At 39.5% G+C, this 118,424-nt stretch overlaps 5 protein-coding genes across 7 annotated transcripts; 4 read left to right on the top strand and 1 right to left on the bottom strand.

The window, feature by feature from the left end:
- Window positions 1–1,296: 1,296 nt before the first annotated feature.
- gdpd5a (glycerophosphodiester phosphodiesterase domain containing 5a) lies at window positions 1,297–49,365 on the bottom strand. Of its 2 annotated transcripts, none has more exons than XM_034684610.1 (16): window positions 48,962–49,365; window positions 39,666–39,840; window positions 26,813–26,916; window positions 18,459–18,552; window positions 18,321–18,380; window positions 18,129–18,227; window positions 16,928–17,021; window positions 16,616–16,761; window positions 13,585–13,667; window positions 12,743–12,893; window positions 10,884–11,114; window positions 10,391–10,536; window positions 8,256–8,403; window positions 7,705–7,787; window positions 4,908–5,020; window positions 1,297–3,337 (listed from the first exon to the last, which is right to left on the bottom strand). In XM_034684610.1, exons 2-16 carry the CDS (start codon window positions 39,780–39,782, stop codon window positions 3,246–3,248), a joined length of 1,761 nt encoding a protein of 586 aa, XP_034540501.1. In that variant the 5' UTR covers window positions 39,783–39,840; window positions 48,962–49,365; the 3' UTR covers window positions 1,297–3,245. The 2 variants fall into 2 exon arrangements, with proteins under 2 accessions (XP_034540501.1, XP_034540502.1); XM_034684611.1 differs by having other exon boundaries at window positions 10,893–11,114.
- A 9,066-nt stretch (window positions 49,366–58,431) lies between these two features.
- Window positions 58,432–64,179, top strand: serpinh1a (serpin peptidase inhibitor, clade H (heat shock protein 47), member 1a). Of its 2 annotated transcripts, none has more exons than XM_034684361.1 (5): window positions 58,432–58,613; window positions 60,896–61,507; window positions 61,584–61,682; window positions 62,271–62,503; window positions 62,605–64,179. In XM_034684361.1, the coding sequence occupies exons 2-5, from the start codon at window positions 60,910–60,912 to the stop codon at window positions 62,905–62,907; spliced, it is 1,233 nt and encodes a 410-aa protein (XP_034540252.1). In that variant the 5' UTR covers window positions 58,432–58,613; window positions 60,896–60,909; the 3' UTR covers window positions 62,908–64,179. The 2 variants fall into 2 exon arrangements, with proteins under 2 accessions (XP_034540252.1, XP_034540253.1); XM_034684362.1 differs by lacking the exon at window positions 58,432–58,613 and adding an exon at window positions 58,665–58,777.
- A 2,683-nt stretch (window positions 64,180–66,862) lies between these two features.
- Window positions 66,863–81,964, top strand: acer3 (alkaline ceramidase 3). Its single transcript, XM_034684442.1, has 11 exons — window positions 66,863–67,226; window positions 73,473–73,583; window positions 73,774–73,826; window positions 73,969–74,021; window positions 75,416–75,497; window positions 75,615–75,650; window positions 76,470–76,528; window positions 76,660–76,761; window positions 77,360–77,464; window positions 78,529–78,574; window positions 78,667–81,964. Exons 1-11 carry the CDS (start codon window positions 67,124–67,126, stop codon window positions 78,724–78,726), a joined length of 810 nt encoding a protein of 269 aa, XP_034540333.1. The 5' UTR covers window positions 66,863–67,123; the 3' UTR covers window positions 78,727–81,964.
- Window positions 81,965–98,398: 16,434 nt separating this feature from the next.
- On the top strand, window positions 98,399–106,599 carry LOC117813039 (neutrophil collagenase). The gene is given in 17 exon segments (XM_034684094.1): window positions 98,399–98,438; window positions 98,441–98,490; window positions 98,492–98,541; window positions 98,822–98,970; window positions 99,053–99,127; window positions 99,130–99,177; window positions 99,342–99,364; window positions 99,366–99,464; window positions 99,466–99,509; window positions 99,762–99,820; window positions 99,823–99,874; window positions 100,998–101,012; window positions 102,084–102,220; window positions 102,711–102,870; window positions 103,362–103,423; window positions 103,426–103,461; window positions 105,766–106,599. Coding segments are annotated over 17 exon segments (1,248 nt in total). The 3' UTR covers window positions 105,915–106,599.
- Window positions 106,600–110,058: 3,459 nt separating this feature from the next.
- LOC117812835 (collagenase 3-like) lies at window positions 110,059–112,984 on the top strand. The gene is made up of 10 exons (XM_034683799.1): window positions 110,059–110,168; window positions 110,430–110,677; window positions 110,766–110,914; window positions 111,053–111,181; window positions 111,268–111,429; window positions 111,562–111,691; window positions 111,776–111,909; window positions 112,011–112,170; window positions 112,263–112,366; window positions 112,453–112,984. Exons 1-10 carry the CDS (start codon window positions 110,070–110,072, stop codon window positions 112,560–112,562), a joined length of 1,425 nt encoding a protein of 474 aa, XP_034539690.1. The 5' UTR covers window positions 110,059–110,069; the 3' UTR covers window positions 112,563–112,984.
- The last annotated feature ends 5,440 nt before the right edge of the window (window positions 112,985–118,424 follow it).

The raw sequence follows: 118,424 nt of genomic DNA, 5'->3' as shown, positions 1-118,424 counted from the left end.
TATACCTCATTTTCTTCATGACAACTGCACAGGGGCAAATTGTTTCCATTAAGGCTGAGAGTAATACATCAATTTGCATAATTGGGAGTGTAGCTAGTTTGACTGACATATCAGCTTCTTACTTACAGTAAGTAAATAAAGTAATTAACTAAGCAAGTAAGTAAATAAATAAATAAAATTGTTAATCCAGCTATCTATACTCATATGCTGAGTTGCCATCACAGTGATGGTAGCTACACAAGATGGTGACAGTTTTAAAAATTCTCACCACTTTACATGAAAAAAAGTATTATGAGGCTCAGCATAAAGCAGTTAACTTGGTGCATGCCTCCTGGACTTTCTGAAATCCCTGCATTCAAAGTAGTCATCTTAAACAGAGTTGTGCTTTGAGCTAAATACAAGTGTCCTCATGCTTACATGATAACGTTGAACAGATATAATGTTGGAAAACTTTTTGTCATCTTAATAAAACATTGGATATTCCTAAAATGTGCATAATATTTCTGCAGCCATTGGGGGAGGGGGACTATTTTTGGAGGTAGTCGTATAGTAAACAAATTTTGAACCTGATTCTGGCCTGATGATGTTTGGTGATGGGTGATGCCATAAGGTCCCACTAAGAGTTAAACACTCACCAAAGGCATTTTTGCATTGGAACATTTTCTGAGCTCTTCTCATCGGCGATTACTGTTGTAAAACATGTTGTTTCCCTTAGTATTGACCAGTGGGTGTATTTTATGATGCTCTGTTTGATTCAACCATGCTTATATCTAATGGCATTTTACAGAGAACGTTTAAAAAATAATTTAACAGAAATCACGTCGTACCACAAGCAACAGCTCTAGATTTGGAAATTTTACCTTGAAAAAACGAGTGGGGTTAGGTTCTCTCCCTTATGGATCTCCACTGTTGTTATTGACAAGGTTGGCATCAGAAGTCCCACCCCTTCCTGATTTTGATTGGTAAGTTATCAAAAGGATATTGGTGAGTGTGGTGGTGTTCCAAAAGTTGAACTATTTTCTACTAATAGCACATGCGCAGAAACAGCTGATGCTGATGCTGAGGGCACTTTTACATCGAGGATGCTGAGAGCTGAAAATGCTGAACTGATGCTGCTGGTGCAAGAAAACTGCGTAAGTGGACATCAAATAGCATCATGCTGTAAAGATTCAAAAATCCAACCAATACATCCCGATTTTTTTACCCTCTGAACTATTTCCCCTGTTTTCTACTTCTTGAGTATTCATTTTTAGTGCTAAGTGCTTTTAGAGATGATAACATAACAGAAAACCTGTGCAGTGTTTAAAGAGCAAACATCACTTTTATTGAACACTTAACATGTCTGCAGCTAAAAGTCTAGATGTATCTTCAATCCATGACCCTGTTAAAACACAACACACAAAAACACAACCCTCCATATTCTAACAGTCCATTCATGTAACAAAAAGGCAGCCATGTGAAAGTTGTTACATATAACTACATATTAAATCAGTCGTATTGTGACAGATGAGAGGCAGAGACAAAGAAGAAATCATTGATGATATTATACCCTTAAATCCCCCCCACACCCAGACAAACAAACAGCAAGGACAGAAGTCTTTACATTTGCCTGTATCTGTCCAAAACATCAGTCATTATAATAATAATAATAATAATAAATGCAAATGTAAAACATATATAAATAATATGTGGGAAAAAACAAAATCAAAACAGCTCATATATACATCAGTGAGTTATACAGAACACTACACAGCTTTAACATTTATAAAACACCAGCCAAGTACATGGAAAATACAAAAGTTTAGCATTTAGTGGTTAAAATTTAACTTTTTCAAAAGTCACTCAAGCTAACTATTCTTCACTTTTTATTTTTATTTTTATAATTGTTATTTCTTTAATTAGGAATCAAAGACGTGTTGAAAAAGAGAAACACAAATTTCACTCCATCAACAGATCAAAGGTAAAAAATTATAATAAAACATTTGAAAAAGGAGGCTAAGTGTAAGTTAACATTGCTTCATACTCATTCATTCATTCTTTAAGTCATCATTCATTCACGTCAGTCCCTCTCTGTTCTTCAGTTACCAGCAAATTATGGGTGTTATCTCTTTCAAGCACTAAACCAATCAGATTTAGCCTCAATATATATCTACCAATCAGCCTGCTGCTACCAAAAATTCTAACTGTTCCCCTGTGTTCCTCGTTCTAGCTCCAGCGCCTCATCTCACCTTGCATCCTTCCTTCACCACCACCACCACCAGTGTCCAGACTCCCTAGGGAAGTATCCTATCCTGCTCTCGACCTCACTACCTCTTTGAGTGCATGACGACATGACGATGGAGTCTAATCCTCAAAGACACTGACACATTTGTCACACTTTTTAAACTTGTAAAATGAATGATGGTTCACTCACAATGAAGCCTCTCCGGATTGAAATCATGTCTCTGAGACATGTGTTGTCAGCTGACCCAATAAAGGATAAAATAGACAAATATATCAGCCGTGTGTTCAAGCTGTGACATGCTTACTTTGTTCAACATTGAAAGTAAGGAAATTACTTTAAAGGTTAATCTAAAGAGAACCTTATTTTTGAAGAATGAGTATAAGACTGTTGGTCTTAAAGAGGACTTCGTTGGGGTATAGGTTTTTAAAAAAAAGCCTTTTTAAACTGAAGCTGAAATATTTAGGTGAAGTGGAAATGTTGAGGATAAAGTTGAAATGTCAGCAATAAAGTAACACTTTCACTTTTTGTGCCAGAAATAAAAATGATAATAATTAATTAACTTATAAATAAATCAACCCAACATTCAATTTGAATATGCAAAAATAATATAATAATAAAACTAATATTTTGACTGAATGTTCCTTTTCTGATCTGTTTGAATGCCAGGCACAGATACTGACAGTTTGACTTCATTACCCACAAAATCCTGATTATAACAGACGCTCCTGTCTATTTTCTTCTCTGATCTTCTTCAACACAGTCTTGTGCAGTATTATGGGAGATATAAACACAGTAACATTATATCAGACACACAGTATGTTATATACAACCTGCCCAGAGCAAGTTATTTGAAAACTGATGAGTTGAAGAAAAGTTCATCATCCACACTGAAGATCTGATGTTTCATCTTCAGGCTTTGTTGACTCAAAGGTCAGTTTCCTCCGATGAAGAAACAACATCCAGTCTGTAAAACTCTGAAATAAACTAACATCCACAGTTCTCCTGCTGTGGGGAGTTGTGTTTAGTGACTGAGGCCTCCATGAGTATATCTTGCATACCCGTTTTCAGGATACAGAGAGAGCTCGTCTGTGCTGTCCAGTCCGTTGTTAATATCTGAAAAAAGAAAACAGTTCATAAATATTAAATATTTGTATGAACAAACAAATAAACAAGATTTGATAGAATTTTATAATGCAGCACATGTCTGAGCACTATATCAGATGGCATTCAGATACTTTAACATGCAACATCTGCATTAAGAGTTTTAAGATGTCAAACTTTAGCGCCCCCAAGTGGTGGAATCATCAAGCCCTTTTCAAGCCCCTTATCCACTTCTTTTTTGTTTCAAATTGTCTGCACCCTCCGACCTCAGATTACTTTCAGGCAACCAATGAGAGCCTCATTATCACAGCATCCCTGCCCACTCAGATCACTACATGGGTATTGAGGCTGGAAACTGAGAGGCTGCAGATCTTGCACAGAGGCTTAACGTGATGTTCTTTTACAAATGCTCAATATACATGTTTAATTCTTAAAGCATAACCAAAAAGTGGTATGAGTTTAATTAGGCAAATAATTTTAGTTTTGTGTTATTGAAAGACATAGTGGAAGAAAAAGGGAGGCACAATAGAATGAAAAAAAGCACTTGTCTTGAAGAGAGACGATTAGGAGAAAAGAGAAGACAGGGGAAGAGTTTTTTTTATCTGTTGTGAATGTTGCATTTACAGTCTCATCATAATATGATAAAACTGACTTTTGTTTTGAAGGGACCACTTATGAAAATTCTCCAGCACCTGACTCAGCTGTTCTTCTAACTGCTCAAATGGTGTTCTGCAGCAGATGTGTGGTGAACCACAGAGCACACTCTTTTACACAGGACTTCAACCAGATCCGTGTCCTGTCTGTCTCCAATCCACTGTGGTTTGTCTCTGTGCGCTCTTGTCTGTTAACACCCACAGGTTGCGTTTTTGGAAAGCAGCACGGAGCAGGACCGTCGGACATCTGGAGTCATGTGAACAAAGTTTTCCCGCGGTAGTCACAGAATCAAAATTTGTCCTCCTCCTCTCCTCTTCCGTGTTGTCTTTATAGTCCTCTGAAAACCTCTGACTTGATGACTTAAGGCCGGCCTCCGCTCTAAATGACATTTTGTTGTCATAGTTAAGTTAAAAATGATCTAACAATAACAAAGAATGTTTTTTATTCTGAAAATTACCCAGGTTTTTATTTTGTTTTGGTGCCTGACTTCCTGACCCGCTCCATCTGCTCTGTGCTGAATTGATGCGTCATGCTCCAGCATCTGGCAAAAATAGAAGTCTTGCGTATCTGATTTGTTGCGTTCCGACCTGCCGGATCAGAGACGCAGCCAGAACACAACGGAGCGGATCCAGCAGGGGTTAACAGATTGACTAGAATAGAAATCTATCAGATCCGGTGCTGTGATGGATCGGAGACGGACCGGAGACGGATCTGGTGGAATTTGGCCTTTAATTCTCAGCAAGGAGAAAATCCCAAGGTGTGTGTATTAAATTAAACCGCTTCTTCTAAAGGAAATATTATTTTGATTACAGTTAAATGTGCAAGAGTCAATTTCTGTATTTCTAACATGTTTATTTGCACAATTTGTGCATCCGGCTACAGCTTGAGTTATTTTTATTTCCAGGTGTGGATGTAGTAAAAGCTGCACCTGAGAATATGAGCTTCTCCTTCATGATGTTTACTTCCCGACTGGTCCGACGTGTCACTGCGCTCAGCATGATCTGCTCTGGGTTATAGTTCTGCATCCCGCTCATCTTCCACCTGTTACAGCACACACACACAGAAAACCATCAACAAAAACCACATGGAGGCTATGATTCTGTATGCCTGGACAGCTGCTCACACACAGCTTGTTTAAGGCAGGCATTGTGCACCTTTGTTTCTAATCACTGATCATTTCTTCAAAAAGAAAGGGATAGGTGTTGTTCCTGCTTCTGAAGCACATCTAAAACAGTAAAGCTGAGGATAAACACTTAACTGACATATTTGAACGAATTTGCTCAAAATGTTTGAGCAGTCAAAGTGAACTTACAACTCATAACCGGGGAATGCTAATAGTGACAGAGTCTGTTGTTTTTGAGTGATAAGACTCAGACACACATTAAAAGCACATACATGTAATGGTATGTACACAGATACACAAGACACAAACAAGTACAGTGGAAGAGTTGAAGGAAACAGCCTCGGGGTGTCGGGCAGAAAAAAGCACAAGGACAAACGAGGAGGCAGGAACAAAGGCCGAGGCAGATGCAGCAGTTACCTGATCATATGATAGCTGACAGACGCCGGGGGGCAGCAGAGGAAGGACGCATGCAGATCAGGCAGAGTGCAGGACACAGTAAAAATGTCAGGGGAGAGAAAGAGGAAGAGAGGACAGAGAGGACACAGAGAGGTTAGAGCACAGAGGAGAAACATGACGACAGAAGACATGAAAAAAGGAGAGTGCGCAGAGTGAAAATGTCAGAGGAGCAGCAGCAGAGTGAACAGGAACAGAGCTCAGATCAGCTGCAGTCAGACTCAGTGACAGGGCAGGCTCAGAAAACACGCCAACAAGTTCAGCCAATCTGCATTTCAAACCATTATTAACCCACTCATATGTTCTGAATGCTGCTCCTTACAGATAAGGAGCATATCTTTTTTCCAACGTAGAGATAAATAAAAAGAGATTCACTGTAATTCTACACCACATTATGCCAAACTGTGCGGATAAAAAGTGAAATTAATATTCCTGAATAAAACAAGAATCGGGAGCCCTGAATTTTGAGGATCAGATCTCCCAAATTTAATAAAAACATTTATTTCACTAGATTTGAGGAAACGGAACATCTAGATTGACTTTTCAATCTAGATGTTTCAATCTTTACTTATTTTCAAAAAAGGAATAGCTTAAATAAAATTAATCATCTTTGGGCTCTGAAAAACATTCACAATAAACATGACATCTTGTTATTTAATCATGTCCATGAGCCACGGTTTGTGTAACAGTAAAATTAATGAATACGCTCTTTTAAGGTTTGTTTACTTCATGTACTTCTTTAATTACATGTATGTTTTGATTACACCTCTAAAGAAGGTGCATTTTTAAAGTATTTTGGTGATAAGTAGGGATGCACCGATCCTACTTTTTAGGTCCCGATACCCATATCGATACCTGGGCTTTGGTATCTGCCAAGACCGATACTAGCCGATCCGACCCGGGTATTGATTTAACAATCTCTATTTCTTAATGTGAGGATAGAATCATGTTTTGGCAACTTCAGGCTTTTCTGACTTGATGGTGAACTGTACCTGGGTTCCAAGTGCTAAACCAGAGACTGAAATCCCTTCATTTAAAGGATCCAGAACAATTAAATCCAATAACCTGTCCGTTTTTTCACACTTTGAATCCATTAATAGAAGGTGTCTTGCTTCTTTGCAGTTCGCTACAGCTGACGTGTACTTCTTCCTTTGGGCTTCCATTATATTTTTCAGCGCAACTGCCATCCGTCGAAACATTAGCACTACACATGTTGCAAGTTTCCAGCTGAGTTGTTAGCAAAAGAAGCATGTGCTGATGATGTAGGAGATGCAAATGGCTGTTGTAAACACAGAAAAGCATAGAACTGAGATGAATAGATCTGCCATATGGATCGGCACTATATATCAGCCCTTTGTCACCGATATCCGATCTAGCTTTTTGAGTCCAATCTAGCCGATATCCGATACCAGGATTGGATCGGTGCATCCTTAGTGATAAGGCACCACAGAGTCTCATTTATTTCCAGCTGGGGAGAGATAAAGTCCACTTGATTGTACAGGTAGATGTCTGTATTCTAAAGCTCTCTGATTGGATCAATACTCTCTGTAAATATACATGTAAATATACAATGCAACAATTCTCCAAGCAGAATTCCATATTTCTATTTTTTTGTATTATTTAACTACTATTTTTTTAAATGAAAAAACTACCTCTGCCACTCACCACTGCACTGTATCATATTATTTTAGCCTGTACATATTAGTCATGCCTATTTGTTGTTATTTTGTATTTATAGCTGATGTTATTGTTATTATTTTTATTTTATTTTTATTTGTAGGTCTTATTCTTATGCCTTGTACAAAGAGAGCACAAGTCAAATTCCTTGTGTGTTCAAGCATACCTGGCCAATAAAGCTGATTCTGATTCTGATTCTGATTGGCCGAAAGAAAAACAGGTGACAGGATGGGAAAAGAAAACAGCAGACTTGTTGTTCTCTGTTTGTCAGTTTTAAGAGAAACCAAAACCCTGTATGCCTGTCCATCCTTTTCACTCACGCAGCCAACCATCTACAGCGAGACATCACAAACATGCTTTGAACAAAGCGTATCCATATACATTAATGATATCCAAGCTGGGAGGATGGACACGGTATGTATTAAATTAACTCGGTTGACAGGTGAGGTGTGTTGTCACAGTCTGCACTTACTTCTGATAACAGAAGATCCCTATGACTACAGAGAGGGAGACCAGATCTGAGGTGATCCAGATAAAGTTGTAAGCGTGATGGCTCTGCAAGAAAAGAGAGAGAGAAAGTCAGTTCACAGTTAAGCCAGTAGAGGTCACCATGAACAAACACGCCTCCTGAAGATAACACACGGCTCAGACTGAGACGAAACAGCTGCTTTTTACTTCTGCCCTCCTCCTTAAAATATGTCTCAGACTGTTTCCCATGATCCTCTCCTTCTGTGAAACCATGCTGAGTTAAAGTCTGCTCCCTCATACTTCTCTGCATCCTTGCCCTCCAGTCTCACTGAGCCCTTGTCAGTCTTTGTCCTCTCTCCTGCTGTCCTCTCATTGCGCTGCTTGACCTTGTCTGTGTCTTAGTGTGTATGTTTGTGTGTGTGCATGTGTGTGTGTGTGTGTGTGTGTGTGTGTGTGTGTGTGTGTGTGTGTGTGTGTGTGTGTGTGTGTGTGTGTGTGTGTGTGTGTGTGTGTGTGTGTGTGTGTGCTTTCAGATTAGAGAGGATAACTGTTTACCATGAGCCAGATGGGGTAAGGCACCTTTCGGAGGACTTGGGGGGCATCAGAGGACACAGAGTGCACCCCGCTGCACCACAATATGGAGTAAAGCCAGGGCTCATTCACCGGGTACACCATCACACTCACATTATTGGCCAGATACTCCCTGAGGAGAGGAAACATACAGTACATGTCATCACAACACTTGTATGACTGAGCTCCCAAGACACTGCTGTCCCAACACAGAGAGCACGCTCACTTCTTACTATGAACACATTATTCTAACCCCAGTTAGAACAGCTTCAGTTTTCTGTGTTTGGTTTGATTTATTTTTTCTCTGCACTCTTCTTCCCTCGCTCGTTTAACACCATTTCAACCTTCAGACTGGATTATAGATGTGGGGTCAATTGTGTCTGTTTGCAGCACAATCAGTCCAAATTTGATCTGAGGACACCCACCTCATTCTTTGGAAGTGGATTACAGTCTGAGTGTTAGAATGTTATTTAAGCATCGTCACACGAGGAGAAGTGAAGTACTGAATAATAGCATGACTCTTCTTTGATCACAGCATGCTGATATTCAGTATTAAATCATAACCTGAATGTTATAATGCTATTTCAAACTGTTATACAAGTGGTATGTAAAAATAAAAAGGAGTGGTCGACCAATATCAGTTTTTTAACGGCCGATACCGAAGCCAATAATTAAAGAGCAGATTGACCTTAGGCCAATATCATGGTTCTTATTTGTTTTCATTTGAGGAAAAAACAACAATAGAATACTAATAACATCCATTATTCCACAAACATTACAACCTAATATACATTTTTAACTGAGCCAGTAACATGTTTTAGTTGTTTTTTCAATCCACTAATGATATATCAGGACTCCTACACTCTGGAACAGCCTGCCAGAGGAGATCAGACTTGCAGTGTCAGTCCCGTGTTTTATGTCATTACTCAAGACACATTTTTACAGGAAAGCTTTTATTGTGTGATTTTATTTAATTTTAGCTCTGATTTTAAGGGTCTGTTTTATAAGTTTGTATGTTTTTAAGCTTTTATTTCATTTGATTTTTAATCGCTTCATTTTTCTTTGCACTTCTTCTTGTTTTTATTGCCCACTGTAAAGCACTTTGTTACTTGTATTGAAAATTGCTATATAAATAAACTATTATTATTATTATTATTATTATTATTATATAAAAATACATATTGTTATGCTTTAGATTTTAGATTATGACTGATATTATAAACTGCATTCCACTGTACACCTTAACATAATTATAATAAACTCCAGCAAGTAACTGCTTTGGATTTGATATTATGGGAGAAACCATCTAGGGGGACGTGAACATTGCTCCAAAGCAGCCTTGCTGAGGAGGTTGCCTGCAGTGTCTGCAGACATTATTTGTTAATTTGGCCTCATGAGCGCAGCGGGTATTAGCAGATGACAACTATTCAAAAGTGAAGATTGATCAGTCTATCTCTAGCAAAAAATAATACTCCAAAAAACAAACAATCATAGATTTTTAATTATTTGTGTTTATTTCATCTTTCTTATGACCAGGCTGTGTTAAATGCTTGATTTTGATTGGTCAGTACCCCTAAGTGTGTTACTTCTTGACCTGAAAGAGTTGCCCAGGACAACCTGATCACATATGTCTGTGAAAGGAGTCCGGCATATTTCACCTCTGCTTGTTGACACTGTGGCAAAAATGTTTGTTTTTAGTAATTTTTCGAAATCAGTAAACAACATGGAGGATTTTTTTTATTAATGCCGAGCACACACACTTTTCTGAAATAACATTTTTATACCAGGTCATCTTACTGACCTGTTGAAAATGAACACAGTTATTTTGGAGAGGTTCAAGTGTTTTGTTGTCACTGTCCCATTTTTGGAAACATGTTGCTGCGTCAAATTAATATATTTTTCATCAAACTTTAAAATGATTAATTTGAACATTTGATATGTTGTCTTTGCACTATTTTCAATGAAATATAGAGTTTAAAGGATTTGAAATCAGATAAACTGTTTTTTAATCTACATTTTACACAGTGTTTAAACTTTTGGGGATTTGTGGTTGTACTTCAATGAAGTTTCCACATCAGCTCCCTCTGATCTCCTTCATGACTTTGGGGCTCTGCTCTTACTCTATGTCTCCGTGGTTAGCCATGCTGTAGTGGAGGTTCAGGCTCGTGATTCCTCTCTGTCTTATCTCTTTGATTGACAGCTTCTCATTTGCACCCTGCTGCAGCCCTCGCACTCTCCCCCTGTCGGTGTCGGGGGTCCACGTCACCTGGCACAAACACATATGACAAGGAAAGACCCTGATCAGACAGACAGCAGCAGGTTCTTTATATGTAGAAATGCTACTCTTGTATGATAAGAAGTGCTGCTTGTAGAATAATTCATATTGAGATTAATTAGTAGATATAATGTGTAGATATAAACCCTGCTATATAATGATCAAATTAAAAAAAGGGAATGTTTGCAGCCTGATCAGTATTTTAAGCTGAACCAGTTTTTGAACTATCAGTGCATTTAGCCACCAGTGGCAGCTGATTTTGTTGTTATGATTAAATGTTTTTATAGGTCTACAAGCAGCACTTATAAATAATCAAAGTATTATTATAGTCGACCTACAGTCCTCACCCTCTTCTGGGAGATCCCTGCTTTCTGCACGGCCCACAGCGTGTCCATGAACCAGCTCCGGTGGCGGGGGTGCTCTGGTGGAGGCCTGCGTATGTCGAGAAGGGCAGAGCTGTTGGCCCTGGATGCCAGACGCAGCATTTCCACCAGACTGCAGACCGTCTGGTTGGCTATTCGTGTTCTGTCTCTACTCGTCAGGGTTGTTGCTGTCCAGTAGGGGTCACTCTAAAGGAGGGGGAACACAGCAAAGAGGCAGACATTGAGGGGGGAATTCACCAAGACTGCATAGAACCAACCACCAGCTGCATGTAGTTGTTAGCACCTGTGTTTGTTAATTGGTATTTTATTTTTCCAATGAATCTGAAATGCTTAAAAAGGGGCTCAATTTGCCCAAATGAATACGTAATGGATCACAGTGGCACTGTTTTCCCTACATTACCTGTGGGGCACCTAATTTTTTGCATGCGCTTCGTGAATCAAGACCATGGCTGTTTTTGAAACTGCCTACTATACTAGCAGTACGTAGTGATTTGGCTAAAATTCAATATGTAGTGTGTAGTATGTGAACAAGAGCAAAATCTGCAGTATGCCAAAACTCCCTGGATGTCTACTGATTCGGGAAAATTTCACAGTATGCATCGGACCAGTCTGCCTCGCGTACTGTTCCCCACAATGCACAGCGCTCGTTCTCTTAGTTTTTTGATGGGGGAATTTAGTTTTCAGGTGCTGTGAAAATTATTAAATTCCATATAAACCACTTCCTAACTTTTTAAATCAGAAGTGATGCTAAAGAAGCAGTTTCTCTATCAGCTTAGACGTTGTTTATTTCCGCATTCCTAAACCGGAAATTCAGTGACGTCTGACCCAGTGTACTGCAACACAGATCAAACAGAACAGTCATACTACATACTAATTTCAAACGCAGTATGTAGTAGGCAATACCTACTGGCTACTACATTAGTAGGTAGTGTGTAGCAGGCCGTTTCGCAAACAGCCCGTGCCATTTTGTCTGATGTGCACAATCCTTTTGTGAATCAGGCCCTGAGTACACTAACAGTACCATAGGTCTTCAACATGAAGAATAATTTGCAACTTTAAATGGACTTTATGGATGTACATTTTACATATGAGACATTTACTTTGACTCTGTTTCTAACTTTTCTCTTTTTAACTTTGCATCAATATGATATTAATAGCTAAAGCACTTACAATCACAGACCCTCAGTTTGTGAGACTCAACACTGTTTCACTGCATTTATATTCCCTAAATGGTAAATTGCTTTTCTAGTCTTTTGCCGATCAAAGTGCTTTTACTCAACATGTCAGCTTCCCCCACTCGCACACATTCAAACACTGACAGCAGAGGCGATTTGCATGGTGCCAGGCTGCCCATCAGAATTTAATGTAAACATGCACACACTCTTTAATTGATGGCTGCACCTTCAGGAATAGTTTCGGGTTCAGTGTCTTTCAAAAGGATACTTTAACATGATGTATAGATTGCCTGAAGACAGGATCAAAATGCTAATCTTGGTAGATAAACAGCTCTACATCTGAGCTTACCCAGAACTCATAATGTGGCAAGACTTCAGTGTTTTAAAGGCTAACTTATTTCTTAAAGAACTTAGTGAAATCTGAAAATATTTATTTTTATGTAAGGTATGTTTCTTTCAGATTCATTTGAAAGATTTTATTAATCATTCAATTGCCCGACATGTTACCAGCACAATTCTTCAGGATTCTTCGGACTTTTCACTCCTAAAGGTCTTCTTGAAAAAAGTCTAATGCCAATGAAGTGGTGTCATTTATGAGGACTTTGATTAAATCTGCATGAGCCAATCAGACGTCAGTACCTCTAAAAACCACTGTCCTGCGTTTAGAGAGCGGATCTCTGTCCAGTTGAAGGAAGAGGCGTCGTCGTACTGTCTGGATGGAAAAACCTTACTGATGTCTGTGGTTCTTCTCAGGGTGCTGTCACGCATAAGAAAGGGAACGCCGTCCACACTGAAAGAATCAAAATGTTTGGTTGGAGAAAAGATAGATAAAGTTACAGAACTCAACAAAACTGCTAGAAACTAGAAACTAGAAAACATAAAAAAATAGCAGAGGCAGAATATCCTTTTCTACCAGGTTGTGTCCATGTCTCTACACCAACAACAGCCTACATCTAAAGGCTAATTTCCACCAAGCGGTCTGGTATGGATCAGTACAGTTTGGTACAGGTTGAATCGGTAACGCCTGATCCTGTTTGCATTTCCACAGCCGACTGTGCCCTACTTGGTGGGCAGCGTGTAAGCCGGATGCCGATGCCGATGTTTCTTGACGCCATTTTCCAAACAGAAAAAGGTATCTTCCCGAAGTCCACTGGAGATTTAAACATGGCGGGGTTATGTGTTGTTCTTTATTACAGCTGTCGCACGGGGAGTGACGAATGTTTCGATCAATCAACGGACTGCAGTGTTTCTAGCTCCACCTTCTGGGGTCGGATCGGTATGTCTGGCACCCCAACAGAAGGGTACCAAAAAGTGGGACCGTAATTTGGGGACCCGTCACGGTTCTGCTGCCGTACCGAGACGAACCGAACGGAACCGCTTGGTGGAAACGGAGCTTTAGTAACTTTAGTAACAGAGCATGCTCAGAGTTCATCAGATCTAAAAACCCTGTGTGAAAGTGTTATGAAGACGTCTTTAATAACCTGATGCTGACGTCTGCCTCCAGAGAGCCGGCCCCGTGCTGCAGCGCTCTGTTAAAGGACACCAAGGTGTTTTCAGGAGCCAGCTGAGACAGAGAGGACAAGAACAAGACACATCAGTATACTACAGAACTGTGTTACTTGTAGTACACAACACAGAGAGAAACAAACAAACAAATATTAAGAGGATTGATGATGGTGCGGCAGGGTTTGTGGGGTCAACACTGGTGTGACTAATCTATTTTGACTGTTGCCTTCCACACATTTTGATTCTGCAACAGTGTTGTATTGAGGTTCCACAGCCAACACACCTTTGCACTTTTGCATTGCGTTCAAATGTTGCTGTCCCAATGTGACCCCAGTAACAAAAAAAGTTGGGACATGAAAGTGAAGTGTTGATTAAAACAGATTTATATTTGAAGACTCAAAATATCTCTGTCAGACTAAATATTTACTAGATGCACCGAAGAGAAATGGCCAGGACTGTGTGTGTGTTAACTGTGTATGTGCATGACCGTGTGTGTGAGAGTGTGTGAGTCTGAGTCTTCAGAGGGCAGGAGAACACAGCTCTGAACATCTCTGCATTTGTTTATAGGCAGTCATGTGGAACAGTATTTGCTCGCCAGGCTGTGAAATGACAGTTTGGTGGGTTGTTGACTCTCACGCTCACTGAGCCTGATAACAGCAGACTCATGTTCTGTTTCTGAACAACACTGCTCTGTGGGAGAAAGTGCTGAGGCATGCACACACACACACACACACACACACACACACACACACACACACACACACACACACACACACACACACACACACACACACACACACACACACACACACACACACACACAAACAGTCTGTGAACACCAGCATGGGATGATAAGGTGACAAGTCCCAAGAATAAAAATGATCACAAAGCTTATAAAATATCAGCCCAGTCTCACTCATGCATAAAATATTACTTGGTATGTTCCCCTTTGGTGTCAGTTCTGAACCCTGTCCTCAAATCTGTTGCACTGGTGCTCTGACGTGACGTAGCATAAAGTATATTAAGTTAACGTGGGTTTGGCGATAGGAGGTGATGGATGGGGTGAAACCAGCGCTGGACAGGTGACAACATCTATGTGAAACTCAGAATAACATCGATTTGGTTTGACTGAATAATTCTTCTTTTTAGTCAAACAACTTGTGCACTTTAGAAAGTTAAAGCCACAGTGAGGAATTGTAACTGGTTGAAACTAAATATACAATGACATTTTACAAACTACAACAGCAAACATGACAGAAAACATTCTGCTGTCTGTGAACCACTGTGAGGAGTACGAAAAAATTCTCAGTGGGTGTTATATCTGACTGTTAAGGCTGATTTATAATTATGCGTCTCCCCCTACGCAGGGGCTGACACGGACATGAGCCCAACATACTTGTGCGTCGGTGTGTCCGTGTCGCGCAGCAATTCTCCACCGAAATGCTTGAGGGCAGTGTGGTCTCTCTGATAGCTGGTCGCCTGCTTCCAGCCCCGCTACGATCTCTGTTTACTTTTCCACAGCGATTCAGAGCGTGTTATGTTAATCTACAGCTGATACATGTTACTGTTTATCATACAGACATGATTACAGGGAAGAATAGAGAGGAGGAGATGAAATACACAGCCGATGTGCGACTGATGTCCGTGATTCCTGAATTGCTGTAAATGCGGGAAATACAAGCCACCGAGCTGACCAATCACAGTTCTTGTGGTCCGCGTTGATTTTACGTGTGGTTACATTTTGGAGGAGGTGCACGTCAGCTACGTGCGTAGGCCTCTGCGTAGGTACGGGAGCACCGTGGACCCTCGGCGTAGACTGCGCCGTCGATTCGACGCAGAAGTATAAATCAGCCATTAATATGCAGCAGGATGAGATGCACGGTTCCTCTTTGTCCACAGGGGGCACAAAAATCAACAAAAAGTTACTGACAGAAGCTTTAAGACTGATTCAGATGTTTTATGTTCTATGTGACTGAACTTATTTTACTTCACTGTGCAGCACTTTAGTCAACTTTAATTTTTTTTTAAATGTGACATATAAATAAAGTGGATCGGATTGGTTAGTTAAGTGACGTATGTTGCATGCATTGAAGTTTTTTCAGTCCAGCACATGAATTCCTTTGCCTTTAACCTCTCGAAGTAGTTTTAGTGCATTGAAATCATGCAAACTGTGTATCAATATAGTTAAACAAAAGTAAGTTAAAAGTGTCCTAATTAGGATGAAGTTTTTATAGATGTTTTTCATCTTATGGGAGGGTTGCATGTTTGACCACACCTGCTCTCAAAGTGCTTAATCAGCTAAGTGCTGAGCAAAATTCTTAGTGTGGTACCAATCTTTAAAAAAAGCCTACCATCTTATGGAAACATTGAGTCGAAGTGTTTTAATAATTTGCATTAGTTGACAAATTGCATCAATTGAGTTTATTTTTGCTTGCACCTACAGTATGTGATTTGTGCACCCCCTGCAGCCTTGACCTGATCTCAGATCCCTTTCCTGAATGTCTGTCAACAATGTAGCCTCCAGGAGCAATGGGTAATAAGTCTGGATATCTAAATGCTGAATGGCCTTCGTAACACACCACCAGCCAAGATGATCTTTTAATTGAAGTGGAAGTCCTGGATGTAGAAGGGTTTTTAGCTGAAGCATGATATCATATCTGTTTCAAGAGATAAATATGCTGTGTTCAGATTACAACTGACTGCCAATGAGGGAGGAAATAAGGCGTATGCTCTACCAGATAAGCTAACATGGCGCCTTTTGGATATAACCAATGTGGTTGTCACTAATTGTCTTAATTTCAAAGTCTAACCAGACATATTCATGTATTATACCTACTATGGAGCAAAATATGCAGGCCGTTTATTATTTACTAATCTTTTCTGAACGCCAGAAGGAAATCACCTCCAGACTGCTATTGGCAGTGTCACGCTCTGACCGCTTGAGCACATGATCCATTTGAACAATTAGTGGATCAGACAGTGTACTCTGGTAAAGAACAGACTCACCATAGGAGCTCCTCGTCGACCAATGACCTCAGGTCGAGCTTTGAGGCTGTGTCGGTCCATGATGCAGGGGCAGGTGAATGTGAGTGGAGCTAGATAAAGAGCCAGGAGGAGGAGGGTGTAGATCAGCAGCACCATCACCTGGAAAGCTAAAAAAAGAAGAGGACAAATGGAAGAAATGCTTAGCTGTGTCTGTGATTCTCAGTAGAACTGATTATTTCTTTTGCAGTTCTTAAATTTGTGTAAGCCAAATAAATCAAAAGCAGAAAGCGGGTGAAAGCAGGATGTTTGATTTAAATTCCTTTCAACACTTACTAGACCTCTCTCTGCGGACCACATATCCAGCTATCAACCAGCTGATAGCTGTGACTGTTGTCAGAGCTCCGATGTGCAGGAAAGGAGCTGTTGCCTGAAAACAAAACACAAATACAGCAAAACACTTATTTATTGGACAGATAGAGACAGTAACAACGTTTTAGGAGATCAAAACAATGTATAATATTCTGTGAATAGATAAACAGTGTGATAATCAGCATACAATCTTAGCTCCAAAAAGAGTCTTAGGTGTCTTTCCTCTTAGACCTAAACTGTCAGGGTCTACAACATTCAGGCGTAATTTTTGGACACATGCTAGGCTAAGCTAACTTGCTGCTGGCTGTTGCTCCATATTTTAAGTGCAGAAAAAAAAAGATCTAAAATAGATCTAAAGTATTGTTCAAAAGATAGATAAGAATCGAGTAATAAAAAATAAATCTTGCAAAGCATGTCCAGTAAAATGTATCAATGTGAATATTTCCCAATAATAAAAAAACATAAACAAATAGACAAGATTGGATGAAAATCTGCAATTTGTGACAAATTAAATAATGTCTTTTGATATTTTGATAAACACTGAGATTTATATCGCCCAGAATATTTGTGTGTTTTCTGTTGGAACCAACCAGCAACTTTAACTTAATTTAAAAAATGAGCCTATTCGGAAGTGCAAGAAAAAATGCAGTTCCTTGAGTGTCCACTTGAGGCTGCAAAAGTTAACGAAATCATAATTGGCTCCCATATTAGAATGCAATTGTTTTTTACAGCAGAATCAAACACGTTTAAGGCCTGGTTCAAATACTGGTTCAAATACTGGTTTGAACTTGTAGTTCATTTATTCATTCATATCATATACAATGCCTTCGTTTTGTTTTTATTTAGGCTTAGACTTATACACAAATTTGCTCAAATATGAGTGCAGCTGCGTTGATGTTCAGGTGGGCACCTTCCAGCTGTTTGAAAGGAGGCTAAACATCTTTGTCTGAGCTTGGGTTGATCGAAAGAGGGTTGAGTCAGCATTTCCAATACTTGGACCCCATTGTTGTTTAAAAAAGTCTACACAGACACCAGTAGGTGATCTCACCCATGGTCTCACTATGGTCATAAGAAGAACACCCCACTGTCCAACTTTAAACTTTGATTCAAGTAACAATGGAAATTATTTTGCAAACTATGTTTTATTTTAAAAAGAAAATTCAACCTGCAGTGACACAAGCACGATTTCCCACTCATCTCTCCACAATTCATCAACAGACACGATACCGGAGATGGTGGTGAGAAGAGTTGCTAACACTCCAATCTGTGGAGAGAGACACGATGATCAAGTCAGATTTGATTTACAGAGTGTGAGAAGCAAATCCACATCAGACATGTAAGATGTAGACCTGATCACCTTGTGAACCCAGTAGAGGTTCAGCTGCTGACCCAAAGAGATATGGAAGAAAGCCAAGAGCTGAAAAAGAAGCCAGAGTCAGTGTTTTATATTATGTGTAAGTTTGTCAATGTTTGAGGTTTCAAAACGAGCTGTTACCAGTAAGAATGTGATGTAGCTGAATCCTATGGTGGTGGATGCCAGGAGCGGGATTGTCTCATCGCTCCAATGTCCAGAGTGGTTGTACACCGACCTGGAGGGAGAAGAGGGAAGGTTTGACTGATCAGAGCTGGTGCTAAAAACAAGTAGCAACCATCAGTGTTGAAAAATGAAGCTAAAGCTGAGATTGATTAAACTGAAGTTTTCCAATTGCCACTACAGGCTTCTCTGAAAGTCAAGGATACTGCATTAGAGCCCATGTGAAAATGTCTGAATTTAACATGCTTACAGCAACAGGGTTCTCACTCTTTTCCAGAGATCATTTTCAAGGACATTTCCAGGATATTTGCAGTGATGATCAAGCTGGTGTGACGGTCTAAATTTAGTTCCTAATTTAGTTCCTAAATAGTCTAATATGTTCCTCTCAGTGGAAGACTACATTGAAAGACATGTAGTCTATGACGATCCATGAAATCATCTCTTAAATGCTTCAAAATGATGACAAATTGATTATAGAATAATGCAACCACAGATGTACAGCACTTCACTTTTTTTAGTGCAACTAAGTAACAATGATGGGCAACATCTCAGCTTTCTCTTTTCTCAAAAATATAAAATGACCTGAGAAAAAAACAAAAGAGCCAGCAAAGGAATCAGGAAGCTGCCTTACTGAAATAATTAAATAATAATAATGATCAGAGGATCAGTGCATTAATGACCTAAATAGAACTGAATGACAAAAATGGCCGCAAATGTTTCTCAACTCAACTCGAACTCAAAATATATCTGCTTAATCATGATCATCCTGCCAAGTGGTCGATATAAAACAAAGCAAATGTCACGTTTTTTTATTTGAGTTACCGTAAACTCTGAAAAAAATCACACCGGTGTAAAGACGCACTCTGTATTTGAAGATCTCTCAGAGATTTAAAAAAATGTAAACTGTCTTCCTGCATGGCGATGTCCATTATGATCAGCGAAGTCTACAACATGGAGTTTCTGTGCAGCTGTGTCGTTCTTTTTGTTCCGTTTGTTTTCACCATTTTGCACTCCTACTAGCTACAGCAGGGTTTATCAAACTTTTTGGAGCCAGGGACCCCTTACAGGTGAGAAAATTGTCCATGGACCCCCTCATAATTGTAACACAGATTAAGCACATTAGTGATGTGTCATGATCAAAAGCTGCGGCTCTGAGAGCCGATGCGTTATAGTTAATCAGAAGAGCCGACTCGCATCGAGAGAGAGCCGGCTCCCAGTTTGTTCCTTTCCCTGCTTAGCTCTCACAGTGCTCAGCCCCAGCTCTGCTCACAGCAGAACTTTGTTTCGATTGGTCAGCATGGTGGCCATGCGGCCAATCACATGTGAGGATACAGGATACAGGTGATGGAGGGGAGGCTGTGTATCGTGGCTTCATCTGTTCCTTCAGAGAGAGTCTTCTTGAAGACCGGTCAAATACTCACTGAGAGGTGAAACCGGATCAGACAATCCAAGCTGAGGCATCTGATTTTACTCAATGCCAACCTGAGGACAATAATAATGTTTGCTCGAGTTTGGTTTGGTTCTGTTTGCTCGAGTTTGGTTCTGGTTCTGATTCTATTTGCTTGAGTTGGTTTGGTTCTGTTTGCTTGAGTTTAGTTCTGGTTCTGGTTCTGTTTGCTTGAGTTCAGTTCTGGTTCTGGTTCTGTTTTCTTGAGTTTAGTTCTGGTTCTAGTTCTGTTTGCTTGAGTTTGGTTCTAGTTCGGTTCTGGTTCTGTCCTGGTTCGGTTCTGGTTCGGTTCTGGAACGGTTCTGTTTCGGTTCTGTTTCGGTTCTGGTTCGGTTCTGGGTCGGTTCGGGTACGGTTCAGGTACGGTTCGGTTCTGGTTCGGTTCTGGTTCAGTTCTGGTTAGGTTCTGGTATGGTTCTGGTTGGGTTTGCTTGAGTTTGGTTCTGGTTCTGTTTGCTTGAGTTCGGTTCTGGTTCTGCTCTGGTTCTGCTCTGGTTTTAGTTCTGTTCTGGTACGGTTCGGTTCTGGTACGGTTCTGGCAAGATTCTTGTTCGGTTTTGGTTCGGTTCTGGTTTGGTTCTGGTTCGGTTCTGGTTCGGTTCTGGTACGGCACCGTTCTGGTTCGGATCTGGTTCGGTTCTGGTTCAGTTCTGGTACGATTCTGGTTTGGTTCTGGTTCCGTTTGCTTGAGTTCGGTTCTGGTTCGTTTCTAGTACGGTTCTGGTTCGGTACTGGTACGGTTAGGTTCTGGTATGGTTCTGGTAAGGTTCGGATCTGGTTCGGATCTGGTAAGGTTCTGGTTCAGTTCCGGTAATCCCAACCTTTATCCAAACCCTAACCCTAATCCCAAACCTAAACCTAATCCTAACCCTAATCCCAACCCTAACCCTTATCACAACCCTAACCCAAACCCTAATCCCAACCCTAAACCTAATCCTAACCCTAACCCTAATCCAAACCCTAATCCTAACCGTAACCCTAATCCTAACCCTAATCCAAACCATTATCCAAACCCTAACCCTAAACCTAATCCTAACCCTAATCCAAACCATTATCCAAACCCTAACCCTAAACCTAATCCTAATCCTAACGCTAACCCTAATCCAAACCCTAACCTTACTCACAACCCTAATCCAAACCTTAACCCTAATCACAACCCTAACCCTAATCCAAATCACAACCCTAACCCTAATCACAACCCTAATCCAAACCCTAACCCTAACCCTAATCCTAATCCTAACGCTAACCCTAATCCAAACCCTAACCTTAATCACAACCCTAATCCAAACCTTAACCCTAATCACAACCCTAACCCTAATCCAAATCACAACCCTAACCCTAATCCAAACCATTATCCAAACCCTAACCCTAAACCTAATCCTAATCCTAACGCTAACCCTAATCCAAACCCTAACCTTAATCACAACCCTAATCCAAACCTTAACCCTAATCACAACCCTAACCCTAATCCAAATCACAACCCTAACCCTAACACTAACCCTTATCCTAACCCTAATCCTAACCCTAATCACAACCCTAACCCAAAACCTAATCACAACCCTAATCCAAACCCTAATCCTAACCCTATTCCTAACCCTAATCCCAACCCTTATCCAAACCCTTACCCTAATCACAACCATAACCCAAACCCTAATGCTAACCCTAACCCTAACCCTAATCCTAACCCTAACCCTAATCACAACCCTAACCCTAATCATAACCCTAACCCTAACCCTAATCCTAACCCTAATCCCAACCCTTATCCAAACCCTAACCCTAATCACAACCCTAACCCTAATCCTAACCCTAATCCTAACCCTAACCCTAATCCTAACCCTAATCCTAACCCTAACCCTAACCCTAATCCTAACCCTAACCCTAATCACAACCCTAACCCTAACCCTAATGCTAACCCTAACCCTAACCCTAATCCTAACCCTAACCCTAATCACAACCCTAACCCTAATCATAACCCTAACCCTAACCCTAATCCTAACCCTAATCCTAACCCTAACCCTAATCCTAACCCTAATCATAACCCTAATCCTAACCCTAACCCTAATCACAACCCTAACCCTAACCCTAACCCTAATCCTAATCCTAACCCTAACCCTAATCACAACCCTAACCCTAACCCTAATCCTAACCCTAACCCTAATCCTAACCCTAATCATAACCCTAATCCTAACCCTAACCCTAATCACAACCCTAACCCTAACCCTAACCCTAATCCTAATCCTAATCCTAACCCTAATCACAACCCTAACCCTAACACTAATCCTAACCCTAACCCTAATCCTAACCCTAACCCTAACCCTCACCCTAATTCTAACCCAAACCCTAATCCTAATCCAAACCCTAACCCTAACCCTAACCCTAATCCTAATCCTAACCCTAATCCTAATCCTAATCCTAACCCTAATCCTGTTTGCTCAAGTTCGGTTCTGGTTCTGATTCTATTTGCTTGAGTTGGTTCTGGATCTGTTTGCTTGAGTTCAGTTCTGGTTCTGGTTCTGTTTGCTTGAGTTTAGTTCTGGTTCTGTTTGCTTGAGTTCGGTTCTGGTTCGGTTCTGGTTCTGGTTCGGTTCTGGGTCAGTTCTGGTACAGTTCGGTTCTGGTTCGGTTCTGGTTCGGTTTTTGTTCTGGTTCTGGTTCGGTTCTGGTTAAGTTCTGGTACGGTTCTGGTTGGGTTTGCTTGAGTTCGGTTCTGGTTAAGTTCTGGTACGGTTCTGGTTCTGGTTCGGTTCTGGTACGGTTCGGTTCTGGTACGGTTCTGGCAAGGTTCTTGTTTGGTTCTGGTTCGGTTCTGGTACGGTACCGTTCTGGTTCTGGTTCGGTTCTGGTTCAGTTCTGGAACGGTTCTGGTTCGGTTCTGTTCTGGTTCTGGTTCGGTTCCAGGTTGGTTCTGTTACGGTTAAGTTCTGGTTCAGTTCTGGTACGGTTCTGGTTGGGTTTGCTTGAGTTCGGTTCTGGTTCGGTTCTTGTACGGTTCTGGTTTTGTTCTGGTTTGGTACTGGTACAGTTCGGTTCTGGTACGGTTCTGTTAAAGTTGGGATCTGGGTCGGATCTGGTTCGGTTCAGGTTCAGTTCTGGTTCGGTTCTGGTTCATTTCTGGTACGGTTCTGGTTCGGTTCTGGTTGGGTTTGCTTGAGTTTGGTTGTGATTCTGGTCCTGTTCTGGTCCGGTTCTGGTACTGGTTCGGTTCTGGTACGGTTCAGTTCTGGTTCGGTTCTGGTTCAGGTCTGGTTAAATTCTGGTTTAGTTTGCTTGAGTTTGGTTCTAACCCTAGAACCAAACTAACCATAATCGCAACCCTAACCCTAATCCTAACCATAACCCTTATCCAAACCCTAACCCTAATCACAACCCTTACCGTAACCCTAATCCAAATGCTAATCACAACCCTTATCCAAACCCTTACCCTAATCCCAACCCTTATCCAAACCCTAACCCTAATCACAACCCTAACCCTTATCCTAACCCTAACCCTTACTTTAATCCTAACCCTAACCCTAATCCTAACCCTAATCCAAACCTTGACCCTAATCACAACCCTAACCCTAATCACAACCCTAACCCTAATCCAAACCCTAACCCTAATCCTAACCCTAGTCCAAACCCTAACCCTAATCCCAACCCTAATCCAAACCCTAACCCTAATCACAACCCTAACCCTAATCCTAATCCAAACCCTAACCCTAACCCTAACCCTAATCCTAATCCTAACCCTAATCCTAATCCTAATCCTAACCCTAATCCTGTTTGCTCAAGTTCGGTTCTGGTTCTGATTCTATTTGCTTGAGTTGGTTCTGGATCTGTTTGCTTGAGTTCAGTTCTGGTTCTGGTTCTGTTTGCTTGAGTTTAGTTCTGGTTCTGTTTGCTTGAGTTCGGTTCTGGTTCGGTTCTGGTTCGGTTCTGGTTCGGTTCTGGTTCTGGTTCGGTTCTGGGTCAGTTCTGGTACAGTTCGGTTCTGGTTCGGTTCTGGTTCGGTTTTTGTTCTGGTTCTGGTTCGGTTCTGGTTAAGTTCTGGTACGGTTCTGGTTGGGTTTGCTTGAGTTCGGTTCTGGTTAAGTTCTGGTACGGTTCTGGTTCTGGTTCTGGTTCGGTTCTGGTACGGTTCGGTTCTGGTACGGTTCTGGCAAGGTTCTTGTTTGGTTCTGGTTCGGTTCTGGTACGGTACCGTTCTGGTTCTGGTTCGGTTCTGGTTCAGTTCTGGAACGGTTCTGGTTCGGTTCTGTTCTGGTTCTGGTTCGGTTCCGGGTCGGTTCTGTTATGGTTAAGTTCTGGTTCAGTTCTGGGTCGTTTCTGGTTCAGTTCTGGTACGGTTCTGGTTGGGTTTGCTTGAGTTCGGTTCTGGTTCGGTTCTTGTACGGTTCTGGTTTTGTTCTGGTTTGGTACTGGTACAGTTCGGTTCTGGTACGGTTCTGTTAAAGTTGGGATCTGGGTCGGATCTGGTTCGGTTCAGGTTCAGTTCTGGTTCGGTTCTGGTTCATTTCTGGTACGGTTCTGGTTCGGTTCTGGTTGGGTTTGCTTGAGTTTGGTTGTGATTCTGGTCCTGTTCTGGTCCGGTTCTGGTACTGGTTCGGTTCTGGTACGGTTCAGTTCTGGTTCGGTTCTGGTTCAGGTCTGGTTAAATTCTGGTTTAGTTTGCTTGAGTTTGGTTCTAACCCTAGAACCAAACTAACCATAATCGCAACCCTAACCCTAATCCTAACCATAACCCTTATCCAAACCCTAACCCTAATCACAACCCTAACCCTTATCCTAACCCTAACCCTTACTTTAATCCTAACCCTAACCCTAACCCTAATCCAAACCTTGACCCTAATCACAACCCTAACCCTAATCACAACCCTAACCCTAATCCAAACCCTAACCCTAATCCTAACCCTAGTCCAAACCCTAACCCTAATCCCAACCCTAATCCAAACCCTAACCCTAATCACAACCCTAACCCTAACCCTTATCCAAACCCTTACTTTAATCCTAACCCTAACCCTAACCCTAATCCAAACCTTGACCCTAATCACAACCCTAACCCTAATCACAACCCTAACCCTAATCCAAACCCTAACCCTAATCCTAACCCTAGTCCAAACCCTAACCCTAATCCCAACCCTAATCCAAACCCTAACCCTAATCACAACCCTAACCCTAACCCTTATCCAAACCCTTACCCTAACCCTTACTCTAATCCCAACCCTTATCCAAACCCTTACCCTAATCAGAACCCTAACCCTAATCCCAACCCTTATCCAAACCCTAACCCTAATCACAACCCTAACCCTAATCCTAACCCTAACCCTAATCACAACCCTAATCCTAACCCTAACCCTAACCCTAATCCAAACCCTAACCCTAACCCTAATCCTAACCCTAATCACAACCCTAACCCTAACCCTAACCCTAATCCAAATCACAACCCTAACCCTAACCCTAACCCTAACCCTAATCCTAACCCTAATCCTAACCCTAATCCAAACCCTAACCCTAATCACAACCCTAAGCCTAACCCCAACCCTTATCCAAACCTTTACCCGAACCCTAATCCTAACCCTAATCACAACCCTAACCCAAACCCTAACCCTAATCCTAACCCTGAACCCTGATCCTGACGGAGAGGCGCCTGCAGCAGGACCTTTCTGAACCATTGGTCACAGATTTAGTGTTTCTTGTTGATTTATTTGTCAGTATGTCGACATGTGTCTTGGTACACAGCTACGAACATGTAGCTATGTGGCTATGCTAACTAGCGCTAGCACTTTTCCATGAAAACTAAAAATCATCCACTAGATCTTCAAATCTGCAAACGTGGGGAGTAAAACCGACCTTTGTGTTTATTAAGACAGCCTACAACTAGCATGCCTCCCTCATAAGCTCCTTGTTAGCACACATGTGCAGGGAATGAAAAACAGAGGAGGGGTTGAGTTGTATTTTATACAGTCGATGGGCTGAACAAGCTCCGAGCTCTGACTTCCGTTACAGATTGTGCATTGTGACGTATGAAAAACACATTTACAGAATGGTTGAGAAATCAGAACAGGGGCAGAATGGATTCATTTCATTTCCAGGGGGTTTGTAGACATGCCATGGACACATATTTCAGGGAGAGAACCATTAAAAAGTCGATTTTGCATGATATGTCACCTTTAATGCACCATAAAACATGAACAATATACCCCCGTTTTCTGTGAATGCATGATTATGAAGTGAAGGAGAAAAGATGTGAAAAAAGTTGCGCAGTGTCGCTGTCTCTTCCAGCACAGCGTGCACTCAACTTTCAATGAATAGGGATGTGTTTTGTTAATCTGGTCAGGTCGCATGCAGCCATGTTGGATTCATTTTCCAGGACTATATGTGATTTTCCAGGACATTTGACTTTTTCTCCCATTTTCCAGGTGTTTTCCAGTACTGGAAAACTGGTCAACTGTTTTCCAGGTTTTCCAGGTTTTCCAGGACGCGTGAGAACCCTGCAGCAACTGTCAGGTAACTTTAAACCTGACTTTCAGAATTGAAAACACATCAACACACCAAAGTCAGAAAACAACTTCTTAACTCAGAAACTAGGACTATCCTATGAGCACATGAATGCAACATATGTCCATGGTCTCAACAGCACCTCTTTCATGGTTTCAATGTATGCTGGAAGTTAGTAGGAGTCAGCATTTCTTATATGGTGACCGCCCTCTTTGCACTTAATGCCTCTTTAGAAACCATCAAGTGTCGTCTCTAAGACTTTGCTCATGTTTTCAACAGTTTAAGGGACACAATTGAAAAACAACACAAGCTTGTTTGCCTGGTCTCCCTTCTGCTGCTGAAAAGATTATTCACAAACAATATAAAGCCAAATATTTGATGACAGACTCACATGTTGAACTCGTTGATGTCATTTTGAGCCACCAGCCAGAAGTAAGCCCAGAAGAGTAACAGGATGAAAGAACTGCACAGGAGGCTGAACCATGTACACTCCCACTGTGAGAAAAACACAAACAACACAAAGTTGTAGAGTATGAGACAGAATATCAATGCTGCTATAATCAGTGTAAGAGCAGCAACTGTGAGTGTTCTCTGTATGTGTGTGTTTGTGTGGCTGTGCATGCTGTATCCTCCAAGGCCGTATACTCCTGCACTTGTGTTGCAGCCTGAAAAAAAACAACACACCAATCAGAGATGAGCATGCACTGTTTCACTCCTCAAGAGCTTGGCCCGCCCATCAACGAGAACACAGCTCTGAATGTAATCAGCTCAACACTTTGCCAACTGTGTGTTGCTGAGAGTTAAATTTAATTTAAATTAAATCAAAGGTCACAAACCTGGGAGTAGTTTTAGATTCAGATTCCGACCTTTTTTATCCCAGAAAGATGCTGAAATTTTAATTCATGCTTTTATCACAAGCCACATCGACTACTGCAACTCTCTTTTTACTGGTTTGCCCAAAAAGTCTATCATGAAACTGCAACTTGTTCAAAACACTGCTGCCAGAGTTTTAACACAAAAAAATAAAACTGATCACATAACTCCTCTTCTTAAAACTCTGCACTGGCTCCCTGTCTCTTTTAGAATTGATTTTAAAGTTATTTTACTTGTTTTTAAAGCTCTTAACAGCCTTGCTCCTCCATACATCACTGATCTCCTGTCATTTAATGTTCCCACCCGATCACTGAGGTCCTCGAATGCTTACCTTTTAAATGTTCCTCGTGTGTCTCACACAAGCGCCGGCCAGAGAGCTTTCTGTTTTTACGCCCCTAAACTGTGGAACTCTCTGCCTCTGGACATTAGAAGAGCGAGCTCTCTGGGTGTTTTTAAAAGTAAACTTAAGACTTACTTTTTAATCTAGCTTTTAATTTGGAGTAGTTTATTTTTAGACCTGGACTGCATTATTATCATTTTAATTACTTTTATTATGAATTTAATCATTATTATTTTAGTCATTGCTTTAACATATATTTATCTTATTTTATTATTTATTTATCTATTTATTTCTTGTGTTCATCTGATCTTGTTAACGCTGGCTTATTTTAAACTACTACTTATTTGATTCATTTTACTGTATTGATTTTAGTAGTATTTAGTGGTAATTATTTTATTTATAATCAAGCCTTTTATAATTTTACCATTGCTGTTGTTTTCTGTCTCTGTTATTCTGTGAAGCACTTTGGGCTGCATGTTTTTATGTATGTAAGGTGATATATAAATAAAGTTGAGTTGAGTTGAGTTGAGTTGAGTTGAGTTGAGTTGAGTTGAGTTGAGTTGAGTTGAATTGAGTTGAGTTGAGAGTAAATTGTAGATTTGTGTCATTCATTTGTTTAAAGGCATTAGTTTTACCCTGGGCTGGGCCAGAGACTCGGTTTGTTTTGGTACAAACACATATCAGGATTCATTAGGAAATCAAATTCATTAAATTCAATTTTTTGTAAAAGAAAAAAAAAATACTTTCACATGTCCACAGGGGGCGCCAAACTCAGCATAAACTAAAATATTCTAACAGGAGCTTTAAGAGTTTTTATAGAGGACCTGTTTATCCTGACTGGATCTGCTCAGCCGTGATGCTCTGCTGCATGTGCTGCAGACCATGCTCACAAGTACTTAACCCCTTCCTGTACAGGCCGGCTATGTGGGGCAAAGGTGTAAAGGAGAGTGTGTGCAGCAGTCAAGGACTCTTCCCTTCACTGGTTAACAGGATTAGCAGCTAATGCTCTGTGTGGGGAGGTGAGGAGAATGATAGGCCGCTCCACAGATCCTGATGAGCATTGATCAGCTTTGCAACACACCGTGCCTGGACTCACCATTTCCAGCAGCTTATGTAAGAGGCTGTGTGATAAGTAGATGTGTGTGCAGGTACAGAGCAAATGGCTGCACTGATGAGGCAGCTGAGTCGACACAGAATGATTTTCAGAAATGTTCCGCCATTGTCATGCTAAGAATATTCATCAGAGAATATTATCACCTTATATAACACAGGGAGGATATGAGAATCAAATTCAGACAAGCACATAAGCCAGAGGGTGCTGGTTCCAAAAGAATCAAGCATTTTTTGTATCATGGTTTCTGATTTAGGTGACTTTGACACAAATAAACTGTAAAATAAGCTCTAGCTTACAAAACATTAGGAAGAGTCATCCTATAATCACCCTGATGTAGCCTTTTTCTCCTGCAGAGACTATTTAAGTCTATTAAATCTGTAAATCTGCCTTTGTCCAAGTCTTCTTTGTGTCTCTGTGTTCCTCTCCCAGAGACTAGTTGTTCAGTGGATTAGGATCCAGGAAGCGGTGAGCAGTTAGGTCAGTGAAAGGAGGTGAGCAACAGGTTAAGTAATCCCTGAGTGAGAAAATCTTCTTGGTGATGAATATGGTGAGAAACAGGAGACCGCCAGGAACTACTTCCTATAGAGCTCCCTTTAGAGACATATTTCACTCTCAGCTGCTCCAGTTTGTCTATTCGGCTCCCACCAGCAGGGAAGAGGCGGGCCATATGGATCACTAACGTAATTATAATTAATAAGGAAAAACTTGTGAGGTTGCAAAATTCCAGGAATTTTTTAAAGTTGGAAACTTTCCATGGGAATTAACAGGAATTTATGTGAATAAACCAGGAATTTACTAAATTGAAGGTTGGCTCTTAATAGGGAACATAAGAAGAGCCCAGGAAGAGCCCATTAACTGAAAGGGTTAAGCAAAAATGCAGAGGCTCAGCTTGAGGGAAGATGCTTTTTTATTTGCATGTTGAATGGGACTCTTTTGGAGGGAGAGAGGCTCTTTTCATTTAACATTTTGAATGGGACTTTGTTGGGATTACATTTTTGTTAATGTTTTAATGGTTTGGGTCGGGGGGATGAGTAATATTTAACTCAACATTTATGTTTTTGTTCTTCAATGAAAAAATTGATTGTTCAATAAAATATTTGACACTTGATGAAGTTCTATTTACAAATACATCTGTTTTAATTGTATTATTTTGAATGGATGTCTGCTTATAACAAAACAAATATTTATGCCTTGATACATTTCCATTAAGTTAACCTCAATTCCCAGTTAATTCCCATTAATTCCAATAAATTCCCATGGAAACTTTCCAATTTTGAATATTACCAAAATTCCCCGGCTTAACTTCCCATGGAAATTTACCTGAAACTTTCCGGAAATTTACTGGAAATTTTCCACCCCTTTGCAACCCTAAAAACTCGTAACTTTGTCATCTTCAAAACTAATGAGTTGCAGTATAGTATAGCATGAGCCGACAGCTCTCATGAATCCTGATCAGTATGCCAACCTCACCTTATGATAATAATTTGCTTACTTGACAGTGAACAGCCAGACAAGGTTAGAGTCAGCAGCACATGGGACTGATGGCGGGAGCTGATATACAAAGATGAACACTGAAAAGCTGAGGAATATAGTGTGTACTACGAAATGCAAAAGGCTTATAATGTAAGAGTTTGTTGTATTCAAATAAAGCCCACATGGCAAACATGTATGAAACAGCTGCTTGTTCAAATGTCCTTGAAATTGAAATAGATGAGGATCCGTTTGTTCATGTTTGATCAAGTTATCCCTGGCAACACTTTGCCAATCAAGTATGTATCACAGCTGGATTATAAATGTGGATACATGTCATTTGATTCTTTGAAATAATGCTTAAGTCAATACTTTCCAAGTACCAAGACCATGGTACCCAATGAAAGAGAAGTCTTCAGTGAAAGAGAGCAGCTGATGGTATTGTCAGGCACAAAAAAAAGGCATCAAGGTGAACCTTGACATAACACTAGAATGTAGAATATAAACAAAAGTAGTTTCCTCAAAATAAGTTTAAACCTGTTTTCAATAGGAATTTATAGGACCACAAAATCAAGAAGCTGGCACAGCTGATGATGTTTAAAAGAAACAGGAGACATCTAAGCCCTGATGCTCACGTCATCCAACGACAGATATCTAACAAGAAGCTCTCAATTAAGTATAAAGCTTGCTGGCTTAGTGTGTTTCTAAAACATTTTGTCATCCAGATTTTTACAGCCTTCCTCTTTTGTTTTCTTCACTGTTAAGCATTGGTAGATGGTAACTCTTCTGACTAACAATCCAGACTTCCCAGGTAATCTGGGACAGATCTGTCCCCAGAGTCAGCACCAAACATTGAAAAGCAGCTTTCAGTTTCCATGCTCCATATATCTGGAGCAAACTCTCAGAAAACTGCAGGTCAGCAGAAATACTCAGTTATCTTTAACCAAGGCTGAGTACTTCAGTAGTACTCTTCTTCCTGATCTCTAACATGAAAAAATAACAAGATTTTTAAGTAGTGGCTTATCACTACAGGATATTATAAAGATTCCAGTGTGTGCCAGACAGATGGAAAAATAAACAACCTCTTTCAGTGTAGTTTGTAGTGATGCTTTGCAATGATAAAACAAGTAATGCCAACGGTAAAATAAGCCTGAATGAAAAAGTGTTCAGAGAGACACAGCCAGCTCTGTCCCACAGCAAGTCATGGAGGTGACATTTTATATGCCAGTTTAAGTATCTGTCAAAGAAGTATGATAGAGTGTTAGCCTCAGGTGTTTCTATGTTTACTTCTGATAAGCTATACTGTGGGCAGTTTTTCTCCTCACACTTAAATGGTGGCCCTGATGATTTTGCAAGACGTTTGCAAGAAGCCATAGGGCAACTTTCAGTGCCCAGGTTGTGTAAATAGCGAGGGAACAGGCACCCATATTGTGACCATGGGCGTGTTGGTCTTATAATGAGGTGTGGTCAGGCGCACAGGTGGCACGTTGCTATATTGAGGAAGCAGAATACTTCATAGCGTACATTTCTTTTGCTATTACTACTAGTACGACTAACACTATAGGCCCTTTTCCACTACACAGTTCCAGCTCTACTCGACTCGGCTCTACTCGGTTTGGGTACCTTTTCCACCAGCCCAAGTACCGACTCACGGTGGGTGGGGTCATCATAACACAGCTGCGCAAAACTGCTGCACGAAACTGCGTTCATGTCATTTTGAACGCGACACAAACACAACAATCACAAATAATGGAGGACATGGAGGCAATGGTGTACTTAGTGCTCGGTCTGTGGCTTTTAGTCGCAGGCCGAGTGAGAGAGGAGAAACCACAGAGAAACTTTGCGTGAAGACATTGTGTAGTACCGATGTCGTTTTTTAAAAATGGCGGGTTTGATTCCTTTGTTGGGTGTAGCGCTCATGACTCTTCTGTGACGACACTCTCTGACCAATCAGTGGTCGGCAGTCCGTCAACGTCACCTTTTAGTAGCCGCTCAGCTCGCTTAGAACCAGAGCAGAGCAGGTACGAAAAACTGGTATCTGACACGAGGTGCCGCGCCCGTGGAAACGCAACCGAGTAGAGTCCAGTCAAGTCGAGTAGAGTAGGGCTAAGACGGGCCAGTGGAAAAGGGCCATATGAGGGCTAATATAGGGATGCTAAGATGAGGACTCCTTCACCCCTATCTCCTCCCACGGCTGCTTCACCTCAGCACTGCAGGGCCAAAAACTACAGCCTTGTAACAGCTGTGTAAAAGTATCATGCCTGCCTGCAGGTGCACTTGGCTCTTAAAGGGAACAAAAGCAGTCACATAGAGTAGTTGGATTTAAGTAATGCCCAAAAACACCTTTTAATAATAAAAGGACTTAATCCAACATCTTTGCACCCTTTTGGCCCTTTTCCACCGGCCCGTCTACCCCACTCAACTTGACTCGACTCTACTCAGTTTGTGTTTCCAAGGGCGCGGTACCTCGTGTCAGATACCAGTTTTTTGTACCTGCTCTGCTCTGGTTCCAAGCAAGCTGAGCGGATACTAAAAGGTGACGTCCACAGACTGCCGGCCACTGATTGGTCAGAGAGTGTCGTCACCGAAGAGTCATGAGCGCAACACCCAAGACAGGAATCAAACCCGCCATTTAAAAAAACAACGACATCAGTACTGTACAATGTCTGCACGCAAAGCCACAGACCGAGCACTAAGTACACCATTACCTCCATGTCCTCCATTATTTGTGATTGTTGTGTTTGTGTCGCGTTCAAAATGACGTGAACGCAGTTTGGCGCAGCAGTTTGGCGCAGCTGTGTTATGACGACCCCGCCCATCGTGAGTACCCAAACCGAGTAGAGTCGAGTCGAGTTGAGCTGGAACTGTGTAGTGGAAAAGGGCCTATAGTGTTAGTCGTACTAGTAGTAATAGCAAAAGAAATGTACGCTATGAAGTATTCTGCTTCCTCAATATAGCAACGTGCCACCTGTGCGCCTGTAGGGCTGGAACTGTGTAGTGGAAAAGGCTTATAAGTCTCACTCAGCGCTAAGATTGTGTAAAACCTGGGTGATAATTCACTTTGCCACATGCGCTGCCCCGTGCATTTTAGCTTGTTAAAAGCCCTTTCTTTAAAAAGCCCAAACATAAACAGATAACAGGGTACCAACGTGATCCCAAACCAGGTTTCTGCATTGATTGTTGGGAGGGCAGAATCAGGGATAAAAAGCTCAAAACATTTGCCTTGTCTCTGAGCCCAGACAAAGTGAGCTCTGATGGTTTAAACAAGAACAATAAACTGGTAACCAAAAGCAACACTGAGGGTCTATCTGTCCTCATTGGTGCAATAAAACAATCAGTCAGACATTGATGTGTTGCAGTGTAATGTCAAAGCACTTTGTGTGTGTGACTACATGAAGCTTTGGAGACACAGAGAGGGGATGAGGCAGCTGTGTGTTAATTCCTTATCCTCTTGGTCAGCATATCATCAGTGCCAGGCTCACACATTCATTAAATGGACTAATTTATGACTGAGGCACTGACTCTTTGTGATAAAGAAGACATCCAGCATCAGTTGCTGTGGATGCACAGCGGGTATCAAACACAGCTGGGTGTCTGGCTCTGCTTTCCACAGCTAAACACTATGCTGAGTCTGTTCATCGCTTTACTGTGAGGATCATTTTACCCAGTTACTAGGCTCTGGTCTGGATGTTGCTTTGGAATCCAGTGGAAAATGGGATGACATTATCTCCTGAAGCTGTGTTACTCAACTGATCCACCCACAGAGCCCACCACTATCTTCTTCATGACAATCTCAACCCAAATGTATGAAATTTGACCTTTCATTGCAGGGGACCACCAATGCAAAGATGTGTTGGACAATAATATTGGACTTTGAATACCTTACCACTGCAAGTGCACCGTGTCATAGGAAACACATGCTCTGCAAAAAATAAAGATTCTGGGTAGAGTTTTCTCACAACTTTTTCTAAAGGGATACTTTCAGGACTTTTAGAGATCTACATTTGGCTTCTGACCCCTAATTTGAGAACTGTGTGTTATAGGATTAAACAACAACCTCAATAATAAATTCCTTTAATGAAAAAAAGTCCCCAATCCAAAAAAAGATAGGATTTTGTGTAAAATGTTCTTCAAAGTAGAATTTGATGGTTTGCAAATCATTTAAAGCTGGGGTTGGTAGTCAGATTTAGATACACTTTTTGTTATACTGGTTAAAATGATCTTTATGTCCCGATGGCAATCAATACATAATGTGTGTCTAAAAAAGAGCGAAGAAAAGCTGCTATCTACAGCCGGAGTAAACCTGGGAAAACACCAACGAATCACCGTTTTTGGGTTCCAAAATTTTAAACCAATCAAATCCCGTCCTGCCGTTCTGCCCGCCTCCAGCACGTACATTTCCACGGCGTGCACTCCCCATCCCCTGCCTCTGCTTCCACTGACTCTATTTACTTCCCCACTCACTCGACCTTGGGCCTGTCCCCTCTGACCCGATGAGATACTTTGCTCAGGAGTGTAGTCTGGATCAGAGTCTAAAAAGCTCTCACCATGGGGGCTCTGACAAGCAAAAGAATTAATGACATTCAGTAAGTCCTACAGAAATGTAGATGTACTGTAGCATCCGTCTGGACGCTGTCGGGATGATGAGCCGACTCGTGAACACATTGATCTTTAATAACCGGTCACTGTCGGCCATGAACACACCAACCAACAAAGCAACAATCAATATTTGAATGAATGAAAAACTTCTTCTCTTGTCTCTCCTCTCTCCCGCTCACACACTCTACACCTCTCCTGATGCCTTCACTGACTGTCAACACTGTAGGAATTAAGAGCATCTACACTGAACACGTTTAACAAACAGTAGAGCTGTTACAGTATTATATGTGTTGTAACTTTTCTCCTGATATCGTGTCACCAGTACAACTGGATAATGCTAATATGACAGTTGTGAATACTAACAATAGCCATGTTTGTTTGTGTTTTTAACTTTCACTATTTCACATTCAAATTCATGCTAGTTTTCCGAGACTACCAACCCCAGCTTTAAACCTAACACAACATATCAAATGTTAAAAAAATGAAAAACTATGCTATTTTGTGAAAATAAATTCTCACTTTAAATTTGATGCCAGCAACATGCCTAAAAAAAGTTGGAACAGGAGCATGTTTATCATTGTGTTGCATCACCTCTGCAACACTGTAAACATTTGAGAACCAAGAAGACCAGTTTCTAACAAGCTGGCTGGTCTAGGTGGCGTCCATGATTTCCAAAAAGACTGTCAAAATTGGAATTGTCAGAACACAGGAAAAGATTTTAGGATATTGTTTATACATGGTTTCCTCTTTGCATGGGGCAGTTTTAACCCTTTGTTCAGAGACAAAGGAGAGTAAAAATGAGTCCATGCAGTGATTTTCACTACAGAGTCTGAATCCCCAAATTCTTTGCAATTATACGCTGATGAACATTATTCAGAAATGGTTATACTTCTTGCTCACACAGTCTCTCACAGAGCGTTCAGTCTCTTCCTATCTTTCCTTCAGAGATTTAGGCTGTTTTCGAAACGGCCTGCTACATACTACCTACGAATGTAGTCAGTAGGTACTGCCTACTACATACTGCGTTTGAATTTAGTATGTTGTCTGACTCTTCTGTTTGATCTGTTCTGCAGCATGCTGAGCCAGACGTCACTGGATTTCCGGTTTCGGAAAGCGGAAGTAAACAATGGTGAAGCCGATAGAGAAACTGCTTCTTTAGCATCCACTTATGATTTAAAAAGTTAAGAAGTGGTTTATATGGAATTTAATGATTTTTACACCACCTAAAAATGGAGTGTTACAGTCAAAAAAGAAGAAAAAGAAGAAACATATCGTTAGCGCTGTGCATTGTGGGAAACAGTACATGAGGCAGACTGGTCCGATGCATACTGTGAAATTTTCATGAATCAGTACGACATCTGGGTAGTTTTGGCATATTGCAGATTTTGCTCTTTTTCACATACTACATACTACAAACTGAATTTTGGCCAAATCAGTACGTACTGCTAGTATAGTTGGCGGCTTCGAAAACAGCTTTAGCCTCTTTTCATACCCATTCATGTCACAAGCCTGTTGCAAATTAAGCTAATTATTTGGGAGAAGTTCCTCCAGGTGTTTTATTTAAGCATTACACAACTATTTTAGTGTTTGGTTGCCCTTCTCCCAACATCTCTTTAAATCTGTTGCAGCCGGCATCGATTTTAAAATGAGCATATATTTTTAATAAAACAATACAATGTTTCAGTTTCATCATTTGCTATGCTGTCAACTTTCAATGAAGTAAGGCCTTGAAGAGATTTTCAAACTATCAAAACAGGTATTTGTTAACATTTTACACAACGTCCCAACATTTTTGGTTTAGGGGCAGTACAGCGTTATCAGACATATTTTGTAAAAAACAAAATTATCTTTACAACCTGTGATAGGCTCGTCAGGTTTTTGTGCACAATAATTATGTTTTGATTTTGATTCTTTAGCAAAGACAGCAAAGAAACCTCATCTAAATTCTAATATCTGTGGACTGAAATGCAACAAAAGACATCTCAAATGTTTCCAAAGTTTTTTTTTGCCTGACCTACTTTTGTTATTCAGAGCCATGATAGTTAGAATGGGACACAATAACACAATAGTTCATTCATTTCTGGGCTGTGATCAGGTTTCGGCACAGCATCCACAAGACTGTGACAACATTTTCAGCTTCGATGTGTGCCAATGTCCACATGTTCTCTACTATCTCTGTTTTCTGTACATGTATGCTCTGTTAGAAGATCTCTTTGTATACACAGTTTGTTAACTTGTAGAGAAGTAAGACAACACATACAAACTGTTTTAAGTCTTTATCAGTCAGGTTAACAGGATGTGCATTCATTAAGAAGATTTACAAGCTCAATTATTATTAGAAATTATTTAATACTGTTTGTTTTCTTATCATCACAACGTATTAGACTAAGACCCTTTGTGCAGGGATAAATGTTGTTGTCATGAAAGGCCTGGTGACTGAGTTGTAACTAAAACAGCATTAGCATTTACCAGATGCAGTGTAACTACAGCTTAAGTAACTATAATTAACTTAACAACCATGAGTCTGAACTCTTCCTCCTCACTTAAGCCATCACAGTAGAAGTGTGACAAGACAGAGGACTCTGAGGTTGACTTTTTGAGGCCTTTTTCTGTTATTTTCTACATAAGAGATAAGCTGCACTATCTGATACAGACATGGCAGCAGGAGGTGAGGACTTTGGAGTTCAGAAGCATCGCTAGTTTGGTGACCTTTAAAACCTCCTGAGACCCAGAAGAGGTTTTGATATTGATTTTTTTTTCTGAATAATATAAGTATTGGGGTTTAAAGAAATATATTACAGAAAAAAAAATGCAATAATGTTGTTAATTTAATTTTTATCCTCTGTCCCTTGTAACGGACATTAAGTCTAGATGAGATAGATAGATAGATAGATAGATAGATAGATAGATAGATAGATAGATAGATAGATAGATAGATAGACAGATAGACAGACAGACAGACAGACAGACAGACAGACAGATAGATAGATAGATAGATAGATAGATAGATAGATAGATAGATAGATAGATAGATAGATAGATAGATAGATAGATAGATAGATAGATAGATAGATAGATAGATAGATAGATCTTTATTTGTCCTTAATAAGGAGATTTGTTGCCACCGTCTGTACAGGAATACATGTATGAACACAATAACCATAAACATCCACCCAGCCTCACAGCAATGGTGCACCACATCCCACATATATACACACCAGACACATATGAACACAAGAATGTAAGTCACAGAATGTAATTATATTATTTCATGGATTTGTGTATTTCTGTTAAGATTTTGTGTCATTTCATGAACATTAAAACACCTATATAGTGGGAACACGTCAGAACATTAACATATAATTTTAAAATGCCTACTCAACCCTTTAAAGTCACCTCAATCCAATTTTTTACTGAGTTGAGGTGTCAGTGTGTGCGTGTGTGCCATATAATGTGAAAGTTGAGTTTGCAGCCATTTAGAAAAGAAAGTTCATGTGATCTGTTGGCTACACCCCCACAAGTGAGACATCATTAGAACGTCCAGGATGTCCTCTTCACAGGACAGTGCGGTTTTTACAGACTGCATGTATGGTTCTTAATTTAGATAGCTAAAATGCATTTCCTCCACAGAGGACAAAAATGAATTGCTGGGTCTCAGTTATTAATTTTTTTATATAAGATTGTCTACGGTTATTGAAAAGCTAGGGGACAATCTCTTTACTCCTTGTTAATGTGTGGCAGGTAGTATCTCCACACCTGTTCTGCAGGTAACAGAGAAAGTATGACAACATAAGTGCTAATGTCTCAGGCTAATGAAAATATTAGACTACATACTGTATGACAGTGTAGTGGAAGTGCTGTATCTACCCTTTCAAAGTAAATACATGTTTATAATCGAAACAAGAAAATAAATGTACCCTGGCAAAACACAGTAGAAATATCAAATATCAAAGCATGATAATAGCAGTGGTCTTTTGGTTGAAGCTGAACATAAACTATGTTATTTCCACCCTGCAAACTGTGAATTGCATGGTATTGTGAATAGAATGCATTATTACTAGGGATAGACCGATTATTGACTGGGACGATTATCGGTGCCTTTTTTTTTTAAATCCGACGGTCAATAAGAGATCAATTTAAAACTGGGTTATTTTGGCTCATTTCTCCAGCAGTTTCTCATCCCTGGGGATGAGCTGAGCAGCATCTGCTGTGGCCCCTACAACTACTATTGATTAAAAACTCATACAACCCCACTCCAAAAAAACTGAAATATCCCTTTAAAACAAAGATAAGTGAAAGATTAACATTTCAGTTATATTGAAATTTTGGAAAACTTTACTGTAGGAAACTTTAGAGAGCTATTTATTTGTTTAAGTTTTCATTGAACTTTATAAGACATGCTGCTGAGCCTGGGAGCTCCCTGCACTTTAGCTTGAATTTTAAAACAAAGATGTCTATTGTCTAAGATAAACTTTAACATCTTGCAAATCTGAAAAGCTGTTTAATAAACATATGCTTCAAGGCATTTAAACAAAGTTAAGTGTTGGAGTTTGTATTATTCAAAATTTTGACAACAATATTTTCCCTTTTACTGCAAATGAATATCTGCTCCAAATATCGGTTATCGTTCTCCTTGACTACTAATAATCGGTATCGGCCCTGAAAAAAAACATATCGGTCTATCTCTAATTATTACATCTCTTTCTGAATAGTTATTTCAATGTCTTTCCACTATCCATCACATGACACAATCATACAGACAACAAAGACTACAGCACCACAGCAAGGTTGCAAACAAAACAGTGCCAACAATAACAACAACAATGACAATATCAGCTCAAGTCTTACCCTGGAGCTGTCGTCTTGGGAACGTTGGTAGCGTTTCCAGCGCCAACCATAGACTCCAGTGACAAAGGACAGAAAGACCTGCTTCTCATAGACCTGTAAGGGTTGGTGTTTCACCATGCTCCTTCAGCCTCAACGCGCCACCAGTCCGTTAACATCCCACACAGGACTGAGAAACCTGCAGGACAGCGAAAGAGTTAAAACAGAACAAGATGCAGGAAAATAAGCTCAGTCTTTGAACATACAATTACATTTTCATGTTACGTCATGTTACTGAGGTCTATTTTCACAAAAACACCACAAGCATGTTGACAGTCTAGGACTTTGTTTGGACTAACAACATCAGAAAGAAGAAGTCAACACACTGTTCAATAGTGAGTCATGTCTGTGTCAGTTATAATAACACAGTATATGTTTCACAGTCATGATATAGGGATTCATGACTGTGCAGAAGTTGTAAATAGGCATCAGGAGGTAGATAGCATCTACCAGAGGAGAGGCGCTGATCCTGTACAAAAGGGAAGTAAAACAGAGAGAGCGTGTTGCCTTCACAGCCTCATTGAAAAGCTTGTTGCCTTGGCTGCAGGTAAAAATGTGTTGGCACAGGAGTGGTGTTTCTAGTGGCTTTGATAAGAGTCAGCGCTGTGCTTTGTCTCTTTGTCTCACTTAAAAGAGATCTCCTGTGACTTTCTTTCTTTTTGGCATTTTCAAAATATCCACAAGTGGAGATTCATAAGCTAAATGTGTAAAGATAAATCTGACACTGGGAATACGCTCTCAGTTCCATGCAAGTGTCCTTTACAGCCTTTGTGAAACCTTTGCTACCTTGGTCTCTGACAGCTTTTAAGATAATATGGAATTCACAAGAACTTGCATTTTGACAAATCTTTCCAAAAGAATCAATGGTCTGGTTTCAGGACTTCTCCAATACAGAACAACGTTGATTTGAAATGATGGTCCCAACCCAGAGATACCTATGGTTACCTCAGGATGATGAGCAGCTCCCTTGAGAGGCTTTCACAAAAAGTCCATGGTGCAACCTTAACACGTAAGCTTTTTCCCTGTAAAGGTGTTAGCATGCTGACCTGTGATGGGTTAACAGCTGATACATGCTGCTGCTTGGAAAGGAGGCAAGGGACCAGTCTAATAGGCTTTTTACAAAGGTCCACGCCAAGCAACTTTAAACGCACAGTGGCAAGCCAAGACGGGATGGCACGTGTCTCTGCTGTGTTGTCCTGCATGGTAACAAGGTTGAACAGGGCTGTACAAGTGAAACCCATACAACCACAAACGCTTTTGTTCTTACTCTCAAGTAAACAAACCACAGGAGGATTTACCCAAGTAAGCTCCACTGCTATTGACAACACAGCCTTGTATCTGCATGTTTACACCTGATGAACACTACATCTAACAGCTGGTTAACATTTTCAAACTGATACAGTTTGATCAGGTTTTGACATCCGATCAGAAAGGCTGCACTCTGGTGGCACTGGAACTCTGGTGTCCTGGATGAAAGTCCTGTGTTAAGACTCCATATCACTGCCAAATGTCACTAAGCTGATAAAAAGCAGGCAAAGGGCAAAGAGCTCCTTCCTGTGGCTTTACTTTACACACCAAGGCCTCTGACCATGAAACCACCCTTACAGCGAAAACTACTGTGGCCCTGAAGGACAAAACACATTTACAAAAGATGAAACACTTTTACAAAGTTGGAGACAAATTTACATTTTGGAAAACCTTTTTACATTTTATAAAACAAAATTACATCAGTAAAACACTTTTACCAAGGCCAAAACAAATTTACATTTAAGAAAACAAATTTACAAACGAAGGAACACTTTTACCATCAAGTCTGACTCCTTTAAGCCTGACTCCATTTAGTCTGAGGCTATGTGATCTGAGGCCGTTTCATCTGAGCTCTGACACATGATGGAGCTTTTCCGGAGACATGATGCTTTTTCATCTGAGGTCTGACACCTCTCTCTGAGACCAGAGGATGTCCTAATATGTAAACCATGTCCATCTCCATTTGGTTTCTCTCCATCAAAACAAACTAAATGACCCCTCACTCCATCACTTCCAGATCACTTCCGGATCACTTCCGGATCACTTCTGGATCACTTCCGGATCACTTCCGGTATTTGGTATAGTCCCTTTCCGTAAAAATTAAATGTTAATTTGTTTCAGAAATGGTAAAAGTGTTCCGTCTTTTGTAAAATTGTCTCCAACTTTGTAAAATTGTCTCCAACTTTGTAAAATTGTCTCCAACTTTGTAAAAGTGTTTCATCTTTTGTAAATTTGTTTTCTTAAATGTAAATTTGTTTTGGCCTTGGTAAAAGAGTTTTGCTGATGTAATTTTGTTTTATAAAATGTAAAAATGTTTTCCAAAATGTAAATTTGTCTCCAACTTTGTAAAAGTGTTTCAACTTTTGTAAATTTGTTTTGTCCTTCAGGGCCACCGTAGAAACCAGTTACATCAAACAGCTCACAATGGAAACCCCTTAGAAATTGAAAACACCATAATGATGTAAGATATGAAGTGGGGCAGCTCACTTTTTCAATGTTAACTGATTTTAAGTTAGCAAACAGCACAACTCGAACTACTGGGTATTCCAACGCAAGCACAAGCTCTTGTCTCAGAAGACAACATCTAAAGACTGCTTCATCTTTCAGAGTTAAAAATCCTCACGCGTGATGGAGCTGCCAAGTGTGACTGATTATAACCAAAGTGATACCTCTTTTATCACTGCTGATCTCATCCTGTACATGTGTAAATCATGCTTTTTGACAGATGCCCACTCATCATCAATACTTGCAGTGGAAAATGCTTTTTCTCCAGCATCGTCCCACACCTACCTCCTTTGAGGAGTTACAGGCATTATAAATTACAGAATATAAACTCTCAATCTTTCAGCCCATAGACTAGTTTGCTTTTGTAGTCCATAAAGAGTACTATATTTATAGTTCAATATTTAAGACTATAAAGGATGCATTTTAGATACTGGTCTTAGCACTGGAACATCTCAAATATGTTGAGGATAACAAGTATAGCACTGATCAGACAGAGTCATTTGGAGCTCTATAGGCTTCTCTGCAATGCCCACCATAGTTAAATGTCTGGAGAATAATAATAATAATAGTTTTATTTATAGAGCGCTTTCGGTCAAAGTGCTTCACAAAGCTTAAAAACAAAAAACAAATAAAGACACAACATAAGAAACATCAGCCATAAACAACAGTAAACAGGTGGGTCTTCAGCTTTGCCTTAAATACATCAACCGGACAGCCAATCTAATGTCAGCAGGGAGATCGGCCCATAGAGTGGGAGCACGAAATGAGAAGGCCTGCTCACCAATAGTCTTTTTACGGACCTTGGGGAGACTTAAAAGGCCAGTCCCTTGAGAACAAAGTGCCCTAGCAGGCACATATGGATCCACCAGGTTAATGAGGTAAGAGGGTGCCAAACCATTTCCAATTTTAAAAGACAATAAAGAACAGGTTTCCTAAACTGGTAACACTCTTACCCCCAAACACAAAAAAAGCATAAAACACAACTGACATAAAATGTCAGATTTTGTATTGTCTGTCCTTTCAACAAAGGCGGTGATGAGCAGCAATTTCCTGCTCCGATAAAAGGAGATAAGGCTGTGTTTCCAGGTCGACCACACTTCCCAAAACAAACTGCTCCTTTGTCCTTATCTCTGCACAGAGAAATTACAGCATGACAGCAGGACCAAGCTAAACGTGTCTGGCTTGGATTGTGTGAGGTTAAGGCTCCAGTCCCCTGTCAGTGTAAGATCTTGAAATACTCCAAAAAGCAAAAAGTGGAACTCTTTTCTGACAAACAAATATATTTAATGTTAAATACGTTATGTGTAAGCTCTGTGATGCTCACAATAATTGTGCTAACATGATAATCCTTACCTATTCAATAACGTTGCCAATGAACAAGAGTGTTGGACAAAGGAAAAACTACTGCTTTGCCTCCCCAATGCTGCGACTGGTGCTAAGAAAGCCAGTCCAGGACAGCCCACAAATCTAACTCAAAGTTTTGCTGCCTAAACTTAACTCAGTGAATGGTGAAAGATGTTCGGTGGTTGGTTTTGGTTCACTTCAAGTACTAGGACTACCTGATTGAGGGTCCAATGAAATGGCCAAAAGAGGGCTATAACATTTTTGATCAATTCCCAAGTGAGGCCTTACCACAGATATTGATTAGCTTTAACAAGGGCTATAAAATAAATTAACTCCAAAATAAAAATTACAACACACACAAAATGACTCTTGTGATATTGTTGGGCCAATTGAGTCCTTATAAGTGACGATGAGTTCAAGTCAAGTGTGATACTGAAGGGCTAATAGCGAATTTTGGAGTGAGCTTTAAGTTTAAGAAAAGATAAAGTCATAACTCTGGCATATTGGGCCATTTAGCCTGTATGTTAACAGGAAGAAGACATTAGAATGAGTTACCAATAAGATCAAAACTGAGACTGCTATGCCACCTGCAGAAAAGAAGAGAAAAATTACTTTAAAATGTTAAAAAGATTATTAAAAAAGCATCACCCAGATACAAGCTATGGCTCATTGTCTACCAATTAAAAAACGCTGAATTTTTGTTGGCTAATAAGCTGCAGATTTTGAGCTTGTATCCCGGTTCATGTTTTGTCAGCGACTAATTTGAGAGCCTCTGTTTAGGACTCAACGCTGCCCTAACTCTACACAACAATCTTCAAAAGGAGGAAATTGTTGTGCATCCACCTTTGGCTGTTGACATTATAATACAGGAACTCCCATGCCTGAGGGAGCTGTCTCTGGAGTTAGGGGAGCTGGCGGAGTCCTAGCGTTCACATCCTGACCGACCCCATCAGTCTTCAGACACAAGGGCAACTGGGGCTGAAATGACAGAGGTCTTATTCCAAATAGGTGGGTCTGATGTCTCACTGTGGCTTTCTACAGTAACATGAGTCAAACTGGGACCTGTCAGTCAGTCAGGGCAGAGATACTCCTCTCATCCATTAAAGCATGATTTAGAGCGCCTTTACAGTTAACTGTACATTTGAATCTGAATGTCTGGAAAAATTAGTCAAAGTAGGTGATTACAAAAGTTTCATCTTATCATATTCAGCCATATTTTCATTATCTGGTTTGCACTTGATCACATACCATCTTAAAAACACTCATTACAAGTTGATGGTGGTAAATTTATATAAAGGACATGAAAATGCCATCTGACTCAATAACTAGTCCTTTACTAGGGGTGGGAAATGATAAGATTTTATCAATGTCAATGCCAAAGTCGATTCTGCTTATCAGTCCAATTCCTTATCAATTCTCCTAACAGTATTTTTTGAGGGGAAAAAAGTAGTTCTATACAGTCTTCCGCACCAAAAGGAACCATTTTATTTTTTTCCCAAATTATGTCTGCACAAGACTGAACATGAACATATTCAACTTGAACATACTGAACAATAGGCTGACCTCATTTTCGGACGTGACCCCTGGAGCCTGGATGAAAAGACTTGGAATTTGGAGAGAAAAAAACGCTTTTCCTCCGGGGGTCAACGCAGAGGTATTTTACCCGCTCTCAGTGCTTCATATTCAGGCCGCGTGAGTCCGGACGTGGACCCTCAAGCCTGAGGGAAAGCGTCCCGACTCCCATACTCTAAGGATTTCTGAGAAACTATTATTAATCAACATTATTTTTGGAAAGTACACACTATCCTATGTCTAATGCAGGTACTAATAAGAACACATCAGCTATCAATACATACACTTCAATAAATACCTCTGAGAATGAGGCTAACTTAGTTTCTTTTTCCTGCCTAGTTAAGGTTGATGTATACGTTAGTGTCTCCCCTACGCAGCAGGGGCTGATGCAGACACGAGCACTTCATACTTCTGCGTCAATGTGTCCGTGTAGACCAATCACAGGGCTTGCAGACCGCGTTGATTCTACGGGTAGTTACATTTTGGAGGAGGTACATGCAAAGGCCTCTGCGTAGGTACGGGAGCTCCGTGGACCCCCGGCATTGGCTATGCCGTTGATTCAACGCAAAAGTATAAATCAGCCTTTAGGGTTATCAAGAAACCCCTTCCTGCCAAGAGTGTCTTCCCTGTGCACTGCATTGAGATACAGCTCAACTGGCTACTTCAGAAGCGACCAGATATAAAACAGAGTGAAGACATGTGTGTCTCCAAAATAACCACTTTGGATTATTACATCCACCAAAGAAGTGCCTGATCAGTTGTTCCTTGTGAGTCTCAGTTTCACTGTAAATGGTACGTTTTACGGAGGCTTAACTCTGGCTCACTTCAGAGGTAGAACATCACCACACAAAGCTGTAAAAAAGTACAAATACAAGTTTTGTCAAGTCTGTCCTCAAGAGGTGAGGAATACAACTTTTAAAATGTTTGTTTTTTTGGACTGGAGGTTTGATCAATGGTTTCTGGTGCATTCTAGAAGTTTGTGAAATCAAAATGCTGAGTAGCTTTTTTGACACAGCATCAAGCAGATGCTCGACTCCTTTAAATGTTTTGATCTAGAACAGATCGTTAGCTGCTCTTGCATGCAGATATCTGTTTATAGATAAATAAATTGTTGTCAGATTACAGCTGATGGGAGCTGGGATACCATTATGGTTGATTATGTTCTGACTGCATTTGCTCTCCATACACTGAGTCCTGCTGATAAGTGATTGGTCAACACTGCTCAGACCTTATATATTATCAGAAACCAGATCCCTTCTCACTAAAATCTCTCCCTCAACATGATCCTACATAAATATAGAGTCTGTAAAGAGATTAAAGATGTACAGATCAATCTTTGTCTGACATAAGAGTGATATGCTTGACAGTCTGATGTTTTGTTTGGGTAAAGCTCTGCAAAAAACTACTCTGAGCCTGAGGTAAGAGGAAAATGGCAGCTGTGGTTTTTGCTAATGCACTTTTGATTTTCAAGGTTTTCCTTATTGTCCCTTTTTTCATGTCTGTCAGCTACAGTACAGCTGCACCATGCAGCTTTGTGAATACGAGAGCTTTCCAGATATTAACCCTGGTTCACCTGCACTCAGCCGGCAGACAAAGCTCTCTCTTGTAGACTCCAGTTGGCCTCTCATTCAGCTGGCTGCAAGCTTCAATTTCATTTCACTAACCTGCAGTTTACCTGATGGGACCTAACTGATCTCCGACCAGCTTTCAGAAGCATCCTGGTTACTGTTGACAACCCTCCAAGCTACAGACACCTCTCTGTGTCGAAGTAGAACTTGAGTTATGTGCTCATTGAATAATAATATAATCCAGTAGGACTCAACACATGCAGCGCCTGTGCCATATCTGTCTATTGTTAGCCTTTTATCTCGGTCACTGTCGCCCTCTTTCCAGGCTGCCATTGTCATGAAATTTATATATGCATGCATTAATAGGACCCTTAATCTTTCACAGGATTTAGCCCAAAATAGAGTTTCCATTAGTGCCCTGTGCTTGTTATGGTGGAGGGCTGGGACTGCAGAGAAAGCTTATTTCAAAGCCAAAAACCAGAGCATATCAGTAAACTCTGATGTTTTGTAATCACTGTAGCTAACACATCCATAAGGTGGTCTTTAGACATGAGCTACTGCTTGTGAAAGTGAGACATGCCCTGTACTTCATCAGTCAAGCATCATCTGCCAGTTCTGAGGGTCCTCTGACTTATTAAAGATGGTTCAAGTCCGGCACAGGATGTAAGCAATGCTGCAGGACAGACGAGGAACAGACAGAGAAAGGATCTTCTCTTTCTACTACAGAGAAAGTACTAGAAAGGTATGTCTGCTCCTACTCAGATTTTAGAGATCGGACATGGACCAATTAAAGCTGGTTTCTTTTGACATCTTTTGCATTCAGCAATTTGAATAACTGACTTTTCACACCTCTTTTAAGATGAACATTAATGAAAACACAAACAAATACAAAGTTGAAAACGTAGGGATATTCTGATGTAACTAGTGTAGTTGTTTAAAAGGAAATCTAAATTCTGACCAACGACTTGTCTAAAAGGTAAGAAACACTCAGAAAACAGTCTAAATCGTGCATTATCGATAAAACATGGCTAAACACAGGATCACTAAGTTTGTAGTCAAACGACAGTTTGTAGAGTAGGAATACAGCGGTAAACCAAGTGTTTCTGTTGTCACTCTCTAAAAGGGGCCAGTAAATTATATTTGGCACAGCCTGCACAGAACAAACAGAGTAACACCTGTGCAGGGTTTTTCCTGCATATAGAACAACGAGGTGGCCACTTCTGCCTAATTTCCATCAGAGTCTGAAAGTGTTATAATGAAGAAAAACATTTCCTGAGGAAAGCACTTGGTGAATTTAAGTTTTTAAGAGAGACACAGAAGCTCATAATGACAGGCTAGAAGTAAAGTCATGTTAAATGATATCAGCCCTGTACTATATTTTATTCTGTGCTGTGTCAAAAAAAGGGATTCATTTTAAAATAAAATATAATTCAGTGTCCAGAAAGGAGTGGATGGATGTATGTATGTATGGATGCATGGATGCATGGATGGATGGATAGATGGATGCATGGATGGATGGATGGTTAGATGATGGATGCATGGATGGATGGATGGATGGAGACATGAATGGATGGATGGATGGATGGATGGATGGATGGATGGATGGATGGATGGATGGATGGTTAGATGATGGATGCATGGATGGATGCATGGATGGATGGATGGATGGATGGATGGATGGATGCATGGATGGATGGATAGATGGATGCATGGATGGATGGATGGTTAGATGATGGATGCATGGATGGATGGATGGATGGATGGATGGATAGATGGAGAGATGAATGGATGGATGGATGGATGGATGGATGGGAATGGATGGGAATGGATGGAAAATGTTGGCTGTACTTCCAAAAACCGACTCTGCCTTTCTGTGTGCCAACTCTAACCTCTCCAAGGTGTGCAGCAGGTATCAAAGACGTAGCTCAGTAATAGAAAGAAGCCGTTTCACTTATTTTACATCTGTCAATCAGTTATATTGCACCCGCCTTATCTGTTTTAATTTATTCCAATTTAGTAATAGAATATGAAGAAAACACGACATTTAACTATCATAAAGCTGCTGATAATACCGTAACACCAATCAAAAAGGACCCTGAAAAGATGAAACTAAAAGAAAAGGCTTGACATCAGTGATACTCAACTACTTGTCACCTTTTAGTCCCAAACGGGCCACGGTGCAGGTGACAGTTCCTCAGATTATATTAAGATAATCCGTCAAAGTGCGCACAAACACTCGCTTACCTCCACGACAGTCTTTATATCCTTGGTTATGTTGAAAGTAGAAGCAGCTCTTTGTCAGTCAGTTATTTCCAACATGATGACATGGTGTCTTCTTCTCTTTCGGACTTTTCTGATAATTCATAGAAGTCTTTGAAGTAACTTTGAGCGTCCGTCAGTGACGAAGCAGCAGCGCACATCAGATTTACTGCAACAGCGACGAACACTTTAAACTCGAGAGGTTTAAACTAACTCCCTTGACGTTTTTTTAAATGATGATAATTGAAAATATAACACAGGACAGTTTCTCCTTGAACCGGGACGGACCTTCAGGGTTCATAGAAGAGTTAAAATCTGTAATCCTCTCCTTTGACACCGTGTGGGAGGAGCAGACCAGCACACTGAAAGAAATACTCTGTGGGGGCAGACAAACAACCCCAAACAACAGAACTGACTGAGGTGCTAAAAAGAGGAACCTTTTATAGTGTGCATGTTGACTGTCAGCGGTAAACGTGAGCTGTAAAACTCCAAAAATACCTCTGGGTTTTTTTTGTTTTTAATCTGGAGGAAAATAATTCAGGATATTGACATGAGCGCCTGACTAATACAAATATTTATAAACACTTTCAACCAAGCTAAACTTATCAGAAGGGTTTAAAACAGGAATCTAATGGCTTAATTGATGCATTTTTAAGAAGAAACGTACTTTATTAATCCCCATGGGGAAAATTCAATTTTTCGACTCATATTATTTTTTGGTCATAATAATAATAATAATAATAATAATAATAATAATAATAATAATAATAATAATACATTTTATTTAAAACGGCGCCTTTCTTAGCACTCAAGGTCACCGTACAGGGCAGAGTTTAAAAAACAATATCAAAATTAAGCTGATAAAATCAACAAGGCATGATACACTGCAATTAATAAATATTAATAAAAATGAACAGAATCAAATACAGTGCAGTGAAGAGGTGTAATCGGAGTGAATATGACAATTTAAAAAAAAAATCATGCTTCACACAGTTTGATAAATACAATTTTATGCACAAACATGCACTGGACATGCACTTAGGGAGAGATGTCAGAGTGAGGATGCTGCCATCAACCTGCGCACCCCGAGCAGTTCGGGGTCTGGTGCCTTGCTCAAGGGCACCTTGGCAGAGCCCAGGCAAGTGAACCAGCATCTCTCCAGCCACCAGTCCACTTGCCAAATTGCGTCCATGCTAGGACTCAAACCAGTGATCCTCCAGTTCCCAAGCCAAGTCCCTATGGACTGATTTACTGCCGCCCTTTTATCTTGGTGTATACAGATTCTGGACAGTTGCACATTAAAATGTTATTTTTGTTACCTTGTTTAGATTATTTTTGGTGTTTTATACTGCATGCATGCCTGATTCACATACATGAAGCATTTTTTGGCTGAAGTCAGGTTCTTTGTTGCATCCATGAATCTGGTTCTGATATTAACATTATAATCAAATGGAAATGGTAGACACAAAAACACTCTAGACACGTGCCAAAAAGTTTTTCATGACTTTAACTGAAAAACTTGTTAGCCAATGAGTCTTTAAAAAAGATTAATACATAACAACTTCACTTTATTTCAGTTTGCAGTTAAAGTTTTTGGATTCAAGAATATTGAGGTGATTACCCTGCAAAATATTATGATGTAACAATATAATCAATTATTCAATCCATCCATCCTAAAATAAAATAATAAAAAAGGCTATTACACAGAAGGCTTTGTCATCTAAAACCACCATTCTCCTCTGAAGTCAATCTCAGGGTTGGTCGCTCATATGCTTTTATAATGTCGTACTGTTGGGTCCCATATTTACTGATTTTTTATGAGTGTTTTGCCTTTTTTCTATAGTAGTGTTTTGAGACAAACATTTATGAGAAAATGTTTGCAGTTGAAAAAGTAAAGAAAGGCTGTTTCTTCAGCATGCTGTCAGTTGTCTGGTCTGACCCCTCCTCCTCACAGCAGGTTCAGGCATTTAAAATGACAATATAGAAATGATCGGTCTTGTTGATGAGGGTCTTTAGTGCTTTTGTTGTTCAGGAACTTTCTAGAAGCATGACTCTGCTCCTAAAAATAAGGCCATCCACTTATCAGCAGCATGGCAATGTTAAATGATATCAGCCCTGCACTATATTTTACTCTGTGGTCTATTTATAGAAAGTCTAAAGACTCAGTACTTCTGCTTCTACCAGGAGTCAGTTTCACTTTGTCTGCAGACATGAATTTAACATCACAGATATTAAAATTGCAGAGGAATAAGAGGGCTGAGACAGAAGAGATCGATGAAGAGGAGGAAGAGAGAAAAGATGACATATATGATAATTATCAAGTCTGACATTCGTTCCCCTTGTTCTCCATCCTGTTGGCTATTTCAAGCCTTTTTTGTTCCAGTTGGACGGTTTATGAAAGTTTATGAGCTCTATAATTTGAGTTGGAAAGTTTTTGAGTGAGTTAAATCAGGTTGAGTTGGTGGAGAAGTCTGGAGGAAACGACAAAGGGCCCTGTCCAGACTATTTTATCTTCGGGGCTGAAGAAGTGCATCAACTTTTGCTAGGGTGACAAGAGATATGCAAGCGCGCGCACACACACACACACACACACACACACACACACACACACACACACACACACACACACACACACACACACACACACACACACACACACACACACACACAACAGGTATTTATTTACCCTTTCTATAGCCACTAATCACCTCTGTACCAACTTCTAACATTAATATAACCACAGGATGCATCATGTGTATTCTTATATTTTAAAAAGTATCAATGAGTGTTAATATATTTAAATCCTGTCAGCTTAAATCTTTAAGGGCTTTAAAGAAGATGTTTGTTTGAATTAAAAACCTAAAGTTTTAACAAAATGAAATGTGCAAAATTGAAATAAAAAAGAGCTTCCATCAGCCAATAGTTGATTTTAACACAAGACAATCATAGTTTAGGGTTTTGTGGTGGCCACTTGGGTGGCCAATCAAATTTCACGGGGGGCATGGCCACCCTTCGTCACCCCTTGGACCTGCCCCTGCATAAGAGAGGAGACTCTGAAAGTGGCATCTTTACTTTATCCTTTAACTTATTATATTAGTGATAATAGTACATCATTTTTTTGTTACTGACAGAAGATGCATGATGATACAGAACAAGACACCCTCTAAAAACCAATCTAAATGAATAAATCTGTCAAAAGAAATTAGAGAAATGTGTGACATCTTCTTTTTTTCTAATCTTGAGTCTCAATTTAAGATTGTTCCACTCTTCTCTTGACCTAAGTGCCACCAGAGTCTTAAGGCACTGTAACTAATTCTTGTAACACAGCACAGCACACACACTAAGGAGGCCGTGCAGCACCAACACCTGGCAAACAGGTAGAGCAGATGAGTAGCGTCTTGTAGGAGATCTATTCCAGGCCCAGTGGTCAGAGATTAACCCTTGGCTTGGGATAATTACGTCAGATCCCTTTAATCCCAAACAATTTAGCATCAGCAGTGAAGGTCCCTCAACTAGAGGTTCCCTACAGATGCAATGCATGCTGGTCTTTTGACTGTGTGTTTGTGGAAAAGTTATAAAATATGAGGGAAGTTATGAAGAGATTCATTCTAGTAGTATCCAATTAAAGATCAAATTTGCTTCACGGGTTTAAAAGCGGACATTCATTCAAAGTCTTCATAGTGTGTGTAAGATTGTTTAATTCTTTAGTGCAGGATACAAACAAATGGGATCATGGCGATGATAGTAGATGGTAACCTACAAGGTGTAGTGGTAAAAACTCGTGTCTACCTCTGATTTTGTTTCTGGCTCTCTGCTGCCCTCTGCAGGTCTCACTGTTCAACTGTAGGTCAGTGCTCAGCCAGCAGAGGGTGCATCTATCCACTGAACACTTGGCCTCATTTGACTCTGACTCTGCTGAAGGACAGTCAAAACAGCAACATCGTGGCATGCAGATAATACGAAATTAATCTCTTAATCTTTAAATGAAGTTTCATTTCTATAATTACACTGAAAAGGACTGAGGGAATTATAATGTAAAAATCAAAAAAGGCATATGATATGAAATCACAATGAATAAATAAAGAAAGCAATTAGTACATAAAACACACTGTGGGGCAAAACTGGACCTGTTGGGAGTTGTATTGAAGTATGGGGGAAAATAATCAACCCGTTGTTTTTCAGTTGGGTTCTTCCTCTCTCTCTTTTTCAGACTTTCTTTCCTTCTTTCTTTCTTTTCTCTTTCTTTCTTTCATGTAATCTTTCCTTATTACCCTCTTTCTTTCTTTATATTTTTCTACCTGTCTTACTTTCTCTCTTTTTCCTCTTCTTTTTCAAACTCAACTGTTTTAACCTGGCTATAGGTGTCACGATCCCTCCTCTGTGAGTGTTGAACTGTTCATTTCATTTAGCTTTTATTTCTATGAGAACATTATGCCTGCTGCGTTGCTGTTTTGCCTCCCCCCTCCTCCCAGTGGTCACAGGAGCAGCACACCTGTGTGCTCTGACGTCATCATGTTCCTGCTGAGTTCACAGCTGAGGCCGATCAGTAATCAGAAAGTTAAATAGGTTAGGAGCTAGCAGCAGGCTGCTGACAGACGTCATAGCTCTTTGTCCGTGCAACGATTCAGCTATAATTTGCTTTGCTTGCAATTGTTGTAGTTCAGGTTTAGCCTCTCAGTCTTTGAGTTTATGCTTAGTTAGCTTTGAGACACATTTCATTTTGTACAGTTTTTGTTTTTCAAGTAAACTCCTTGCAAACTTCCATGCTCCAGTGTGTGAGTCTGCTTCTGGGTCCTCCAACCTACCTTGTGTCAATGCTTAAATCAAGCATGAAATGAGGGTGAGAAATAACATTGGAAATTATTAAAAATATTATTGTACAAGCTCTGCGAAAGGATCTATTTTGATGTATAACAAACATGTATGTCAAAGCTGAAATGTGTTATTTATTTAATCTCTTTGTGAAACCTTTAATTTGTTAAACTAAACACCAGGTGGAGCCCAGGCTTGTGTTGTACATGATGCTTAGGCTCTAGGTGATGCCCTGAGCACACGTCTGGTACTTGTTCTCTCAATTATGTTTGAATTGACAAAAATCTTACAATGTCATTTAGCAGACGCTTTTATCCAAAGCGACGTACATACGAGAACAAGAACAACACAAGCAAAGATCTAGACAAGAGGAAACAAGATCGGTAAGAGTATCAAAGTGCTTCAAGTCCATTTGGATGCAGAGCAGTGTAAAGGCTATGGTTATTGAACAAAAGTTTACAAGTCCGCTTAGTGGAAGAGCCCAGGTTGCTACTTGTGCCACCAGGTTACTCAACTAGGTACTTGTCCAGTCTTTGATAAAGTACCGACAACAATCAAATCATATTCTATTAAATGTATTGTTCTTTGTCAGTAGACAGTAATGACTCAGGACAAGACTTCAAAATCCACGCCCTAATAGCAACCGACCGTATCTGTATGGAAGCCCTACCTACCAACAGTTGAATCTTAGGGAATTTTTTTTTATCTGTACAAATCCTCTTAAATTAATGAAATCATCTTTCGATCTATACTTAGTGTTTTTTGTTGGCAGCAGGATAATGTATAGTGAGCAGGTCTCTAAACATTATCCTTTATATGTTAAGTATGTTAATATAAAATAGTGTCCATTATTACACAATAGCTGATCAAACTATAAGATAAAGCACGTTATTATAGAATTTGAGGACATCAATGGTTTTATTTTTTCTCTTATTTTGGATCATCCAATCACAGCCATCGAAAGACCCAGCAACCCCACCTCCTCACTAATATAAAAGTTTCCATCTCTTCCTTGCTCCTAAACAAGGACTCCTTAGATTTTGAATCTAGGTGCTGTGAGAGGCTTCTTAAAATGTTAGTGAGCACGAGCACCCTCATATCAATCAATCTTTATTTGTATAGCGCCAAATCACAACAAATGTTATCTCAAGACGCTTTTACAAACGCAGGAGGTCTAGACCACTCTGTCAGTATATATCTAATCTATCAGAATATATATCTAAAAAAAAAAAAGAAATGTTCATCAAAGACGACAGATTGGCCATAATCCTCCTGTCAGCCACCACCTCCACAGGGTCCAGGACTGAGCTGGCCTTCTTCACCAGTGTGTTCAGTCTTGCTCTCCTGTATCCTGTCCGCCCGTATGACTCATATGACTGCCAATCATAATGTGTAACACAACAAAACAAATTCACTTGAATTTAAGGCTTTGAAGCCCCTCCGAGGTGTGTTTAGTTGGTTCAGAAACAAACTTGAAATACTTACTAACGTCTCTTATGAGCTCAAAAAGCATACCACACAGTCATGGAGTAAATTGATTGTTTCTGTAGAGTTAGCTTAAATGTCACACAATAGTGTTTGGCAGAAATATAATTCTACATGATCTGTGCTTCAACATTTACCATCAGGGCTGATCTGCATAACAACAGCTGCACAGATATAATAACCAGCTGTAGAGAACAGAAGCAATGTTACACCGGACACACATCCTGATGTCTGACCCACTTCCAAACACAGAGCCACTCCCAGGCAGGGGGAGGACACACACCCACACACAAAAATACACATCAACAGGAGGAAGAGCGGAAGCATTCATGGGAAAAAATGTGACCGTTTGATTCCCGTACTGTCTTAAGGCACCAGAGTATGAAACACAGTACTCATCACAGATCTTCAGTGGGTGGATGTTTGCGTGTTTCTGATGAGAAGCACATATGCAGAAGTTTCAAACTAGCACAAGTAAGGTGAACTCTGTAGTGCTCCCTGTTTTATGTAGAGTTATTATTTTTATGTTTTAAACCTTTTCATCACAACAACACACTTCCAGTAAAAACTGTTTGAACGATTGCATAATTACCTGTCTAACTTTCATTGATGTTGTCTGTCCTGTGTTGTTGTGTAAGTTTTTGTGTATAGTTTTGTGAGTTGTTGTGTTTAAAGCAAAACAGAAAATCACCACATCTCATCAGATTGATAAAAAACAGCTGTAAAAATCTGTGAGTGGTTTTGATAGTTTCACACATGTTCTAATTTTGTCTGTAGGGCATCAAATCTGTTTCACAATGTCAGCACTATTTGTTATGCAACATTGACATACCAGACACGTGGCCTGAGGTTATGTTTTTGGTGCTGCATTATGGGAGTTGTTGTATTCAGTGATTTTGAGGCTTGACTCTGAACTAGACCTGAAATCTTTAATCACTTCTGCTTTCATTTTGTCTTTTGCAAATTACCCAACTTTCTTAAAAGTGCATTTTAACCCGTAATGTAGGAAACTTCCTAGCAGGCCAACTGACAGGACTGGACAACCTGGTCTGTTGTCCTGTGCTCTTGGACAAGGGTGCCCAGGATTGGGCCTTTTCTGACAGTAAAAACATTTGCAAGAATTATTTGTCAAAAAAAAAGGATACAAGTTTTAAAGCTAAACTATTTTTTTCACATATAAAGCTTGTCCTTTAATTTTTCAAGATTTCCTTGACATTTTTCACTTTCCCCATGCAACAATGCATAAATTCAAAAGTTATATCGGCTGACTGCCCCCTCCTCCTTTTGTTATGGTAAACTGTCAAATGTGTGATCTCCAGAGCAGGATAATGTTTGCTTTGAATGAAAATGTTAATTGTAATGTTAAACATTTTTTGTAAATTGGCTGATAAAAGTACTATTGCCATGGATATATAGACCAACCATCAAATCTGAGGGACTTTTTGAGCTTTATAAACCATTTCTTAACCAATAAAATCATCTTTAGATCAATACTTACCCAATTTCCCTCCCCGGGATAAATAAACAGTTCCTGTTTCTGATTAGTGTCACCTTGTTTGTATATTCATATTGTAGCTGAGTAATAAGCAGGATAATGTATAGGGAGCAGGTGAGTATGTGAAATAGAATCCCAACAAGGTGAGACTCTGACACGAACCTACTTATTTCCACTTATATATGAATAGAATAGAATAAAATAGATTGTTATCATCATTGTTATTACAGAAGTAAGGGACTATATATGCTAAACGCATGATTATGTGAAATCAAATTCTGACAGGATGAGCAAGAACCTGATTCAAAGCAGAGGGATCTTGTTGCATTCTGTTGGCATTTAATTTTGCATAATAACCTGCTCACTATAAACTATCCTGCTTATTACCTGGCTACCACCTGATGATCAAACAAGATGACACAAAGTGTTGATCAAACAATGATTTTATTGTTCTAAAACAATTTAAAAAGTAGCTCAAATTGTCTTTGTGATTGCATGGCAAGTAACGCTTCCTTGACGTTTCCTTTAACAGATTCAACCTACTAGTGAGTGGAATTAACCTTAAATTGAATATTTCAATTGACAGTCAAGCCACAGTCAAACATAAGCATACTTATCTTATATAATTCATACTCAACCTAACATTTCCATTGAAAGTAATGTTCAACAAAGTGGACAGGACTTCTGAAGGCGTATTTATGTTGACATTTCTGTCCTCGTTCATCTCTTCTTCTCTGAGCTTTGCAGTTGACACACCTTAAACATAAATGAGGCAAAAATCACAACTATTAATGTTGTTATCACTACCACTTTTGTCAAAGTGTCAACAAGCAGAAATGAAATATACCGGATCCCTTTGCACTGATTGATGACATGGTTGTCCCTCACTCTTGCTATTCAGAAGTAATCACTGTAGTATAGGGGTTTTTACATGCACATCTATAACAGTTTCAACAAGAAGTAGATATATTTGAAGAATAAGTAAATTTGTATCCAAAAAGGTCATTTAAAAGGTGAGCTTCTTCTACTTCTACTTCTTCTTCAACTTTTAACCTCTTGTCTTTCTTAAATCACTAACTCCTCCCTCTACCCCCTACAGTGTCTCAGATCTACGTGGCAGAGGTGCTGTTGAAGGATGGGGGAGGGCGGGGAGAGGCAGTCAAAACAGTGAAGCCATAAAGTTCATTTGTTGAAACAACTTGTCAATGCCATCACTTTCAAAGTGCCCAAATGACAAGTAAAATCATGAAGAATAATCGCTGAATACCACACATTTTTCATGCCTGAGGGTTTGTTTGGTGAATGGCTCAGCTCAGTCACAAAGGAAAGGAATGTAAACTAGTCTCTGCAAGTAGACACCACCATGGTTTGGATATATGTCTTGTAAACACATACAAATTGTACATTTAATTGAAAAATGACCTTTTAATGCAGAAATATATCAGCCACTACAAGTGCAGCTTTGCATTGGAGAAGCTAAGAAAAACTAAGAAAAAGAAGTAACGTGTCTGTTCAAGCTTAATCCCAAAGTGATGGTGAGTAACTTAATAATGGGTCACTGGGTGTCTCCAGTCAGGCTGTAATTCCTGCCTTTAGGGGAACTAAAGAGGGAGGATTCTCTACTCCCTCCCCTTGGATCATCTGGGCGGGACCAGCCTGGAAATAAGATTCCAGTGCAGAGATTTCCAGGCCCTGCCAACCCGGCATGAAAACTCCTGCAACGCCAGTCTCATGCAACTTTGTCCCCGACTATTAAAAGCAATAACCTCAGCCATCATCGCTGGTGGAGCTATTTCCAAGCAGCTTTAAAGAAAACCTGCAGATTTACTGACAGAGCCTAATAAGGTAAGATAAAAGTAGTGGGAATCTGGGAGGGGGAAGGGAGAGTCTAGAGTGTTGTATTCAACTAGTGGGAAATGCCCAGGCATGTGAAAAGAGGCCACAAAAGTCAGATCTGTGATATACGGATAAAGACTCCTTTGTGGATTACAGCAACAGAAGTCTTCAATGTAAGTTTCAAAAAGTAAGAAATAGGAAGCAAATTCAAAAGTATGTTGCAGAAAGTAAAAAATGTTTCAGAGTGCTTACTTTTTGGGAGTTGGCTTCAACTTTTGACCTGATTTCATGCATGTCATGGGGCATATACATGAACTATTACCCAGCCAATTACATTTATCTGTGCCGGTGTCAATGTGTTTTGTGCATTAAAACTGGAAAAGAGGATTTTTCATTCATTCATTCATTTGGTCTCATGTCTGGTTGAATGAACTGATTGTAACTGACAGACACTAAAGTCAAAGCATATAAAGAGCATAACCAGGAATAAGTATTTTAGCATTATGAGACTAAAATGCATTAAAATCAAAGTAACCAATGTTGGTGTCTGGGTCATTTAAAAATAGAAAGTATGATTTCAAAATGTCAAATATATATTTATTTTAAGTGCTATTAAAATCACATAATCGGCATAAAAGGAGTGTTTTCATCCTCAATAATTCTGCCCTAAACATAGTTGCACCAGATACTTTTTGACTGAAGACAATTGTTTAAGAATGATACTACATCATCTGAGCTTTAAGCCTTTAAAAGCATGTTTTTAAATACAGTAAGAAAAGGCTCAGTTTTAATCTGCAGGCCAGTCTGAGTGTGTAAAATATGTCTAGGTAGAGGCTGAACGATACAATCTCTGACACTCAGGTAGACTGAAGCTTCTGTTATGCATTTTCTTAATTTAACAGACCAATTAAAAAGCCATATGCACAAAACCTCCCCTTCTGTTCTCTCTGCATATACGTGGACATGGAAAATAAGCTGACAGTGCGTGGTCAGGTCCACCACAGGGAACAGATCATTATCAGCCAGCCAGATTCTGTTGAGAGATTTTGTTTTGCCAAGACTTGAAGAACTCAGAAGTAGCTGACCAATATTTTGGATTCAATTCTTCCTGCAGTTGCCTACGTGGCTGTTATATAATCTTACTTTGAGGCTTACTCGTAGAGCTTTAAATGGAATGACTTGGGTTAACACAACTTCTTCGGAAACATGCGCTGTAGTCTATTGTATTTATATTTAGAGCTTTCCAATGTACATTAAAAAAAGTTTTAACATTAATTTTCATTAAAAAAATTTGTGAGTTATCCTCATTGAACCGTGATCTGTGAGAACACCAATGGACTAAATCTTAAATTTAATGGTTAGTAATGGACTTATAAATTAGATTAAAAAAATGTGTATTTGGATTTGTTGGGGTTCTGACAATTTGTGGATAATTGAATGTGCTCTGGGTCTAATTGACCCAGGAACATTACGGCTGTTCCAGAGAAACAAACATAACGGGAGGGTTAATCATGCTGTTACTCTGTATCTCTGGTAATGCCTATGAGTTAGACTAACTCTTGAAACAGTCATTGCCATGAGACTAATAAACAAAAAAATGCTAGGGAAAACACATACAATACAGAATACATCCTGCCTGTTGAATCACCAACATATGAAAGTTGTCAGATTTTAGATATGACTTAGAAACAGGAAATATTTTGAGCTCATGGCATTGCCCATGGAATGCTTGGCTCAGTTAGCATGAAAGCTAACATCATGCAGAAAGACATTATACAATCAGTATGGTGTAGTATCAGCCTTTGTTCACAATTTCCACAGCAAACATTCACAGTAAGTGGTAGGTTTGAATGTTCAAAGAAAGCAGGATGAGATTTTTCTTCAGAAAACTCTACTTACTATACAGGAGAGGATCAGTTGAGGATCAGTTAAGAGGTAAGAGGAACTGGTTTGTTCACAGGGGGTGCCTAAATCAACACTGAAAGAGCTTCTACAAAATGATTACTCTATACTCTCTTGTCTTAAAATGTGAAACTCTCTAACTAAAATCAAAGATGTCTCTAATTTACAAGTTGGACATAAATAATAGATTTTTTTTTTTTACTTAGATGCAGGATTAAATGTCATCAGATAATCATAGGTCCACAGACAGTTTCTCAAGAAGAGAGTGTCAATTGTCTGGAAATACTGGACATCCAGCATCCAATCAGAATTGAGCGTTCACTCACACTTTAGTGTAACAGTGGATGTTTGTCTCATGATGTTTGCCTTCATGTTTCCTGTTTTCTCAGATCAACATTGCACCATGTGGGTGACAAACCTGGTATCCCTGGTCCTCCTGGCCTCCGCAGCCTCTGCTGCCACCTCAGCGTCTGCAGACAAAGTCCTGAGTAACCACGCCACCATCCTGGCTGACAACAGTGCTAACCTAGCTTTCAGTCTCTATCAAAACATGGCGAAGGAGAAGAATGTAGAAAACATCATCATTTCCCCCGTAGTCGTGGCCTCCTCTCTGGGTCTGGTGGCTCTTGGGGGCAAAGCTTCCACGGCCTCTCAGGTGAAAACCATTCTGAACGCAGCAAAGGTTAAAGATGAGCAGCTGCACTCAGGCCTCGCTGAGCTCCTGACTGAGGTGAGCGACCCTAAGACCCGTAATGTCACCTGGAAGATCAGCAACCGCCTGTACGGACCCAGCTCTGTCAAGTTTGTGGATGCTTTTGTGAAGAGCAGCAAAAAGCACTACAACTGTGACCAATCCAAGATCAACTTCAGGGACAAAAAGAGCGCCTTGAACTCCATCAACGAGTGGGCTGCCAAATCTACTGACGGCAAACTACCAGAGGTCACCAAGGACGTAGAGAAGACTGACGGGGCAATGATCATCAATGCCATGTTCTTCAAACGTGAGTCACATAAACTGTACATGTGCTTTCTTGTTTCTTTAAATAGACACAAAATTAATACGTATTTTCCCCACAGCTCACTGGCACGAGCAATTCCATCATAAGATGGTGGATAACAGAGGATTCATGGTGTCCCGTGGCTTCACTGTGTCAGTGCAGATGATGCACCGCACAGGTAGGTGGAGACTTTACTGTAATCATGATCAGTGAAAGTTTTTGAAACTACAAGGGACAACTTAAAATTTTAGTAAATATGCAAGGTGTAAATGTAAACACTGCTTAAATATGTAGAGGACAAGATCAACAAAGAAACAAGAGGTAACATTTTTTTCCACAGAAGGACTTAATCCATTTTGTAGATATCTAACTGGAATCTTTGTTAAATACTGTTAAATATCTTCAGAACTGTGGTAAGACCTTGGCTAGCTGTTTTTTAAGACAAGATAATCTAAGAGGCTGGCTGTATTACTTGACGGACATGAGTGTGGCACAATATTGTTATTTTTTTAAATGCAGCCAAACAAACTAGTGTATATCCTTAAGTGCTTAACTGCAAATATTCCTCATTCAAAGACTCTAGGTAATAGCGTGAGATGGCATACTTATTTATAGTCTGTTTTAGTTTCATTATAGCTTATGCAGTAATAAATATCATTATTAAACAACATTGATCAAATAAAACTCAGTTCAAATCTGAAATCTTAAGAGGTTCCCTAATGTGCAAATATAACTAATATTTAATGCAAGGAATCCATTTCTTCAGGTCTGTATGGCTTCTATGAAGACAAAACCAATAAGCTGAACATCCTGAACATGCATCTGGCTCATAAGAAGTCCTCTGTATTGTTCATCATGTCGCATCATGTGGAGCCTCTGGAGAGGCTGGAGAAGATGCTGACCAAAAAGCAGCTGGATACCTGGATGAGTCAACTGCAGGAGACAGCTGTCGCTGTGTCTCTGCCCAAAGTCAGCATGGAAGTCAGTCACGACCTGCAGGTGAAAGATGCAAGACACTGAGAGTGACATCAACATGATTCTGACTTCTCTCTTTCTGGTATGTAAACTAAATTGTAAACTAATTTTGTGTTTCATTTTAGAAACATCTGAGTGACATGGGCCTGACAGAAGCTGTGAACAAATCCAAAGCTGACTTGTCCAACATCTCTGGTAAGAAGGACCTGTACCTGTCCAATGTGTTTCACGCCTCTGCCATGGAGTGGGACACTGATGGGAATGAGATGGACTTGAGCATCTTTGGCACGGACAAGCTGAAAAACCCCAAACTGTTCTACGCCGACCATCCGTTCATCTTCCTGGTGAAGGACCAGAAGACAAACTCCATCCTGTTCATTGGCAGGATGGTCCGGCCCAAGGGTGAAAAAATGAGGGATGAGTTGTAACCTCATGTTGAGCTGAATACTAAATTAAAATCCTAACTGCTCATGGCAAGCCCTTTTGACAAAGAATCAGCAGAACTAGAAAGAGGAGATAGTGTTGAGACTCAAGGAATGGCATTTCATCATGTCAGATAGTCACTGTTACTTGTGTAGATACAGTCTTTTGGCGTGTTGCAAATATATTTTCATATAAAAGACTACATTTTTATGTGTCAAAACCAAAACTGACTTACACACATCTTCAGGATGTGAGGTTTTCCTGATTGTTTTAGATTTTTACAAGATATGCTCTGAGCAGATAAAGGCTTTATATATTATCCTTGACCCTAGCACGTGTGCCTGAAGATGGCCACCGTGGCTTCCCATTTAAAACAAATGTAACCCAAAGAACATATATTCATTTTGGATCCTTAAGCAAAACATCAGAGCTATGTACAAGACTTGTTTGGACTAGTTACAGTTTGTTTATATCTTAAAGTTGATACTTGTGTTCTCACATGAAGACTAATCCTAAACCTACAATTGATATCTACATTTCCTTTTTGTGTCTGCTGTTTGAATGTAAAGAGGGCTTGCCATAGACTGAGAGTGAATGCACATTCCCTCTGCAGTCTGTAGAGAGAAATAAGACATGTTTTGTTTGATATCACTTTAGTGCATTCCTTAAAGTCAAAAGACAACAGCATTCCTCAAAACCTGACTGAAGAGATGTGGTTGAACATTTCATCCTGTGTGTTAGTGAGCAAAACATCGTGCACACCTTCATTGTAGCTTGAAGAATATTTGGTATCACCCAGTGGCGTTTTATGTATCAGAAAATCACAATACAGACTGAAGACTTACATTAAGTTTGATTCCCCAGAGGAATGTCTGAAATGTGCACCAGAGTGTTTGAATCAATCTTCTCCTATTGTCATGTCTTAACTTTTGTAAAAGATGTTCAATGATCTTACTTTTTAAAGGATTAACTGGTGCTCGCTGTAGAATTCTACCAAACATATTTGATTCAGCTAAATATGGCCACATTAGATTTGTAAATTACAGAAACCTCCCCCATGCTTTGCACTGCTTTCCACCAAAAAGCCACATTTGTTTTTCTTGCTTTAAATAAAGCTAAATGCACTGATCTACACTGGTAAACCAAGTTATGGTTGTATTAATAAAGACTATCTCTGCATCAGTGTGCACACATGGATTGATAAATTCAACATGTGAATGGTGTTTTGACTGCAACAAAATTCAGGTTTTTGAAATAAAGATGTTAAAAAAGTGTCATCTTGATTTGTAGATTCTTGGTGCAAACATTTACCTTCGTCTACTTGTGGACTCACTGCGGATATCAGTCCCTTTTTGTCTGTTTGGAAGAATGCTTACACTCACAGTTTAGCCTTGTGCAGTTCCCTTGGAGTCAGACCTACGGTGGGAAATTACACCTAAACAATGTGAGAACATTCCTGTCGGGGGGAGGGGGTACTGTGAAATCCTGGATGGTCCAAGCTCACTTAGTAATGTGACAGAGCTGGAATGCACTTTATGGTAAACATAGTCTTTTTAATATTTAAACCTCAAGCTAAATATTTATGTGTATCTAGACGAGCTCTGCAGCTGCTCCAGAGAGCACAAGATTTTTAAAAGACATGTCATCAACCCCCCAATGTAAAGTTTGTATGGGATAGTCCTTAAAAACTTCAGAATCAACAGTCAAGAGTGGTTTAACAACAGATACGAAACTTTTTAAAAGATCCAATGAACACTTTAATTATAAAACTGTTGTTATAGTTTTTCACCGGCATCATCAAGGACTCTTCCTACCTAGTACATACATTATTTGTCCCCTTCCCTTCAGGCAGGATGCTGCGGCACATCAGGAGCAGACCCACCAGATTGAAGAACAGCTTTTTTCCTGAAGCTGAAAGACTGTGGAACTCCGGTTGTGCTCTTTAGTCTCTGCGGCTCTCAGCCATACAAACTCGGACAAGTGTAATACAGGCCTACTGGCTGATTGAACTACCTCATACATTGCATTTTTGCACATTTGAACTGCACGTTACCCATATCGACCACACATCCACTTTACAACCAGACTGCTTATTTTTTCACACATTCATTCACTGTGTCTAGTTATTATTGTTATGTTTGATGCTCTTGCTTGTCTTTATTTTATTTTCTTGTTGGCTTCTTGGCAGCATGTGTTGGCATGACAATTAACAAGCTTGAATCCTTGTTAGTAAAACAAAAAACAAATTCTGATGACAAAAAAAAAGATTAAGTACATTTCTGAACACTTTTTTGATTATATGGCACCCCCTAGAGGACATCTTGGTGTATGACACACCAGAGGTCATTTTTAGTGTAGCAAACAAAACACTATTTATGTAATAATCTAGGTGTGATAGAGCCTCCTCAGATTGAGGGAAACTAATGGTTGGAATTTAGCAATCCCCAGCAAAAGTGGAAATATAGCAGAGTGAAGGCAGGTTCATTCCACGGACAATATAAACCACCAATCCTTTACTGTTCAACAAGCTGACTCTGTGCTCTGAGCTATTATCTTTATTTTAATGCAAACTGTTCAAAGAGTGGGATAAGTAGGCCTGGCTGATGCACAAATAATAGTCCATCACAGTGTTGCCACCAGGGGATATATACATCAAAGTATAACTCAATTGCCACATTAAAAATGTATGTGTAATAGCATTAATTCAGTTACATTCCTAAAGACGTTCAATTATAAAATAATAACACAGGTAATTAATTGCTAAAACTTGAAATTAGTGCTACTACAAGTGCTACTACTGATACTTAACTACTGCACAACTAATGATGATTAATATTTATTTAATCAGGATGTGTGACTAATGTTGCTCACCATTCTTTAATTCTGACTTTGGTCATCAAGATGCATAGGCACTATAATAGTTCAACTGTATTGGTGCATTTATTTATTGTATTGGTTTGAAACAAAACCCCGTATTCTTAGGAGAGCAGGTAATCTTTTGCTCACAGAAAAAAAACAAATATAAAGGTTTTAATCAATGTTGTATGTAACTGGAGTCCAGCTCATGTGGTTTCAAGCTTTGAATCAACATGACTTCACAGAATTTTTGAGGAGGCTTAATGATAATACACCTGTAGTATACACAGACTACATTTGTAATGTGTATGTTTCTTTGTATTTTTGCATTTATGATGCATTAATGTCACAAGGTTTGGTGACATTTGCTTTGACTTATGAGTGAGTGATTGACGTAGACCAAAAAAAAAACCCACCTGTGAGTAGTCTGTATTCATGCCTTTGAGGCAGAGTGATATGAATAGTGAAAGGTCTAAGTGGTGTTGCACTGTAAATGAGCTTCTGTTTTATTAGAATATTTGGTTGATAATAATTGTATAATTGATTTCAATTTTTTTTTAATTGTGGACAACTCTGGTAAAATTAATCTAAAGTAGATTAATCGTCATATTTCTGAGAAAAAAACTGAATGGTGTGTGTGTATAAATACATATACATATATACAATATATACAGTATTTAAACAAACATATATGTGTAATAAACACACACACACACAAACAAACACACACATACACACACACGTTTATAAATATATACATATATAAGTGTGCAGTCCTCCATTCAGTTTGTTCTCATAAATATGAAGTTTAAAATTTCAGATTGAGAGGCTGTTCATATGCAATTATCCTAAAAAACAACATTTTTTTGGTCATATATGAACTGATGTATGAAGTAACTGTTAATTACCATACCTTAACTAATGATGTATTAAACACGTTGTCATTACATGAAGTCAAAGTGACAGGATCATTAGTTCATGGTGAACAACAGGAATTAATTATTAATTCATACAGAAATTCATCATGAGTCATGCATTACTTCAACATGACTTCAGCATTATTTCACTAAGAAAACTGTTCCCTTATTGTAAAGTGTTACCCATGTCCATCTAGGGCTTCCGTAGCTCCCACACTCTAAGTGAATAAATAACACCTTTTCTTTACTGGGTGCTGACAGTAGAAGGTTGTAATTATCAGTAATTTATTACTGAATCCTTCGTCCCGGACTTTGTGATCCGTCTTTTCTGTCGCCAATAAGGGGGAGGAGGAGGAGGGAGAAGGAGGAGGAGGAGAAGGGCTGGTATCGCAGCTGTGATGGGACTACAAATCCGTTAGTACCCACATCCTTCTCGTCCTCTTCCATCATGGCTCCCCATATGGACAGACCAGGATACTGGGGGCATTTGACCTCAACGATTGACTGGTGTGAAGAAAATTATGTCGTCTCTTTTTACATCGCCGAATTTTGTGAGTAAAATAATATGACTGCATTGTGTGCGCGCAAACTGTGAATAAGGGTTTGGTTTTGGAGTACTTTCAGGGAGGACCGTCTTACAGTGTCACGTCCAGCCGCTTCTGACCGACGTAAACATGCAGTCTGAGCAGGTTCTTTCATGTTATTATTATCATAAAGGCAGGTGGATTACATGCTGCCTGTTTTAAGCTAATGCTAGCTTGCTCTGCGTTAAACAAACACAACCCTCTAATGAGGAACTGATCCACCGCGGGGAGATTACAAATCAACCTGTTTTGCATGGAGGTTAGCTTTACTGTACGTTATCACTCACACGGTGCACAGTGTAGCTTATCGAAAATACAACTTAACATTACCCTGCATTTAATGTATCATAACTAATGAACAGGTCTTCTGTGTTCACCTGTAAGCATTGGCGTTTACAGGCTCAACTTGAAACTTGATAAACGTTTCCTCCACACTGTCTGTGAGACTCTCTTCTCTGTCCAACGATAAAGAACTGGTTTCTCAGGAACCTTTATCTTTAGATATACAGACATGGTTAGTGTGTCACTGTTCAGAAAGCTGCCATGTCAGTAAAACTCATGTGCAAGGACCAGAGACTGTGTCAAAAGTATTCACATTCATTACTCAGGTAGAAGTATAGATACTAGGGTTTAAAAAGACTTCTGTAGGAGTTGAAGTATCAACTCAAGTTTTTTACTCAAGTAAAAGTGTAAAAGTACTGGTTTCAAAACTACTTAAAGTATAAAAGTAAAAGTAATGTAAGGGGAAAAATGCCAGAAGGACAAAAGCTTAGGCTGCACCACAGGGGCCTATAGTGCACTACCCCACCTCCCCCCCAAAAAAACATGTTTCTGAAGGCCATAATAACTATAATGTTATATTAATATGTTAATGTTCAAATATTTGTGTTGCACCTGTCTCAGCCGCATTTATGCCCATTGAAAATGAACGCATTTTCGTACAATGCAAATACATCAAAGAACCATATATATATGTGTACTACTGAGCATTAACCAAGCGGCAACATCCGGTCTCAAATGATGAAGCCCATGCGGAAGTGTTATAAACTGCAATTCATGGAGAATCCTCTTGAGGCTGGCTGCAGAAACACCGGAAACCACATAGACCCCAATTCAAAAAAGACGATCTTTGCAGCATTAATAAACATCTTTACAGCCTGGTTAAAAAAACGGCTTGGCTCTACGTAGCTAATCTCTCTATCTCTACTTGACTCCCGGACGGGAACACATAGCTGTTTGCTAGGAGGCTCAAACTACGTCACACCATAGACTGTAAATAAAAATGGACGGCGTTGCTCCGCCTCTTCCAGTTCTGAAGCCAAAAAAATCCCACTCCTGGGCGCAGCCATTGTGCAGCCAGAGCCTGTGAAGCCACTGCAACAAGCTCCGCCCTACAGCGTAGCGTCACAAGACGCTGTGTGTCCTTTGAAGTTTCTCTCTACGGCGGCTGTGAATCAAAGGAAACCAGGAAGTAAAACCCCGTTTTTTAAACTCTAATAACTAACGAAAAAGAAACTTTTCAGGAAAAAGAGGCCTTGGACACAAAACAGTCAAATACTAACTATATATCACCACAGCATACGGATGTGAGAAACATTCGTATGACGTGTATTCATTTTTTAAAGTTTGTCTGACGGATTTTTTGACCTATACTGTAGCCAGCCACCAGGGGGCAGACACAATGCTGAAAGCCTCACCACCAGGGCCGTGTCCGGCACGCTTGCGTCACACTCTGCCTGGTTGAGTTCCTCATTTCCAATATGGCTGCTGTCGTCGATTGGCTTCAAAACAGCTCTCAGGAACAGATGGGTGACGTCACAGATACTACGTCCATGTTTTATACAGTCTATGGCATTAACGTGTTTCATGGAGCGGAGGATATGATGACTAGTTGCCTATAAGTATTGTAATGGTGCAAAAAGTCAAACTTCACCGGCATGTTATCAATAGCCTTTATTGGAATGTCAATGTACATCCAAGCATCAAGCACCCACACACATTCAAGACCAGGAACAACTGGTGTTGACTAATAGGGTTTTACTATTGGTCAATAGGAGTAACAAGGCTATTTTAAAATGTAAGGAGTAGAAAGTACAGATAATTGCGTGAAGTTAAAAAGTCGGCTGAAAAATAATTACTCCAGTAAAGAATAGATGCCCAAAATTTCTACATATGTGAGGTAACGAAGTATTTGTACTTTTTTACTTGACACCTCTGTAGAGGACCAAGCTGTCCTCACTGTGATACTTGGGATTCTGCAAACAAATGAAGCCAAAATAGCAGAATTGTTTAAATACAGAATAAGGTTTTGACAGTCTTCATTTTTTCCTCAGTCAGTATTTTACTTTGTTTTGACCTAAGTTGTTTTAATGCTAGTTATATTCATAATGCTAGTTTATTTTTTTGAGAAGATGTGATACTAGTCAAAGGAAGACCTTAAAGAGGCTGGAAAGGAATTGCATTTAAGTGTAGTGCCAATTTTAACAACATATTCAAGCACAAATATCCTAAAAAGACAAACCATAAAGTTGTCAGTCAGTGTGCTTGTGCCTTAAACGTAAGAAAAATATGTCAAAGACGAAAATGGAGACCTGTAGCAAAGGGTCATAACTGGAAGTCGAACCAGCAACCACAGCGACGAGGAATCTGCACAGAGGGTGTGCCCTTAAACCACCAGGCCAATCAGTGCCCCAGCTTTTGATTTGTTCAGTTTTATTTTAAAACAATTACATTTTTGTTTGTGTGTTTGTTTTTGTTAAAGACAATAACCTTGATACAAAAATGGGTGTTATGAAAGCTTGAAGTTTGGGTGACCACCAGAGCCGTAAACCAGTGCGAAACTGAAGACAAATGTACCCTCTGATGAAAACATGTTATCTGATCACCTGTAGTAACAAGTCTTTATGACTCTAGAAAGAGCCAACAAGGTTAGCATGACCTGTTGAACCCAAATTATCATGGCCACGTTACTCAATAGTGTTAAGCCAACTCTTGGAAATGAACAAGGCTATGATTAGATAGATTCTGACCACATTTCTATGCACTGTACCTTTACTTAAGGAGGACATTTTTTGACATCTCATAAAACAATGACATTTTCCCCTTTGTTTTTAATTAATCTAGCAGACTACATTTTGAAAGCGTGTCTTTATTCTCAGCTTTATACAAATCACACAAATCTTACTCCTCTACATTTTCTCAGAACTCCTGGCTCGAGTGTTCTTTTATATATTGAAGGTTTATTTCACTTTGTGTTTATTAGGGTGCCCCCTGTGGGCAAAGAGGTGCACTTAAAGCTTTGCTGACCTTGTCCTTACACAAAAGTAGTACTCTCTGACAAAATATCTCGTCCGGATTTATTTTCGGAGCCACATTCACCACTGAGTGTGCAATGGATAACGTAAAGACAAGGGTGTTTTCGTTGACAACTACCCCCTCATAACATTTACATGCATTCAAAATTATAACATAGACATTTTCAGTCTTGTTGTGGAAGGTCTTGTTTGCTTTTATAAGTCATAAAGAGGCATCACTGTTAATCTCAGTTTGTTTCATTGCCTGTCAAAAACTCCTCATTGGAGCTTTAAATATAAGTGTTATTCAGAGTACAGTTTATACTGTATGTCCAGCTGCTGACTGTATTATCTATTACTCAGGGTACTTTGATGCAACAGTTATTTCAAGGTAAACTTTAATCAAATGGCTCAAAGTTGAGTCAGATTGTTGCTTTTATTTCTGTATATTTGAGCCAGGCTAAGAGGTCTTTGTTGTTTTACACTCTATAGTTTGTTGTCCTAAAAACTTTAAGTGATTAGTTTGTTGCGGTTAAATGGCTTACTGTCTTCAGCATACTATACTCATAGTCATTTCAGTTTAACATTTCTAAACATTGTCCTCCATTATATCCAGGATACTGACAGTTGAAGGTTTGTTTACACAAATGACACACGCTGGCCTCGCTGAGGGATTGTTTGCAGCCACAGAAGACTTGTTTGGCAATTTGAATGGTTACAATGGCTGGAATGTGGCATTGTATATTTCAAAAAAGAGACACACGGACACAACTCTAATCCCTGTTTGATTCATGCCTTTGTGCGTTATGTGTTTTCAAAGAATCAGCAGATGATAGAGAGGTCATAAAGGTGTCATCGCATTGAGTTTGAAGACGACATTGAAATGTGGGACACGATACAACCATGTGCTGTAGCCTTTTGGCGTGTGTGCGTTCATTATCAGTAACCAAAGTCTAAACATTTTGAGATTAAGGGCCCCGAAGGATCACCTTGACTATTATCAGACAGCGGCAGATAAAAGGAGAGCGTCATTTTGGATATGAAATCAGGCCAACTTTTCAGCAGCATACCCTTTTAACTGTTTAATATCCTGGTTAGCTCTCTATGACTGAGTTTGTACATCACCACACCCTACAAGAGCAAAGCTATATTTCACTATTCTATTAGCTCTACTGTGGACTGATGATGTGTACCAATACCACAATCAGTACTCAGTAATATCCTGAGGGAGGGACTTTTGCATAAACATTGACACCAGTTAAACCGTAGATTACACAGATAAGGCTCTCTAAGACATTTTGCTTTAAGCAACTTAAAGGCAGGTAACTTGAAGCTTTTCACCTCACACCCTAGGTTTTCTCAAATGCTTTCCAAAAATAATAATTCAACTTTAAATGCATCTTCATGGGACTAAGAGTGACAACAGTGCAACTCAGAATAAAAGAAAAGTTCCTGTTTTGTTTGTGTTTACGATAGACTGTATGAAATATGGACGTAGTATCCGTGACATCACCCATCTGTTTCTGAGCGCTGTTTTGAAGCCAATCGATGGCGGCAGCCATATTGGAAATGGAACTCAACCAGCCAAAGTGTGACGTAAAGGGGTAGAGTTTGAGCCTCGTAGCCAACAGCTATGTGTCCCCGTCCGGGAGTCAAGTCAGTCATGTCCTTATTTGGGCAAAAACTGTTAATCTTAATATCTTCTGAACCGTCACGTTAGAAAAAAATTCAGACCCCGTACAGTGTGTGCCGATAGAGAAATTAGCTAGGTAGAGCCAAGCCGTTTTTTGAACCAGGCTATAAACATGTTTATTAATGCTGCAAAGATCGTCTTTTTTGAATTGGGGTCTATGTGCTTTCCAGTGTTTATGCAGCCAGCCTCAAGAGGATTCTCGAAGAATTGCAGTTTATAACACTTCTGCATGGGTTTCATCGTTTGAGACCGGAGGTTGCCGCTTGATTTTTACTCCTGATGGCAATTGCAGTACATCAATGCCACCATAAGGTGGTCAAGAAAACTCCTCTAACAGTCTTTTTAACAGCTTTACGTCACTTGACTTGTATGGATGTGATGTGGTTGCTTTCAGTATTGCCTTTGCTCGGATTCATCCTTTGTAAAAACACGAAAAGATACATACAGTAGATAAACAAACAAGACAACAACATACTGAGGAAGCCTTTAACGATTGTTTCTTTCAGAGATAAAATACTGAATCACATTGGTAAATAGACTTGTATATTGTTTCTTCATTTCAAGCCACTCCAGAGGCATTTGAGGTACTTGCTGCATTGAAACAGATCTACAAAATATTCAAACAACACAAAACATTTTGCCTATTATTTTGTATTCACGGATAATTTGCTTGTTATGTAAATTACTACATGTCTGTGTTACCATGAAGGCAGATAAAAGTTTGCAGCACACATATCCAGTACAAATATTTCTACAGTTATAACAAGTGATGTGATGAACGTTTGTTTAGTAGATTAGTTATCTTAACATTGGGACCCTATAACAATAGAGAGATGATATTTCTTATTTAATATCCACTTATTTATCCTATACCAGTGCCTGTAATTATTATGATCACATTTCTTGTGTTTTGCAAAGATTATTAAGTGACAGATAGTATTCCAGCATTATGAGCGCTGTCTGTGCACCAAAGCAGAAAATCCATGCACTGTGGGAGCAGATAGAAACAGAAGTGTGTGCGTGAACTCCTCCTGCAGTGATCAGGTTTCTGTAATAAAACCCTGCTCATGTGGTTGTTGTAATGATCACAAGGATGTAACCCAGACTGTCCCCCTTGAACTCTGACTGCTCTCACATCACCCAATCATAGAGGCCTCCAAAGTGTTCACACGTCTCAAGTCATTACCTCAGCCTTTAACTGATCTCTCTCACCTTTTTTTAAAACAGGGAACACTGTCAGCAACCTGATTATGATTCTTCCCCCCATTTATGGAGCCATCCAAACGTTTCGTGATGGCCTCGAGTTTCGCTACGTTTGCTCTTTCCTCGGACTTTCGGGTGAGTCTGTTAAAAACATACATTTGTTTTCTGTGCACCAATAACATACCCAAATAAACACGGCTCCCATTACGCGTTTAGGGTAATGACAGTGACTTTAACAGTTGTTAAGCACTTCCTTCAGATGACCTTCTTACTGTGTGTTTGTGAGAACGTCCTGACTAAGGGTCTTTGTCTGTGTGTCACTCAGTTGTTGGAGTTGGTTCCTGGTGCTTTCACATGACGTTGCAGTACAAGATGCAGGTGAGCTCAAGTGTTCCTGTAAACCTTTTTTACACCACCAAACAAAGTGTGCAGAATCATTTCTCTCTGAGAATACACTGAGTTTTAATACCATGATACAACAACATAATCTTGTGCTTCGTCTCTTTGTTTTTCTTTGCAGTTAATGGACGAGTTACCGATGATATACAGCACCTGTGTCTTTGTCTACTGTCTGTAAGTAGTTGCATCTTTACTGCTGTGGAAATGATCAAGGAGAAATACAATGTGGCCTGAAATTACACCAATCAATTTCATACTGATGACTTGATGTTGATGAAGGTAAAGTTTCTCATGTTCTAGTGGGGATAGCTGATGATCTTTAGGACACTTCTTCTGTCTTGGCCACTCACTAATAAGCAGCACAAGTGTGATAGGTCAAATCTGATGTGATGGTTTGTTACTAAATGTTGTCTTTTCATATCTTATTGTCAGTTAAGCCCGACACCACACTCGTATATCAGCCTCATTCTATGGGGAAACTCTAGTTGGCATCATGGTTGTCCTCTTACCAAGTGGGAAGCTTATCAATGGGCTCCTCTCTTGGTACATGAGACAACTCCACTTATACTGTATATCAGCAAAGTCTGTCTACAAGGTGAGGTAGAAGATCAGCAAGCTGGTTTCTTCATTGCAGAACACGATGGGAGACCATAGGATAAGGGGTTGTCTTCTAGGACAGGACCTTTAAATTCTGTGTCCCACCATTCAGTTTATTGCTAGTCTCACATTTATTCAAAAAGTGGATGGACAGAGACTGTGACTGTTGTGTTGGGAAGATTTTTTCATCCTCAGCGATATAAACGACTGGCTTGGTGCTTCCTCTAAAGGCTATTGAAGCAACCAGATCTGCAGCATCTACTGCACACCTTTCTCAAGCCTTTGTTCCTAGACAAGGAGCGGACTTTAGACCTCCCTGTCCACAGAGTTCCTTGGTAACCTGAGGTTTGACACCAAAACCGGAAACTGTCCTTAACTCTTAAACAACCTAACAAACCCCACTAATCAGGGTAACCTGGAGATCTAAGGGCCGGTAACCTGGTTCTCTAGAACAAGCCCCAAGTGCAGTGCTGGCTCCCAAAGCTCAAACCCTGTAATAGAAAGTCCAGAGTGTCTGTGACACTCAGGCTGCATATGCCCATAAACAAAGGACTCTTTGGTTCTGATCAATGAGAGGGCCCAGTTATTTGGCATGAGGTCTCTCCAGTCTGTGGTTAATAATAGTCTACATAGAGCCCAGCTCTCTGTTCAGTGCTGGTCTCTGCAGGGAGCTGATATGAAAAAGCTTCCTGTGAGATGTGGTTTTGATAGCTAAAGTTTATGCTAAAGGACTGTGAAACTGTTGTCCTCTCTTTCAAGTTTAGGATCATTTTGCTTTGGCTGCTCCTTACAAACGAAGTGGCAAACAACCTTTTCATGAACCTCCAGAAGTAGTTAGATTGAAATAGAGTCTCCGTACTTTAGTACCATGTTTTCTCCTCTTTCAGAAAGTGTGTCACAGCTGCAGCCTTACATGTTGTTGTGCTGAGATATTAATGAGCATGTCAGATAAACAGCTGTTTTACTTCCAGATACGAGTGCTTCAAACAACAGAACAAGATTGGCTTTATTCCCATAGCACTGTTGTTATTCTTCAGTGTCTCCGTCACTCTGGTGAGTATCTGTTCTCACTTTGCGTTCTTTACAGTCACCTACCTTTAGAGGCCACGTTTTAAATCAACTTAAACCGACATGATATCCTCTTGAGTCGTTCCTGTATTTATTTTGCAGGTATATTTACACTGGAAGGAGCCAGTCTTTCACCAGGTAAGGGAGTGTTGTGTGTGTTGTTCACCTGGCTCACAGTGCTTATTGTTTGCGATAAGGGCTCAGCGTCCCTCAAGACATTTGAACCTTGTGTAAACATCAGGCTTGCCAACGTTGCATGCAGCAGTCCTTTCAGTCCATGCTGCTTTTTAAACATTAAGTTGTAATTAACAAGAAGGCAGATGAACAAAATATACAATTGAATGTTATTATCTGTTACTTTACATTTACTCTTTATAAAGGTGTAGTACACACAGATTTGAACTCTGAAGATATTAGATTACACCACAGTTTCCATTGTTTCCATTGAGGATCATGGTTACTACACAAACTTCCAAACACAACTCAAACCAGAGTCTCTTACACAGAGTTTGTCATTACCTGCCTGAGTCTCACATTCAGCTTGTGTTGCTTCACAACAGTAAAGACAATGTGACAAAGCTGCCTGTGTTTACTCTTAAGATCTGAATGTGTTTGGTAATAAGAAGTCTGATGGTGTTGATCCTGTTTGATCAAAGAGAACGAGTGCAGAGAGTTGGTTTTAAATTACCACTTTCTGTATGAATATTTTTCTACTTCTTTAACATGGAGTGTATTTACATGGACTCCAGTATCCTGGTTTTGATCAGATTTTTAAGTATCTTGTTTTTGTGTTTGTGCATGTTAATATCATATTCTGATTTCAGAAACCAAGAGGCAGTGTTTCACTGAGATTTATTCCATGTTTGAAACAGTCTCTGTCTCTGTGACGCCTTGTTTGATTAGAAAGTAGTCACATTATTAATTTAATTTACTCACTATTGCATCTATCTCTTCCAGGTCATGTACGGCACTCTCGTAGCTTGTCTGGTGATACGATCCATCTACATCGTTACATGGCAAGTTTCTATAAGGACTTTTTTTTTATTAAAATGCTAAAACATTACAATATGAAAGGAATCCTTGCTTTTAATATTCAACAAAATAACTGGCTTGTGCTTCCTTTGATTTCTTTTTGTGTTAATGTTAGGGTGTATCCATGGCTCCGACCGCTGTGTTACACCTCATTGGGGATCTTCATGTTAGGGTTCTTCTTCTGGAACATGGACAATTTTTACTGTGGCGTATTAAGGTGAGAGGTCATCACAGTGAAGTGCCATAGGATCAAGAGATATTCAGTCCGGTGATTCATTATCCTGCACTAGTTACTTGTCAAAATGATCCTATCAATATTCAGAGAGAAATTTGAGAATATTAGAGAAAACTTCTTCTTCTCACAGACTGCTGTTAATACAGATCCCCTTTATACAGCATACACTAACTTTTAAAGCCTGTAATGGCTGCAGGCAGCTAAGTGTCTGGTAAGGCGATTTACAGCATGCTGCTCACACAGCATCTTTTACATTTTCACAGTAAAGGTTCTTCATGGGCGATCTGTTTGACAGCTAACAGACTACAGAATGACATTTTTCTAAATAAATAAGTTAATGAACAAGTAAACAAACAAGCAAAACTTGCACATGTACACAACAAATTCAGGGAAGAGGTTTAGGGTAGTGCTTTGTCCACAAGGGGCGCCAAACTTCACACATCCTAAAACATCAACAAAATCAAACTTGGGTACACTACTTTCAGATTTATGTTGCAGACTCTTTTTTTATGATCCCTGTCAGAAATGTATTTTCAAAAGCTAAATTCAGTTGTCCAATCAACTCTTCTTGCCATTCTAGAAATGCCAGACATAACCTCCCCCCTGTCGTGGGGGCAGTAACGCAGTTCCACGCCTGGTGGCACATCCTCACAGGCCTGGGATCCTACCTGCACATACTCCTCAGGTAATCTTTCAGCCACAGGGACTTTTATTTTGCCTCCTTGTCAGAAACTTCCACTGATTTTCCGGTCAAGTGTGATATTTTTGGCAGCATCCTAAGACTTCTTTCACTGACAATGACACTATTTTACCCTAATATCTGGTGTGATAAAATGATGACGTGATGGCAGCAGGTCAAAGGTCAGATATACATCATGTTTGGAAAAACACTTTCCTTGTCATTCTTTCTGTCCCATCTTTTCACATGTGATAGATTGTGTTGATTAAGTTTCAGAGATTAAGGGTCACTGTGTCCTCACATCTGTCCCATTTTTTCCAGACATAATATTTCCTCAAATTTGAGTGAGGTTTTTTTTTTTATCTGGCTATTTCCTTTTTTTTGCCCTCCTTCAAATGATTATGATGTGACTTCTGTCAAATGAAGGTTTACTATGTTATTGATTAGGTTTTACATAAATTAAGTCTTTCAAATGTTTACAGCTGTGTTGTAGTTGTAGTCAAGTCACCAATTCTCAAGTCCAAGTGGATTCCCCTTTAATAATATATACCATAGCAGTGTGATGGGGAGACGCACACATTGTTTCTGATGCACTGCAGATGTCTAATAAACGCAAAAATATGCACAACCCACCTTCCATTAACCAGAACTGTAAGTAGCCAAGTATCTTTCACGCTTTGGTCGAGTCACCTCTGTTGCTGACTTTAACTTTAGCCAGCTAATAGTGACGAATTAACTTTCCAAGTAGGCTCACTTTAGCATGTCACATACTTGTCCAGGTTCATCCTGGACAGATGTCTGTTAGTTTGAGTCTGAGTCCAAATCCAGTTCATTAGGGCTCAAGTCCAAGTCAAGTAACGAGTCCTGACAATTAGGACTCATGTCAGACTCAGGTCTGAGTCCTGGACTTGAATACGTCCACACTGGTTCACAATAAAATAAATGTATTTATTTTTCTACAATTAGCCAAACCGCTAATTTGCTACAGATTAGCAACCATGCACAGGTAATCCTTTTCATAGGGGTGAGTCAATGAACAGTCAATGAACATTTGTTGTTTCTCTTTCCAGCCTGCAGATAAGGACAACCTACCTCAAGCACAGACCAAAAGTGAAGGTATGTCTATCTTTTCACATGTTTGATATTGTAGCTGTTATTTATTTGAATTCACTGTTAAATTACTCCCCTCGTCTTTTCAATGTGTTCAGTTCCTGTGTGGAGTGTGGCCCACTTTACACATTGAACCAGTGCCACAGAAGACGAGCTGAAATGAAGGGATGGGGACCAACTTCATGATGGTGACTCCATGTCCAGACACCATCAGCACAAGGATCTCCAATACCCCCGGCTGGGAACCCAGCACACAGCGAGGGGGCGGGTGGACCACAGGGCTCCAACCTGGGGACCCTTTGGTTCTGCACTGTGGGGATTAACTAAGTACAGTATAGCACCGGGTCCAGTTTTAAGAAATGGAAGATCTTTGTCTTTAATCACTTTTTAGTAGAGTAGAGTGTAATCATTTTAATTGCTCATTAATTTTCAATGCAAATATGATGTTTAGTCCACTACAGAGGTAATGCTGAAGGGGTAATGAATGTGATCTTATTGTGATTAAGGGAATAGGGAAAACAGGATCAGATTCATGTTGTATGTTTGATTCTGCAGATATTTGACGCCTGGAGGTATGTAAACAGATCCCTAAACTAGAGCAGAACTAAGAGGTTAGCTTCTGTGTCGTCTCACATGCAGCTGAGGGAGCTCTACTTCCACCACAGTGTTGTCTAATCCCTTTTCAATTATTGTGTTGAGTTTTTTTGATGTGCTCACTACACGTGGGATTGTAGCCTCCAGCTGGAGCGTGGAAGTGATACTGTTCAGCTCATACGCCTTCATTTGCTTTGCCAGAGGCTTCATTATTACTTGAAAACACGCCAAGACTGGAATAATCTCTTCACTTCTTGATTTCTTTGCCAAAGTTGCTCTGGGAACTGAATTAGTCATATGATGTGTGGGACCTGTTAATCTTTTAACTTGTTATAATCAAGAAAGGGAAGCAGTGCTTTTGGATATTTGTATGCAGCCTCATTACACTGAATTTTAATTTTATCTAGGACAGGGTTCAGATTGCGGCAGGAGCACAGAGCAAGTTGAACCACTTTCTTCATCTCATGTTTCTGTGGACAGAGAGACACATTCACCATCTTTAAAGAGATACTGCACACATTTGCTCGAGCCCTCTGGGGGTGAGTGTTGGGTTGTTTCAGAACCACAATGAGCCTCCCTCAGGGTGTATTATATATAAACAAAAAGAAAACTGTTAGACCAGAAAGACACAAATGATGCAGACACTGGAATCACACTGAAAATACATTAACTCACCACATAGTCAAATTGAGGAAATGAACGTGTACAGCTCTCTCTGGAGGGTAGCAGAAGTTAAAATGTGTATTGTTTAAATTGATTTGTTAGAGTTAGATGTCTTTATTGTCTTGGTTTAAAGGACCAGGAGAAAGCGTAGACTGTGTCTTGATCTTTGCACCTTCCCCTGCTTTGTTACTCTGTCTGTCCTTCAGAACTCCACATGTCCAGGTAAACCAATTCCCTAATAATTAGTTGTGGAGTATCAAGCATATTAGTTGCAAAGTGGCTCTTTACTAGTCAATATTAAGCCGTTATTAATGCATTATACTGCATGACCAAGAATTTAAGAGTTTCAGTGAGTGCTTTCCTTTTCACTGCATTTTACCTGAGTAAAACCGCAATTTTATACGAAGAAACTTGTAGCACATGAAATTCGTAAAGGTTGTGTTACACAGGATCTCCTGTAGGTTAGAACAAGATTAGTCAATCTCACTTAATAACAGTAAATGAATGCAATCTTTTTTTAAATCTGTAGAACAAAACTAAAGGTGTTAAGATGTACAAACAATTCTAAAATGGTACCAGGTGAGGTCTCGTTCTTAAATTCTCTTGTTTTTTTTATTCTTGTTATAACACAAATTCCCCATTGTAGGCAAATCATATATAAATCACTGATATTCATATAAATATGTGATTTATTTAGAATTATTACTGAATTTTCTGAATAGCAATTATTGCTATAAACAAACACTGATAAATAGAAAGGTCTTATAAGATTTTATTTTCCCATTCAGAGGATAAATATCACTCTTAAAGTATGGACCACTTAATAATTATTCACAAATATGAAACACCTTTTTTTCAGGTACTTATGAAAACAACATATATATATAAAGCTAATGGAGCTTTTTGATATGCATAGAGACCTCAGATTTTCAGGAAGTATCTCTGTTGTAGAGTACAGTCATGCAGGATATGGCATTATTAATGCTTTATAATGACTTGTTAAGAACTAATATGCTGCAAATTTGCATCCATATAAGCAACTGTTGATGGGTGAATATGTGTCACAAATAGGGTGTTGTAATTTCACCGATTGAATTTCGTAAAACGCAAACATTGGTACGGTTGAACCGTCTCAGACATCACTTCATCTCTAAATACCGAAGACTTAAACCTGTCCCAGAGTAATACCACATTCAGTTTATTTTAATTTACTTATTATTTTGTTTTCCAACGGCACATATGTGAGAAGTCAAAAGGCACATCCACCCTGTGAAGGACTGTCATTGAGAGCAGTTTTATGATACAACCACTAGGGGGCATAAACTTCCAGCTTATGTCAGACATTGCCAAGCATGCCAGAGAGCATTGCAGAACTACTACCTACCTACTGGAGAACTTAGCCTCAGTTTCATGCAGTGGATCTGTGGTGTGGAGTGAAGTCGTTGTAGTTTTGCTATACTGTGAATTTGTGGACATGTAGAGGTTACTATAGAAACCTGAGCTTGAAGTACAGTAGTCGTGTTCCATTGGAAGATGCACAATTTTATTCACGTGGCCTCCTATACTGCCACACACCGGGTTATTTCCTTAAACTCAATATATTCCAATATATTCATATTTGGTTTCACCTACTAACTCTCATATAACAGTGGTTTAAGTGTTGCAAACAGTCATAAGCACAATATATGAAAGATAAGTATTAACATTGTCCAGAAGTCTGTGCTGAGTCATTGATATTAGTCATTTTCTTGAACTCACTGCTCATCAGTAGAGGTGAGAGGGTGCCTTATTGTTATCTCTGCAGTGTAATCCAAGTTGCCTTGATGTTCATGATATACAACGTCATCCCTTGTGTTGTGCAGTATCCCCTGATTATCAGCAGTAAAGAGCACCAGGAGGATGGAAAGTAAAAGGTTATATCTCAAAGTCTGTCCCTTAATTTATTGGCCCTCCATTCATTTCACCTGTCGAACGTCGCTGTTACAGGTTCTTCTAATGATGTTAACTGTAGCTGTGAGTGATAATACTAACGTGTTGAGGCCAGATGAGCAAACTCTGCCAACTTTTTGGTTCAACTTTGGTCATGTGCCAGTTTTAAACGATGTTCTGTATTGTCAAATAAAAAGAAAAGTGTCCAGATGTGTCTGTATACTTCCTTCAACTCCATAACCTGTATTTTACCTCACTTTTATGGCATTAAGAGCAAATGTAAAACTCAAGCTTGAGTATCAGAAACCATTGATTACTCACAAATCTCTAATCTACACTTTTGATCACCTTATCACAGACAAGGTAGTTGTTGTGGGCTTTGATTTGAGTCATGCAGGCTGAAGGTGTGGTGCTCATTTCCTGGCTGTGATACAAACACACTGCACCTTGCAGGTGAGGGCGTATTCCTGTAATCTGATTGTTGAGGACCTGCATTGTGGATTTTCTAAGCTTAAACAAACACATGCAGTGAGTAAACTTAAAAACTCAGGAGTTAAGACTGTGAAATAAATGGCCCTGACTTTCACTAATATCTCCATTTGTTTATTGCTTTTACAAATAACATGCATATAGCAAGAAATGTATGTTTAAATGAGAATCTTTCTTCATGAATTATTCTACTTTTAACTCCATACATTTCTTTGACAGTTACTTAATAGTGGTTTAGTAAGTATTAGGACCTATATTTCACAAAGAAGGCCTGCAAAATATAACACCGAGAGTTGAACCCAGGTAGCAAACACTGCTATCAAAAAACAAAGCTAATATGCAAACGCAAAAAGCTGCAGTTCCTAAGCTGTCCACTTGGGGCTGGCTACAGGATGGTTTTTTTTACTGATTATTTTTTGTGTCTTCTGGCTGTCCATTTAAATACATTTAACTGTTTCCTCACCAAGCACATAAGAGTTTGGATCCTTCTTGGTGGTGACACGGTACATAGCTGCTCTTACACCAGAGATCTGGGCTAACAAGTGAGTCTGCCATAGACTGTATAAACAAGGAGTTTGCTTTAATGTACAACCTCTCTGAACCTCTTGTCTCAAACAACCTTAATTTATAAAGTGCCAATTCACAACAAATGTTATTTGAAAGAACAGGTGTAGAGCACACTCTTATTTTATAATAATTACAAAGACAAAACATCAAGATTAAATAAGATTTGATCCTACTCTATTTGAACATCCAGTCTAATCTCATCTTAATCCACCATGAGCAGAGCGCTTTGCAACTTACAGTGGCAAGGAAAACTTCCTTTAATAGGCAGAAATAATGATTGAAGTTGTAAATAATAATAGTAGGACAGACATGTAAACATATCATTCCAAAAAGTCGCAATAAGACACACAGTTAAGGTGTTAACGGTCTCTGGTCACAGTCAATAAAAAGTAAATATGAGTCAAAAAGAATAAATATTAAAAACACAATAAATAGCAACGATAAATAAGAGCAAATACAATTTCATGATGTCACGCTCATCATTAAAAGCCAAGTTAAAGAGATGGTTTAAGCAAAGATTTAAAACTCTCAAAGGTCTGATGTTGATATTGAAAGGTAAACTGTTACATAATGTGGGAGTCGCCACCACAAAGGGTTTGAGTCTGGATCTTGAGACATTTAAAAGCATCAGGTATGTTGACCTCAGTGGTCTGGCTGGAGCATGTAGGTGCAAAAACTCAGACAAGTATGAAGGTGCCAGCCCATATAAACTTTTGAAAAACAGTATTAAAGTCTTAAACCTGATCCTGAAGATGATGGTAAGCCAGTGAAGGGAAGCCAAATCTTGCATTATGTTAACAACAGGATACTGATTTGATAATGATTCATTGGATATTGCTGTAAATTAGGTTGTCATTTACAATGTTGGGCCATTTTGCTGCCATTGTTTCCTTACTGCTCAAACTTTAAGTCATTTTTCCTATTAAAATAAAAATAGAACATAAAAAAAGCTTTTCTTTGGAATTGTATTTTACAGTGTGACATGAAATTCACAAACAACCAGAAGCATATTGATTCATTCATAGATTAATTTGTCATTACAGTGCTGCCCGTTTTGAGTGTATTTTAGACACATTACATCACTCTGACCATAGAAACCACAGACCACAGAGGGCGACTCCCACCTGTTTGTGTTGGGTACAGTTCAAAGAATGCGTCACAGCCACTGTTCATTCAAGGATTAAGTTATTAATTTGCTGATTAGTGACTGAGCTCTGTATTAGTCACATGGATTTGTCACAAAAAAACTCAAGGGAAGATGATGGGATGTGTGTGTGTGTGTGTGTGTGTGTGTGTGTGTGTGTGTGTGTGTGGGTGTGGGTGTGTGTGTGTGTGTGTGTGCATGTGTTTGTGTGTGCTGTACAAGGAGCCTGTTGGAACAAAAACAGTTCACCAACAGCTCATAACAACCGGGATTGAAGACAGTGATAGGAATTTTACTACTGTACGATCTTAAAGTGTAACCAGAAACACAGTCTCCTAAGCTCTTAAACTTAAGTGCTGTTTCAGTATTTATTCTGTAGTCTCTTTTTAGCTCTGAGGTCTTTTCAAAAGACTTAAAAAAGTATGAGTTACTGCAAGGAAACCACCAACAGATAGAGCTTTTAAAAGATGACTGAAAAAGCTCTGGTATATTTGTATGCACTCTCTGTTAATGATACGCCCTGACCTGATATTTATTAGCATCCGTTTACCATTTCTCTCTTTTCCCTCCTTTCCCAACAATTTCCTTTAACTTATTTGTTGGTCAACATAATAATAAAAAAAATGTTTTATTTCATGTCACATTTTGTTTTTTAGATGCTACCATACTTTGACCCTGCTATTATTTTGTACTATTTTTATTATTTTTATTATTTTTATTATTTTTATTATTATTCAAATCATTATTAGTTAAATCATTGTTTTAACATTTATTTATCTTATTTATAAAAAATAATTTATCTTGTTAACTCTACCTTATTTTTAACTTTTCTTTCCACTCTTACTTATTTTATTAATTCTAATGTGTTGATTTTCTTTTCTTTTTAAGTATTCTATTTATAATCATGCCTTTTATAATTTTAGCATTGCTGTTGTTTTCTGTCTCTGTTATTCTGTGAAGCACTTTGGGCTGCATGTTTTTATGTATGAAAGGTGCTGTATAAATAAAGTTGAGTTGAGTTGATTTGAGTTGAGTTGAGCTGAGTTGAAATAAATGCTTAAAAACCGTTCGTTACACCTATATGGTGTTAGCAGTCGACACACTCGACTTATATTCAACACAAGATCAGTCTTGGACTAAACAGTGCTTTCTGAGTCTCACTTCAGTTTTGGTGTTGTCTTCGTTGTTGGTTTGTAGATCTTTATTTAATAAACACACACACATGCACTCACGCACGCACGCACACACACACACACACACACACACACACACACACACACACACACACACACACACACGTGATGTTGGTGATTTGATGACAGTGAAATGACACCAAAGTCCACGTGAGTGAAAAACACATAGAGATTTGCTGCCCCGTTTTCTGAGAAAATAAAAAGTGAAAATGGCAGTGTATATGTAAGAAATTAATTCCTCAATAGTTATACTCTTGCATAACATGATATGACGTTTTAAATTGAGACGGGAATGCACCAGAAGTGTTCACCCTGTGTACAGAGACTTTTCTAGTCCTCGATGCAGGTGGCCCAAGTCTAAATGCTACCTGTGGTCCTTTTCCGCATATCAGTCCCCACACTCTCTTCCCTGTTTCCTTCTACATCCACTGTCCTACCCTCTTGATAACAACATAAAGAGCCCCGTAAAAAGAATCTTAAAATACATGGAAGATAACCCAGATGTGAAACTTTAACCAGAGCCAAGGCACAGCAGCTAAGATATTTGGCAATAAGGGCCAAGATGGTCCTTATTCAGACTTTAAGTGTTTTTGTATCCTGTGTCATGTTCAGTGGTTTTTCAGTGTTGGATCTGAGTTAAATTGCTTCTTTTTTGATGATGCATTCCTGGACAGGTTGTATCCTTGCTATTTGTTGTACAGATGCATCAGTAAAATAATCCCAAGTAGAACAAAGTATAACTGGGCCTACACGTCATTTATTGTCTTTGTCTTTAAATATTGCAGGTTCACCAGGAGGAATCAAATCCTGACATCTAACCTAAAGCTGTATTATATAATTTTTACAATTCAGCTGAAAAAATAAGTCTCTTGACATCAAGAACAAGTCAAGACAAAGAATCTAAAGCTGCACCCATTCCTGTCCGTGAACCGCAAGTAAACATTGTTATATAAAGTCAGTCAATGTTTAATGTTGCACAAGTTCTGTTATGTTTCTGTTATGTTCAGTGTTACTGAATAAACACAAACCCATCCTTTAAGCGTCATTTCCAAAAGAATTTTAGCATTAAGGATGCAGAACTGTCAAACATAGATACAGATAATGTCACTCTACTGTAAACACATCAGTCAAGCTTTGCATAAAAACACACACTGTCAATCAGAGAGGGTACCTATCAGTGGGATGTATCCTGATCCTAGCAGATATTATAACCTGTCATTACTGAGAACACACAGCTGTGGTGTAAATGTGTCAGAGTTTAGGGGGAAAAACATGCATATGAGTAGGACACTTGGCACAGGTTTGTGGGCTTGTTTGTCACAACTTTATGTCTCATTGAGAAAAGGAGGAAAACACCGTTTCAGTGTGCTGACGTGATGGTAGAAAATCCCCCTTTTCCTGACGACAGCAGTCTTTTTTTTTCAAAAACACCAATGGACAAGTTTTAACATTAATGCCATTTCCTCGTAAATGACTTTTGAATAACTAACATTTTCTTTTTGATGCTAACGGAGGAAATGACAATGATTAACCTTTGTTAAATGATCGAAGAGAAGGATCAGAAAACAGATAGGTAAGGGATTATGTATAGTGAGCAGGTGGCTGTGTGATTTAAAGTCCTGACTTGGTGACCAGGTCAACGATGTGAGGCAGGGGGTCTCGTTTCTCCCAAAGGGTTTCTGATTCACATAACAACCGGCACACTAAACATGGTCCCGATTACTACCCAGACACCAACACAAGCTATAAACAGGTTGGTATTGCTTTAATGAGGATTTTACTGAAAATAAAAATGATTAATTTGCAAAGCTTAAAAAAAATAGTTCCTCTAACTGCACGGTCGGTAACGCTTCCATGGCGATGGTCTCGTATCTGCCTATTACAGGTGGAATTAACATCAAACTGAACATTTCAATTCAGTCAAGTTAAAACACGTAACGTTAGACAAGGCGAGGACTTCTGCAGGAATATTTATGTTGACATTTCTGTCCTCATTTAGTTCTCCTTCTCTGAGCTTTGTAGTCAGCACATCTTTAATCATAAATGAGACAAATGTCACAACTTTGTACATTGTTGCCGCTATATCTACCTCTTATGGTTTAAGTTATTATTATTATTTTTTTATAGGACAGCTGAAGAGAGACAGGAAATGTAGGGAGTAGGGAGTGGGGGAAAGCATGCAGGAAATGGTCGACCGGCCGGGAATCGAACCGGCGTCCCCTGCGACGAGGACTGCAGCCTCAGTACGTGTGGCGCTTAGACCGCTTGTAGTTATCTACAAATTAGAGATACTCTCAAAGTCTTTGCTGCCATTGTCGGGACAGGATGCAGAACAAGAGCCCATATTTTATTTAGTCTAATGGTAATGGAAGCCAACATTTTTGCCACAGTGTCAACAGGCTGAAGTGAAATGAGCCGGACTGCTCTCCACATATTAATTTCATATGATATGTGGGATCAGGTTGCCCCTGGTGTTGCCTTTCCTATTATGAATCAATTACTGCTGTTATGGGGTTTTGAACTAAATAACTTTTGTACGATCTTACTTCTTTAAGATTTACAGCCAACACTTGATAAATAAATATCAAGCCAAATATCCTGGTTCATTATGGAGTCTTGAAAAATATCAAGTATCAAAGACTTCTTCTTTAAACAACATTCAGATTTTAATATGATGTATCATCTTTAGCAGGCCAATGTAATGGTGTTTTCACTGAAAACATGTCACTGTTACTTTCTGTTACACTTGAAAGTGACAGTTACAAGGACAAACCTGCTTAACAGGCAAGAACCTAGATCAGAACCAGACATATTGAACAGCCATCTGCTGGTATTAGCACAAACAGACTGATGTATTATTTAGCAGCAATGATCCAGAAGACACCAAGGCTCAATAATTTAATGGTACGTGAGGATTTAAATGTGGTGGCCCTGCTGCCTCACAGCTAGGAGCTTCCTGGCTAGGGCCGCACTATGTGGCGTTTGCATGTTATCCCTGTGCATACATGGGTTTGTTCCCAGTACTCTGGCTTCCCCCCACAGTCCAAAGACATGCTGTTCAGGTTAACTGGTCACTCTAATTTGTGTGAATGCGATGTCTGGTTGTCTACATGAACCCTGTGATAGGCTGGCGACATGTCCAAGGTGTACCCCGCCTCATGCCCAAGACAGATGAGATAGGCTTCAGCCTCCCTGCAACCCCGATCAGGATAAGGACAATAGACAGATGGATGGAGATTTAAAGTTAGTGACATGCAGAAGCATGATATGTAATAATGTAACTTAGAGGTAACGAATGGTAACGATTTCCTACATCGTTTTGAGACAGGATGTTTCTAACTAGTTCACTGTTCTCGATTGTAAGTATAGACCCCTCACATCATCCTAGACCGGGTTCCGTCAGAGTCAACCAAGACCAAAACACAGCAAAGGGAATTAGCCATTCAAGTCTCTGCTTCCTGGAACAAGTCTGAATTCTCCTCTTTGTGTTTACAATCATATTGGTAACTGCAGCTTTATAATTAAACTTTAACTTTAACTTAAAAAATCTCAGCTCAGGTATTGAAAAACAACACCATTACATATATGCAAGGTTTCATAAGAAACAAGAAGTCCAGTTTAACCTCCAGTGCTCCCTTCAGGAGCTTAGGGTAGGTAAAGTGAGTCAGAGGTGTCAGGCTGTGTGTAATGAAGTAGTAATGAGTGCCATTAGCAGGTTTTCTCAGTGCTCCCACTTCCTTTGACTCAGAGTCTGATCATTTATTGTAGTTTGTGAAGACTGTGTTCAGGCCTACAGTGTTTTTGGTCCAGGTCCAGGCTCAGGAGCATGTCCTAGCTGTAAAACAGATCTAATCTGGGAGACGCCTCTTCAGTACAGGACTGAGTCATGCTGGAAAGCCCAAGCTACTGAATGGGCTGTTAGCTGACAGAGAGCACCTACGGGAAAGCAGCTGCTCCTGACGCCACCGCTGACACTGTTGGCAAAGTTTTTACCACTGGTATAGTTTTTTATATTGTAATGTAACTGCACAGTTACAGTAGAACGGGTATGCAGTTATTCATTGTATTCTAACTGTGATGTCTATGTGCATGAACGATCTTTACTTCCTTTTATCAAACTACACTTTAGCTTCCAGCTTTAGCTAGCTCAACCTTCATATCCTGACACAAACACATTAAGTGAATGGAAAGGTATTGAACATTTTCTGGGTGGCCTGCATGCAGTGATGTATTCAAGTTTATTCTCAAGGGTATACTTTGATTTTCCCTCTCCAGCTTTGTACACACACATCCTGAGGGAACCCCCCATGGGCACCACCACCATCATTATCATTCTGAAAGACTGGTTACCAAATTGTGTTTCATGCATATAAAAAGCATGGAAAGCAAACATAAAGAGACAAATGTTCCACTCTTTCCATAGCTTTAATTCTGTGACAACTATCAACATCCAAAATATCACACTGCTATTTAATTATGTAAATGTTTGAAATTAACACACATACACACACACACACACACACACACACACACACACACACACACACACACAGTAACAGCTGTATCTCCTCCCTTCTCCTGCATTCAGTTAGCCAGTTATACACATGATTAATATACTGCTGTTAATGTAAAACACAAAACTTGTATGCAACTCTTACTCACCAAGTATGACAATATCATCAGTATCACTTTCAGCTAAAGTTACGATTTAGATTCTTCTTCATCAAAATGATCTGACTCGCTTTAGTGTCTGTAATTTAAGTTAATGTTTTTATTGTCATCTGCAGCATCTGCAACATCACCATAAGAGACAGTAGCTTCACGCTTCTGAAAACACTGAAAGTGTGCAGTGTGACTTTCAGATCTCCTTTAGTGATTCTACATATAAATGTTAGCTGATTTTAAACTTTCAATGCTACATAGATACTGTCAAGCCAGACAAATGACCACCAAGCAACTGTGTTGTTGCCTTGGACAGTTTTCCACTTAACCTCAATCTATCGTAATTATGCCTAGAGATGTTGCTGGCATTTCTTGATCATGTTAAAATGGTTTCCTCTTCACATGGTACAGATTTAACCTACATCTGTGGATGCAGAAACACAAGAAAAGAGGAATTTTTGAAGTGGTTTTGAGTTAATGCAGTGATTTCCACTACAGGGTGTCTGTTTTTTATGCAGTGGCACCTGAAAGCCTGAGGACCACAGTATTGGTTTATGTGCCTATTCTGAAATTCCTGAATTGTTTGCTCTAGCAGTCAATCATCTAGTGGTGACCTCTTCTCTTTTTTACTTCTGAGAGACTCAGCCTCTTTGGAATGCATGTTTTGAAACATGTTGTTGAGATCAAATCTAAAATGACCATATTTTATTCTTAAAACAATAAAATATTTCATTTTTAACAATTGAGACCACCCCAACCTGTGGCACTGAGCAAGAGAAAGAGTCCTGCAAATATAATCAATTAATGCTGTGCAGACATGCAGGCCTGTGGAGCTGTCTAGGTATTTCAGTGTATGCTTTATTTTAAGTTACATTACAATGTGAACGTTTATAAAATGTTGCTTGAGTGATTGTGCACGTCACCTTCTTGTTAACCACCATCACTGCAGTCTGGCCTTCTTACTGTTTTTCTCACACAGAAGTACATCCTCATGTTTCCTCTTTCTGTTTCAACGTCAGTGAAGAAGTGTCTTACAGCTGCTGCTCCTGACTTCTCTTCGGCAAAACTTCACAACTGACAGCATTCAGGTCTGACTTAACCTCTGTAGAAATGTTACATTTAGTTTGAGTGAAAGTGAAAAAACAAACAGGTGCTTCAAATCACTGACAGCTACATGATAACTAAATGAATATAGACATCTAAATGAAATCTGCATTTATTTGCTCCCACACCCAGCTCATAAAAGAGACTGTGTTTAATTGGAATAACAATAAACCACATAAACATAAAACCTGGACTTGAACCTGGACTGGACCTGAACAGTCAAGGTGTGAAAAGGGGAAATGACAAAGCTTACATTTAGAGTAAAGACTGTTCAAATGTTCATATATTTTTTGTATTGTTATTAGAGCCCAACATTAAGACACACACAGACTTGTTGTTTGCACAGATCCTTCACCTCAGAGTTCTTTCATCATAATGAACAACTGTCAGTACATCACGAGCAAGCTTTTACTAAACTATCTCTTTAAAACAATGTTATCACTGCAGGGTACTCTCATGTTAGTCTGTGTCATCAATCATTGGTAATATGTTCTCACACGTCAAACCACATCAGTCTGTGACTGTAATGGATTAATTTTCTCAACATCATGATTTTTTTATTAGATACTTTTCTTGTTACACAGGATAATTATCAAGAAATAAAGAAAGGATGCAGAACAATAAATCATCTGTATTTTGTCACGTTGCAGGCACCAAAGACAGTAAAGATAAAGACTGTTATTACTGAACGTCTGTGAGCTGGAAAACAGCATACCAATCTCACTTTTTAACCCTTTAATTATTTGTCATCATAAAACAACACATATGTATACAAGTATGTTTTTGAAACACTTTAGTTGATTCATAGTAATGTTAATCTATGTAAATGTGTCAGGCTTCTGTTCTTTTGGCAATAACGGTAAAGTCAACAATATACTTCGCTGAGTGAGTCACAACAATATGGATTGGTTAATGTATTCTAATAAAAACAACTGTGTTTGCAGTTTCTATGGTGGTATGAACTTGGCTTTGACTCATTAGTGCCTATCTCTCAGTGTTAAAACATCGACCAGGGAGAGGGGTGTAAGCTGTTCGCTTGGATCTCTGCAGAATAAGAAATACAAAAGAAGACTTTCATGTTGGCACTAAGAAAACAGCACAAAACCAAAAAGTGAGTAAAAGTAATAAAATGAAAGCAAGGTCAATCTGTAGGATTAAAACGATACCTGCATTTACATTTTTATCTCACACAATGCTCCCAAATGCTGCAAAACCAAGTTTTTCAATAACGCTACAGGAGGATTAAGCTGTTTGTGCTCAGTCTTATCTTTAAACACAGCTCTATGGAAATAGCCTTGATACATTACAGTGACACACATTAGTTAATTTTCAAATCATGACATATGTCTGTTATGAGTTGGAAACATAGACTGTATAAAATATGGCATAGGAATCGTGACGTCACCCATCTGTTTCTGAAGAGCTGTTTTGAGGCCAATCGTCGGCAGCAGCCATATTGCTTCTGTCGAGACAGTGTGACGTAAAGAGGAGGGGTTTGAGCCTCCTAGCAAACAACTGCAGTGTTCCTGCAGGCAGCTGTGCCTCTCATTGGAAGACTCGTAATCTCAATATCTTCGAAATTTGCCGCGTGACAAAAAAATCCACCCCCCTCACAGTGTGTGCCGATTGAGAAATTACCTATCCAGACTATACTCGTTTTTTGTACCAGGCTGTAAACATGTTTATTTCTGCCGTAAAGATCGTCTTTTTCACATTCATGTGTATGTGACTGCAGGTACTTCCGGAGCCAGCCTCAAGCGGATCCTCGATGAACTGCAGTTTTTAGCACTTCCGCATCCGCAACTCATATTTTTAGACCGTAGGTTGCCGCTTGGTTGGAAATCATACAACACTTTGTTCTGACATTGTGATCTGATTGTTTAAAAGTGCTGCTACAACATCAGTGGGAATTTTAACAATGTGTATCACTACGACTTTTAAATACCTTAATTAACATTTAAGATTGACAACTGGTACCTCTGGATCAGACCGGCCGCTGAAGAGTAATAAATTGAAAGACAAACTAGATAAACACCTGTTTTCTTTGACACTATAGACATACACAGAGCATTATCACTGCAGGGTATTTTTTTATACGTTGCTTGTCCACAGTCCAGATTCATTAGAGTTCTGAAACTTTTTCTGTTTGTGGAGCCAAATTAATGACTTAGGGCCTGTGTCCATTAACGCAGTTTTCTGTGCTTGCAGCGCTTGTTTTGATTGCTGCACTTTGAAACACCATTGGCACTCATCAATGTCACTTCTGCTCACTGACCAATCAAAACAAAGAAGGGGCGGGACTTTTGTTTATTTTTTATCTCTATTTTATTTACACACAAAAAAATACGACTATAAGGCAATCAAGACAATAGAAAAGTATGTGTGGGTATGGAAGAAACCTATACATGGCTTGTATAAGAACCCCACCAAGAATACATTTTCATGATACTACAAAACTCCAAACAGTGTATATATCAGACTTTACATTTAATTTGCAAAATTTAAATCCAACAATAAATAGAAGATGATTAAGATATTCAGTGCGTAAAGGGATTCCTTGATAATTCACTGAAAATCATTAAGGGATGTTTTCATACAATGGAAAATTTAGATTTCTGGACTGTCTTGTTGGATAAATATGAAATTTAGAATTACTGACAAAGTAATCTTGAAAGGTAAGTCTGAGTTATGATACCTGACTTTAAAGGTACAGATTTGAACATTGTAAAAAAAAATACTGTTAAAATATCTGGACATATGATATCAACTTCGTCCACAACAATGGTGGAGCAGAAACAAACCGCACTTGTTGTTTTCAAGGCAGCTACATTCATGTCTAGAGATGCTGCCTACAACACATTTTCTATTTATTTTACTTTGTAATCAAATGATTAATTATGCAGCACACAGAGCGCTTTGAAACAGACCTCAAAGTCACTAGAAGGGAGGTGGATAGGCAAACTCACCATCTTTACTAGTATATATTTTCCAGTTGTGTTTAATACTTATTATGTTTGATTATTACCACATGGAAACATTGTGTTATTTCTGGACAACGTAGTTGCAAAGGAAAAGGAAAAGAGTTCAGTACATTTCACCTCTGCCTGTTGACACTGTGGCAAAAACACCTGTTCCTGTTAGCATTCTCAACCTATAGACGTCATAGAAGATATTTCATATATTTATATTCATACATCTCAATTTATTTGGAGAGCCTAAAACTTTAGATTTGTTGTTAATGGCTGACCGGTCACCAGAAAAGAAAAAGAAAGGAGAAAACAGCGCAGAACTGTGGGAAGGTTAAAAAAAAAGATACCCGGAGCTGAGTGAAAGAGACCTTGAAGCCAATCATGAAGTCTTTATTTCTTATGTTTTGCTTGTAGGACTGCTGTATAAGAACAATGTCAAACTCAGGGTCAGGTTGTTGCACTGAATATCAGCACGCGATTATCTTTTGCTAGGCCTTGTGTCTATTCTCACTGATATTCAGACAACTCAACCTTGAGTGTGATATCACTATAGAAATATATGATAGGCTGGGTTCTGCAGAGTCAAAGAGTATAAGATCATCCTTAATCAGTTCAATTTAATCTTTGAAGCTTCCTGGTCTTCTTTTTTTATTTCCACATGCATCCAGTGTGTGTCGTTTATTGCTGAATTCTCCAGAAAATTGAGGCCGTCTTAAATCAAAGATCAAACATTATTACTCCTGAACCACAAACTTTTTAGAGGGTAGTCGGCCAGCTGAGACTATCTTTGAAAAAAGGGTCTATGTGAAGACCCTGTTTTGTGAGGAGTCACCTTGCTGTTCTTGTTGGGACAGGAGCACTCTACATAATTAACAGGTGGTCCCTGCTGCAGCTCTGCATTCAGCCCTGTGGATCAGCAGTTTCTGTGGAGCTGCACAGCTCAAAGTCAGTCATCCTATCTGGACTCCTGCCAGTCAAACATGAAGATGCTCTGGCTCAGTCTTCTGACTCTTATGATGCCTGGCCAGACTCCTGTCACAGCCTTTCCTCTCCGGAGCTCAGACCTGCCTGCACTACACCACGCTGGACCGCCTGAAGCTGAGCAGAAGTTTGCAGAGGTATTTAAATGTTGAAATGTAGAATTTAGCCCCAGTAAGTGAGGAACAAAGCTAGATTTATAAGCGTCTATTTGCTATATAGTAGTTTTATTTATGGGACTGTCACTCTGGACAGCTTTACAGACCGATTTCTCTGACCTGAGTGCAGCATGGTTCAGGTATTGTTGGGATTTGTTGATTTGGGTAATTGCAGGATTTGCTTAAAAGCTTCTTTAATGGCTTTTCTGTTGACTCACTAGATAGGATCTGTGTTTTGTTTTAAGAAAATGGCTCAAGAGATGCATCAGTCTGAAATGCATGACAATATAAAAGTGTGACAGAATAGGTATTGACTTATTTGAGAAGGGGTCAGCTCCTTAAATGCAAGCAGGTGATTATTTATCGATGTAATTGTGTCTCTTTGCATACACATTATTTCAACAGCTAGCATCTCCAGTAAGAAGTTTTGTTACGTTTTTCCCTTTATTCTTCTCACAGCACAGATCCACAGCTCAAGCAGTTTGTTGTCTTCAATAACACAGCTTTGATTTCTTGTAATGATATCATTGAAAAAGTGTTGATAACAAAGTAATTATTTCTACATTTTCTACCTCCATTGGAGTGAGATGCAGCGATAGTGATTATTTATGAGCTCTCCTCTGATCGTCTGCCACCTGGCTTCAGTTTGAGTCTGATGAGACTCACCTCTGGAGAAGCTGTGAAAGAGGGAGACATGGTGTCTCCAGAGGCAGAGTGTTATCTCATGGAAACATATAATAAAGTCAGGAGATAACAGCAGTCAAAACATGAGAGGAGCCTTTCACACAGTCACTGTCAGCCAAGTGACATGTTTCTGAATGTCAATCTTGTGTTTGAGTCAGCTTGATGTTGGATAATGTGTGTTTCCATATTTCAGGAGAATTTGAATCTGTTTTTTTGATATTACATCAGTTTCAGAGTCTCCTCCAAACTGCCTAAATAAATGCATGAGTCCTTCAGAGGTCTGAGTCTTTCTGGATGTCTGTCTCATCATACCTTTATATTTAGTATATTTAGTATTTAGTATATTTAGTAATTTTATAGGCATCAAAATCCAAACCCAGTACTAGTTTTCTTGTGGTTTATCTTTTCTCTTTTTTATCATTTAGTATATTTTGCTACAAAGTACTGATATGAGCCTGAGACTTAAGTATTTACTAAAATGTGAAAAGCTGCATACACGAGTCCTTGAATGGACTACTAGTAGACTAGACACCATCTTCAAATTCAAAAGCAACTTTTTGTTCTATTTGTGCGGCTCTGCTTTATTCTCTCTGATTTACACTTGTTTTGTGAGCAAATAATCACAAACAATTTACTTTCAAACTTTCCTGTGAATGGAACAATGTCACCATGCATGGAGAGGACTGTACAATGTGAGGAGTGCCAGTTCCTCCCCATATTTCCTGCCTCTCTTCAGCTGTCCTGTCCTATAGAGGCAAAACATGCCCAATATAAATGACTTTAATAAACCCTTAATGTTATTTCCAAGTAGGACAATATTGCAATCATCCAAACTTTCTGACATTATCAGTATGCTCCCGGTATTTTTTCATTGCTTCAATTTAACAAAATCCTTGATTGTTTTTTTTTAAGTCCTAAATGTCAGACTTTATTGTTTGGTTCCAAGAAGTGTTGCAAAGTGAGCTACTGCGGGCCTGGTGTGTTAGCTTGCTAACTACATAGACTCTGCTAACAACTGAGCTTAGGATGCAATACTGTTTCAATACTACTGCAATACTGGGCTTCAAAATTAAATAGTAAATATGATATATGAACCTTTCTTAGCTTTGGTCGACACAAGTTATCTTTTAAAACAACAGGAGTATTGTAGGTATTCAAGGAAGTTATGATGAGACACAATGTTAGTGGTGTTTTTTACTCTTTTTATTCAAGGCCATGCAGACAGTGACAAAATAATCAACAGTAATTTAGAAAGAGAACCAGAATTTGATCCCAGAAATCAGACCTTTCCTTAAATATTGACTGTTTTTCTCTGTGCGTCAAACAAAGATCTTTGATGAACACGTTTTCCCCCCCTTTTTTGAAGTCCACAATATTTTTCAGACTAAGATTGTCGAGCCATTATTACCAAACTTGACCTGGATATTCTGGACATTTGTTAGTGTTGAGATGTTGATCCATAAACATGTTCTTCTTGGCAAAATCATGTGGTGTGGATTGTCACAAACTGCAGTGATCCTAAAAGTCGGGGGCTGCAGTATCTTTGGTGCTTTTGTGGCCGTGTTGACACCTACAATTACATGAGTGCAGTGATGTTTCTGCCACAAACTGTTATTAAAGGGTTGAAAAACGTTTGGAATGTTTACTGTAAAGACTGTAAGGCACGGCAAGGCAAGTTTATTAGTACAGCAGCTATAGCCACAAGGATGTCACTATGTCGACCAGTAATGACATTCATCATCTTTTAATGCATCAGTAATACTTCACTTCACTTACAAATTCATTCCATCAAAGATCTGAAAACTGGATTGGTGCAGTTCCATTGAGTCTTAGAGAGGACTCGATCAGCAGCTTCTGAATCTCTGTAGATCTCTGTACAGGAGCGACAATGTAGAAAACCAATACTGGATGATCATGATCGTAGGGCCCTCAGGCAGCATTGCATTAAAAACAGACATGGCTCTGTAGTGAAAATCACTGCATTGGTTCAAAATCACTTTCAAGAAACATTGTCTGTGAACATTTTGTCACAATATCCACAAATGCAGGTTGAAACTGTATCATGCAAAGAGGAATCCACATACAAACATGATCTAGAAACACCAGCAAGGCAGATGGATACCTGTTCCTGGACCTGTGGTCTGGTGAATACAATTTTGACATTCCTTTTGGAAATCTTGGACTAGTGTCCTCTGCTCTAGAGGGACCACTCTGCTTGTTATCAGCACACAGCTCAAAATCCAGCATCCGTGATCTATGGGATGCTTAGGCTCCCATGGTATGGGTAGCTTACACATCCATGGAGCTATCATTATACTGAACAATGTATACAGGATTAGGTCAACAATTGCTGCCATACAGACATCGCAAACTGTGCTCCTTGGTTTAATTATTTGAGAACAATGAAATTGTGTTTTTATTACCACTTACACAGAGTTCCAACAATTTTGGATTTAAAGTTGTATTAAGAAAAAGTGTCTAATGTTTGAATTGCGTACACCAGCTTAGCACACATTTACTACCTCTTTAGTTAGCTGCAGGAATGTACCATTCGGTATACTGAAAAATGTTATTATTCCCAGGAATATCTACAGCACTTCTACGGCTACAAGCCCAGCTCACAGAGGCAAAAGAGAACAGCAGACAAACATCTGGATGCTGATTGGTCGACTAACCTGTGTGATAAGGTCCAGGAGATGCAGCGCTTCTTTGGTTTACCCCCAAGTGGAGAGCTAACCAGGAGACCCTAGCAGTGATGAAGAGGCCGCGCTGTGGTCTTTCAGATGTGGGAACGATTTGAAGAGACAATTCGCTGGAAGAGGAACACACTCAGCTACAGGTTAGAGATGATCTCAAGTCGTAAAAGTTGTCCTGATGGGACTTCTCTTAGTAACTGTTCAGTCTGCTTTCAAAATGCTTGGTATGCTTGATATTTGTGACATTTTACAAAGAAATATGAAAGCATTTGTGTGTTGTAGCTTTAGCAGCAGCTCTAGACCTTGAAACTGTACCTGAAAAAAGAAAATGCTTAATTTGGTTGGCAGAGCAGATATCAAATTTTGTGTCCAATTAAAAAAGAAAATGTTGGACTAAGTTGGAAGACTTTTTTTTCTCCTAAGGATCGCTGGCTTTAACTCCTCCATCCCCGCCTCAAAGGTACACAAAGTGTTCAGGGCAGCATGGAAGATCTGGTCCAATGTTGCGCCTATGAAATTTCGTAAGAGGAGCAGGAAGGAGGCTGACATCGTCATCTCCTTCCACAATGGAGGTGAGACAAGATCCCCTCTGTCATGTTGTATCTAACAATAACAAAGTGATCCTCATGGATGTATGATATTAATTAATTGCAGATCACAGGGATGGCTCGCCTTTTGATGGTAGAGGAGGAATCCTGGCTCACGCCTTTCTGCCTGGCTCTGGTATTGGAGAGACGTTCACTTTGATGGTGATGAAGACTGGAGCTTTAATGCTACGGGTAACAGAGATACAAACCTTGAACCTTAAATGCAGCATCACAGGCCTGATTCATCATTTCTATGAAGTGACGTCTTTTGAATCTCATTACTTACTATGCAAACTTCTTGGTACATTACACGACCTTTTTGTTTTAAATCCATGTATCTTGTTGTCGTGCTCCAGGTTTTAATCTGTTGGTTGTAGCCGGTCCATGAGTTCGGACATGCACTTGGTCTGCCCCACTCGTCCGACCCCGGAGCGATCATGTACCCTTCATACAACTTTGCCCCAACTCATGAGCTCCTAGCTCTCCTTCCATGATGTCAAAGATGTCCAACACATGTACGGTGGGTTTAAAACATGTGGCATCAGTTCACTTGTTGGAAGCAGATAAAATACTGCATCTATATAGTCCTCAATTTTTTATCTAAGCTTAGGTAGTGTGGTAAAAATCACTTTTTCATTTCATATGCATAGTGTTGTCACCCTAAAATCATGTGAATGACTGTGCCAGGTAGCTTATTTGACTCTGTTTGAAATGCAAATGAGAAATAATGCAGTGGGTGTCTTTTATTTGAACTTGTTCACATCTCTATCCTGCAGGTGCAGTCCCAAATATGCTTCACTCTTCTCAAAAAATCCTCCTCCAAGAACGCCTAATAAATTGATCCAGATTTGTCCTTCGATGCTACTTCAGAGTTACAGCAAGAGGTCCTGTGTCTTCAAAGACAGGTGTGTGACCTGTCCCTGTACCTGCATGTCTACATCATGATGGTCACATGCTGACTTCTCACCTGAGAAGGGTTACTACAAAGTGAGATTAATGGGTTAGCTAGGTCAGTTGAGCCAGAGTTTTCACTTACACAAAGTTGGCTCTGATTTAACCGAGAAAGATCTGAATGTAATTTACACTCTGGAGCAGGCTATGTCGGGATTTTGCGTTTCAAACAGCTTCACTGCACCACCTTTTCACTTTATCCCCTGATTCTGTGGATGTCTTGGATTCCTAGTTTTGGTTAAGTAACAAAAGAAGGATTATCTAAGTGTAACACTACTTTGGAAGTCTAAAGAACAAGCTGTTATTTACAGAAGGAAAAACTGCATACATACCGTTTTTATGTGTCGTATTTGTGAAGCAGTGCGACATATGGTGCTTTTATTAGCAAAGTAAAAGTGCAGATAATTTATTCTAAATGGTATTCACTTACACGCACATCGTGAATAGATTAGACTTCTTCAAATTGTGCTTGTCGTGCAGTGATGCACAGCATATTTCTTGCAACATACTGTGTCCAGTTTCTCAATAAGAGGGAAAAGCTGACCATCATCTCCTGAAAGTACATTGCTATTGACCTCATACAAATAAATGTTCCCTTTAGTATAAAAGCACTATACAGTTTACAGTTCTTGTGTAGTGCAGAGTTTTATATTGGTAAGCACATTTAATCAATGACACGTTTTTATATTACTTTAATGATATATATATTATTAAAATACAGAGAAAAAGACATATTGTTTAGTTTTGGAAAGAAATATTGTAATATTCGCTCGTTTATTTCCTGTATTTTTACCTGTAAGTTTGCCGTACTACGCGGCTCCGGTTTGTCATGTGACTAGGAGACAGGAAGTGAAGTATTGTGTGAAAATCAAGCGGCAACCTACGGTCTAAAAATATAGTCCAATGCGGATGTGTTAAAAGCTTCAGTTCATCGAGGATCCGCTTGAGGCTGGCTCCGGAAGTACAAGAAACCACATACACATAATTCAAAAAAGCTGATCTTTACAGCAGAATAAACATGTTTACAGTCTGGGTACAAAAGAGGAGTGTAGTCTGAATAGCTCATTTCTCGATCGGCACACACTGTGAGGGGGTGAATTTTTTTCTAACCGCAGCAATTCGAAGATATTGAGATTACGAGTCTTCCAATGAGAGGCACAGCTGCCTGTGGGAACACTGTAGCTGTTGGCTAGGAGGCTCAAACTCCGCATCTTTACGTCCACTGGGCTCCACAGCAGCAATATGGCTGCCCGCCGATGATTGGCCTCAAAACAGCTCTTCAGAAACAGATAGGTGACCTCGCGGATCCTACGTCCATATTTTATACAGTCTATGGTGAAAATAAGTGCTGTTGTTGTTAACCAATGAGTGCGGCGGAGCGTCACGGTTGTTTACCGTGTGCAAGGAGGTCACCAAGCTGACTCAACGCATAAAACATTGTCATATCATCACTCAAGAATGATTATATAAATAAGTAAGTGTAGATACATAGTAATAAGAAAGAGGACAACTGATAGCTATTACAGTAATAAACAGAAGCAAGGGGAAAATAAATGTGTAAATTTACATGATCATTTCAGCAGCATTCCTCTCTTGCCGGTGTTTTTGTTTTTTCTTTGTTGCTGACCTCTAAATTGTCTTTTATATTATAGCAATTCTAGGAATTAATGCAGTCATCCCAATTTGATTAAGGTACAAAATTACTGTGTTCATTTTTTTGATGGCATGCTATTCTGTCGGAAGCGTCTTCCTCCTGCAATGGAAGATAATGATACATTGCACTTTTGATCAAAACAGTTCACTTTAAAAAAAAATCTCAGGTCTGTTTCAAACAGAATAAAAATACCAACATATGCGAGCTAAGCATACAGGCGCAGCTATCAGACTGATGTCAGCAGGCAACCACATCACAAAAGCTGTATTTGGAGTGTGTGAATCTCCACGGACTGGTGGTGAAAGCAAACTGAAGAAGTTACAGCACTCTCTAAATGTGGCTTTTGACAGCTGACTGATCAGCAGGTGATCAAAGTGAGGTCTTAAGGTTGGCATGTAGTCACTGGTCATTTGCCTTACCATCCTGGGGTAAGGCAATCTTGGCATAACAAAACTTTCTAACGTGCTGATTGCTATAACTTCCTTCATTTCAGATTTATGTGGCGCAAACATCCAAAGTTTGATGAGACATCAATCACCCTGATCAGCAGTCTGTGGCCGGACAGCGTACCTCCTAACCTGGACGCTGTCTATGAGAGCGTGGGCAGGAATATTATCTTGTTTTTTCAAGGTACGTCTGTTATTGATTCGACACATGACTGTAATGAAAAATATAGACTGAGACTCTGTGTCAGCAACCGACCATTTATGTAATACTAGGGTGAAGCCTTGAGTTTGGAATTTTGGGCCGTTGCCATTGTGGGATTTTTGAGTCAGAAGTGGTCATGTTTGTTTGAAGGGTGGATACACATGCTGGTTTTCAGGTGGTAACTTGTTCATCACAGGTGGTCACACGTTAAAGCAAACCCTGCTCTATGGTCTGTTTGAGTCTAGACAGAACCTTGATTTACAAATTATATATTTGCTGTAAAGGTACGACTGAAGGTCATAACTCATCAGAGAATATCCTCTGAGCTGAGGTAATGAATGAAATGAGAGTATTCACATGGCCTCAACTTATCAAACCAACCAAGTTACATCCACTTGGTAAACCATGTCTGTGGTAGAGCTCTCTGCTTTTTATTGAGACTGCCGTGAGACTGTGTTTTTGTTTGTTTCAGGTCACCAGTATTGGACTTTGAGGCAGCTAAAACTTGAGGAGGGCTTTCCCCGCAACATCTCAGACTTTGGCTTCCCCTTCAGGATCAAATCTGTGGATGCTGCTCTTCACTTCAGAAATGAACGCTACACAGTGTTTTTCACGGGCCATGAGTGTTGGAGGTATTTAAGATCCAGTTACCCTGATTTTTTTTTTTTCTTTCTTTGAGTTTTTGTAGTTCGGATCAATATTTTTGTCAAGATAAGAAAGCACACAAGCATTACCAAAATGCCAAACTGTAATTGAGAATGTCAAATTGGATGAGATGTCAGGGTTTAAATTATTTGTTCTTCAGTCCACTGACAAAGTCCAGCAGAGTCTCTGGCAGGTTTTGCAATATTCAGGGAAATATAAAATCCATAATCATGTATATGGTCACATATTTCCCTTGTTTGTGTCGGTGAGCAGGTTTTGATCTAATGCAGAATTACAGACTTCCTTTATGCGTAAAGCAGCATGACTTGCTGTTCCTGAATGTATCATTCAATGTGTGTTTTCAGATGATAACAAGGATGACTCTGCTGGTTCCAATGACTTTCTGGTGTGAATAAAACCTACAAACAGGAGGGCATAGATAGAGCTTCATCATGTTTTCTTTTTATCCAATATTAAGGTATGATGAGCTGCAGAAGAAAATGGAGGGACCACCAAAGCCCATAACAGAGCTGTGGCCAGGATACCAACTCCAGTGGACGCAGCTGTTTTCTATGAAGGTATTACATCAACTCCCTTTACTGCTGACGGTTTCATTAAAAACCACACATTACATAATAACTACTACATGCTTTTTCATAAATAATGCTTTACCTCCAATCAAACTGTGGTTATAAAAGTCAGATCTGACCATTCTTTCTCCACGTCAACCTGCTATGTCAGCCAGTCTCCTTTTCTACATCTCATGTGTTCATCAGTTTACCCTGAGTGCAGCTGTTGGACAGACTTTTCCACTATTCCAGCCAACAACTCTCTTTACATTACCTGATGTCAGGTTTTAAACATTAAATAAAACTCAATTAAGGATTTTAGTTCACCTGTCGAGCAAAACGTAGCAGCAGCTTAGCTCACAGCCTCGAAAGACCTGCAAAGGTTATCAGAGAGACAATATGTTTTTAAGCTTATCTGTGGAGCGTTGATCAGCTAGGCTAAACCCGGTGTATAGAGGATGGTGACACAGGTGACCAGAGTTAATTTCTGAATCTTTGTCATATATTATTCCCCTCTCTCTCCCTCTTCCATGTCCTACTCTGTACACTGTCCTATCAGCTATATATAGATATAAAAGCTTAAAAAACTGAATAATAATGAATTCTAACCTTAAAACAAGCATTCCGCTTCCATTCTAGTTGGCGTGAGCCCAGCTTGCACAAGTGAGCCGGATACGGCCCTGGTGGTGAGGCTTTCAGCAGTGTGACTGCCCCCTGGTGGCTGGCTGCAGTATAGGTCGAAAACTTTGTCTCCACTTCCTGGTTTCCTTTGATTCACAGCCGCCGTAGAGGGAAACTTCAAAGGACACACAGCGTCTTGTGACGCTACGCTGTAGGGTGGAGCTCATTACAGTGGTTTCACCAAGCGGCAAACTCCGGTCTCAAACGATGAAGCCAATGCGGAAGTGATATAAACTGCAATACATCGAAAAATCCGCTTGAGGCTGGCTGCAGAAACACCGGAAACCACATAGATATGAATGGGAAAAAGACGATCTTTGCAGCATATAAAACATGTTTGCAGCCTGGTTCAAAAAAACGGCTGGCCCTACAACGCTAATCTCTCTAATGGCACACACTGTACGGAGGGTGAATTTTTTTCTAACATGACGGTTAAGAAGATATTAAGATTATGAGTTTTGCCCAAATAAGGACATGACTGACGTGACTCCCGGTTGGGAACACACAGCCATTGGCTAAGAGACTCACACTACGTCAGCCTCTGCCTAGTTGAGTTCCGCATTACCAATATGGCTGCTGCCGTCGATTTGCTTCAAAACAGCTCTCAGGAACAGATGGGTGACGTCACGGATACTACGTCCATATTTTTACAGTCTATGGGTTTCACAGGCTCTGGGCTGCACAATGGCGGCGCCCAGGAGAGGGATTTTTGGCATCAGAACCGTACAACGGGAAGAGGCGGAGCAAACGCTGTACATTTTATTTACAGTCTATGAGCTTGCAGCCTTCCTTGATTTCCTGTCTCTGATGGGGGGGGGGCAACCTGCATTGGCCACATGTGTTCCAAAATATTGTCTGCTATTATCCAACATAACAGAAGAGATTAGGAACTCTGAATTTTTTTTTGAGGATTAGTAAAAAATTCAGACTTTAAAATCAGAATTCTCATCTTTACCAAGATGTATATAAAGTCTGACTTTGGAGAAAATAAGTCAGAATTCTGAGATTAAAATCAGATTTTTTCCCCCTCAGAATTCCTACATTAAGGTCAGAATATAAAAATAGAAAATGAAAAATCTTCTTTTTACATATTTTGTTCACTGGAAGAACCTCCACAAAGAAAAGTTTCCATTGCCCTAACCCTCTTTCATAGAACAGTGACCTAATAAGCAAAGTCTATCTATCTCACTGCCAATGACATTCTCAAACCACAAAATACAAGATAATATTGCGCACCAAAAAATCTATTTTTTACACAGATTTCCTGAATTACTTAGCTAAGTATCCAATAACTTCAATGACTGGCTTGTAATCAAACAACACATACTGAACTGGTCCATGTGTCCGTGATTCAGATAGTTGACTTCAGAGGAACAGCTCTAAATTTAAATTCCTCTAAAATGTCCCCAGATGTCTTCAAGAATATTTGGGAAATAATATAACCAATAAAACAATTCAATTATAACTCCTTAAAATGATGAAGAACTCAACGCAACATTAGTTTGACCAATGATAACGTATATTTTGAAAATGCTCCTGCACTCTGTCCTCAGCTGAGCATCACTAAATACTGAAGATCAAGATAATGTTCCTTTTTGTGTCACACTAAACTAAATCTTTCTCTCCTTGCAGGATTTGTTCACTTCTTCAAAGGAAACACTCACTACAAATATGACTCCAACTTAAAACGTGTTGTCTCCACTGGACCTCTCAACGAGCAGCTGGACTGCAGACAGACGGAGGAGACGGAGGACAATGAGACACTGGCTGGGAGGAGATAAGTGACTGAAAACACTCCATGCAGTCTGATGACAACATAACTTCTGTTTTTCTGCTGTTCGTATACACTCAGTGTTTCAAGACTATACATTAGTAATAACCACAATCTGACAAGGAACACTGTGGGAACGGATGCATACAGGGAAGTGTTTAAAAGGTTACATCAATGTGTCATACATGTTGAAATAATGGCATTTCTTCCTTTGTTTGAAACAAATTTTAGTTTATCTGATATTTTAATTATTTGTTTTGATTGTTTTTTATATTTTCTGCAAAACCTATGTGCTTTTTTAAACCTTATGTTCACATATATTGCATAGCAAGACATGTTGATCTCATTAACATTTTTTTCCCCCTTTATATGCACAGTATGTCTGACATTTTGAGAAAAGTTGAATAATAAATTCACTCCTGCATCACCATTGTTATTTAATACACACTGGTTTGTGATGTGAAATAGCTGCTTTGTTTATTTCCCCGTAATTTCCCCTCAGAGAGATCTATGTCTAAGCGCTGTGTGAGTGAAGAGGACAATGATGAAGAAGTTGCTCTCACTGTGGATCAAAATGAAAACGATCAGAGAGGTTAGGAGGTCAGTGGCGGTTCTGGTGAGGGGCCAATAGAGGCCAGAACCTGGACCCCCCTGTGCCCCCCCCCCTCCACACCAAACAAATATTATACAATGAAAAAAGCTTCGGTATCACGCCGATGTTGCAGGCGGAACACATGCGTGTGGCACTCGGTTCCAGTCCCTCAGAGCTAAGGGACTCATGTTGAGTGTCAAACAGCTGCTGTCAGTCTGCATTTTGATATAGCACACAGTAGTATATATGTCTAGTATATAGGGATGCACTGATGTTTTGCTAGTTTGTTCTCAGCCGGTCCTCGCCCTTCTCAGTCTCTTTTTCAGGGTTGAATGTGTCCCTCTGACAACACCCTTGGCCCCAGCCTGCCCCCCCCCCCCCCCCCCCCCCCCCCCGAGTAAAATTGGTCTAGAACCGCCACTGGAGAAGGTGAGAGTGCAGCTAAATCGATGGTATATGCACTGCTCATTGTTGAATACCCAGTGTTCGCAAGTCGAGCCGTGCACTTGTGATCAGTTGAGCCAGGACACAACTGTTCACACCTGTATGGATCATGCATCTCTGAATGTGTCTCCTCACCTCTGAGATATTAATTTTGATCCACAGTGAGAGTAACTTCTTCATCATTGTCCTCTTCACTGAATTTCTCTTTTCTCTTCTCTCTTTTGTCAAAATGTAGAAATCTGTTGTCGTTTTTTTTGTGCAACATACACTACCAGTCAAAAGTTTGTACACACGTTTGCCATAATCTGGATTACAACAGTAGTCAAATAGGACTACCCATTGTGTACTAACCCTACCTCTGAACAACACAACTGATGGTCTCAAGTACATTAAGAAGGCAAGTCATTCTACAAATGAACTCTTGACAAGGCTCATGTTAATTAGAAACCATTCCAGGAGACCACTTCATGAAGCAGACTGAGAGAATACCAAGAGTGTGCAAAGCTGTCATGAAGGAAAAGGGGGCTACTTTACATAATCTAAAATATAAAACATATTCTGCTTTGTTTAACACTTTTTTGTGAATTAAATAATTCCATATATGTTCTTTCATAGTTCTTACGCCTTAAGTATTAATCTACAGTGTTTAAAATAATTAAAATAAATAAAAACTATTGAATGAGAAGGTATTTCCAAACTTTTGACTGGTAGTGTAAATTATATGTTAATCAAGTAAGGTCGACATGTCTTTTTATGCAGGGTTCCTTTTGTATTTTTGACACTGTTTCTATTTTTTAATTATATTTCAAGGTGTAAATAGTTGAGATTTGTATTTTTCATGATTAAAATAATGTATTGTTGATTTTTTTATTGCCTCACTTTTGTTCCGTGTAAGTGTCTGCTTTTACCATCGTTGATCAATTGATCTGAGACTACATATTGCAGCAGACGTCACTCCTCCTTTGTGTGTATTATGTGGTAACAGTGACTACAATGTAGCTTTCCACTTGATCTGATCAACTAATTGGCTCAAGCCAAAACAGAAGCAACCTGGATGGAAAATACCAAGGGGGGCTGACTCACAAGGTTCTCACATTAAGTGAAAAGGCCTTCCAGTTTATCATAAACACACATTAAACTTTATATGTTTATATAAACTCAAAGGAAGTTAAAGTCCAAATGATACTGAAAGCAAATTAAAAATATTTCATGCTGGTTCCTGGTTCTGATGTTTTGATTTTGTGACATGTTTTGTGGATTAAAGTGCACATTGTATTAAGAATTATTCCTGCAGATGTAACAGCCAACACACCCCTCAGGACTTTTTATTCAAATATTAGTTATTAGAGCGCTTGCTCACTAACATGACACAACACGTCTCTGTCTGGTCGCAAGGAACTAAACTATTTTACCCGAGGCAATGACAGCGTCAGAGCTGCAGCAGAGAGATTCTTAGTCTGAGGACACAAAGGAAAACCTGAGGACAGAAGTACTGCACAAGAAATTACACTTTAAATTAGTTGAAATAGAGATGTTTAAAAAAAATACCAGAATAAAGAATAAATGCTTTGCCCACTAATTCATGATTTTGTTTTGATCTATAGAGACTAATGTGCCAAAGCTAAATTCCACAGATTAAGTGCGGTATATTAGGCTACATATTCATTCACATACTGTATATTAAATATTCTATTGAAGCTGTTGCCTTCCCCAAGAGGTTTTGGTTGTTTTTGTTCAAGGGAATTTGTTGTTGTTTTTTCATTTAATCAAAGCTTCTGTGAGGAACTTTGGAATGCTGATCTCTTCTAGTTCCTGCTAACGTCATATTTTCTGACAAAATATCTAATTTTGCTTCTTTTAATAGTCAAATGCATCACTCCCTGTAAAGATTTGCTGTTGAAAATGTAGAAAATGTTTCTTCAGTGTGCTACAAATTATCTCCTCGGACACTCACCCCCTCAGGCCTTCAAAATTATGATATAGAAATTGTCAGTCTTGTTGCTGGTGGTCTCCTTTGGTCTCCTTTTCACAGGGGTCTTGATCACATTTGGAGTGAAATGTGCATGGTCAAACTTCACTAATAATAATAATATTAATAATAATAATAATAATAATAATAATAATAATAATAATAATAATAATAATAATAATAGTAATAATAATGATAATAATAATAATAATAATAACAATAATAATAATAATAATAATAATAATAATAATAATAATAATAATAATAATAATAAAAAAAGAATAGCAAGCTACAGAAATGGGTCTAAATAATAATAACCAAATACAACGTAATTAGTATGTACTATGCTATAATTAGACTCTGCATATCATCTTGTAAAGACGTGAATCAAAAAGTATTTGTATAGGATTATACTTGTGTAAGAGATCTAAATCCCTACTACACACACTTCATAGGATACAACATCTTAGTTTAGATAGAAAAGTAATACTTTGCAAAATTTGATCTTAAAATCAATGCTTAGTCTGTACTCTTCCCTTTATAATAATATAACATTTAATGTAGCTCATGATATGTATTTGGTCTTTATTTAGCATCATTTCCCCTCTATAGTGCTTTTGCTGCCCATAAGGTAAACTCTCAGTGAGATTTATTTAGTTGTTTTGAGAGCATTAAGCAACATCACACAACCTCTGCATTATTGATTAAAAGATTTCACAGACTCTTTCATCATTGCAAATTAGATTTAGTATCTGCCATTGCAGTTATTAAAAACTTTTAAAGTAAATCTGGATCAAAATAAGTTGATTTGTTATTTCTCAAGTTGTTTGTTCTGACTTGAATTTGTCTATCATTTTTAAATGAATAATGCAAAAAGAACATTTTCTGCGTGTGTGAAAATAAATAGCTTTAGTGGTATTAGTACATTAAAGGTAACATTGTTTCCTGAAAATCTTCCAGATTATAGTGTTTCTTCATGATAATTGCAGTGTCTCTAGGGAAAGTTTTTTTATGTGATGAGCAATAAAAGCGCCACTTCCTCTCTTATCCATAAAAGGTAAATTGAGTCACTGAGTCGTTGCTCAACACCCCCTGATCGCAGCCTTTATAACGGCTGCCTGCAGAACAGAAACACATCAGATACACATACAGCCAAAAACATGGAGACTTTTAAGCTATGTGTTCTACTAAGCCTGGCAGTCGCTGCTTGCTGCGTGCCGTTACCAAAGATCACTTTGAAGGATAAGATTATTGCAGAGGTATGTATACTTTCCTTGATTTTTGATGCATGTCTTCTTACTTTTCTTAATTGTAATGCATGTGGAGACTTTGATGTTTGAGGCATTCTAAATGTTTCCCTGCTTTGGCACAGGAAGACATCTATTAGCTGCACATTCTCTGCTGTAAATAGCTCCACAGAAACAGCTTCATATGAACAAGTAGATTATTTCTAGATTTTCCCAACATTTTATATTCTAAATCTGATGCATATTTACGGTTACTCTTGTCCTCTCCTGCAGAGCTACCTGAAGAAGTTCTTCAACCTTACAGAGGAGTCCGGTCCAACTATCAGACGAGGGACCAGCCCCTTGGTAGAGAAGCTGAGAGATATGCAGAAATTCTTTGGTCTACAGATCACCGGGACTCTCGATGAAGAGACCTTGACAATGATGAAGAAGCCTCGCTGTGGCGTCCCAGATGGACATATTGGCGAATTCTCCACCTTTGGAAACAGCCATAAGTGGCGGAAAAACAGCCTCACCTACAGGTAAATGATCTGAGAGGAGACATAAATAAAAATACTGCTTTTTGAATCAGTTTATCTAAAAATATTCTGCCCCTTTTTCCTCTTACAGGATAGAGAACCACACACCTGACATGTCTGAGGCAGAGGTTGATATTTCCATAGAGAAAGCTTTGCAGGTTTGGGCCAATGAAACTCCTCTGAGATTTACAAGAATCTACAGTGGCATCGCAGACATCATGATCTCCTTTGGCGCTGGATGTGAGTGTACAATAACTTATTTTATGCTTCACCCAGTTATACACTGCATAGTTTTAAACCTGCATTCTTGCTCTGTTCTGTTGATGGTTTTTTGATCTTTGTTTGAAAAACTTGACATGAATGTGATTTCTCTCACAGCACATGGAGATTATTACCCCTTTGACGGCCCTGGAGGTACTCTGGCCCACGCCTTCCCCCCCGCCCCAGGCCTTGGAGGAGATGCTCATTTTGATGAAGATGAGGAATTCACTTTCAGCTCAGAGTCAGGTCAGTCTCTTAGTCATGTTTGTCTCTTGTGTTTCGTCACGATCCTGGAGCGCTATAAGATTTTAATCTGGTGTTTTCTGCTACAGGCTTCAACCTCTTTTTGGTGGCTGCTCATGAGTTCGGTCACTCTCTGGGTTTGACTCACTCTGATGATCCTGGCGCTCTCATGTACCCAGTGTACATACAAAGAAACCCTGACACCTTTGTGCTGCCCCGTGACGATGTCAATGGAATCCAGTCTCTCTATAGTAAGTAACTGTCTGGATTATCAAATCGTGTATCCAAAAGAAATATGAAAATGGAAACCCTTGAAAAACTCCTGCTCCATCGTTGATAAAGCCCTCCAAAGTAAAAACAACATGATTTGATTTTCCCACAAGAGTCAAACCCTGACAAGGACCCTGCCAACCCCGGACCCGAGCCCCCTACCACCCCTGATTCTTGTGATTCTACCCTGGTTTTGGATGCCGTTGCCACACTGCGAGGAGAGATGATCTTCTTCAAGGGCAGGTATTGTAACACATCAAATTGCCCAAATAAGACTGTTTTATCAAGAGCTGACTTTCAAGCTAATTTATATTCCTGTGTTTTCAGCTTCTTCTGGCGTAGCTACCCTCAGAGCGCCACACCTCAGCAGAGTCTCATCACAAACTTCTGGTCCAGTGCTCCAAGCAACATCGATGCTGCTTACGAAAGCAGACAATCTGACAGCGTCTTTCTCTTTAAAGGTACTATATTTGTTCTCTATCTGTCTAGAGTCTCTTATCAGCCTGATACTTCATTATTTATCTTTGCATGAGTGAACTAAAGTTTTCTAATTTCTATACAGGTCGTCAAATGTGGGCTTTCAGCGGCTATGATCTTGTGAGCGGCTTTCCCAAGTCAATTTCCAGCTTTGGTCTGCCCGAAAACGTGAAGAAAATCGATGCAGCCCTCTATGATGTTGCATCAGGCAAGACTCTGTTCTTTGTCGGCAGCGAGTACTACAGGTATGAGCAATAATGTGACATTAGATCAACTCAAGGGACTGGCTTTGATATATTGTTTTTAAAGACGGTGTATTACTTTTGTGTTTCCACAGTTATGACGAGGATAAACAAAGAATGGACGCAGGATTTCCCAAGAATGTGGATGAGATCTTCAGCGGTCTGACCGGGAAGGTCACAGCAGCTTTCCAGTACAGAGGTAAGAGCATTCAAATTGAATCTGTATTATGCATGTAATGACAGAAACGTTTTTAAAGGCACTAACACTGAGCCTCTGTTCTGCAGGTTTCACTTACGTCTACAGTGGACCCTACATGTTTGAGTACAGCCTGAGGTCCGGCAGGTTGTACCGTGTGCTGAGGAACAGCTACTTCCTGCGCTGCAACAAGTACTGAACCAGTTCAGCTAACGAGGTGTTTATGTAGCCACTTTGAATGACAATGAAGGCACTGTATTTGTAGGATGTAATAATATATTTGATGTTACTTACAGATATGTACTTTATTTATATCCTTCCTAAGAACAGCACCTAATATTTTGTAATGTTGTTTTTTGTGCCTTTAAGCTTTTTACCACTCAAAATAATATATATATATACATTTCTTATTTATCTTATTTGCAGTCTTTTTCTTTGGCTATTTGTTTTTCTGTGTAACTTGTGTGTCTAATGGAGTTAATCTGTTGAACACATACAGTTATTTAGCACTGTTACAATTTAACATGTCAAATTGCACTGATTTGAAGACCACTGTGACAAGACAGATGAATGTATGCCCTTTGCCCCATCAACTATTAATAAAAACTTGTTTCGAAAATATCTAAAGATTCTTCTTGTTAACATTTATCTATGGTGCGGCAGCAGGACTGAAGAAATATAATAACATGCAGTATCTGTAAGGAATCAGAAACATAAAATGCAGGCTAAAAATAAGGTTTAATAAGCAAATGAGATCAAACAGAAATGTTCTAAAAACAAAATCCACAAAAGGAACACTGGAGATCAGGGAAGACATAAGAAGACTCACAACTGCAAATTTCACACAACCTTCGTCACAAAATGAATGCCACTTTATCTCCTCTCTGCCTTAAATGTAAAGTTGAGATAGGAGACTATACTCACTGTATGTGGTCTTGTTCCCAAATGGAACAATACTGGTCCAGTATAGTAGAGCAACTGAGTATAATATTTGGTGTGGATGTTGAGCCAGACCTTGTTTGTCTTATTCTTGGCCTTCCTGACAGGAAGCTTATCAATAGACATCACAAACGACTGTTTAACCTTTTAGCATATGCTGCAAGGAAAAACCTTCTGTGGATTAAGGAGAAGCCTCCAACAAAGAAAAACTGGCACAAAATGATCATGCAGTGTATGCCCATGGAGTTTCTTACTTGTATGCTGCACTCAATAACTGATACTTTTTACAAGGTATGGGATCTGTACCTACAGTATATTGATCCCAACCTAGCTAACACACTAACTGTGGGATTCCTTAACAGAAGTGACACTGTCAACAAGGACACAAGATCAATGACTGCACCTTTCCCTGAATATACAGTGGGGAAAAAAGTATTTAGTCAGCCACTGATTTTGCAAGTTCTCCCAATTAGAATAATGTGAGAGGTCTGTAATTTTCATCAGAGGTACGATTCAACTATGAGAGACAAAATGAGAAAAAAAATCCAGGAAATCACATTGTAGGATTTTTAAAGAATTTATTTGTAAATTATGGTGGAAAATAAGTATTTGGTCACTCACAAACAAGCAAGATTTCTGGCTCTCACAGACCTGTAACTTCTTCTTTAAGAAGCTCTTCTGTCCTCCACTCATTACCTGTATTAATGGCACCTGTTTGAACTCGTTATCTGTATAAAAGACACCTGTCCACAGCCTCAAACAGTCAGACTCCAAACTCAACCATGGCCAAGACCAAAGAGCTGTCGAAGGACACCAGGAAGAAAACTGTGGACCTGCACCAGACTGGGAAGAGTGAATCTACAATTGGCAAGCAGGTTGGTGTGAATATATCAACTGTGGGAGCAATTGTAAGAAAATGGAAGACATACAAGACCATTGATAATCTCCCTCGATCTGGGGCCACATGCAAGATCTCATCCTGTGGGGTCAAAATGATCATGAGAACAGTGAGCAAAAATCCCAGAACCACACGGAGGGACCTGATGAATGACCTGCAGAGAGCTGGGACCAAAGTAACAAAGGCTACCATCAGTAACACACTACGCTGAGAGGGACCCAAATCCTGCAGCGTCAGGCGTGTCCCCCTGCTTAAGCCAGTACATGTCCAGGCCCGTCTGAAGTTTGCCAGAGAGCATATGGATGATCCAGAAGAGGATTGGGAGAATATCATGTGGTCAGATGAAACCAAAATAGAACTTTTTGGTAAAAACTCATCTCGTCGTGTTTGGAGGAAGAAGAATGCTGAGTTGCATCCCAAGGACACCAGACCTACTGTGAAGCATAGGGGTGGAAACCTCATGCTTTGGGGACAGGACGACTGATCCGTGTTAAGGGAAGAATGAAGAAGTTCTGGTTCGGTACTGGTTCAGTTCTGGTTCGGTACTGGTTCGGTTCTGGTTCGGTACTGGTTCGGTTCTGGTTCGGTTCTGGTTGGGTTCTAGTTCAGTTTTGGTTCGGTTCTGGTTCTGTTTGCTTGAGTTTGGTTCTGGATCTGTTTGCTTGAATTGGTTCTGGTTCTGTTTGCTTGAGTTTGGTTCTGGTTCAGTTCTGGTTCTGTTCGGTTGACTTGGTTCTGGTAATTTTGCTTGACTTGGTTCTGGTTCGGTTCTGGTTCGGTACTGGTTCTGTACTGTTTCCGTTCTGGTGCGGTTTGCTTGAGTTTGGTTCTGGTTCGGTTCTGGTTCGGTACTGGTTTGGTTCTGGTTCGGTTTTGGTTCGGTTTTGGTTTGGTTCTGGTTTGGTTCTGGTTCGGTTTTGGTTTGGTTCTGGTTCAGTTTGCTTGAGTTTGGTTCTGGTTCTGTTTGCTTAAGTTTAGTTCTGGTTCTGACCCTAACCCTTATCTTAAACCTAACCCTAGCCTTAACCCTAATCCTAACCCTAACTCTAACCCTAATCCGAACCCTAACTCTAACCCTAACTCTAACCCTAACCCTTACCCTAATCATAACCCTAACCCTAATCAAAACCCTAACCCTAACCCTATTCATAACCGTACCCCTAACCCTAATCATAACCCTAACCCTAATCATAACCCTAACCCTTACCCTAATCATAACCCTACCCCTAGTCATTACCCTAATCCTAACCCTAACCCTAATCATAACCCTAATCATACCCCTAACTCTGACCGAAACCATAACCCTAACCCTGATCATACCCCTAACCCTGATCATAACCCTAACCCTAACCCTAACCCCAACCCTAACTCTGACCGAAAGCATAACCCTAACCCTAACCCTAACCCCAACCCTAACTCTGACCGTAATCCTAACCCTAACCCTAATCATAACCCTAACCTTAACCTTAATCCTAACCTTAATCCTTACCCTAACCCTAATCACAAGACATTGGAAAAAAGACCACTGCTGCATTCAAATGGAACTTGTAAAGTTGTGAACGTGTGTGGTGAAGTCGTGTGAATGAGTGGTTTGGCATTGAGGTTGCAACACTGTCACCTGGCGGAAGGGCAAAAGCTAAATTGTTGTCCTTACGCTTTACAAGTGGAAATGCTAATATTACTATTTTCTATATGTGCTGAAATGAAGGGAAAAGGAACAAATCAAAAGACAACAAAGTTAACGATCTATATTAACACTTGCTATGGCTCATCTCGGTCCCGTACGTAGCTAGCGTTAATCAAACCACCTTGCACAAGTTGCGCTCTAATGTTAGCTAATTTCGCTCCTCTAGCTACAGACCCTAACAGTTCCATAATAACAAAATGTATTTGCCTGAAACTGGAGTCCATGGTCTCTTACTCCACTATTTATGTGAACCTCATCAGACTGGTCACAACTTGCGAACTCTATGCTTTCAGAAAATTTCAGTTTACGATGTTGTGAGTACGATTAGGGGGGGGGGGTCATATGGTCATTTCTCATCAACACGGTAAACAAAACTCCATTGAAAGGCACCATACAAAATAGCACAGGAAAGAACAACCAAGATACCAAGATAAATTTATCAGAAAAAACCCATGACAAAATGTCAACCTCATGCCCCAAAATCTCCAATCTTACCACTGAATGCTGTGAGGCTCCCAAACCAGACGCGTACTCTGGCTGTCTCAGGGGTGGACATGTAAAGGGCACCTCCTGTGGTCACTGGGCCACTGACAAGCTGTACTTAAGTTGCGCACTAACGTGACTTAAGACTTCTCTTGGACTCGAGTGTCAGACTCTTGTACAATAGTTCCTAACAAAAAACATTGATTGTTGCAATTAAGGATCTAATTGAAAGGGACAGTCTTGTAAAGGAGAGATCCATACCCCTTTTGAATATGGTGGGTTTTTTCTGACACAGACCGTCTTTGTGTGATTCCAGTCTCTTTAGCTGGAGAAGCTAAGTGTTTCTTACAGTGCTCACACTAGTGTGGTTTCTCTCCAGTGAGTCTGTATGAGTTACGACAGGTTTGGTAAATGTATTGCTACAGTTGTTTGGTTTCTCTCCATAGAGCTGTACATGCAGCAGAGAGCTGGTGTTGTGGTTGAAAGTTTACCCACACTGATCACAGCTACAAGGTCTCTGTCCTGTTTGAATTATTTTAAACATTTTTGAGTCGGCTTGTCTCTGGGATAGTTAGTCTCCGTGTGGATGTGTTCGTGTTGGCATTAAAATAAAATCTGTGAAGTACTTCTCACTGTGCTCACAGTCAAAGCTACCCGGGTGAGTGGGACACTTCACATCGAGGTTGCAGAGACATGGTTACTTGGAACACTACTAACCAGATAAAAACTTCCACATTGAGATCATGGTGATGTGGTCTCCCTTGTCTTTTTAGTTTCACATTTTCGCTGTATCTGAGGTTTCTAACTTTACTCTGAACTTGTTGAAGAGGAAGTGACCAGGATGAAAGTCAGAAGTATTAGGGACAAAACTGAAAAACTGTTGATATGGTTCCTGTATCAGATTAGGTGATCACAAAGCCAAAATTCGTGCCATGACTTGACCAACAGACATTACAGACTCCACTTGCCTGCAATGCTGGGACGTGTGGTATAAAGCTGTACTTCTTGTAGCTGCTGCCTTCTGCCCCCCTCTGCTGAGGGAATAAGTACTTACAACAACACATTAAGTGCTTCACAGCCCATTCTTTTCCCTCTGACAAATCAACCCCACCCTCATAGATACTGGGCACATTAAAAAGACAGTTTTGTTGTGTTTTTTTTTGGTGTGTTGAAAGAGGTACATGTCAACAGTAACTGTTTGTATACATAGATTCAGACACACTTGTTGGTTTGATTCATATTTTATCCCAAACCCACCTTTGAATAATCGAGGGACTTAATCCAACCTCTGTGTGCCGCTTAGCTAGCAAAATGTGGTTGAACACATCCTCATTCCTTTGGGGCCATGTGCTTTATACTGTTTAAATAAGGCCCCTTGTCTTTTATAAGAAGACCCATATATTTTTCACAGAATCATTTTTTTTTTATTATTATAATGATAAAATAACTTTTTTAACTGTCTTGTTATTGTAATTTCAGGTTTAAACAAAAAATAAAGAAAGGGAGGTTGTTCCATTCATTTGTAAAGATCAGTGTTTATCATCTACACAGACAACAGGTTGCTATCCAGTATTCCTTTATTGGTGGACTTGTCTGCATCCACTTACCTTTGATGGCTTTCTTGCATGCAGCCATATTTGTCCTGAGTCTTTAGTCCATTCACTACTTTTCAAGGTAAAATGTGCAAAGTAAATAACAACTTCAATTCCAAAAACTATTCTTATTTCTTTTTCTTATATTTAAATTAGAGAGCAGGCTCAGAATCTATGAAAATGACTCGTCATAAACATGCCACACTAACTCTAACATTCATCAAGTCCGAGAGAGGCTTGCTGTTTTAATGATAATTTAGCAGTGACAAAATACCATACTGTACATTTCAAGCAGAATTCCTACATTCTAGAGTTGGTGGTCCTAACTTGACCCTCCCCAATATCACACCAGCCTTCCTCAGATATCTACTGACCCATTTCTCTGTAATATAGAGAGTAGTTAACATATATAGCTTTGTGATGTGAGGTGTTTGTTGTCTTTTGTCTTGTATGCATCAATAA

Source organism: Notolabrus celidotus, chromosome 5 (assembly GCF_009762535.1).
Source record: "Notolabrus celidotus isolate fNotCel1 chromosome 5, fNotCel1.pri, whole genome shotgun sequence".
NCBI lineage: Eukaryota > Metazoa > Chordata > Actinopteri > Labriformes > Labridae > Notolabrus > Notolabrus celidotus.
The sequence above is the reverse complement of the archived record's forward strand: the minus strand, read 5'-3'. Positions and strand labels throughout refer to the sequence as shown.

Coding starts and splice junctions, on each gene's coding strand:
- gdpd5a (XM_034684610.1), bottom strand. CDS start 39,782: ATGGTGAAACACCAACCCTTACAGGTCTATGAGAAGCAGGTCTTTCTG. Junction 5,021..7,704: donor GGGATCTTCTGTTATCAGAA/GTAAGTGCAGAC, acceptor GTGCTGTAACAG/GTGGAAGATGAGCGGGATGC. Junction 3,338..4,907: donor GGAGAAGCTCATATTCTCAG/GTGCAGCTTTTA, acceptor TTCTTTTTTCAG/ATATTAACAACGGACTGGAC.
- serpinh1a (XM_034684361.1), top strand. CDS start 60,910: ATGTGGGTGACAAACCTGGTATCCCTGGTCCTCCTGGCCTCCGCAGCC. Junction 61,508..61,583: donor CAATGCCATGTTCTTCAAAC/GTGAGTCACATA, acceptor TTTTCCCCACAG/CTCACTGGCACGAGCAATTC. Junction 61,683..62,270: donor GCAGATGATGCACCGCACAG/GTAGGTGGAGAC, acceptor CCATTTCTTCAG/GTCTGTATGGCTTCTATGAA.
- acer3 (XM_034684442.1), top strand. CDS start 67,124: ATGGCTCCCCATATGGACAGACCAGGATACTGGGGGCATTTGACCTCA. Junction 77,465..78,528: donor TACCTGCACATACTCCTCAG/GTAATCTTTCAG, acceptor TTCTCTTTCCAG/CCTGCAGATAAGGACAACCT. Junction 78,575..78,666: donor AGCACAGACCAAAAGTGAAG/GTATGTCTATCT, acceptor CAATGTGTTCAG/TTCCTGTGTGGAGTGTGGCC.
- LOC117812835 (XM_034683799.1), top strand. CDS start 110,070: ATGGAGACTTTTAAGCTATGTGTTCTACTAAGCCTGGCAGTCGCTGCT. Junction 110,678..110,765: donor AAAAACAGCCTCACCTACAG/GTAAATGATCTG, acceptor TTCCTCTTACAG/GATAGAGAACCACACACCTG. Junction 111,430..111,561: donor TGGAATCCAGTCTCTCTATA/GTAAGTAACTGT, acceptor TTTTCCCACAAG/AGTCAAACCCTGACAAGGAC.